A 103424-nucleotide genomic window follows, 5' to 3' on the forward strand; every position below is an offset into this window, starting at 1 on the left:
AAAGAAAAACCCAAACTAAATCCATTTCAAGTAGGAAAGATAATCAAACAACACCACAATGATATAGATTTTATTACACGTGCCGGTAATAATCTATCAGTCATTTGCAAAAATTACACTGCTGCAAATAACTTAATTGATTCACATCAATTAATGAACTACAATGTTTTTGTACCCTCCATCAGAATTTATTCTGTAGGAGTTGTATATGTAGATGTAAGCGAAAATGAAATACTAACTGAATCTGTAAGTGAACACCCGCTAATTCAAGTTGATAGAATTAAAAGAAGAGTAAACAATAATTTGGTTGATACAAACTTTGCAAAAATAACATTTGAATCAGATAATCTTCCAGAATTTATCAAACTTAATTATGTTCGTATGAAGTTGAAACTTTTGTTATTCCTGTTAAACAGTGCTACAGATGCTTTTCCTACGGACACGTGGCTAGTTCACCATGTAAAAATGATAGATTATGCAAAGATTGTGGAGAGAAATTCCATTCAGAATCTGAACCTATGGTCCACATAGTAGTTCATCTAAGTTTTGCCCTGAGTTCAAAAGGCAGAAACTTATTAAAAACAGAATGAGTGCTAATAAGGAAGATTATTTTACTGCTAGTGCACACTATTCTATAACCTATAAAATAACAAGAGATAACCGTTTATAAAACAATCTTACGCAGAAAAGATTAAAACAAACAATGATGCGGATTATTCAAAACTACCTGTAACTGGCAATAACAAACCATCTTACTACCATCCTAATAATAGATTTTCACCTCTGAGTGATCTAGTTGAAAATGATAATAGTTCTAGTTATAGCACCTACACATACAGAAAACCTAGATCTAAAGTAAATACCTTAAACTACAGTAGTAACATGAATTCCAGCCAAATCCCTTCAAATATATATGGTAACACAAACAAGCCAAATCAAGGTACATGTTCAGACATCATTGAAAAAACATACTTTTCACGGTCAACAGACAATGAAAGTAATACAGAGCAGTTAAAACCCCTTTTGCAGGATAAAATTAACGAGTTAAGGGGTAAATGCCTTAAAATTAACCTAAAATCACTAACACAGCAAAAAAAAAAAAAAAAAAAAACAAATTGAAGAGATCTTTTCATCTTACCTTATAGGTACAAATACAGATAATATAAGCAAAGGTAAAAATGGCCTCCTTAAAGACCAAACAAAATAGGTATAAATAGTAAATGCAGTAGCATTACTAAAACTAAATAATGTCTACCTTACTTAACCTTCATCGATGTAATTTGAGATCTCTGAAACCAAATTATCCGGAGATCATACAAATAGTAACAAAACTGATTTAGCAACCCCTACAAGGGGCAATACTAGCAGTAATTCATTACATAGTACCACAGGCTCCAAATAAACTGTTGGGCCTAGCCAACTTTCTAAGTCAGATTAATACTAACAATATTAGCAATTCACTATAGTATATGTTATATTAACATCAATGGAAATACGTAATTTAAAAGTATTTCAGTGGAATGCCAGGTTATTCTTTTCCAAGCAGGGCATTCATATTGGTGCTATACAAGAAACTTGGCTAACCAATCAGGTCAAGTTGATTGACAACAATTATTATCTACTAAGAATAGATAGATTTGATGGATATGGTGGCATAGCACTAATAGTACACAAAGCCATAACTACTCAAGTACTTAGAGAAATTAATACAGATTCTATCCAACTCCTTAGTATTATCACCATCAATTTGAAGTATCCAATTAAGATCATAAACTTGTGTAGCACCAATAAGAAAATAAACAAGGAATTTTGGTTTGAACATTTATTTTCTGATGATGAAGGGTATACTCTAGTTTGCGGTGATTTCAATGCCCACCACCTTTTTTGGGGTTGCAATAAATCTAACAGTAGAGGTAATGATATATACAACCATTACAATAACTCCCTATTCATACTTGCAAACTCAAATAATCCAACCACAACTCCAGCTTTATCCTAACAACAGTCTATAATAGATTTAACATTTGTTACACCTAAGTTATATTCAACGATGCTCAGTTGGGATATATTACATAATCCAATGGGGAGTGATAATGGGCTGTCTTTTAAAATATTTAAACAAAATATGACTCCACTTACATATAGAAATTATCAAATTGCTCAACTCAAAGCTCAGGAGGTAATTCAACAAGCGAAAAACAGGGTTGGTCTAATTTATGCAATCAGATTACTGACAGAAATTCATCAACCTATGCTTGGAAAATTATTAAAAAGCTAAAGAACAGAACAATGGCCTACAATCATGAATTTGATAATAATATTGAATTGGCAGAAAAATTTATGAGTCATATTGTTCCAGATTATGTAGCACAAGTCAATGAAATTAACTACCCCTTAATCAATATTAACAGCCAAAGAAGCTTTCTTGAAGATAGTTTTAATATGAAAGAACTTCATAATGCTATTTATTCTAAGAAAAAGGATACATCCCCAGGATTAGATGGAGTCACATACAGTATGATAAAGAACCTCCCAATGAGTGCACTCTATATTCTGCTAAACTGTTACAATAGTATATGGAACTATAAAATGGAATTACCTATTCAATTGAAAGAAGTAAAATAATAGCTATTCTTAAACCTAATAAAAATAAAGGTAATGAACAGTCATATAGGCATATCTCATTAATCTCCTGTCTAATCATGAATACAATGATCAAGAATAGGTTTGAGTGGCTTGTTAACAAGCAAAAAATCATTCCTGAAAATCAATTTAAATTTCGGAAGAAGCGTGGCTGCTCAGATTATTTACTTACCTTAACCACAGATATACAGGTTGCGCTAACTCAAAGAGAAAATGTCATTGTTGCAGCACTTGACATTTTAAGTGCTTATGATAATGTAGCTATCCCAGTCCTAATGAGAAAATGATACATGCACGGTATACCAACAAAGTTTATACATCATTTTAGTAAATGGCTCATAGGAAGAAGTCTACATCTGATACTTCCAAATGAAACAATTACCAGACATGCCTACAAAGGTTTGCCTCAAGGAAGTGTAATAAGTTCTCTTCTTTTTTCAATGTACGTCTCTGATTTAAAGAACAGCCTTCTGAAGAAATACAGACAGTACAGTTTGCCGATGATATCTCTCGTTACACTTGTCATAAGAACTATGACACAGCATCCAACAATATGCAAATTGTACTCAACGACATTGTTAAAAGTTTTGATAAACTATATCTTGAGCTTAATGCCACCAAAAGTAACATTACAGTATTTTCAAGGAAAAGATATAATAATAATGAACAGTATGGTTATTGTTATGTTAAGTAATACTCGTACCTAAAAATACTATCAAACTGTTAGGTGTGACAATAGATGATAAACTGTCATTTTCAGATCATTTAAATAACCAATGTCAAAAAGACATAAATAACCTTAAACTGTTAGCAGGTGGAAGACAGGGATCTCACCCGGACCTCATAATTAAAGTATAAGGATAACCATGAATGCATTTAAATCTACACCTATCATAGCTTTACAAACCGAAACTTCAAAATTACCATTAAGTATGAGGCGGGCGTACTACCATTACAGAAAGAGTCGTCTACAAAATAATATATGATCAAGAACATCCAGCACACTATAATATTAATTATCTCAATCTGTTAATCAGCATGTCACGTTGTTAGAAGAATAAGAAAATCCCCCTGTATATAAAAGCCATACATAAGATTGGTGAAGTAAATCATAATTACTTTGACCATAAACTTAAAATACCAAACCACTGGGATTTGGACCGTCCAATTTTATTAATCAATCCAGATGTAGTATTTAATACATTATAGTTAATGAAAGTTACAGTAAAAAGACCTGTAATACGGCTGCAATTCATCAGGGCATATATAGTATGTTTGTAACAAAATATAAAGATTGTTTGGCAGTTTTCACAGATGGTTCAAAATGCAATGAAAAGGTTGGAGTTGCCGTTTATTTTCCATCACTCCAACCAAATATAACGCAAATTTAAGCTAAACCAGCATATGTCGAGTTACTCTGCAAAAATATATGCAATGTATTTAGCAGTTGAGTTTGTTCTGCCGTTAAAGGAAATCAGCATAGTTATATGCACTGGCTTTATCAGCTACCATGGCATAAGAAAACTGCAGTAAAGGATATAAAGAAAGTGTTATTATTATGATGATTTTTAAACTATTGGTGGAGACTCAGAAAAGAATATATATATTCAGTGGATACCTGGACATATAAGAATCCAGTATAACGAGAGAATGGACAAATTAGCAAAGGAAGCAGCTAATGATGCAGTGGAATCACAATACCTGCCAGTACCTATTGATGATTTTAAAGCCTTCCAGAAAAAATGTTATGGTGTATAATTTACAAACCTCTTACAACAATCCTCAAAAGCTGGGGGTTTAAAGCGATACAGAGCCACTTTACAAAATACCCTTGGTTTAAATCATGTAATTTTAGCAGGTGGGAAATCTTAATATCAGTAGATTGAGGCTGGGTCATGGCAATGTAAATGCATGTCTATACAGAATAAAAAGATATTTCACTCCACTATGCCTAAACTGCACAATGGCTAAGATAGAGACGATGGAACATGTTTTGCTGGAACGTCCCAAGTAATCTTATGCCAGAAAACTTAGCTACAAAAAAGTAAATCAATCAAGATACAAAGCCAATCTACAGAATTCGAAAATTATACTTATCGATTTGCTGCGAAAAGCATACACTCAAATTTATAAAGAAATGAATGAATTTTTAACAATATAGTAAATAGAACCATGTAAATTTGATTAGGGTATGGAATACACATGTTTGTTTCCTAAATGGCCTAGGTTCTTGTTCCGTTGTCCTTCCTTTCGAATTAGGTTATGCCTGACGGATACCTGGCAGAAAAGAACATCAAAACCCCTACCCTAAAATCCAATCAAAACGTAATCCTTAGATTTTCCTTCTCTAACTAACCATAAAATTACACTAAACATGTTAGTAATCATTGTTCTAGGGTATGTGTTTATTCTACAAAAATTTCATCAAAAACAAACAAAACAAAATAAACATCTGAGAGTCTAATAGCAATACAGTTAATTAAACAAAAAAACACACAGCTTGGAAAATACAAAGACTAACTGAATGTTCTTAGTTTAACCGGTAATATGTTAAGTAGTTGTTATTCACTATGTAACTTTGTTGATCAAAAAATGTGGGAGATCTTAACCTAACAACTTTATTCTTTGTACAGACAAACAAAAGGTTCATGTTTTAAAAGTAAATACGGCAAATAACATTAAATTATATAGAATGAACTGTACAACGTGGCTGCGTTATAAGTTTATAAAGGCCAGCCAACAGGCAAAAAGAAGAAGAAAAAAGGAGTTTAGTTTGTCGAAATTTACCGGTTTGAGGTTATACAAATTATAGGATTGTACTACAATTGTTGGATTGTTCAACTGGTATGTCTGTGTTGTTCACAGACTTTGTATGTCTATTATATTGCAAAAAGTACAGGTAAATCGTGCTTACAACCATTTCAATACTGATACATTACAATTCATCAATAATTTTACTTCTTATAAACCATAACCTCCAAAAATAAACCATACTAGCTAGGATGAATGTCAACAAGGGGTTGGGTACGATAAGCGGACCCGGTTTTTTATATTGAAGAATATAATAATCGATACTTAATATTCGCATCTCGAATCCTAGACTATCAATTGATATAAAAGTATCTATAGTCCTAAATAACAATCATATGTTTTAAATTAAAATATGAGTATATAGGAAAATTCATAAATAATTAAATTACGTAAATATTAAACGAACCAGAACGAAAACTCATAAATTATTATGAGCTCCAATTCATATGGTTTATGTCATTATTATTGAATGGTTTATGATTATTCACACGTAATTATATATTATTACGTGTGTGAATATAGTTATTAAATAAATAAATATATATTAGCAGTGCCCACAGCTTCACTCACAATTTCCTGTTGAAAAACAGTACACTATATTCCCATATTCTTTTTCTATCACATTCTAAATACTCCTGACATAATTGATAGTCGTTCCTTAGTGAGCCTCTTGGGCACATTATGAAGGTAGGTACCATATTTCCTGCCTCTATCTTTCATGGTTTTTGCTAGGTGTTTATGTTATTCAGTATAATTAATTTATATGGATGAATTTCTATAAACTAATTAGGTTATAAAGAATCAAATTCGGTCTGTTAAAATTAATTTTCTGTCTAAAATATTTCCAGTATTATTGTGGTGTTTTCCTTGTGCTCTGATCAAGAAAATGTATCAACGAAAACCAATTTCGATCATAAAGCGTCTTCTTTCGGCTCTTTTCATTTACCTTCGATCTAACCAAATTCGATTACCTTATGTGCAGACATTTACGGCTTTTTGAGGTGGTTTTTATAACAAGGTTTAATAGTATTTTCATTGCATTAGATAGTTTATTTTGATCATCATTGGTGTAATCTAAATTTGAAATTAGGCAATAACTTCTTCTATGCAATCTGCATTACATTACTGATCAAGCACGTTATAATAATAATTTGGTACTTTGGGATTATACCGACCACACCAGTATGAAGAACACAAAAATAGAAATTTATAGAAACAAACATGATAGAACGAAAAAACAACTCTTCAATTACAAAATTACAAACTTACAAGCATTTCCAGGTATTGTGATCGGTATTGTTGTCGCTGTTATCTTATCTTTCTCGAGAATCCTGATTACGGCAGGCCGCGCGGCATCACGTGATTTGCACGGTACATAATTGCCTTTCCATTACAATTCAATTTATATTTCTGATTAGCCCCTCTAGAATTTGATATTTTACTGATAGGTACTATCTCGAGGGATGTTTTTCTTTCGTCGACATCAGCGCGGGGCAGCACCGAAGGTGCTGCCGAAGCCCGCGCTGATGGCCGGAGGCACTCGCATTTTGGGTGGCGGAATGTGATCAAGAATAAAAACAAGTTTTGAGTGTTTTTTTAATAAAAAGTTTAGTTTGGTAAATGTTTGTTTTTGTTGAATTTTTGTGTTTGGAGAAATGTAGAGGTAAAACACGGAAGTACAACAAAGCGATGCACCAGCTGAACGGGCGGCGAGACTCTGCAATCACGTTATCTACTAGACGCTCGACTTTGACCTCTGTCTGAGGATGGGGAGGTGTTTGCGATAAGACAATTCCTGTTTTATATTGACGAAATATTGTTCTACGCTAATCTAGTAATCAGTAGAAACGAAATGTGAAATAACGATTCATGTCTGGGTGTGGTCGGTATAATCCCAAAGTACCAATAATTTTCTAAATTTTAAATGTAAACAAATGTTTCTGCCTCTTTGATGAACTTCAGCTGAAAGTATTAACAGCTGTTAAGTATCAGTTTACTTTGTATTACGTGTGGTAGCGCAGTCTGCCGGATCGAAGGTAAAACATTCCAAAATCAATAACAGTTTATAAATTAAATATTGATTAAATAAACAATTTAAATTGGACCAAATTGTGAATCTAAACCATTCTCGAATTCCATTGAAATCACACACAAAATTTCATCAAAATCGGTCCAGTCGTTTAGGAGGAGTTCAGTCACATACACACGGACACAAGAAATATATATATATAAAAATATTTACATACACACACACACACATTATCGAATATATAATAATAATACGATTACGTGTATTATTTGAAACTGTTTACAGCTGTTGATATATATTAAGATAATTGTTCAAAATTACTATCAGTATTGCTTGGTTATATCAATGGTTATGATTAAATAATATCGTTTGCCAATTTCGATATAAACAACCGGGTCCGCTTATTGTACCCTACCCTCAACAAGCCCCACTTGCATCTTTTATTGATTTTTGAATGGACATTCCTTAAGAAATGAATATATTATCAAATAAAAGTGTGGTTTGACCATTTAGTTAAATGAATCTCAAAAAAAGGGAGAACATTTTTCAATGTAGGATTATTTATACCTTTCTATCATACATGTAACAAACATTCACTAAAACATATGTAATTGTAAACAGTCACTAATATTGTGTTGAAGAAACTAAGAACATCTTAACTAACTTAGAACTAGGCCTATCTGACTGTTAAACAAGGGTACTTGGTATTATCCGGAGGCCACTATTTTTGAACGAGTTTTCCTTATTGCAGTTAAAATTAAACTTCATTAAATGTGACTATTACTGGGTAGACTTTAATAAGCAGCCTACACCGTTATGCGATTGCTAGGGTAGGGTACGATAAGTGGACCCGGTTTTTTATATCGAAGAATGTAACCATTGATACCTAATATTTGCATCTCAAATCCTAGACTATCAATCGATATAAAAGTATATAGTCCTCAATAACAATTACTATATCCTTTTAAATTAAAATATGACTTTAATATTTACAATGGTCAAACAAATTATTATAACCAAAATTAGGAACACTGAAGACGACAATATTTGCTCCTCTCACAGTTACACAGTCCTTTTCCACAAATTTCACATAATGGGTTTTTCAGTACAATTCCATGTTGAAGCCACAAAAAATATGTCTTATCATCTTTCAAAGCATGTCGTGTAGTTTTCTAAAATTGACTGCCATTTTTAATAATCAAATGTTACTTATGTAAAATTGAAATATTACCTTACGTGTATTATTTTAAAGTGTTTACAGCTGTTGATATAGATTATTTAAGTTAATTGTTCAAATTAATTAATCAATATACGTGGTTATGATTAAGTAATATCATTTACTAATTTCGATATATAAAAAAACCGGATCCGCTTATTGTACCCTACCCGATAGCTATTAACGAATGATTCGATTATTTTTATCCGAAGATTTAATTTGATATTACAATTTATTTAACTTAGCATATGATTTCAACTTATTAGTTATAGCCTAGTATTTTTAATGTAAACAATAAACAACAAGACGTAATTAATATTTTGAGACTTTGAAAATGGCGATAAATATGTCAGACAATATGTTAGATATTTCTCACAAATTACGAAATTTGTTTAAATAGCTCCTACATGTAGGTTTGGCTCCTTGTAATACATGGGGAGAATTCTTTCCTCCATTTCAGAAAGCGGTTACTAAATTTATATCAAGCTGGGCAAGTTATAAATATTGTAAGGTTTCTTTGATATCTTAAGTCTAGGCCATAGTTGGTTTTGTTATTTTGTAATGTTATTTTAAATTTAAGTTTTTAAAATTGTAATTTATGAGATTCTTCTTGTTACGGTAGTTTGTTATAACTTAATGTGTAAAATTTTTACATATCAAAGTTGAATAATATATTGAATGGTTCATAACGAGTGTAGGCCGCTTACTAAGTCTCCCCGTACTTAGTACTTTCCTTGTTTCATAATTAATCGAAAAATATCTCTAATGTTATAAATTTAATTAAAAACTGAGGTAGTAACATTATAAGACAATTATTGTTAAGATATAAAAATAAAAATAATAAATTAATGTGGTACTTTAGTGTGGTATTATACAGAGGTTATTATTATACTGTTGACCTCAATCTACTAGGTACTTGTTATTATTCAATATAAGCAGATAAATTTATATGTCCGTATGTATTATAAATAGAAAAAGTTAAAGTGTTAACCTTTACAAGTGCTCAAGTGATCTGAGCTAGAATTTAGGTACTATCTCAAGGAATATTTTTTCTTTTTTTGCGGGGTGGTGTCTTTGAAGCCAGCATTTATGCCCAGGGGCATTTCCGATTGGTACTTTCCCGTGCCATACTGTCCAATGTGAATTTTCCTTCATTTACTGGCTGTGATGTCACCATAGCAACTCCAGAGAAATGAAGATATTACAGTCCAAATTATCAGACATAATATCTGCTATCATCAAAACAGTGTTGTCAGAATACATTTTAGAAGAAGCATAGCCTACTCGTTGAAATGAACTTTGTTTAGGTGATTTGAAGCTCTAACCCATGACTGTTCTGTTGCATTATTTTAGAGTTGTCTAGATTATTATTCCTTAGTGAAAATGTGCCCGAACCAGGATTCAAAACTGGGTCCCTGTGGTGATAGTCTCTGACACCTACTACTCATTTTAAGCAGATATGGCTTGGTAAGATGATTATGTGTGTGGTTAATGAGCAGTACAAATTAAACTTATAGCATGGTCTTGAACAATCCTATCAGATTTTGCTCTGTTAGCCTACATTATATATTAGATTTAGAGTCAAAGATTTAGATGGCAGTCAGCGTTTATTATTTGCCTATGTGCTGCTCTATAATCATACCCCCCCCCCCCCCACCCCCCCCCCCCCCCACCCCCCCCCCCCCCCACCCCCCCCCCCCCCCACCCCCCCCCCCCCCCACCCCCCCCCCCCCCCACCCCCAGCTAACCTTTTTCTTGAACAAAATTTCCCGTGTCAAAAGTAGAAGACAAAATCACGTTATTTTGCATTCTGTTGGAGTAGCGGAACAGAAATAGCAAACCAACGTTTTGTATTGCAGCTTTATAATTTCTTTGCACACTTATTACACCTTATTATTCAATAAACAATACATTGAGTTAAACTGTGAAACATCCCAACTAATCTAATATACAATTTGCCCTACTTAAATCAGATTTTCAGTAGGATAAGTTAGATTAAAAAGATGACTGCAAAAACTGCTAGTTGCTTGACATTGTAGAAATATTTTTAAGTGACTATTCACTAGTAGTTTGACAGGTCCAGTGTAAAAAGCCTGGTTTCTGCACAACTCTTAATTCTAGTTCTGATTAAATATATATAAATCCAGTTTACTCTGTAATTTATTATATTTTTAATGATGTTATTACAATTAGTGAGTAGTTTAGACCGTAATTGACAAGGCTCTGTTGTTTTCTTGTTTGATCTATAAATAAATAATATGATGTTGGAATATATGTATAAAGGGGTACATAAGTAATCAAACAAAACTATCTTATTCAAAACAAAACTGGTCTAGGTCATGATTAGCTATTTTAGGTCAGTTAATAATTTTCTGTAGGGAGGGTACAAGAATATACTCTGTCAGCAACATAGAACAAAACATGGTCGGCACCATGCATAACGCAGCCACTGCATGGCAAAAAGAATTTATTTTATTGTGCTCTTCAATAAAGTGTACAACATTTTACTCACTAATGGTCTTTCTTATTGTTGAGTGAAACCATTTTGTTATCTTTAGTAAATTATTTTAGTTTTGTAAATAACATTGTAACTTGTTTTATCAATACTAATAGAATGAAACATAGTGTTTTCATAGTGCTCTTATCACACTTATGAATTTCATATAACTTTGTGAAATGTAATAATAAAGACCTTGGTTTTTAGCTTTGGGGAGGAAATCTAGGTTTGAATCTCAATTCAGGCCTGGGATTTTCACATGGGTTTGGTCTGAGATAATTTGATAATATTGCAAGACTTGCAAGACATCTACAAAGACTGTGAACACAAATGTTGCGATATGTGGACACTGAAGAGAGTGCTTATCTTACAACTGAGGTTGAAGAGTGGGAAAATTGTATTACCAAATAAATAAAAACATTTTCTCATGTTCCTATCTTTGATATTAAATTATTCCTCTATGTACAGTATTTTATTTTTAAAATGCTAAAACAAACCATTAGAAGCTAGGCAAAGAAGCAGAAACTAGTCTTTAACAATATAGCAACAAAAAACCGATTTTTATAATTAACTACGAAGTTTAGGTGTTGTACATGTTGCGACATGGTATACATTCATAGATAAAACATATCCTTTACAATAGGGGCCTCTATCACTTCTATGTAAGAGTGAAGGATGCACTATCATTATCACCTGCGCTTATAAGCAGAAACGTAACTGCGATAATTAGTTTTTATCAGTCTTATGTTACTAAAGGCTGTTTCACATTACTGGTAGAGCACCCTTAACTGTAATATTTATTGTAATTATTTCAAATGTTTTTACTTCACAAATATTTGTAAAAGATTTAATTTCTAAATCTTTTTTGAATTATTTGATGTATTGTTATACTATAAGTTGTTACAGGTTCACATTTTTTAAACATGAAATGTTTTCTCAATAGCTTGAAATGTTCTGAGGAAGTTATTTTTCAAAGACTGTCGATACACATCCATACTGTATAGTTTTCATATGGCAAATGTTTATGATTAAAACTGATTTTTTGACATTTTGTCTTTGTTTTAATTTATACCTTACAAAACATTGTTGCATTTCTTCAATTGAAAAAAAATGGTAAAATAATATGTGAAATGTTTAGTTAGTAAGAGGTAGTTGAATACAACTCACTGGATTTTGATTCCTAAAATGAAAGGTTTTTTGTCGTATACGAGGTGTGTTGAAAAAGGAATGAAAATATATAGTTTCATGCGTTTGAAGGGTCTGATTGTCAAGTTTTTATTTATTATATTGGTGCTCATGCTCCTGAAGTAAAATAACATTTCCAGCTGTATTCATTGTTTACTTTTTAAGTGGCTGCTGCTAAGGTTAGACTTGTTTTATTAACTCATTTTTATGATTATCCTTGGTCAAAGAATTATCATTATATTTTGCGTGAAAAATGAAATAAAGTGTAACAAAATGCAGGAAATGTTAATAAAGACCTATGGTAAGTCTGCTGTGAGTAAAACAATGGTTTACTGGCGGTATTAATGTTTCAAAGATGCCCTTGAAGACATTGAAAATGACAAATGCTCCGGACACCAATGAAAACATGAAAAAGTGGAAGAAATGGTTATGAACGATCGCCATATTATGATTATAGAAGTCTCTGATGATGTTGGCATATCAGTTGGCTCATTCCATGACATTTTTTTCTAATGTTTTGGGAATGAAACGGGTAGGAGTAAAATTTGTTAAAAAATTGTTTAATTTTGAACAAAAACAGCAGCAAATGGAAGTTGCTCAGGAGTCACTAAATTAAGTCAACGACCATGTAGAATTACTGAAACATGTTATAACAAATTATGAGACCTGAGTTTACAGATATGACGTCGAAACTAAGACACAATCATCCCAGTGGAGGCATACTGGGTCGACAAGTGCAGTCAAACGTGAAGGTTATACTCAATGTGTTCTTCGATTTTAATAGATCTAAGACATACCTCCCTTCTAAACACACTGAATTAAGTTATTTTGCTTATAATAGTTATGTAAGAGTTAATTTTGCTAGATCTTGTTGATCTTTTGTGTATGAACTTCATGTTCAAGTAATAATAATAATAGTCAATAAATAATTTATTCATCATTAATTATATTAAAGAATATTGTCAAGGTATATTGTTAAAGATAAATTATAATCATTAACAAATTTTAAAATAATGTACATAATGATTTCTTCACCATAGGAGGAAACTAGTGACTCATAAAAATCTGTTATCTAAAAAGCTATAATTAAAAAATGTATCAGTAGAACAGAAAAGGCTTTATATAAACAATTTATAAACCATATTTTTTATTTACACAAACCTTATGTTCTTAATAAAGGAGACAGTTGTCATAAATGAAACCAGTCTCATCTGAGATGTATCAAAATAGCAGTTTAACATACAATAACATAAAACAACTCTTTATAAAAAACAAGATGAATTTGTGTCTTAAAATAAAAGTTGTTTTTGATGAATCCAATATATGTGTAATGTGCAGGTAATGTAATCTTCTTATTATCCAAAAGCCTTATTTTGCGAAATGGATGATTTACCTCAAATGGATGTCATGAGCGAGCAGAAGAATAATAAAGTTTACTAAAAGACTCCACAGATATTTTTTTTATGATAAAATAAAAAACTTTTGTACAATTTTGTATATAAATCTGACTATATGAGAGTTTTAGGCAATATAGATCACTATTTACTATAGATCTAAGAACTTTATAGGGATATTTACTACTCCTCTCAGTATATTATTATTTGAGTAATACTGATTCAATTTTATTTTAATCAATTGAATACCACGTTTTTGCTAGTTTATAAGTAAGTTTTAATTGAGATATAATTACTCTAAATACTCAGGTGTACTGATAAGATGTGTCAATAGTACAAAATAAAAGTTGCTAATACATTACAATCTAGAATAAAAAAGATCCCAATAACTGAAACTTGAGCTATTTAGAATTATTTATATGAACACTTTGCATTGTTTCCTTGATATTTTACTTAAAAAACTTCAATATAGCAATGGAATATTGCACTTCAATTCTTTACTTAATAACTTATGTAATAAGCATTCAAAAGCTTTTCACAAATCAACAGAATATTTTTAATTTTAATTTTCCCTGGTCTATTTAAGATTAAGCCAACCATAAAACCTAATGTAGTTGAACAATTTCTCTTAAAGCCATATTGATATAAGAGATACTTGTGGTGATAGAAGCAGTATATTTGACTGACAAATTTCTAAACTTGTACCTAAAATTAGGATAATAGAAATATAATGACAATATATTAGTTATGTTTAACATCTATTTTAAGGTTATTTTCTTTCTTCAATCAGCTTCTTCTTCAACATTCTCTAAACGAACACTATATTAAAGAGATGAGAGAAATAAAAATTGTGTCTATTCTATGTTTGTGATTTAAATTGTTTTACTATAATTGGAATAAGCTGAGCTAAAATCATACACTGCAGTTGGATTGCTTGCTGGCCAAAATTACCGAAAAGTGAATAAACTCTCCTAGCCATCATCCGACTGAGAAGGCGCACATACACTGTCTTTACTGTCTTGCACCCAATTTATTTTATATAAAACCAATTCACCAAAGTTTTTGTGCTGCTCATGAGTATTCAAATTAATCAATTTGAAACTGCAAGGAATCCGAAAGTTTTATTAAAATAATAGGATATAATTAAATGATAGACTTCACATTGTTTATCTTTCCTTTGGGGTCCTGAGACTTGGGAGAAAATACTTATTATTAGTAGACTTTGCAAACACTTATCAATGTTTGTTGAAAACCAAATTTAGAACTCTGGAAATCCTATCTAACTGCTCATAGTATGGATAGTCGATTATTGTTGTTTAAATTAATATCTTCTAAAATATAAGACTGAGATAGCTTCAACTGTATTTTGACAAATAAAACAAATAAAGTAAGGATTATACTGATTAAGTGAAGGAATATGATAGAAATCAGGAGTGGAAGTGCGGACTTAGTAGTTTGAGTAAAGTTACAATAGGATATAGAAATAGGATCAAGTTTTTCCGGACTGGGCTGAAATAGGTTTTTTTATTCTCTGCCCTTATAAGCAATTTTGAAGTAATAGAACTGCAAAAAACAAGAATATCCAGTTGTGTAGCATAGTACATAAAGAAAATATAATTTTGTTTTTAGAATAAAGGAAATTATAAATACTAAATTTGCATTTGGGAAACTGAAAATTTATGTTCTGTTAATTCCGTGCTATTACTTGGTTTGTATCTGACAAAAACCTTTTTACATCTCAAAACACAAGATGTAACTTCTTAATCTTATTTTATTGTAAAAATATGAAGGCTTCAACTTAAACTACTTAACTAACTAATATCACATACTTAAGAGGTTTTACTCAAGTTTTGGTAAGGTAAGCCACCAATCAGCTCTGATTTATTTTCCTAAAATATATTTCTAAGTCAAGATAAATTCTCCTCCTGTGCGCTTCACCCAATAACTTTAAGTATTTATTTTTTGCTTTATTTGAATGTTATTAATTGATCAATAATAATTTAGTTACTGCTTACTAGGACCTGAAAAATGAAGATTTTGGTTGAATCTGCTTAATGAACTTCACTCAGTGACTATAGAGACTATATGGGAGCTGTGGCTAATTTGTAGCTAACCTCATATAATATAAATTATAAAGGTAATAAAAATTATCCACCCAAAGACAACAATAAACCGATCAAGAAAGAATATAAAACGCTGGTTTATTAAAAAATTATAGAAGTAACCTACTCATCCCCGTCGCTTATATCGTCATCATCACTGAATGAATTGGAGAAGTTCCGTGGATCGCTGGCATATTTCGGCCCTTTGCGCCAGCACAGTGGATCGGTTTTGGCGAAGTCATAGAAGGTGGCACATGTATTATGTTCCTCACAGTAGCTCTTCCGCCCACAGTAGAGATGGTTCAGTTTGTGTAAATCGAGCTCAGACAGAGTCACATTTTGACGTCCTAGCCTCACTGTATTCTGGTACAGACGTAACATTCGATAATTGACCTTTACACTCAGAAGTTATTATTGCAGCCTTTGCCCAATTTTTGCCCCCACTAACAATGCTAAAACTAAACAATATTATTTCATCATAAAATAGTATTTGATTAAAATAAAGTGCAAATTTTAAAACTAATAAACCTACATAATTGCCTAGAACAGTTTTATTGTGATAAATGTTGTGCACAAAATGATCTGCTTATAACAGTTGGAATAAATAAAACTCTCCATATTAAGGAAAAATATTTGACAATATTTTTTTAAAATTGCCCTGGAATTTGGGATCAATGAATAAAATTACTATGTCAAGATTTACGCAGGCGTCCAGAGTTGTGTTGTTGATTATTGTATTCACCTTGGGGCTGTAATCTCTTCTCTCAAAGCATGTTTATTACTAATCCTGTGTTAGTTAACACATAAACCATATAATATTCTTGCCAATTTTTGATAAGAGATTCAGACCGGTCGTGTAATTCACTGCCTATATTGTAGGGCTTCATCACTCCCTCTGATCATATTTGTTTCAAATTTTAGCCTTGGTGTAGAAATCAATCTATAAAATTGTTATGTGAAGTTTTGTCAAGATTAAACTAATATGACCCATTACTTAATAAGTACTCATAATATTTTTTAAAATGCAGCTCTGTCCCTTTGATTTAATAAGTAACTTAGGTTTCATATTTGCAAGAGAAAAGATTTTGGAAATATTTGTAAAAATCTGACAAAAAATATAGCTCTATAGTTCAAAGAAATGGACACAAAATTTTCGTAGTATGTGAAATGATCACATCTACATTTATAAGTAAAATTTCTATTACTATAGTTCATTAAGAATCTTGTAGCAATATTTCTCCCAGTGCTATTTTTCATATTATAGGAATATATCGTTATTAATCTGGTGTCTTTCTCCACAATAGTGTCTTTCCCAACACAAGTAGATCAGAAAAGAAAACTATGGCATATATTGGCATTTATCTTGTTCATATCCCTGTAGGGTCATGACCATGTTGAAGCTATCTCTCATAAAATATCAGAGAGGAGAAAGAAAACATACTTAGTCTTCTCAAAACAAGTATAGGTCTCATACTTACACCTTTGTGAACCCTAAGCTGAGAGGTTGGGTAATGCATTACACTGTATAGGTCTTATGGAAACCCAGAAGGAAAATAGGATCCCTTTACTCTTGTGTACCGTGGTCTGGCAGCCACTGAAAGAATCATTAGAATATTCAAATCCCTGGTGGGGTGACACCAAAATAACCAAATATTGTCTAATTAATTTTATTTAAACAAAACGTTTGCATTATAAATGGAATAAATTATGAACTTCAATGTATTTACAGAGTGTCAACAGGATGAAGATGGGATATCTACGCCACACATGGCACGTCACATTACTTTAAGGATCTCATTATGTGGAGTGTTAGGACAGATTTTAAAAGAAGGGTTATGTTGATGGGGTCTTCAAGAGCCAGCTGTAGAGAAACTACATTGCGTTTTACTCATAAGATCAATGTTAACCATCAGGTACTTTTATGCTCTTATTTATTATTGTAGCATTATGGAATATTTCTCATTTTTAACATATAATTAATACGCATCTATGTGTCTATTTAGATTTTCTTAATAGTTTATACATTTTGAGTAGGTATTCAAACTATGAAATACAAATAATTTTAATTTTTTTCAAAATAACCTATAGAAAAATAAAAAAAGTAAAAAGCGTTTGGATGTGAAATAATTATTCCTTTGAAAAGAGACCACCCAGACTAAAGATTACGTTGTAAAAATGTATGAAGTTCAACACTGTTCTTATTAGGCTACAATCAAGATGACCACTAGTACAGCCAGCTCTTAAGGTGGTGTAATAAATTTTTGATAGGGAAAATATTTTTTTATTTTAAATTTATAGCCCTTGAAGATAACAACCATGAGGTTATAAAAAGTATAATAAAATTGTATTACTCCACAAGAAACTACAGGCATTTAAAGTAGAAAGTTAGGTAATTTTGTAATAGGTCCAAATAAAAAAACAGCTGAAAGAAAACTGAATATTTTATAGTTCAGTACATATTTGATTTATAGTTTCAGTGAGTAACCTGCTTTTTTATTCATTTATGGTTTATAAAAACTAAGACTTTTAGTCTGATATAATTTCATAAAATTAGTTGATTTTTAATAATGTTGTTCTTTAAAAAATTGTATAAATAAGATTCCCTTACGTCGTTTTCTAAATACTTTTTGAAATGTCTGTCTGATGTAAAAACTATGTTAGCAATCGAACTAGTTAGATTATAAACGCCGGTTTGAGCTTTTTTGTCTGAGTTATGAGATTTGCATCTCAAAATGTTCCTGGTGTGGTTTGTTGTCTTAAAGACTAGGTTATCGCCATGAGATTTAAGGTCATTTTTACTATACTATATAATATGTACTTGTCTTGTTTTTCATTTTATGTTTTATTATCAGATAGTGTTTTGTTATTCTTTTTCTCTGAACAGATAACGTCGTTGCACCAGGAACTGGAATCATGTAGTGTCAGTTGTCATGTCTTCTTCCAGTTGCGGTGTTTTATCTACTTAGTATTCGTGTATAAAAAGTCTATAAACGTTGTTTTTTTTTCATTGTTATTTATTTATTCGTTTTGTTTTGTGCTGTGTTCGTAAATTTTAAAATATGATGACGCCAGATGGATAATCCTTGCTTTTAATACTTGTTAAGCTGATGCAAGAAGATGATGTACTAGAAGTTGAAACTAGAGTAGTGTTAATGACTACAGCTTGAACTGTTTGACGAAGGTACGTGTTATTGTTATTAGCTATATTTTACTAAATTAGAACACTGTTTCAGGATTGGAATCCATGCACCTATAAAAAATCTTAATACATAATGCTAATCAAGCACATGCAATATATGGTGATAAACTTGTACAAAATCATAAATGTTTTGGTAAAGGTTTTCTCTATATTTGGTAATAATATAGTTGAAACAGTATTTAATTTAAAATTTAAAATATAAGTTTTAAACGGTTTTAACAATTACACTATATTTTTAGAATTTTATGTTAGAAAAATAATGAAGAAACCTCACAGCTAGACATCATATTTTCAATCGAAACATAGATTGCTAATCAACTTGTCCACAGCATTTTTTATATGCGTAATTGAATTAATATAATTTTACTAGGTTTGGTTGTGATTAGAAACGGTTAGCCTTTGGTCTGCTGTGTGATATTCTAAATAAAATTACCAATGGCTGCCTTCTTGAATATTTTTAATAAACGGGGCTGCCTAAAGAATTTGTCGTCTTCTATCATTCTTTTGATTTACAAAAACAGGAGAGGTTTTCCTTCTTTTTACTCTTATTCCGCCAATTCCCTTGATCCAATTCCAATAACGAACAATGTTTTCCTTTTTTTTACAATATTTTTCAACACTAGTACGTGTGAATCCTACTCACACTGAGGTGGTATGTAGATGTAACAATCTCTGTCAGGCCTCTGGTGTTCGTGGTGGAGGCCCATGGCATGAACCATCTCATGCAGGACGGTGTTCTCGAGTCTTAGAGGAACCTTTAGCTTCTCTTGTACACAGAAAGTTCCTAGTTTGATCTGCTGTTGTCCACCGACTCGGTTGATCTTCGAGGAACAAAATACTTTGTTGGGTGAATCTCTGCACAGTCCACAGATTACTTTTTCAATCAGTTAAAATATCACCAACCATCATTTAAGCTAAGAATACAACTTCTTATATATTTTTAATATTTATGTGAATTTGGTTTTTTGCAAAATACAATAATGCAAATTTTTCTTTGGATCCAATTATAAGGTGGCAGTCAATTTTGCTTCAAATACCTACCACTACACATGTAGTGATCAAAACAGTATTATCTACGTTTTGTATGACCTCATCTATCAGCATTAATCAATACTGGTATTGGTTTAATCAATACAAATATAAAACTGTAACCTTCAAGTATAACAAATTCAAAAATTCAAAACCATTCCAAAACTCGCTTAAAAAGCCTTTTGTCGTCTAAAGTGTTTTGTCGTGTAGAGGAGTTCATGGTGAGTTGCTGGGGCGTTTAATTCTTAAAGTTGCATGCACACACCTTACAATCTACTTCTTGTGTTCAAAAATGTTTAAAATCCAACCGAAAACCGACCTCACCACATTAATACGTGGCTGAGCGTACCTGTGGTGTACGAAGGATATGTAGTCTTTCACGTTGTCATCAAAGCTAAAGGGGATACGTTGCAGCCATTGCATACAGACATCCAAACTGTTGAAGTAGTGGATCACATGATTGATAGCGTGCACCATTTCTGGAGCTGTTAGATAAGAAATTGTTATTTTACTTGTTTTGTTAATTTACCTGTTTTCAGTATTATCAACCAAAAATAAAAAGCTACCTTGACAAAAATTAAAAAGAACTATTCCAGCTTATCTTGAATATAGAAATGTGCCTAACGCTGCTTAGATATAAGACAGAACTCTGAGCCCTCTGTAAATTTTATTACTAATTAATTTAAATTATCTTAAAAGTGGTTGATTTAACATTTATAGATAATAACTACCTTTGGAAATATAATTGTGTAGTCATATGGTAGATTATACACGAATTAACAAGAGAAATTGCTTTTACTCCACAAATTAAAAGAGACTTTTTGTAAATTTCAGTGTGGTCATGTATTCACATAAATGTTTTTTACTTGTAGGAAAGAAAAAAACGTTGAAATCCAGCAATTTAGCTTTGTTAGGGCTAAAATGAATAGAGCTTAATTAATCAGTTGTTAAATAGTATTTAAATTACTGGAGTTTGTCTCATTATAACCTGGTCTTACTAAAATAACATTTTATAGGCCTATGCAAAGTATTTTGCGATATTTTGAGATTATTTTGATCAAGGCAAGCACAAAGTGTCTTATAAACATGAATGGAAAATAGACATTTACTTGAACATTTATAATTTACAAGGTACTATCATATTTTCATTTTTATACATATTTTAAAATACATTTACTATTTGAACATATCCTGAAATTTGTTGTTAATATTAAGACAGGTACTTTTAAACACGAAGGAATTTAATTTATTTTACATTTAAAATAAAATCCTTACAATCCGAACAGCTATTCTAAATTATAATGCCTGACATTAAATCATTTCTTATCTACAGTAAACGAACCAATTCAAACGTAGTTTTATAACTTTGGACGTGTTCATCTGGAATAAAAACAAACCCACAGTCATTAATTCTGTATATAAACATAAAATGACCGAAGCGGACTTGGAATGTCTCAACATAGAAAATTACACAGTGAGGTCGTTTTTTTCTCGTAAAGGTGCTCTTGGTGGTGGGGTTATAATTTTGGCTCAAAAAAATATTACTAGCAAAATTGTCTTGATCCCCGAGGTACAGGAAATGGTAACAGAAAAAGAGTATGAATGTTGTGTAACAGAATTTAAAATTGGGAATTATTTTTTTGTTTTGGCTTGTATATATCGGTCCCCTGACTATTGTTATGTAAACTCTTTTCTGAACAAATTGGAAACCCTCATTGATACTCTTTGCAATAAATACGTCAATGTCATAATTACCGGAGATCTAAACATAAATGTGTTAAAAAAAAGATAATATTTACTATAAGTTTTGCAATATTCTTAAAATGTACAATATGGATTACAAAATAGATTTTCCAACTAGAGTAACTCACAATTCAAAGTCAGCCATAGATAATTTTATTACAAATATTAAAAGTAATAAGTTATTAGCAGGTGGTTTAGTAACCAAAATTGCGGATCACGATGCTCAATATCTTAAAATAATGGACATTCACAGTAGTCATAGAAATAACACAAAAACAGTATGTAGAAAGTTTGATAAATGTAATTATGAATTATTTTTCAAATATCTCAAAGCTGAAGAGTGGTTGGAAGTCTATCAGGCCCCTGTAGAAAACAAATATGACATATTTCATAACACATTTTTCTATTATTTTGATGTAAGTTTCCCAAAAGTAACAGTTACAGAAAAACCATTCAAAACTCAAAATTGGTTAACAAATGATCTGAGGAATAAAAAAAAACTGAATTAGTGGAACTAGAAAAAATGTTTAGATCCTCAAAAAACTTAAGTCTTAAACCAATCATTAATAAAAAAAGGAGATCACTGAATCAAGATATTGCCAGCACACAAAAAAATATTATGAGTAACAAAATTTTAAGATCCTCAAATAAAGCCAAAACCACTTGGAGTATAGTTAACTCATATTTGAGAGAATCACAACAGAAAATTAAGAACATAACACTGCGCAAAGAAGGGTTGCTAATCAGTAATCCAAGAGCAATTTGTGAATTTTTTAATGATTTCTTTATAAATATAGTTGACAAATTAATAGTACCAAATATAAAGCCACAAAAGATTAGTCAAGCCCAACAAAACATCAATTACAATATGAAAAATACATTTTCCTTCAAACCAGTAACTGAAAAAGAAGTAGAAAAGATCGTTCTCTCTTTTGAAAATAAGTACTCTGCCGGTGTAGATGAAATTCCAATGACAGTAATTAAAGGTTTAGTAGAATTCATCAAGAAACCTTTAACACATTTAATTAACTCTTCTCTTATTTCGGGACATTTTCCCTCAAAATTAAAAATATCGAAAGTCATCCCAATCTTTAAAAAAGATGATATAAAAGAAGTTTCTTGTTATAGACCAGTGTCGATTCTACCCTCCTTCTCAAAAATCTTTGAACGTATTGTTTACAATCAATTACTTAAATTTTTAGAATCAAATAAATTATTAGATGAAGAACAGCATGGGTTTTTACCAGGCAAATCAACTATTACAGCAAGTATAGAATTCATTGAAAATATTATAAATTCAGTTGATGCCAGAAAAAAAGTTATAGGTATTTTCCTTGATTTATCACGTGCCTTTGACAGTGTATCCCATGTGCTGTTGTTAAACAAACTTAAAAATTTAGGAATAGTAAAAAAGAACTAAATTGGTTTACTTCCTATCTTAACAATAGGCAACAATACGTGGAAACACAGTTCACAGAAAATATCAAGGGCAACACTTATTTAAGGAAGGTCGTCTCAGCCCAGCAAACAATCAAGTATGGCGTTCCCCAAGGCTCAATATTGGGACCCCTACTTTTTATTTGTTATCTTGGAGGGATAACCAAAAATATTAATCAAAGTAAAATGTGTATATATGCAGATGACACTAATATGGTAGTAACGGGCAATTCGAACGAAGAGATAGAGATTTCTGCTTATATTGAGCTAGCAGCCATTGAAGAATTCTTAAAAAATCATAATCTGTTATTGAATTCAAAAAAATCCAATTTCATAATGTTCTCGACAAAACAAAATCGGCACAAAATTCAACCATCACTTATAATTGGCAATGATCTCATAACACAAGAAAATTGTACCAAATTTTTAGGTTTAATCATAGATGAACACCTTTCTTGGAATAAACATGTTAACAATGTATTAAATAAAATATCATCTGGAATCTACGCCTTACGGCGTATGTCAAAGATATGCAACCAAAGTGCTCTAAAAAAAATTTACTACGCACTCATTCATTCACATTTAGCATATGGAATAAGTATCTATGGAGCAACATCCAAACAAAATCTTGACAAGATACTAAAAATGCAAAAAAAAGCAGTTAGAATAATATTAAACCTAAACAGACGAGACTCAGTAAAACACCTGTTTAGTGAGCTCAAAATTCCAACAATTTATAGTCTTTATGTTACGGAGGTCATTAAATATGTTAAAAGTAATTCTACAAAATTTTTAACAGTAAAGCATGACTACAATACACGTAATAAAATCAGCACTGACAAACATAACTTGACATTCTATGAAATGAAAATAGAATATATGGGGAAAAAATGTTTTAACTGTTTACCCAAAGAAATAAAACATTACAATGCCAAAATGTTTGATAGTGAAGTAAAAAAATATTTCACAAATAGAGCTTTATACTCAATTGGAGAATTATTATCAAACAATTAGCAGAAAACTGCTTAAAAAATGATCGTAAATGTTAGTGTTAGTTTTAATATAAGTTTTAGTATTAGTTTTAGATTTTTATAGTTATTGACGCTATTCATGTACAGTTGTTGATGTTTACATTTAACGTAGCTCAATGTATGTTTTGGAATAAAGAAAATTCTCTCTCTCTCTCTATATACGATTCAATCAACTAATCGAGTCTTACTGAGGAATGGGTCGAGATCGTAATATATCACACCGTGGGTCCATGATTCGTTTTTAAGGCGCCCATAGAAGACATCATCTGCCCATCCGAAAGAGTAGTTGGAATAGTTTTGCTGCTGAGCTAGAACAGGAGAAAGGTCAGATTGTATATGAGATTAACTGAGGACGGAACTAATATTTTAGAATATCACTTCAATGTCCACATAATGTTATTTTCAACTGTTGACAGTTAAGTAGTCTTTGTTTCTCTAACAGAGCAGAACATACAGTTTTATAGATTCTCCTCATGTTGACAGATTAAATGACTTAGAGGTCGAGGTCTAACCGTACCTCAACGTTCTCGATATTGCCCCTCATAAACTTTATAAAATAAATGCTTTATGAAAAAAATCCATTTATAAATTCACATCAGGTTCTATTCTATTCACATACAAATCCTTAAAGATATTCTATTTGTAATTGTTAAACCGCAGTACAATATCTTTTCTCGGAACTAAAATACTCAATTTTGTTAAAAACTAAAAATCTACGATAAAGAATATTTTTGAAAATAATTCAATGCAGTAAGAATGTCTATTATACAATACATACCTTTGTATACCGCTTGCATTTGTAGCGATTTAAAAAGTTTTGCATAGTTCTCAAATCATGTGACCATTTAAAATTCTAACATGAACATCACATTTATAAATAAAAAGTAGATTCATATGTTCTCCATCTCTTTGTCAGTCATTGGCATGTCAACATGGAAGCGGTTTTGATATTTTTTTATTCTCTTTTAAGCCTCAGCTCTTGGCTATGCTGTCTTGTATTTGGCCACTGTGGCTATTATTCCTATCATATTGGGCCTCCCCGAGATTTGAACCTGTGATCTATCGGTTAGAGAGCCGTGACTGTATCGACTTGTCTACGGAGGAGGACACCAACCTATATACACTCGCACACAATTTCCTGCTGAACATCTGGGACATCGTAGGCATATTCTTTTTTAATATAATATACCTAAGTTTGGAATAAAGAAAATTCTCTCTCTCTCTCTCTATACATACGATTCAATCAACTAATCGAGTCTTACTGAGGAATGGGTCGAGATCGTAATATATCACACCGTGGGTCCATGATTCGTTTTTAAGGCGTTTTAAGGCGTTTTTAAGGTCATACATATACTTCTATTTTTAGGTTTTGCCCGTGAAAGAGCACTTCTGGTTCCAACGAATTATATTTTCCTCAGATGAGTTTGCTTTCTTACCCTGACCAAGAACGTTGTTTACTGCGCTCGTTTGTTTCCTCAAATTGTAGCCACAGACCGAATGGTTCGTTGAGTCATATTAGTGCCCGGTTCCTTCGTTTTCTCCTTCAGCTACAGTAAATTTCCCATGTTGACAAAGGAAACTAATTTCAGGTAGGCTATCTAACATAAACTTGATTGGATTCGTTACTGCTGCTATCTACAGGAAAGGTTGCAAAATACTAATACTGTATCATAATTATTTGAAGCAAACTAGGAGATTGTATTTTGCTCATGGAATACCAAATTTATGAGAAAATATTTTAGCAAATTAATGTTTCTGAACATTATGCTTTATTCTTATATTTATGCAGTGTACATACCGAATTTCCATTAAATCTGCCAACTATAATTCGTGTGATTGAGTAACAAAAAATTCAAACATAAATGATTAAAGTAAAAAATTTAATGGAATTTAAATACTAAATCTTCCAATTGCTACATTATAAAGTCAAATTAGACATTCATACGGCACTAAAACATCAAATAGCTGTCTTCTAACTGGTGTGTTAAGTATACGATTAACTGTTCAACATAATATCTGTTTCAGTATATGAGGAACGTTTTATGTAGACCACAAAAAGGAGGTTACTGGTTATAAGTTTATATTCTTGGACAACAGTAGGTACAAAAACAACAAGATATTAAACAATAATAGAGTTTGCACTTTTAATTTACGACCCTACATTGTTCGTAACTCTTTTAACCGTTTTATATCTGTTAACGTCACAGAAACAGTAACAGTGACAGGTTTTAGGGTAACTAATAAGTATAATATAGTCTACGAAAGAACGGTAATGGTCGTCACAATTTTAAAAAGTTCTCTTGTAAGAAGAATACAGATTTATTTTCGAATTTAATTATACATTTACGACCAAGCCTCATAATGTAAATTTATTTGGTTAACAGTAATTTAGTTGGAGTAAATACATCCCTAGAATATAAATTCAATAAATAAAAAAAATTATTAACAAAAAATACGTAACAGAGTGATTTTTGGAAAGTACAGAAAACTCACCATTTTTCACTCATCATATTAACTAATTAACAACATTAATTGCTTTAAAATTGGGGTTCAGTTAAAAAAAGTGTTCTCCTAATACTATATGACCTCAAATAAGGGCATAACAGTGTTTGAGGTTTAACATCTTTTTATGGGTCAAGATGGCCGCCAGTATAGGTTCCTCTGAAAGGAAATAGTACATTAAGTTATTGAGTCATAGAGGGTTTCTAAAACGTTCATGTCAATTTATTGTCAGTCAATGATTTAGACAAAACCATAAACTAGTGTTCATCCGTGAAATTTGGAAACCGTTGATACTTTCTAAAGAATTTGTTGCTTTTAAATCTGTACATCTGCAATAGTAATTAAACATTATGGAAACTTACGAAAAACTGGGATTGCGAAAATTGCCAGCTTAAATACGCTGAAAAAGAACTTCTCCAAGAAAGCTATTGCAAAGCTTTTCACCATGGTCTCTTATGACAAACTACAATAGAGAAGTATCACAATGCAATTAACATACCTCATTAAAAGCCCTTTGTGCGTTTAAAATCGGTAAAAATAGATCTTTGTTTTGCTAATGGCTTTCAAATATATGATTCACAATTGGTGTAAGCTATATAATTGATGTAATTACTTAGTATGTTCAATTTAACATTTACAGAGTAAAGTCAACCAAATATTTTTCAAACTTTTCTGATTAATCTCAATAACATGATTGAATATTGGAAACCAATTTTCCTGAAATTTGGTTTATTTTTTTAGTGCTAGTTGTGTTATCACCTATCTGGTCAGTCATGAGCAAGATCGTGTAGTTGTAGATTGTTCTGATTAGACTCGCCAACATTGACAACTGTATACCACTCAGAGTGTTATATCATCAGTTACACGATGCTATAGCGTACGAAATTGATATGTGTGTGATAAAATACGTCGTTAATATATTAAGATATGTTACTCAAGTATACAGCAACTTGTAAGTGCTCCGAATATTGAATAGGATTTGAGCAATGATTTAAATTTCCATACCTTGACCACCCCTCTGCTAGCTGATTTCATGCCAGGAAATTATTTTCATTTTACGATAAATTTGATAGATTGTACAGCACTGCCAATAAATTAAATGGTGACTTTTATTAGAATAAATTACGAGATTTAAAATGAACCAGCTATACAGTTAACAAATTTCTGTAAAGAACTAGCTAGATAAACTTTGTTACTTGTGAGTGAAGATATTTATCAACTTATTTAAGAATCTTGTAGAGAGGTATTTTCTGAAAAAAAATACCCCAAATGTAAATAATATGAAAATTTTTCTAAATCTGTAATTTCCTTGCGATCTAATTGTTTATATGTATTTAGAGATTTTTGAGTACATACAGAGTGTTTCGCGAGAGGTTGGTGCAACTTCAGGATATGATAGTAGACACAAAAACAAGCAAAAAAAGTACATATGAACGTATGTACTATCTTTCTTAGTTTAGTGTCTGTTTGTGAAATCAAAAGTGTTTTTCATTTAAAGAATCTTATCTCAGAACCATTTGGAGCAAATAACATGAAATTTAGTAGGTATGTTAAAGGGAAAATTACAAAAAACACCTATTATCACTTTTCATTTCAAAATGGCGGCATTACAAATGCGGTTTTCTCTGCAATCCGTGTACATCCCCAATATCATGATAATTATGTGTAGTGCAATGAACATTATTCCCCAAAACAAAACCAAAGGGAAACATATAAGTTTTTGTTTCTTATCTATTGAACATAAAGTGAATTTTAATGCAAATCACTAAATAATTGATTACGTTTAAACATTTCCTTAAGAAAGCTTTATGTTGGAATAATGGTCAAACCTCCTACTGGATAAAACAGCCAGCCTTCTGATATAATATTAATTCGTCAGAAGTTGTTGTAGATCAATAAGAATAATGTTGCTAGGTAGCATTAGTCTACACAATGTTATAATTTATTTATCGATATAAATTATGTAACTCCCATATTCTTATCGCAACATTGTATGTCGTTCCTTTTTTGTAGTAATGTAATAAGTTTAAAGATAAGTTTTCTAATTTTGATAAGATTGTTTATATCGTAATTTATAATTAATTATAAAAACAAACTTCATTTTGTTAATCACGTTAGTGTGTTTAGCTTCTTGGCAGGAGATGATATTGCACTCTTTTCACACAAAGTATGGGTTTTCACTGCCCAATTTTGGGCTGCGGTGAATTTAGTGACAAGGCCTAATCTCAAATCAAATTTTTTTCTGCTCCTTATCAAATAACCACTCTATTTAAAGCAATTTTCTTTGCGGTACTACTTGAATACAAACAGACATTATTTTTCTTACGGATTATATTGCCAAAGATAAAAGTCTACAAGTATTATTAATATTGCAATTATTTCAAATATTCCAAAATCATAGGCACACGAAACCTATAACTTACCTAGAGTGAGACTTGTGCTTGACCAAAATGAAAAAAGGTAATTGTTGACTAAATTAAGCACTAATCTTAAACCTATAAAGACGAATCTCAGTACAACTATCTATAGAAAACGTAATATAAACCATGCCATTGAAATGCCTTCTGTATACCGTCTATTACTGTCTTGGTATTTTTGCACATTATATCAAAATTGCCTCTTTGGTTGTGTGTCATTGCTGGACACTGTATAATGCTCGGAAAATATTATCTTGTACATCTGTAGTAAATAACATTATAAAAAAGTTAATTTTCTCAAAGAACTCCTTTTTCTGGTAAAAATTCAGTATTAAATCCAAATACATATTAATTACTCTATATATGAATGCATGCGAAGGAAGAATCTACCTGTATTTGCACCTTTATTTAGATATATTTAGAAAAAATAATGAGTACGTATATGAATTTATGGATAGGAAGATTTTAAACAAAGTCCACTGAATTCTTGTCCGCCAGTTAGAATACTAAAAATAGTATTCTTTTTTTTAGTATACTATAAAAACACTAGTTTATTTAGTATACTAAAAACTAGTTTCACACAGTGTGAAAATACCATACTATATTTAGATCAGCATTATTAGGGTTCTATAACTTTATACATTATAATAAGTAAATTATAATAAATTGACGTTTAAGAAATAAATAAAGAATACTTTTTCATGCTTGTGTGACATTGGGTAGGAAACATCACTGTGTTAATTTTAAACACAAATATATTCTTACTAAAATATAAATACAATACTGCTGAAAGTATTCAGGAAATCTGTCCGTTATTTGTTATCTTTATTGTGTTTTCCTACAGCCATGCTGTATAATATGTAGTTTCTGAAAACTGGTAATAGAATATGATGTCATTGTGTTGGTGTGGTGACACTTTACACACCCTACGTCAAGAACTGGACGAAAATCATCATCATGGACATGGAGAATGCGGCAACCTAGCAAAAAAATAATTCTTTTAAATTATGAATTATTATAATGCAAGTTCTCAGTATCTAAAAAACAGCCGTTATTATAATTAAGATACGGCCTTTGTTATAATAAAGTATCTCATAAATTGTTAAATATTATTTGTAATTGTACAGTCTAGAAACCTCTGTTGTGCACTTCATCTATTGATATGCTCCTAATGTTTTTTCAGACTTCATTTTAATGAGCATCTCATGTTCAAAGCATTAACAGTAATTGTTATTGCTCCAATCTAAAAAAGAACCGAATTTAATATATAGGTATCCCTTACTGCTCAATTGGAAAAAGTAGATTTCACATGTGGCCATCATCTATAAATATAAAATTGAGTTCTCAATATTAGTTTAGAATTTATTTTGTACAGCAGTGATGGCGCAATAATTCTGTGTTGGCATCTTAATATAATTTTAACACTTTCAAACATTTGAAAATCTATAATCTTGAAATCTCATTTAAATATTGTGATAAGAGTATTTATTTCTTTGTAAGAATGTGGACTAGATTTAGTTACATTTAATAAGAAATTATGTTTACAAATATATTACCATATAAAGGTTCAATCATATACTTCCATAATTATATAATTATATTTTGTTCTAAACAAACTCTTGGAGCAATTCACGATTGCACAGATTCGTAGACAAAATACATAACACTTCAATACACACAATACACATGCTGATGTACACTACGTACTACGTAAGTATACTAAATTAAACCTTCTACAATGATGTAAAATAATCGAGAATCTGTAATGTACGGACAATATGTAACGAAACAACGCGAAAATACTATAAAGAGTACCAACACAGATATATTCATTTTCGTTGCTCTTTGCATGAAAAAACCAGTGAAAATGATTAGTACAATCATAAAATAATAATAATAAAATATAATTTGAGTACTGACAATGAATAATGTATCATTTTACTAGCCAAGTCAAGTTTCGATACATAATATGGGGTTCAGGAATGATGATTTGTCCTAAAATAAGATTAGCACAGACTTCTGGGCTGCTTGTGTTATCTCATCGTTGAACGAACCTTCTGAAAGCGGCCTTGTGGAAGAACATTGTTAGGCTGAGTATATTGGTTGTAAGTATTACTTAAAATTAATGTAACTGATCCCAAGAATTTCTCTTCTTCGTATCCTAACCGGGTATCTGAGTCGTTTCCGAGAGTTTCTACTAGAAGAAAGTATGTCTCATCAATATTTAATCAACGTGGCTTAGTTAGTAATGAGTGTAATTACACTTTAACGAATAAAGGCGTACTTCATACTGCAGAGTAATATTTTATGTGTAGCCGTACGTAACAGCTAGTAATGTATATAAGTACGTCTACAACAACTTATACTTACATCGGTGATGAGGGAGTTGTCAAACGTGAACAAGTCCATTCCTGCCAGGTGAACTGGAGTGTGAGCCAGTTCCAGCATGAAAACCTCCAACTATACATTGAAAGTTTTTAATAAAAAGGAATTAAAATAAATGAGAATAAAAATTACAGCAATTTAGTTTTTTTATATATGAAAAATTAATTCATCTACATCTAGAGATGTATAATGCTTTGTACACAGCTGTTAATAATGTAAAAATCTGCAATCAAACAAATTAAGCGCTTTGATCTAAGATTATGTATCCTTCCCGTGGGTAAGAGAGAATAAGCATTCAACCATTAAAATAGCCGTAACTCCTTCATTTTTAACGGATTTAACAAATAGTATTGGATCTGTCATCAAGTTTCCAACAAAACATTATTCGTAAAACTAACATTCTCTAAGTTATATAATTTTAATAGCTTTTAAACACTACCATTATGAAATGGAGAGGGGTATTTCTTATTAATTTAAGTTGTTGATAATGTCTCTTTCACAGCACATTTGCCCTTTTGGTAGCATTTAAGGAAACTATCTTCATTACTTCGAAAACACCTCACCCAAAAAAACACACAAAAAACTATTCTAACACAATACTTTTTTTATAGTGTGTTGTCTATATCGTACCAAGAGGTACGCCATTTCATTTCAATACGGCGCTGATAAAACGAAACATAATTCGTATCTCCGTTATTTATGGACCTAGAGAAAAAAATTAAACGTGATGTGGAATGTATATGCATATCTTAAAATTCTTGTAACGAACAATCTTTTGTATCTCTGAGGATCTAATATATATACAACCGCATGTGTAACTGACTGACTGACTGACTCACTCACTCACGTTATACTAATTCTAACCTACTTCCAGATGAGTTAGAGACTTGAAATTTGGTACACAGATAGCTTTCCACGTGTAACCACCAGGAAAATCCCGAAAAGTGAGAATTTTTCATTTTCAACCCCTCAAAAAAATTCCCAAAAAATCGCGCATTCTTCACCCCTGCAGGCATTTTTTTTGTAAGCCCGATAGCGGGCGAACCGTTGGAGCTAGCTCGGATCTGACGGAAAATTCATGGTCAGGAATGAAGTGAACTACAAAAAAAGGTCTAATGACTTTTTGCTCTATCTTCCATGGTTAAGCGACAAAACGCTCGAACATTTGAAATTCCAGAGATTTTTTTTCGATAAAAAATAATGTTTTTCAAGCCCGATAGCGGCCGAACCGTTGGTCGTAGCTCAAATCTGATTGACCCATCAAATTAGCAAATTGCGCGATCTACAGAAAAGGTCCAGTAATCTTTTGCCCTATCTCGATTGGTTTGGCCGAAAAACGTGATTATGTACAATTTTGTTGTAACTTTTACGCGAAACTTTTGTTTTTGGGGTCGATAGCGGCGAAACCATTGGTCGGAGGTCAAAAATAAGACTAACGTTTTATTTAGGAAATAAGATGACCTACAAAAAAGGTCCAGTGACTTTTTACTATATTTCCCTTAGTTTGACCGCAAAAACGCGATTAAGTGAAAATATTGGACATTTTCGCCTAAAAATTTACATTCCCGGGCTTGAATAGCGGCTAAACGGTTGGTCGTAACTCAAAACAAATTTTTAAACGGGATTTAGGAAATCACGTGATCTACAGAAAAGGTTCAGTGACTTCGGGAGTTGGCTGAGCGTTAGCTAAGCGTCAATAGTAGATAGGGACAGAGGAATATTTTATTATGTTCACAGACACAATACCCTCTAAAAAAGGCCTAAGTGTGTCATTAACCCTCCGGTAATAATATACCCCCCCACCCCGGGGAATTCCTGGTATGACTGATAACCTCCTGTAACATTCAACCCCCTGATGTGTTAACCCCCCTGGTAACATTAAACCCCCCCAGGGAATTTCCTGCCATGACCTCATGTCCGAATTTTACCAGTCACCAAATCTCTTAACCCCCCCCCTGGGAAGATCCTGGTATGACCAGATAACCCCCTGGAGACTTATCCCCCGGTAACGTTAACCCCCCCTGGGAATTTGTTCATATGACCAGACAATATCCTGACGAAATTAAACCCCCTCTTGTCTTAACCTCCTTAACATTAATCACCCACCCAGGGAATTTCTCGCCTTGACTAGATAGTCTCCTGGTGATATTAAACCCCCTGTTCGACTTAAAATACTGCCTTGAGGTCGGTTTTTATTATGTTTATACTAAACAATTCAAGATAGCTGACCCGTGCAGACTTTTCTCCCGAGCTCATTTCTGGCTAAACCATTAGGTCGTAGATCAGATCTGAGGGCACAATCGAAAGACAAAATTAAATTTCCAACAAGAAAGGTCCAGTCACTTTTTGTCGTATCTCTAACGGTTTAAAACCGCAAAATGCCCTCAAAGTCAAAAGTTTTTACGAATCCGGAAAAAAAATCTATGAAAAAAGGTCAATTTTTAAATCCCTTGTCATTTACTTAATGTCCGGACTTAACAGTCACCGAATTCCGCTTATCCCCGAATTTGCAAGCGTTTACTTTGGGGGCCTGGGGGCGTAGCCCCAGCGAGCCGAAGGCGAGTTTTAAAGATACGATTACAGGTAAATCCCAGAAGAAGTAAGAAGTAACATTTAATTTGTTACACGATCTATTCACTTCTTCCGGCTGAGCCGAAACAACTACTTTAATGTTCAGACACAACTTAACGAAGTGAGATCAAACATATTGAATTTATAGCCTGTTAACACGTCATATTATTCCTGAAGTTATGGTAAGCTCTCATAAAACTGTGTTACGTCACATACTATGCGAGAAACAAAAATAAATATTAATTAATTTAGTTTATCCCATCGTCTACTCGAGCGTAGAACAGGCCTGATTCCTCACTGATCATTCAAAACCTTCTCTAAAAGCAACTTGTTTTCCAGCTCTATCTTATGTTTAGTACAAGTTATAAAATATTCCTCAAATCTCATTTATCTCTGAATTTATTTTTAAATGTCATAGAGTTTTCTAATAAAATTGTACCGTTTTACTGGCACATGAGGGGTTAGCTTTGAAATTTAAATTTTTGTGAAGGTTCAAAAAGGAAAAGAAAATCTTCTGAATTAAATAAAGTTCAAACTAAAATAAAACTTCTTCTTGAAAATAATAAATTACTGGATTTAAAATTGAAATAAAAACTTCTTGATGACTTTTAAGTTCAAACTTGTAATATATTCGTCACTCAAAAATGTACAAAGTTCTTACAGCTTGTCTTTTATTCAATTTTCAAAATTCAAAATCTTTCACACTCTAATCTGATCTGACAATTCTTCACTTTAATTTATCTTCAAAATTCAATTTTATTTTGTTACTAATTTTCTTTACTTTACTTTAACTATTACTTCTTTTTAGTGTTAGAATATATACTATATTACTTCTTTTCAGTGTTAAAGAAATAAAATATTACTTCTTTTCAGTGTTAGAGAAATAAAATTGCTGAAGGCATCTGTAACAACCACAAAACTCTTTTAGTATTTTTACATAAAATTTTATATACATGTGCTCACTGCACCAACAAGTTTTATATTGCACAGATCAAAAGGACAAGTTCCTAAATTCCCATTAAATTTAATTTTTACAATATTTCCTTCCCCAAAATTAATTAAAATAATTAAGAATGAATATTGACTGGACTCCAGTTAAAAAGTTCACTTACCCGCAGGTTCGATGACGATTAGCAAAAATAACTCTAAGCACTTTCAAACACTATACTCGTTACTACTACTTCCGATCGACTGAGACGGGAGGTACGGCACGTCTACCTCCCCCACCTCTCAATTTCGTTATCAAACACTCCCATCTGCGATGCGTGCCTCGCTGATAGAAGCCTCTTTTGTACTGTCCAGTCCTTATCATTCTTCTGGGCCTACTCCTTCCACCGGTAATCCAGTTACCCCAGAATTACAATTTAATACAATCGGTACAAAATATTCCATATATACTCTTCTCCTACATTACCTTAATATGTAATATTCTTCATCTTGTTGATATAAATGTATACTACTCACCGTTTATCATATATCGCATATATTTACTTATGAATCATCCGTAGACAAAGCATTTATTCAGCCTAACAAGATAGTTGACTTCCTCCCTTTTCTGCCTATCAAGTGAATGTACTTAAAATTATCCTTAAGTACTATGGTCCTCTTGATAAACTCCATATTTTGGTCACTTCCGATGATTTTACAACTTTTGAAAATATTAGTGTATGGTTCTTCATTAATATTGAATCTGTAATCAGCATTTTCGGGAGGCAGATGTATCGATTTGCTATTAACAGGGTAGCTCGGTGGCTGAGACTAGTATGTCATTAGCATTTCATAAACGTCAGCTCCACGTTACTTAATTGGATGCCGCTAAGGTATATGAAATGTGATACTCTTTGGGGAAGTATGAGCGCTACATATCCACTCCTAATACTCCTATTGTCTATGATAATTAGGAGTGTCTGAAGAAACAGGTGGATGTCACGAGTATGCTTTCACCCTCCGCTTTCAGCTCACTCAAGCCATAACGCTCACTCAAGCCTTGAAGCTCACTCAAAACCATGAAGCTCACTCAAGCCATGAAGTTACAACACAGTTGTTGGTGCCTGCATTCATCCGGACCATATATAAAAAACCTGCCCTGTACCTATTGAATTAGTCTTGTTTGAAGCAGAATGTTGCAAATCCCTTCGAGGAATTCCCTCGTTATCTAGATTTATGGTAAAGAGGCCCAGACTTTTATTGCAATGTAGTAGCAGCTGTTCTACAATAACGTTTTAAGTAATAAATACAATTTAAAATAATTTTAATAAAAAAAGGTACCGTATTGGTTAAAAGAATTATTTTGATGGATTGATTAGCAGCTTTTTGCTAATTTCCACTTCATAGAGCATTATAGATTGATATAAGAATAATTAGTTTCTTAATTGTATTAATTAATTAAGAGTAATTTCATTGAAAATAATAAAAACAAGCAGTTACCAGCGGCTTTGCACGCATTCAATTTTGACACCATGAGGATATTTTTATAAATTGCGCACCAAACAATCCTGAGAGAAGTAATAATTACTAAAAGATATTCTAATATCTTGATTTATTTTAGAATTATGTTCAAAGATGAGGCTCTGAAGTGGGAGAGTGAGACTGTTGTATATAAGTAACCGTTAAACATCTCAAATTTCTCTAAATATCTTGAACTTATCTGCAATATTTCATGATATTTTAATAAACAGCTCCAACGATTTCAGTAACAATTTATAAATTTTAGGTCAGTGTGAAGAGGAGGACAGGCCAAATATGTCTTAAGAGAGAAGTAGTATGGAAGCGTATTTTCTACGTCGCCCCAAAGAGACCTTAACCCATTTAGTAAATTATTCATTCCAAAAAGGAGTGTTTCCCTCTCTCCTGGAAAATTGCTAAAGTTATTCCTATTTTTAAGAAAGACGACCCAGCTTTAATTACTAACTATCGGCCTGTCTCAATTTTGCCAGTGATAAGCAAAATTTTTGAAAAGCTATTTCTTATAAGAATGCTTCACTTTTTGGACAAATACAATCAGCTCTCAAGTGAACAATTTGGTTTCAGAAAGGGCAAATCGACAACAGACGCAGTTGTGAGTCTTATCGATAAGATTGTAGAGGGAATTGAATGTCGAAACCACACATGAGTGTGTTTTTAGACCTGTCCAAAGCATTCGCATTCGACTGCGTAGATCACGGTACACTGCTCGACAAACTTGAGTCCCACGGCATTCGAGGCGTGCCTCTTTAAATGGCTTAGCTCGTTCCTAAGTCAGAGATCCCAAGTTGTCCAAATATAAAATAAATCATCCAAACCAATAGACCTGAGATACGGAGTCCCTCAAGGGTCTATCCTCAGTCCTGTGCTTTTCCTGCTTTACGTGAACGATATAAAATCATCGCTTCTGCATGGAAATTGGTGCAGTTTTCCGATGATACGACTCTTTTTTTCAATGCAATGTCAAGCGAAGTTTTGGAACAACAGGCTTTTGTTGACATCAACAACTGTGTCCAATACTTCCACAGGCCTCAATCTAACAACAAACTCTTCAAAAAACCAACGTTTTGAATTTTGCCTTGCGCACTGCAGGCAACCAGTGTGAGCCGGCCGTTTTGATAGATGACTCCACACTGGAAGAAGTCTGCTCTTCAAAATTCCTAGGAATGTACCTCGATCGAGGGCTGACTTGGAATGAGCACATTGACCATGTTAGCGCAAAAATCTGCTCAGGCATTTTTGTTTTTGAGATCTTTAGCCAAATACTGTCCGAGTCAGGTACTGATTACGGCGTATTACGGCTTGATTTACCCCCATCTTTGCCTACGGAGTGGTCCTTTGGGGAGCTTGCGCAAACACTCAGTTTCAAAGAGCATTCAGACTCCAAAAAAAAAGCAATTAGAGTAATCGCCAAAATTAAATTTATAGAGTCGTGCAGGGAAGCTTTCAAGAAATTGCAGCTGTTGACTCTGCCGTGCCTCTACATTTTTGGAAACAAACTTTGTTTTGTATGAGTAAATGTGCCTTAACCAGAGGCCAAGACATACACATTGTATGAGACGCGTGGCAGAGCAAACTACCGGACTGGGAGACACAGAACGGTAGTTCATGAACGCCTACCCTCGCAAGCGGGTGTGCATTTCCTTCAACAGACTGTCCAATTCAATTAAACATGCCCCAACGCCTAAGGCGTTAAAGACTCGCCCCAAAACGCTTCTTGGTGTCTCAGGCATTCTATAATGCGGGTGAGTTTTTGGCATTTGACTGGGAGACCGCCCAATTAGAAGACTGACTCTGCTGTGCTAAGTGGGCTGCATTGGTGAAGAATGAAAGAGGCGTGATTGTAAAATTGTAAGTATGAATGTGTATTGTGTGTATGAATGCCTGGAATTTTTAGAAACCCCGTATTGACGTTTGCCATACAATGTATATACAATGTAGCTGCAATAAAAAAGATTTAGATTTTTTGATTTTGAAGAGGGATGAGTTCAAAGGTCACCTAACCTAAGCTAACACAACGCGGAGCGACACACAGTAACCACGGCGGCGGCAACGGTGGCGGCAGTGACAAGTGGGTTCAGCGGTGCGGCGGTTGACATGTGTGCGCGCAGTGCAGCGGTGCCCGAGTTACACAACGCGGTGTGAGTCAGCGTTAGCACACGCGCAGTGGACGATGGTAGTCTGGTGCGCGGTGGTTCAGGTAACAAGACGCGAGAGGTGGCTGTATACGAAAACGTGTTAGGTGTCCGTGTAACCGTATGTGAAACTGTTGTTGCTAGAGCACGTTGTATGTTCGACCATACGGACATCACTAATACTGTAAAGAGATTGGAGACAGTGTCGAATACTAGGTAGTCCGGGTAATTGACCAGTACCAACATGGCTACCGTGTTGGTTTGATGATGATGCAATGCCCAAGGAGAAAACTGCTGCTTGTGAGGTGTGTGGAAAAGTGGTGGTTAAAAAGGTGCATGTTACGGCATCAGAGAACCAACACATGCAGTTCGGTCGGAAGAGTCGACTTACGAACTGATTGTGAGGAAGCCAACGTAACAACGATCAGTCTAGTGAACGCGTTGAACACTTGTACACCTGAGCACTATGTCCGAGTCTCTGAACTGATACCTCATCAATACTACAAAGTTGAGAAACTCGAAAAAGTCGACTCGAAGGACGGATCGACCATTTTGGCAACGTTGCGTCATTTTAGGTGGTTTCAACGTGTGCTACGTTTACTTGCCTAGACATTTCGCGACATACTGACATACTGTGGAGCCTTCGACGTAATACACCTCGTTTACAAGGGTATCGTAAACCAAATACAGTTTGAAATCGAATACAAAAATTTATAAAAATGATCAAAGACGTGACAAGATATCATCTCTAAACGTAACGTTGTACGTCGCCACCTTGGAGCACCCCCGTCGGTTCTCTTCGGTGATCTCTACAATAGACACACTGGCCTGTGATCGGAGAGTTTGTGTTTAATCAGAGATTGTGGTGCCTCCGCCGAGTAACCTCGGTTTTACGCGCTGTTTGAACGGGACCATTTTTTGTGTGTATGTACTATTACTACGGTTAAATTCGATTCCTTTGCCTCTGCCCAAGTATTTCAGTGACATGCGATAAACGTCTTTGGTGTTGTACTTTGTTATGTCATCGTCTGTAAGTGCATGCAGATAAACTTTCGGGAAGAAAAACTCGGAACTGGCCCTCGTTGTCTTCCAGGATAGCCATGATGGTCTCTCCTAATCGTGTGGTGCATCGCTCGAATTGCATTACCGGTACGGTACGTTAGGACTCAAGTCGGTGAGCCGTGTGTAGCGTGGTGCTTGCAGCCGGTTGAGCGTAATCTTTAGATCCATAGTTACAGACAGTCAATCTATCTAGTGGTCCAACCATCTCTTTGTGTCTATACATTATGAGCGATGTGGACAGATGGTCGTGAATGCCATGTACTTTAGCAACGAGAATTCTGACACGCGGTTTTACACCCTACACAGTTTGTCTGCAACGCCCTGTATCAACCTGCAGTGTGTGTGTGTGGGATACACACAACCCGATGTCGACAGTCCCATACCGAGTTTACGCTTGGCCCACATTTCAGTGCCCGTGCCAGACTCCACAGCCGCTCGGACAGATCAGCGTCCGGAGCAACGATGCGGTCGAACGCTTGGTCCTGTAGTACTTTGTCCGCTTCCCATCGGTCCTCGGTGTTTTTGTGTTTGCTGTACCATATATTCATGTTGCGCGCAGCTTCGTCAAGTGGGTTCACACCGTGATCATCACGTTTCATGCGTTCTTGGAGTCGAGTTCCAGGTCCCAGGAAATTATAACCGGGGGCGTGCAGTTCAAAACGGCAGATTGTTTATGATATCGTTCAACAGACCGGGACCGTTTATGACGTGTTCAGACAACGCCGACAGACACCTCAAGACGTACTTGAGACCGTTTTGGTTTCGTCACCAAATTCTTCCATGCGATCGTTGATGAACTGCACCACGGACATTTTCTCGTTGTGGAAATTGTTGTTGCCGGCCACTTCCTGAGCTTGTATGAACATCAGCCTGTCGATTAGATCTTTTAAATTACCAATGTACTTGTACTCGATCGGTAAGTTGGGGTAATGTTTCAGTCCCGAGCCGCTGGCTCCAAATGTCGTGGCGCGCATCTGCTCGAGTCTGTGTTCGTCCCAGATCGGTTTTATTAAAAACTTCCACTTTGCACCGACGCTTGACTTGGGTCGTTATGTCGTGACATCATTCCTCTGGTACAGCGCGTCTAACACGATCAATATATTTTTGTAGTTGTCTCGATCCTCGCTGGTGTATTCGTCATCACTGATTATTCCTGGATCCGTCAGTAGTTTCCATAAACCAACTGTACCTCTGTATCGTTTTATTTTCTTTTATCATCAGTATATCGTCCATTTTTACTGTAATAGTCGAATGACCAATTTTAAATTGATGATCACTCATGTCGTACCATATACCAAACACTTGGTCCTTAGCTTGTGCCAGGTACTCGCGAGCCAGCGGCCCGAGATCAGGTCCTTTCTCCTCCACGTATTCCTGTATCGATTGGTCTATCAGTTTTTTCTCGATACTCGTAAACGTCTGCAACATGTCTGTGTAAGCCGTCTGGTGTATAGACCAACTGAACACGTACAGCTGTTTAAACTTGACACCTTTCTCGTTGTACACCAGATTGGTTTTGCCACATCCCGACGTACCGACAATCAGACAACGAAGTGGCTGCGGTATGAGAGCTGTGCTATTGGCTAGCGGTTCTTTGCAGTATACCTTGATGTCCATTCTTTGCAGTCCATTAAATTCTACAATAACGATTCATACCGTATATCGATTACAACACAGTTTCCTGTAATTTCTTCTCGTAAAAGGGCCCTTCTATTTCTTCACCTTGAGCGTCAGTGATTCTGTACTTAAACCGGTCTAGTGTCAATGACTTTGGAAACTGTGAAAATCTCTCTCGTCCAATTGCTTTTTGTACTTGTTGGCAAACGCTTCTTTTTTCACAGTGATGCGCACATGGTCACCCACTTTCAGTTTAGGTTTTCTAATACGTATCTTTGATTTCAAATTTGTGAACTTTTGTAATAGCTGTTGCTCGTTTGTTTCGTCAACGTCTGACGATGTTATGCCGATTGATCTGTGCGTGACCGCCTCATTGTACTGTGCGATCAACGGTTGCAGGATGTCGAGCCACTTGAACGAGTTTATCGCCTCAAACTCTATTTTCATTTTATTGTTGAAAAGTCCGATTAAACCGTTCCACGATGGCGCTCTTTTTCCTCGTTCTCCGTGTGGTACATTTTTATACTGTACCGTTTCAGCAGTTGCTTAAAGTCTTCGTTTTCAAATTCGCAGCCCTTGTCCGTGTGCAACAAGTTGGGTGATTTGTGATCTGCATCCGTGGCTCTTTTCAGTAATCGAATCGAAAGCCCTGGTCACTTCCGCGTTACTCTTTGTCTTTAACGGTTCCGACCAAGCGTACTTGCTAAACGTGTCTATGACGTTCAACATGTACTTGAAGCCTCGATTGACTTTAGAGTAAGCCGTTATTATTACTAAGTCTGCAGCCCACAAGTCATCGATGCCCAAACTTACTATACGCCGTCTCGGAAACTTTTGTTACCGGTTTGTGCAGTTCCCTCGCCTCTACTAAAGGTACAGGTTCCGAGATTTTTATGAACGTGCTCTTTTTCGAGCCACACGTTCCACACACCGACTTTGACCGCCATCTGTTATTGGAAGTTTTTACTGTTTGTTGTTTGAGCGATGCCGTTTTCATCTTACACTTGTGACATAGTCTGCTTATCCATGTTGACTACATTAGTGAAAAGATGCCATGTGATATCAGAAATAGTAAGCATATGCGATTTCTTACAGTAAGAGTGTTGCAGAACTACAGAATGAGTGAATTACACAAACACAAAAAAAAACTGACCGAGGGTCAGAAGCGCAAGATGCACATCGCTTACAAAAAACGCAGATCGGCAGTGATCGGTATTGCGAAAGATCAATTGTCGAGCAGTGGTGGTGGTGGTGGTGATACAATCATGTTGACGGATCAACAGCACAAGGCGGTGCAGAGAGCGATAAAGAACAATAGCGGTGTGCGATTGTCACTGGAGTACGGACAGCTAGAGAAAAAAACGTTGACGGTGGGCTACTGAAAGAAGTGTTGGGATTCGTAGAGGAAAATGTGCCGTACGGAAAGAAATTCGTATCACCGCTAGCGAGACGGAAAATCGCCCCGTTGCTGAAAGAGCAACTTGTCCCGTGGCTGAAGAACCTGATTGACAACGAATTCGATTCCATCATCGAAAAAAGATCCCAGTTGCAACGGTTTCCGCAAACGTATATAAACGGAAAACTCGATTCCTTGTTTAAAAAACGACGTTAAATCGATGTCAGCGAGTAATTTGTACGTGTGGGCTCGTAGAACTGAACATTTCCAACATTCCATTTCGCGGTGTCTTTATGCGAGAAGCGTTGCCGGTCAAACCGCACCGTATCGAATGCGGTATAATCAATCTGGGCGATCTGGATGTCGAACGGTACACACTGGACGTGTTACATGAAAATCGACCACAGCAAAGTCTATTTCGACTCGTACGGTGATAGTCAGCCACCGCGGGAACTGGTCCGTTACTTGGGTCCAAAGAATCTGATGTACAAGACCAAACGAATTCAAGACTACGACGACCAGCACATATGTGGACACTTGTGTCTGGAAGTGTTTACGGCTATACATCTCTGGTTGCAAAAGTTTTACTGATATAGAGAGCGCGTTGTAGAGAGATAAATACATTTGGAAATCTTGGTTTACATGCAGTCAACAGATTCAACGAAGTCATGTTAAGTGATGAAACCAAAGTATTACAATATGTGGATGCTCGAAAAAATGAAAAGTTTGACATCTGCCAATGACGATAGTATGATGATCAAACAATATGTTGAAACGAAAATAAATGAAAAGTTGAAAGATTTTTGCCTCACCAGATCAAAAAAAACTATCAAACAATATGTGGAAACGCAAATAAACGAAAGATTGGAGTCTTTCAGGAGGGGGGTGGCGAGGTAAATTTAGAAACTTTACGACATACTGTGGAAACGGTTTCAGAACGATTTAAAGTCCCACACACAGAAAGCAGATGAGCTCACCAGCAAGGTAAAGTTTATCAACAACAAAGTAAATGTGAAAAAAAGACGGATCGTAAACGCTGCAAAATCTGTAGACGAACACGACGTAGTAATCAGAAAAGAAATTGACGACCTCTCGAGGATATTAAACGAGCAAACTTCGTTTACACTGGAAGAAAACATTATGAGGTTTAATAGAAGGTTCGAACAAACTCGATAACTGGAAGCGTCAATGTGCCAAACACGGTATCAGAACTGTATGAAAAAAGTGTTTCCTCCGATGCACGCTTACATATAGACACAGTAGTAAATATATAGGACTTGGACTTGGATATAGAGCAAGCATATAGAATAATAATGCCTGTGTTAAAACTCGTCGCTAAAGGGTCCGTGCTGAATTGCATTTCGAGCATCCAATCCACTTGGACGACACCGTGAAATACAAAGTGGCTCCTGATTGGTTTTTCTACTGGAAAAAAATATCTACAACCTGTGGAAGACGGCACACGTTGTCTTTACACTGAACGACCAGGGAGAACACATAATAATTCTAGAACCCGGGTACTGGACGATGGAAATCGCTGCAACAAAAATTTGGAACCTATCTCAAGATTACAGTGATCGTGTCACTCTCAGGTCACCGTATAAACTTTCGCATGGACTCGAACTTGTGTACACTACTGGGTTTTAAAGCAGACCATACAGGTCAGGCTGGCGAAACAGTGACAGCAACTAATCCACCGAGTTTAAGACCGATGGAAATAGTCGAAGTACACTGCGACATTGTGGAAAACAGTTATGTGAGCCACGACGTGCACCAACACAGACACCCAAGAGACGGCGGTCTTGTATCAGTTCTATCCCGGTGTGCCACACGGTTATAAATTTATCAGAGAGACCGCAGTACCCTCACTATGTGCCTGTGTGACAAGGCTACGTAAGCTGCAACAGATCAAACTAGCCATCATGGATCAAAACAATACCGCTCTGTTTTAAACGACGATGTGATCAGTTACGTTTATTTGGACTTGGTTCTGAATCGTGCATAATTTATTCACAACTTTGGTAAGTAGTACATTAGTAGACAGGATGTATTACTGCACGTATTTGGTTACTGCAGCCACCTTAGTTTATGCAAATGAAGACTCTGTGTGTTATTTGAAACGTTACGGATATTTAGAGAATGACAACACTACTTCGTTGGTAGACGGGGAAATCTTAAAAGGCGGCGATAGAGACATTTCAAGTTAAATATAATCTCACAGTTGACGGGTCCATGAACCCTGAAACAGAAACGTTTATGAGGAGACCGCGACGTGGGAACAAAGGCAATCCTTTGCCGTATAGAATACTGAGCAACAACACCAAATGGAGTAACGAAATAGTAACTTGGAACTGGTTGGGCAAACCGCGGTTCGTACCGTTGGTAAATGCTGCCTTCGGTGTTTGGGCGAAACACACTAACCTCTTGTTTTATCGCTCTTTCTACGATTCCAACATTCCTATATCGTTGGATTCTCTCCACGTCATGTACGCTACCAGATCATCGTGTCCGTATAAGTTCGACGGCCGCGGATTGGTGTTGGCACACGCCTTTTTCCCAGACGTCTTGAAAACCCAGACTGATATTCATTTCGACGTCGACGAAGACTGGACATGGGTATGAATCTCCCCCGGCACCTGGAAAAACATCGTTCTTCTCTGTTTTGGTTCACGAGATCGGTCACGCGTTGGGATTTGAGTCACTCGTCACAACGGGACTCCCATGATGTATCCATACTACGAAATCCCACCAAACATCACACATATGTCTGAACTCGATATCGCTAAGGACGATATTTACGATATCCAATATCTCTACGGTTATCCTGTTCCTTCCACGACGACGACGACGACGACAACTACTACGACCACCACTACATCGCGACCACCCACCCGATAGATGAGTTTCGGACTAAACGACTTGTGTGATTACAAAACCAAATTACAAAACTGTTCTGATAGTCAATAACAAGATCTTCATGTTTCACAACAAGAAGGTATGGGTAGTAGATATGGAGGAGGAAACAGATCGTGAGCCGTCACAGTTCAACCGACCCAAAATAATAACACAGTGGTTACCTTTTCTGCCGCACGACTTTGTATACAATAACTGCTATTTATGAACGGCCTAATGGTGAAATAGTTTTGTTCGCCAGAAAACAAGTGTATTTCATCCACTATCCTAGTTTGAAAAAAGTTTTTGAATCTACTGTTGAAGCGTTTCTCGAGTATCCGAACGTGGAGAAAACGCTGTGGTGAACGGTCATACAGGACTAACATAAATTTTAGCCAGCGATCTCGTGTTGCAAGTACACGTGTGCAAACTGAAAGCTAAATTACTCGGCGCTTTTACCACGGTGTTCCCGGATCTACCAAAAAAAGATCACGAGCGCATTTTGATACACTAACGGGAGGCTGTACTTTATGACTGAATCGCTTATATATGAGTAGGCTACAATGAATTTTCGAAACGTGTAAACTCGTACGGTGGCGAATCTGTTTGACGTGTTGCAAATCAGTTGCATGGAAGATAGCATTTTGAAAACAATTGCACGTTATGGTATCAAAGTTGTTACACCTCAGATCTGACGCTTAAACACTAGTATAACTTGGTATATCATATTGAACACAAGTAATGTCGTAAAGCAATGTTAGATCGAGAATGGACAAGTTGTACGACGAACAAGTTTACTGGAATAGAGCGGAGCGAGTACCGGACCGTGATGCCGGTCTCGGACCTAAACTTCAATACGCCAAACAACTATACCGTTTTCAAATTGGGATTACAGTGATGCGTTTTACGATTCTCGCATAAATATACCACGTGCACAGTGAGTTGGTAAAAAAAGGACAGTACCGAATATCCCGCAGCGTCGACAATTCAACTGATTGAAAATTTTCCAGCGTACCTGTTTTTCGCGAATCGAACTGAAAAAAACACAAAACACTCTTCTCGACAGTGTGGACCATCCCGGCATTACGAGTCAAGTGAAAGGATTGGTGAGCTACAGTAAATCCCAAATGTACATGTTGCCGACTACGGTTTTCATTTCCAAGTTTAATGGCGGTGGCAAGTTCGAAGCATTTGGCACACTCGGCCACTTGGGTCTGGGATTCTTTGACCATTTGCGTAACCCGATGTACAAAGGCGGTTCAGTCGAGCCGAAGACAATGACGCTATCACCATCAGATCTGGAGGCGTACATTTTGGACCGGAGTCCCACGTGTTTAAACATTATTCGACCGTTGAGCTCGTCTTTTTCATTTTGCCCAACACTTTCTTGTTGACTCGAGGCATGTTGTAGCGGTTGGGCTGGGGGTAGTCGCTGGTGTCGAACAGATCAATCATATGTTTTATATCATCGTACAAGTCGACTGTCTGGATGTGGTAAGTGAGCGAGTCTGTGTCCGTATATTGGAGTTGAGCTTTTTCCCCATACCGTCTCTTGATGACGTTGTAGTGGAAGTCGTACATCAACGTTTTTCGACACGTCCAGAATTCTCATGCCAACGTAGATAGCTTTGTTGAAGAGCAGCTTAGTCTTGCTCATGTGAACAGCCGCCAACTGTTCGGTAAATATCGTCCTGCTCTTGAAGTTGGGTTTTGCCGTTCACTTGTCAACCTGTTCGTCTTTTGTGGCTAGTTCGGATGTCCACTCTGTTCCGGATGTTTTTCCATTGTCTTGCCGAAAACGCTGTTGTTCATGAGCTTGAAGAAATCTTTCTCAAAACTCGCTCCTTGCTTGCGTACGCATCTGGGTGTTCAAGTCGATGTGGGGCTTGAGCCATGCAGAGTGACTGAAACTCAGCACTCTGTGGGACTTTCTTAAGTTTCATGCCGAGCGACAAATACTGTTTTAGATTCCTGTAGTGGACAACATACTTTTCTTTGCCAAACAGTGTAGTGAGGAGTTTCTCTTCTTTCGATCCGGCGGTACTCGACGTTCCGGTGCAAGAGCAAGTCGTCGTGCAAATTATTTGGATACGCTAGATCGACTTCTAGAATGCAGCCAGTTGGTGAATCGTCCGGGACTTGTGTGACGTCAATGTTGGTTTTGCACCACTTAAAGTTCTTATACGGCATGTACTGACTCATGGTCCAGCCGTACAGATTGTTGGCGTCCAAGTATGTCAGGTAGGAAGTCGGTTGCTCCTCATCGAAATCTTTCATGTACGAATTGTTGGCTGCAGCGTACCGGTTAGAGCACTGTGACACTCCGCCTCGAATGCCCTTTCCGATCATCAGGGTCATGTTGTAATCAGTAAGCAGATCGAGTTTGATGCCAGTGGTCTTGAGCATCGCGCTCCAAGCGAGTCCGGGAGCCGTGTAGTACCAAGCAGGGTCGAGCTGGTACGTCTGCATGCCAAACGTCGTGGAAGTTCTCCATGACGTCTGCCAGTACGTTCGATTGATTGCATTGTTTAGTCTTTCATATTCTGAACGTCAAAGGTATTCCAAACGTTGACCGCATGTTGGTAGTCTTCTGGCTTTACGTGAGCATCGTTCAGCTTGTTGTAAAAGTCGTTCTGAGCTGGCAGGGACGAACGTTCAAACTTCTCCATACTGTCCATGTAATCGTAGGGATAGACACCCCTTTTTAAGTAACAGTTCAAGTTTTTCACCAGAGTAGTATTTAGCTGTTGGGTCTGAACTGATCGGGAGACAGATTCTTTGCTAGTTTATCAAGACTACTGGCCATGAATCTCAACGAGTCCAGGAACCGTATTTTCACTCCACGCTCAACCTCGATGGTGTAGGAGATGTAGCGTTCCTCGTTTGTTTGGGATAACTTTTATGGTTTCGTTGTTGAGACCAAACATCTTTATAAACAGGTGCGTGTCGTATCCGCTCAGGTTGTGAACAAACACTGGCAGGAAATGTGGTTTCTTCTAGTTGAGGTTGCAAGAGTTTTGTGCCATACCTCTTGAATTTGCCAGTTAGATGATCGTGATCGCGAACTTCGTAATCATCGGGATCGTTGAATGACTTGCCACAGATGTGACACTGCCAAGCGTTGGCTATTGCGTGTAAATCCTCTTGAGTCAGCTCCATCGGTATGGCAGCAGCTCTAGAGTACAGTTGGAATATTTCCTTGGAGTTTTTCAGAATGCTTTCCACGGAACACTTGCGCCGCGTCCAGTTTCAAAATGGTTGATCGGTGGGTTTGTACTCACCTTCAGAGTACACGATGTAGTACGAGAAACTTACAGCTTCGTGCTTCTGGTAATTTTCGGTGTAAGAACTTCCTGCTTCGGGATCCCGGTTGCTGCTGACGGGAGTCAGCATACACTCGAAATCAGCGTACACCTCAAACGGAACTTTCATCGCGTGTTTGAAACCCTTAAAGTGTAAGGTGGAACCTTCTTTCGGTCTCACGATTTTCACCGCCTCATATTCGCTGCAGTCTTCTTTGTGTTTTGTTCAGCAGATCCTCTGTACCGTAATGCATGAGACAACGCTTGCAGAGCCAAGTCTTAGTCGTACGCTTTGTTATTTGTGAACGTACTAATCGGCTGAGATCCTTGATGAGTCAGTAGTGAGAGTTGTTTTGATCTCTAATATACAACAAGTCAACGTGTGTGTCTTTCTCTTCTCGTGTCACGTACAGCGGATAGACGACCAGTTTCTCATCGTAAGAGTACACGTTGATGGACATTCCAGATCGCTTTTCAAACAACTTGACGTTGTCGAGACTTACAGGGAAAGTGATGCCGTCCAGATGTGTGTCTAGCTTGTGCTCGTATTTATGATAGTGATGGATACGCTCAGGGTTTCGCTTGCCAGTCTACGGGATTCAATGCGGCAAGAACCGACCACACGAAACATTTCTGATCGGTGTTCTTTACATTTACAATTGCTTTCTTAGCTGAAATCTTTTTGGGTAGTTCCGTGTAATTGGAGCCTCTGAGTGGAACGTAACGATTAATTCGTAACTCGAGGTGGAGGATTTTGTGCAAGGTCCAACCAGATCCCTTGGCGTAGAACTCTTCCATTTCGACCAAAAGCTTTTTCATTGCTGTTGTAACGTACACCCAAATGTCCGTAGTTTGGAAGAATCAGGGGTGTTTTTTTAGTTTTGAAATTCATCTTTTGAATCACGCCACTCGTCGGGTTTTGTGTATTCGGCTTCAAACACGAGGTTAGCTTTGATGTTGTGTTCATCAACGAGTTATGCTATTTCGCGATTGATTGACTTTCTACATATTTTAAAGAAATCTTTTGGGGTCTTTGATACCACGATTGTTTTGAATCATGTACGTTAACATACGCCCATTGAACGCTTGCTGTACCTTTTTAATATTACCCCCCTTGTTTGCTAGGTTTCATGACTTTAGGCGGAGGTGCTGGAGTCTCGTTATCATCATACTTACGCTTTAAGGCGCCTGGAGAAACACTTTGCAATGTGACGGCTTAAGTGGTACATGGTTATCGGCTGCTGACAATGCGGACACGGCTTCTTAGGCTCAACAGTTGATTTAAACCGATCCACACACTTTGAGATGGCGAGCCATGTTGTGTGACGTCATTGACTTGTTGCAGTGCACACAATGTTCTTTTGTATTCGACACGTGAGGCTCGACTCCTCCGGCCGACTTGCACTTGGCAGTGTTATGGTGACGTGCCATGTTTCGACTTTCCTCACCGTTGCACCACACACGTCGCACGCCACAAACACATCACAAGCAGCAGTAGCCATTATCACCAACTACCCCGGACTACCTAGTATCCGACACTGCCTCAATCTCTGTACAGTATGAGTGATGTCAGTATAGGTCGCACATACAAAGTGCTCTAGCAACAAGAGTTTCACATACGGTACACGAACACCTAACACGTTTTCGTATAGGTCACCACTCGCGTCTTGTTACGTGCTGCACCTGAAACCACCGCGCACCAGACTGCCACCGTCCACTGCGCGTGTGCTACCGCTGACTCACACACGCGTTGTGTAACTCGGGCACCGCTGCACTGCGCGCACACATGTCAACCGCCGCACCGCTTAACCCACGTGTCACTGCCGCCACCGCTGCCGCCGCCGTGGTTACCGTGTGTCGCTCCGCGTTGTGTTAGGTTAGGTGACCTTTGGACTCGCACACGTGTCTACCGCCGCCACCGCCACCGCCGCCACCGCTGCCACTGGTTAGGTTAGGTTAGGTGAACTTTGAACTTATCCCTCACTCATCCCTCTTTGGGGCGACGTAGAAAATACGCTTCCATACTATTGAGAGACTAACGTCGTTAGCTTTTCATTTATCACAAATATGATGTTATAAATGATAACATTTTACTGCAGTTGATTAAAATCCCAATAAAAAGAAACCCAGACAAAAAAGCTCCTGAACGTAACATGAAATTTGTAAAATGTAACTTACTTTGACCAGATTAACAACAACAACATTTTCTTTCATATATTTAAGAGTGTATACATTGTTATATTTATTACTCTTCACTTTGACAGACGATTATATTAATATCTGCTGATTAAGCCAAATTTATAAATTTTGGAACTTTTGGAATAAGAACAGGCTTATATGTCAATAAGAGACCCTTAGAATGTAAAATTTCAGTGCAATCAGACCAGTGGTTTTCACGTGATCGAATCACACAGAAATATACCGTTAGATTTTTCCATAATGGTTTAGATTTACAAAATAAGTTAATTAAGTAAATATTATAGTTAAATAAGTTAGGGTACTTACGTACCTGTTTCCGGTATTTTACCGAGATTTCCGCATTGATCATTCGTCTGTTGATCTCCCAAATTAGCAAACTGACCTGATATACAGAGAGCATAGGTTAAAAAATTATAAATTAATTGTATAAACACACAATACAATACAATAGTACAATATACAATTAATAGTATAGATACTTAAAAGTGTAAATAGAAACAGTTTAAACTAGTCGAACGATAATGTATTTCTATGCTTATTTCCAATTACATTTAAGGGCATTTTAAATTGTTGATAATTTTTAAATGCTGCTGGTTTGGCATTACACAGAGCGTAGGAGTGCCGATGGCCGAGGCGTCCAAGATGTCGGACTTTGGATCTGAATTATGTTCAAATCCTGCCTCTGACTTTAGCTTTGTTTATCATTACCACAGATTTTGTACTATATCGACTGCCCCTTATTTTTTTATGACATCCACGCACAGGCCAGTGCCCATGATGACAGGCAGAATAAAGCTTAACAGTGGATCGGCCTAGTATTACAAAATATCCTATACTAATTACTACCATTACGTTGCACTTCTGTTACAGTTAAATCTTTCATAGAACAGAGAATAATTTATAGTAGTAAACAACAACCAATAAATTTCTAGTTCTTACTAAATTAACTATAGAGAATATGGTTAAGTCAATGAGTCATAATCATATATAGCAACACTCATTGTATTAAATGGCTGATCTAAAGCGGTTTGTATATAGGATGTTAGCTTACTCACCTCATTCGATATTTTTGATGAAATTCCAGCTAAGAACAAGAGTTCAGTGATGACTTTCGTGCGCAGAGGTATTGTGAGAACTGGGTTTTGGTACTCCATATTGTGCATCACCTTATGTGTTCCATAAACTCTCCAGAAGGCTGCCAAGAAGTACAGAAAGGACAGCATTCCAGAGAGGACAGCATTCGCTACACGCAGTGAGAATATATCGTTTACTTTCTGGTTGCATCTAAGAATTTGGCGAGTTTTTGACATCAATTCCAGAATTGTTTGACTTTCGGTTACCTTCTCAGTGACAACACGCATTCTCTTTGAGACCATGTACTTCATCAATACCGCCTGAATGCTGGAGAAGGATGTTATCAGAGTGTTCAACCTGTAAAATATTTGATGCGGCACGAGTCGGAGAAATGTGACATATTGGTAAGACATCAGGATAACGATGACTGGATACCAGTAGTCTGTCTGTAAACTCATCGAATTCTCCAGAGCAGTGTCAAAGTCCAAGAGTTCCCTGAGGCCCATCGTCTCTTTATGGTCAATAGTGAAGAAGCACCAGGTGTTCACCAAGATTGATACGATATGGTAGATTACGTTACATAGCATAATAAAGGACTCCATATCTGAAATGTTATAAAACAATGTTATTTGAATCATAGAAAGAAAGCAAATCATTTGAAGTGTGGCAACCAAAACTTTGTTCCACATAGTCGATTTTCTTTTTACAAATAATTTGGGGAATGCGAGTGGATTAAAGTCGTATATTTTAAAGAAATTATGCTCCGTTATCATTCTTCAGATCTCCAGGTCTGTATCACTATGACTATGACTCTATTGACTTATCAACAAGCAACAGCATGGATCAATAGGTACTTCAGTGGCATCTCCATAACAACAACGATACTTTACTTTAACATGTTTCTGTAACGATATTACCCAATTATAATAAGTCACTTCAAGAGTCACTTAATATTCCTGTCTTTCATAAATCGATTAGTAAATAGATGAACTGGTGAAACTAGTTTTCCTACTTTTTGATGAACCTGCACAACTATGAGTCTAGATTTTTGAATTGAGCCACATTTGAGTTAATTGAAATTGATAGCCTATATTTGAATAATCTAGAACAAATAGTTTACAAATCAATATAAATACGGACCATACCACAAATTTTAACTGAATGGATTTGATCTTTCAAACTCATGCAGCCAATCATTTATCTTATTGATTACAATCAGATAAAATCTATGATAGCTTTCTAGTACTATATTGATAAAGAATAATAATCCTCAATATGTGTGTGTGTGTGTGTGTGTGTGTGTGTGTGTGTGTGTGTGTGTGTGTGTGTGTGTGTGTGTGTGTGTGTGTGTGTGTGTGTGTGTGTGTGTATGTGTGTGTGTGAGCCAGTTATTTTATTTTGATTGAAAATATATATTTTTACTGTAACCACCTTTACTGTATATGATGTCAAGTGATTCAGTTAGTTTTTGTATGTTTATTTGTATTTATGAGTTTGTGAGTGTGAGTGTGAGTGTGTGAGTGTGAGTGTGTGAGTGTGTGTGTTTATGCAGCCTATCTATATGTATATATAATAAGCAGTGGTAAATAAATTAGTCTAGTTAATAAATTAGTAGAGTTAGAACACACAAAGTAAGTAAATATAACTTTCAATATAACTGAAAAAGTCTTTCTACAGAATAATTTACCTAATGTATATAAATTCTGTAAACATTTAATCACAAAAATACTGATTTTGTTTGCTCCGCCGCGCCGCACCGCGCCGATACTCGAACCCGGATCTCTCACTTGCAGTTAATATTAACAATTATATTAATAATATATTATCATTTTATTTGTATGGATATATGTTATATTCTTGCATATAATACCACCTTATTCAATATAATTTCAACTCAAGGGCATGTTTTCCATGATTTATACATAATATAGTTTGCATCTAATCTTTCTTAATTTTGAAATAGACCTATAAGGTAAATGTTAATATTATATATAGAAGCATATCTTTATTTATGTGAATTATGATTATTCTATAGATTTTGTGGAACAATTGTAAGTTATTTCAATATTTAATGTTTGCTTCCTTCATAATTTATTAGTGTACCAGTTATGTTTTCCTCAATATAGTAAAGACTGATATATGAACCGCTGTAGACATTCATGTATAATGTAATCTGGGATAATTTATAATCCACACGTACCAGAATGGGTATGGATTATGTATGAATGTAATTAGTATTAATACTTTAAAATTATTAGTAAAGTATTATTAAAGTATTAGTATTAATACTTTAAAATAAAATATTTTTCATTTTACTTCATGTTAATAAATTATTTTCACTCACATTACTGTTCTGGTATTGAACACTTTTGAAAACTTTATACGGCTGTCATCTTGAAATCTTTCATATTGTAAAAATGTAAAAGAACTCACGGTTTTGACAAAACGGTTCGAACAGTCTAAAATATTTTTAGTTTTACTCTACAATGCTCAATATTTTTAGACCATATTTTTTATAACGGGCACTATCTTTAAATTTTAATGTAATCTAAATATATACAGCAAAAAAGATTATTTTGTACTAAAAGCTACAAAAAATTTAATATTGCATCTAAATTGAGTAGGAGCTAGTATTACTTTAAAATGTTGACTACTAAACCCTGTTCAGTATTTGTTCTATTTATTATTTAAATAATATGGAGACTCCACTCATATTATTCTGTTTACTTGACTTTTAGGAGTCTCTTTCTATGTTTGTGGTAAAGTTCTGAATGGTAGTAACACTGACTGGAGTAAATGGTAAATGGTTGTTAACTGAAGAACAACGAAACCTCTGTCAAGTCCAGAACGATATCTTGATGCTTTCTCACTGAGTGAATGGGAACAAAATGTTCAGAGCTACGTCTCATATTAGTGCACGTAGAGCAGGCAAGGAGTTTGTACCTGGCATTTTGGGAACAATACGTGAAAATCGTGATTACTATCTATTCTGATTGCCTTTCAGTTGAGAGGCCTACTTTGGCAGATAACTCGCTTATGATCTTACGAGTTTAAGTGTCGTATTAGGCACCTCTAAGAACAAGTAAGAAGAATATCCAATCAGGACAGTGTCCTCTTCTTTTGTATGAATTTCTAAAGTGAACTATGGAAACTTGAAAGAATAGAGGCATGTTTTAATCAAAGCGTGACTAATGATAAGATAGGAAATGCTCAAAATTGCGGGAAAATAACTGTTGTACAGAATAATCTTGAAGAATATATAATACAACATATATCCTACAAATTGCACACTGAAGTAAACCAGATGAATAAATTGCTGGGAACGCCATTACTGGAATTTGTATTCATTACAATCCCTAGTATTTACTTTCATTTAACATAAGCTGCGTTGATGGTTTTGAAAAAGGATAAGAAGCCGATTACATGAATAACTTTCATTATATCATACACTTTTACTATAGTTTGATAACTTAAATATTTTGACGTGTGTGTGTGTGTTTTACGATGACTGACTTAGTAGACGCACTCGTAAGAATAAAATTAATAAGTACTGTATATAAAAAAGAACACAAAGTATCAAACGGCTGCTTGATATAAAATGAGCTGTATTATATTATTATCAAATAAAAGAAACAATATACTTAAACCGCACTGTGAGCCATAACAAAAATGTTTGAAATTTAAATATGTTAGAAGATATTGAGAATGTTATGTTCACTCAAAAGAATGTGGATCAAAGTTGTTTTAGACTGAATACACACACAGTCCGAGCTAATGCAATCCCTATACGGACTCAGCCGCAGGGACCAGTCCATTGTTTAACAATAGTTCAAATTAGACAGGAAGTAATTCACAACAAAGTGATTCACGGGAGAAGAACGGTTCCACGTTTATTTCGCAAGTTGCAGGAGAAGTTTACATTTCTTCGTATAAACTCACGTCTTCAGTGAAGACTGGGACTGGTCCCTCGGGTCGCTTGGTGTACGTCGGACCTTGACGAAAACATAGCGGTTGTTGTACGGCGAAGTTGTAGAATCCATTACAAGAATTGTGTTCTTCGCAATAGCTTCTCCGTCCACAGTACAGATGATTCAGCTTATGTATATCTAGCACCGAGAGCGTGGCGTCAACTCGACCAAGTTTCCGTATAGACTGCACAGAAATAAGACAGCGATTGAATAGATAATTCAGTAGCTATCATTTGAAGTTTTGTAAGTTTGTATTACTATCAATAAAAATAATATAAAAATCTAGAAATATTTCATCTCTAACATTCTCTAAATTAGTAACAATCCTTAAAACCAGTAACTACTAAAATACAAGGAAGTAAACATCCCGAGTGTGTTAGCAACATTCTGTCTTAGAATACTACATAATAAGAACTGTTTTATATATATACGAGTATATATACAATAATAACAGTACATATAATAATAGTTATGTGTGTTATGTATAACTTCTATAAATAAACTTTATAAACTGTTAAAAACAATACTTTTACCAAGTATAAATGGTCTTATATAACCTAAGTAAACATAGAGCAAATATAAGACACTTTTCTTTTAAGCTTGTTCTTTGTCGTATGTATAGTAAAATCTTCGCCACCAACATTAAAGTAATATTAAAGTGCAACTGGACCGTACATAGAACAAGTAATCTAAAATAAAGAATTAATAAAAAATGCATTGAAAGAAAATTAAAATTCATATTAGAAATGTGAATATGATGGGAAATTAGTTAATAACAAATTCCAAACTAATAAAATGTATTATCGTATGTATTATTATCGTTATGTATTAAGATATTTTTTATTAAGTCATTGTCAGAAGGGTGTTGTGTGTGATGGTTATGAATAACGCGCGAGTGTTAAGCTATTAAATAACATCTTTCACTAAACATGTGATTATTACCTGAAGGAATGAGACCGCAAGGTAAGATATAAAGGGATGGCGTACATTTCAAGTAGTTACTTACATCTGCGTGGTAATGGAATAATCTGAGGTTTGCTGGAACGTAGTGCATTATGCTATCCACATCGTAAGGGAAACCAGAGGGAAATCTTTTTCCGGGTATTCTTCTGAAGTTTTTCCTTTTGGCATTCACTGAAACAATCTTAGCAGTAATTAACCACCGTAAACATTACGTTTTTAATGCATGAATAAAAAGGTTTTTCCTGCATAACTACAATAAATTAATATGCATGAAAAGTCAAAATAAATATTTCGTTCCCAATGAATTCCCCTTAGTTAAATTTTCCTACTAGTAGTAAATGGCGGTAAATTGTATACCGATGTTAGCTCCTAGAACAATATTTTCAGGGATATTACAAAACTATCTGTGTAGTGTGTGTATCATATCAGTTCTAATTACATCAAGGGTAAGAAGAGCAGTAATCCAGAGGTATTTCAAAATGATTTTTTTTGTAATTATAAGGTTTAAGGCTATAATATGTCCAGTGGTAGACTACGTTAAATTGACAACACTGGTCATACCAACGCAATTTGTTTTCCGGGATAGTCATGTAAAATCTTGGATTCTGACTATTTAGGGAAAATGTGGTTGGCAGTTCCACAGAAATTTCTTATATTATGCTAGTACACTGTTTATCTTGGCTCCAGATCATATACTTTTCTTATCGTTCTAAAAATACAGTCAGTAAACTTGACTTTCCTTTTTAATTTTAAACATATAATCTTTTGAAAAGCAAGTAAAATCTTGTAAAGTAAACATTTGTTTTAAAATATTTACAATGTATAAACTTTGAATGTATGTAATAAGGTGACTGGAATGTCTTTCGCTGAAACGGGAAGAATAAATTAATTATGATGATGGGATAAGTTTAGACGTTTACAAAAATTGTTAGATCAACAGTTTTTTAATGAAAATATTTTTTTAAGACTGCCGTAACAAAAAGAAGGTAGACAATAATATGCAAGAAACGACGGCAAATCCTTACATGCGATAAAAATTGAGGAACACAAAACCTCAGGAGAACTGCAGTAAATCGACATAATACGAGACATTTTTCAGTTTTGAGAGTATTACATAAGAATTACGTTGTGGCTTCAAAATCTACTTCGGTCAAAAAGTGGCTACTTCCGGCTCTTGTAATCTAATTCCGATTGAAGTATTTCCAGTGCCACAGCCGAGTTTGCCTTGTCGTCCCGAAAATATACATACATACGGCTTATTACGGTCTAGAAGGATGTCGTATCTACTTCTTTTTTAGTTCCGGTGTAAACGGGAAATTCTTATTAAGTATATGCAGCTTTAAAAAATAATCGTTTATAAGACTTTTTATAATATTTATTTTAGAAAAAAATAGAAAATGGAGGCTAGCGGCTAAACGAGACATTCTTTAACCTAAATATGTTTATAACATGTTTTATTTGAAATAATAGTATCAGTCACAGAAATTTGTGTCACCCTATTGTAAACACCCTGTAAGTATGTTGCAAAAGTTTAACTTTTAAAAATATTATTACCATTATTTTTTTAGTAATATAATTTTTAATTCTTAAGTTTTTTCTTTCCACAAAAACATTAAATGGCATTAGAACAGTCTAATTAGCAATGGTATATTATATACGTGTACTATGTGGAAGGTATCTGAAGACTAGTATATACAAACAAAGCGTGTATATACACTTAAACTCCCGTGATTTTGGTTCCATGTAATACTGACAACCTGCTAGGGTGTGAGAACACTACTCACATAGGAATGGTGATATATAGACGTAACAATCTCTGTCAGGCCTTTGATGTTCGTGAAGAAGGCCCATGGCGTGTCCCATCTCGTGCAGGAGTGTGTTCTCCAGGTCGAGGGGCGCCGGTAGCCGTTCGGCCGCGCAGTAGGTCCCTATCTTGATGAACTGTTGGCCGTTGATTCGGTTCAATAACGAAGAACAAACGGTTGCATTGGGTGAATCCCTAAAACATTGTCTTTTATTATCTTGAACAGATTGACTTAAATAATGTAATTCAAGTCAAGATCGGCTACTTTTTATACATAACAACTCAGTGTTTGAGTTGTGTTGATTTGGATAAGAATTGAATGTGTTTTCATATTATATGAAACAGTGGTTATTTTAGTAAGTACCCACTACCCGAAGAGATCCAGCAAGATCGAAACACGGAGTACCAGTTATACATCAGTTATATCTATGCACAGTTTTCCATTCCGAGCGGAGTCAGTGACTATGGACTAAAGTGGTTCCAAACCATCAATAATAAACCAGTCGGCGTCCAACGCTCAACGTGCTCCCGCAACACAACGAGTACACATCAGCGACTGCCTTTGTGCAGTTACACACGATTGTACTGTACTACACGTGTTGAACCATACATAATCTTCAAGAGAAATATGATGTGACTGTTACCTAAAGCAAGGCCTTCAGTCAGTGAAACTAACTTTGCTAGAGATTCAAGAGCGAACTGTCAGAACCAACGTGTAATACCGTTTCGACATCAGAGACACTTAGCTTAGAATAGAGCTCTTCTAGTATTTAGTTGATACTCCGAAGCCATCTAGTGTAAAAACTAGACAATAGGATGTTCTCTTTATCTCATCAGGTGCACAATTTAGTGCACTAAGATGTTTAGGTATGATCTTAATTCTTTGGGACACAACAGTGTCGACCTTACTGGATCTCGTCAAGTAAGTGTCGATCACAAATTTCAGTGATCCATCTTACTACACGGCTTTCGGATTGAAGAAAGCTTGGCGAAGGCACAAGAAATTGTTCCCTAGATAACTTATCCACCAGAAAACAACATCGCACAATTAACACCAGTGTGCTCCAAAGAATTTTTATTTATTTATTTATATACATTCCAACGTCATAACACTAATTTACGTAGAAGAATACGTTTTAGACGGATAGATTGCAAACTCAATGTGGCTAAAGAAGAAATAGTGACTAAGGAACAAAGTAGCATAACAAAACAAATCATGCATGAAAATCTAACAGGGCTAAACAGAATACTATGATAACAGATAATAGACATTAAAGATAAACATTGATAAAAAAAAAGCAAAAAAGGCAATAACTAGCATCATGACAGAGATAGTAATAGAACAAGTAAATTGATATCAACAGTTGACAAACCAAATTATATGAACAAAGAAAAAGTGGCTATGAATGATGCAAGAAATAGTGAAAATTTCAATACATTAATTGTGTTAATGTAGTTTACTAAATATATGGATATAATTTGTCTTAGATTGTTTTGAAATTTAAAACTTTAGGCTTGCGTATGCAAGTAGGCAAAGATGTCATTTAAAACAATTTTCTATCGATAATTATCAGTCTAAGTAGACATAATACATAGTCTGTTATAATAGATAATGACATTAGAAATGGTCAGTAAGTGCTGTAAGTACAGAGTGAAGTGCCTTACTTGTAGTGAACGAAGGAGATCCAAGACTGTACGTTGTCGTCAAAGCTGTACGGATTGCGTTGTAGCCACTGTACACACGTGTCCAGGCTGTTGAGATATTTGATCACATGGTTGATCGCATGTAACATGTGTGGAGCTGTTGTATACACATTGGTGTAAGTTCACACATTTCAATTATTCAATTTAATTTAAAAAACATTCTTTTAAGAAAAGTAATGTTTTTAGAGTCCTATGCTGTGGTCGAGCATTCACGCTCACATTTAAGTACATTGTTTTTGTTTACCTTTGATCACACTTGACTTAATATTTGGTAAATCACAAAATTCACTTTGGAAATTAGATATTGGTCAGTAAGTTCAGACCTATTGTAACCTGTAATCTGTAATTCAGTTATAACTAGCGTTAATAGTAATAATGTGTCAATGGCCTTGGATAGTGAAATAAATGATTGGACGTTTGCCAATTAATACTTAATTCTTTATGTAGTGCAGTATATAAATAAACATATCAAATCATAATATGTACTGTCTCTTGTCTACATGGAATGTATCATATTGTTATTTTTATTTTCCAAACCAATATAAACATATATATTTTCCAAAAGAATATCACTTTAAAATTTTAAGGTGATCTTCAATAGTGTTTCATTTTCCGATATTTTTCAACAGGTATTTTGTAGCTACTCTTCATATGTACTTCTTTGTATATAAATATTTCTCTATTATTATTTAAATTACGTATTTTTACTAAGCTACTTTAATATTAAGCTTCAAATTAACAAGTGACTTACTAAGATGAGGGTCTAGGTCGTAAAATATCACTCCATAGGGCCAAGATGAGTTTTTAAACCAGGAATAAAAGAAAGTGTCGTCCCATCCAAACGGATTGATCACCTGTTGTGCTGAAACAATCATAAGACAAGAAATCAGATATGAATGTACTCTACTGAGGCCGTTATTACTCACATAGCCTGCTTACTTGTCTTCACTTACGTCCATATCGTGACATTTGTGTCAGTAATGAGTTACATAGACTTTGATTAAGAGGATATGAATGTACTCTACTGAGGCCGTTATTACTTACATAGCCTACTTGTCTTCACTTACGTCCATATCGTGACATTTGTGTCAGTAATGAGTTACAGCATATACTATAAGTAATATAAATAACAATAATCATAATAAGACAATATATATATTTCATATACACATATGAAAACATTATAAACATACATATACACACACATGTATAATAAAAAAACAAGAACCAAAAACATAAATATATCTATAAACATTAACAAAAGAGAGTGTGCAACATTCATAATAATCAACAACATTAATCATGCCTAGCAACTAGCAACCGTGCACAAAACACATCCACGTCCAAACTAAATCCAGCTTATTAGAAATCAATATCATTGCAAGAAGTAATATCGATACGAAAACAATAACAATACGATAACAATAACAACGTGATAACAATAAAAATGTGATAGCAACAACAATAACCATAATAACACAAGAAATAATAAAAACCACAACAACTAACTAAATTATCGGTAATCATTAACAAGAAAACAAACCATGCAACATACAATAACAATCCATTACATAGCAATAATATCGAATAACAACTCTGTAGCAATAACTCAGCAGAAACAGTCACACCCACTCCAAAATAGTCTACCTGTGTGATCCTCTATGTGCACCACTATTTGCAATACTGGCACTGATCACAGTGAGACATCAGTAGTACTACTGATAACATGTGATACTGTGGTCCTTTAAAGGCACCACCAATTGGAAATCTACACAATCAGCACCACTGCTAATGATCACCAGAGAAGTGGAAGTCCTTGATTTATCTTCGGAAATTAGCCTCCGACAAGAAGAAGAAGTCCACCTTTTCAGGCAATAAGTTTCAAAGACGTTGCATCCTGACCATGGCGCTGTTAATGTTAATAGTTTGTTCACAATTTATTATTGTCGATGGAAGATTTGAAAGGATAATAGGAGTTAGACATTTGCCATACAGGTTTGCCATCGGAAATTTCTATGTGTTTAGTGGAAGTGCTGTAGGTTTTAGTATATAACTGAACGTAATATTATACATTTCGTAACATAAAACGATGGTAAATATCCAAAATTACATTATTCTTTCAATTTTAGTGGTTGCCTGAAGATGTCTCTCGACGGGGAAGCAGGAGCGTCTCATAATTATTACTGTGTTACCATTGAAAAGATTATAGGAAATCGTAAATTTTCCATCGTTATATATTACAAAAAATTTTAATAGTGTAAGACTATTTTGTAAAATGTAGCTATGGCAAATATCCGAAACCCTATTATCCTTGCAAATCTTCCTTCGTCAATAACTTAACTTTGAACAAAGAATCATGCGTCAACAATCCAATATCAATGAAAATCCATTTACGTGGCCCGAAAATGTAAAATTGGCTTTCAAATGAATAAGCTCCCTACTGACACTTTGAAAGAACACTTCTAAGATACAAAACTACTCTGTGACCTCCGCTGAAGCATTAAAAATGAGAATTTTGTGAGTATTCCAATAAGCAAGATATCCCAGTTAGCCAAGACAAGTGATTAGTGATTAGTCTCTCAGGCCGCAGTGGAGTCGATCAGTAAACGTGATCTGGAGTGTTGTCGGCGAGTCGGATCGGTCAGTTACTAGATTCTAGATCGCGCAAGGAATTTGGCATGTACAAATAAAAGTACTCAATTAAATACCAAAGTACTTTTATAATGCTGAAGTATATATGTTTGTCTGTGATTAGGGTTTTTACGGACATTGGGAGATATTTTTGACCGACCACGGTATGGATTTAGATTCATATATAAATATTAAAATATCGGCTATGAGGTATGAACTATTACGTATTGTGAACTCGTTAAAGTAATTAGGTCAATATTTAAGTAAGATGTAAGTGAAATTTAAATATCGAGGAACTAATTGAAATTCAATGTGCGAATTGTGTATAAAATGAAAAATGTTAAGCCACATTTTATGATTTTAATCCAATAACAATTTAGAAATGCTAAAGCTAAAGCTAGTAACTTAGTTCCACTACTAAATAGTCTGTATCATAAAGAACATTGAATTATTTCATTTAAAATTAAATTAAACGTAACTCGTCTATTATTTATGGGTTGGAACCGATGGTTTTACAATTACATGGATGTATCCGACAGAGATGATCTCTGAAAAGATGATTATTTTAAGACTTAAATTTATAACGGAATCAACTGAGTCTTCATCACACTGTTCTTAAATCTAAGTAAATTATGTATTGGTCATTGGTGCAGTCAAGGGGATTGTAATCTCCCCCCCTAATACCCTAAAATGACCAAGTATCGAGATTATATATTATATAAGATTATATATTATTATTATTACTATGATAATCTTAGTACTTATGAAAGTAAACTAACTATAATCTTGTATTCTCATGTTGGCTCCAGGGTGTATGAGGTAGAGGCCCAACAACCAACAACAACACCCACTCTGAGTTAAATCCCATTACTAGTATTATGTATTAGGTATTATTTATTATGTATTATGGGTATTATCTATTATGTATTATCTTCTCTCTAAGAAGATGGTGCGTCATCATTGCACCTCTGAGACTAAGCCATGCATAATCTCTCTTCTTGGCCACTTTCACAGCATGAAAATCATAAAACATACGGAACTCCTACTGTAGACCAACAAATGGATTGTAACCTCATATGAGGACCATAATCGGCTTGTGACTTCATTGCCCAAAAATGATTCTGTGCCACAGTCAAACCATCGTTAGATGAAGCCCCAGTCAACATTTCTGAGTTCACCACGAATGATTTTGCCCACAAATGATAATTAAGTTTCACTAGTTTCAAGTAATTCATATTAGTTTTAGTTTTGAATACATTATTACTCGTTGAGCTGTCGTAGGATGAAATATTAAATACTAATTCATTCAAACTCAATTTAAATTAACAAACATTTATTTTAATCTCATCCGTCAATTCAATAGAATGCGTTGATTCAACATATATATTTTTTATTTTCAGCTTATTTTCAAATTATTCATAATGTACATATCTTGCATAAATTTTTCATGCAATTTTACAATGAATATTAATTTGCTCTAAAATTATTGATTTATTAAGAAATACAAAATAAACAATTCTCAGAATAATATTTTTGAATGCATTGGTTTCATCATGTCATGTAAACTTAAAAATATTTGTGGAAAAGATTGTATATACATTTTTATTTGTATTTTATCATCTTTTCCACAAAAGACGTTCTTTATGTGTAAAGTTGACATGTTAATAGAAAATACGTTTTAAAAGACTGTAACAGACAGATGGAAACTAAATACTCCGGGACATATCTTCAACAGGTTTTTGTCCCAAGTTACACTTATTTGTACATGAATAATCATATAAGTGCGTTTCATATAAGCAAAAAACCTTTACTCTATAAGTACACTGTAAGTTCCAACAATACGTCACATCTAAGTACAATCTCTATTCCGAGATAAATACCTAGCTAAGACAACTTGCGGTCATTGACTTGCAATTTGTATGAGATGCAGAATATGTGTCTCGTACATTCCCAAGCGTGGTGGATTATATGTATTTGGCACGCAATCTAAATTTTAAAGAAGTATGAATATTAATATTCAATATATAATAATTAAAACTCAAAATAATGGTATTTATTATGGCGCTCTTGTGGTGTTAGTGGTGAAATATTAATCCAAAATCGTATTATAAATATTGATTATCCATATTGATGAGTTAAATATTTACAATACTTTATATACGTAATACAACTTACCATTTGCTCCCAGTATTGCGATGGGAATATCTGATGTAAAGACATAAATTAAAAGTACTACGGCAAGGATTCTCATATTGTTCTAGTTTACAAGAAACAGCGATTATTAAAGAAACCAGTTTAAAGTGATTAATAACTCGCCTCATTAAGAACAAGTTGTGCACTGAACGCATGCACATTGCACACCGTAAACAAAGTAGTCTTTGTTTATCTTTTATATGGTTTGAAATGAATGATTTAAACTTAGCTTATTCGTATTTAATAGTATGTAAGAAATAATTAATCAGGCGTGTAAAATTATTTCACTTTAGGTTATTATGGCTTTCATCCAAAAATTACGACTTAGCTAAGTGAAACTAGCATAATGATTTTTCTCCTAACCTACTTTTATTTCTCTAACATAGACTATTTTAGGAGATATAAGTCAAACGGAAACGTTATTTTAAATATAATAATCAATTACTGCTACAGTATAGCATAGATTGTCTAGCTATGATGATTTTTTAATAGGTAAAACTTGCGAATTAAAAAAAAAATATATCCCCATAGTTGAAAAACACGTGTATGTATTTCAACTATAATAATTTATAGTTATAAATTACGTAGTTATATTTATAAATTATAAATGTATAATTTATAAATATGTCAGTCAAAATAAATAATGGTACAGGGTTACATGTTATTTTAGTACATGGTGTAAAAAGAATGAGTTAATTGAAAGGCAATTCAATTAATTATGAAACAAATATATGAAGCAATTAGATAAATGGCAGTTAAAACCTGATATGCAAATAACTGCAATAGGTAGTTTTTGCGATAAACAGTTAAATTTTTATCGTTGTTCGTGCAAATACTTCGTACTAACATTTGGAAGTAGCTCACTAAGTTAAAAGGTTAGTAATGGTTTTGATACTATTTTTATGAATAAAGTCATTAAATAAACAAATATATATATATATATATATATATATATATATATATATATGCACATTTAAAATTAATAAATTGATAAATGTTTTGTAAGAGCATATTGTTGTCTGGTGAATGGTGGTGGTTTGTGGGACTACCTGCTGTCAACATTACTACTACTTTATTCAAATATATTTATTCTATTGGTTATGTAACCTTAAACTAACGTTGATTCGCTCAAAGGATTATTTTAGTCATACGTTAAAATATACAAATTTCAGAATATACTAACTTTATATTTTATCTTGATGGTTGGATGTTCGGAAAATAGCCTCCCTAGAGCAGCGCTTCGGGGTCCCTTGTTTAAAGTTTTTCGCCACATTATAGTTTAAAACATACCAGTACAACCCGCGTTAAAAATCTCACTCCATAGTAATAAGTAGATAAAAATATATGGATTCTAGAGAACTTACTAGTACAATATAATTTAAATATAAAATACAGTAAACACCTTCACAAATAATAAACTGACTGTTTTAAAAGGAGACAGACAAATTAACCTTTAAAATAACATCTGAAATTAAAATTTACGATTTTACTATAAAAACTCTCAAAATGTAAATCATAGCTTAAGACATTTCAAAAAAAAAAAAAAAAAAAAAAAAAAATTGCTTAAAGATTTCACATAATTTTTTAAGTAAAATGGATGTTCGTATGGCCATCAGCACGATAGTTAAAAACCGTTAGAATTTGTATTGCAGAGTTCAATTTTGACGTGATCAGAAACGATATTGAAGAATACGATAAGAGTTTGTCATAAATATATTCCTATTTATTCAAAAACAACAGTTTCTTAAGTATAAACAAAAGAGCATTTTAATTTCATTTTTTCCTTATATATAATTCTTTTTACAATATCAATTAAATTTAAATCAACTTTCTTAAACATTTCATTCATATTCTTACCATATAAAATGCTTAAACATGTATTAGCCAAATGAACTTTAAAATCTTATAACTGTAATACCTAATTTTATCCTCTTTTTTATCTGAACTTAAAATTCTATAATTCTATTCTTTTTTAAAATCATTTTACTTCTTACAGTCTTGAAATTTTAACTATGATGTTTCATGAAAACTTTCTAAAAAATAGGTAAATTAAAAAATTTTTAGATTCGAGTAAAATACAACTATATAATAAGTAAATACAACATTTAAGTTAAGAAAAGTTATGAATAAAATCTCTTCTGTTTCTTTTGAAAGGTTTAAAATCACTCTTGCATATTACAATTTATAACGATAAAAATAACTTCTGTTTATATGAAATCTGTTTCGTGCTAGTTGAAAATATCTTGTGCGAATTATAAAATCTGTTTTGAGATTATTACAATAATAATAATAATATATATATATATAATAATATATATATATAATAATAATATATATATATATATATATAATATATATATATATATATATATATATATATATATATATATATATATATGCCCAAATCATTGTGACCGCTATTGCAACAATAACCATTATCTAGAAAAGAAGGGAATGAATAATAATGATTTATATAATATGAAAGATTGGGAATTAATTAAACGATCAAATTTAAATTATGACAATTTTCACTTAGAAACCCTTAGAGAATTAAGGCAATGTTTAAAAATATGGTATAGTATTGAAATATAGAAAAATTTGAACAATTAGTTAAAAAACAAAAAAAAAATATATATTTGTTGTGTAAAATGTAAAAATTGAAGTTATGAACAAAAAAGTTATAGTTACAAAGAAGAATTTGAAACAATAATATTTGTAAGCATACATCATACAGAACTGTTTAAACACATTAATAACTAATAGAAACATGTTTAAAACTAATTTAAAAAATCTATAATCACACTTAAATCTTTTAATTCAATATTTATCCATTCTTCCTCCAGGAATGTTTTTAAAATCATTATAATTTAAAATAATTGTACTATTAAAAATTGTATTGCCATATCTAATATTTTGTCTTCTTGTAAAATAATCTTAATTTGTATTGTTTAAAATATATTAGCAACGTTTAAGTTCTTGCACTTCTATGAATAATTGTTTGTATTTCTCATAAAAAGATTAAAAACTTCATCTTATAAATATCTACATAAACATACTGTGAAATGTAGAGGAATAAAGGAAAGCGTTGTGAATAATATATTATATAATAAATTAAATTAAATTGGTTACAAATTAATTCAAATCTTACAGCCGAGACTTCATACAATGAATGCTTGGTTTAAATACTGTAAAATACATTGTTAATGATCTACTGCACAGCTAAAAATCTAACCCGTAGAATTGGACGAAAAATATGTTTAAATATATTTTGACAACGGTGCTTTGATAATGTGATTAAAACAATCAGAATCTTACTGTAGACTTAGTAATCATTTTAACTTTCCTTTCATTGTAATTAGAATATAATATTAGAATAGGGTAAATCCGTATTCAGGCTAATAATCGCTCCCCCCAACCAGCCCAGCAACACAGTTTAAGAAAGCAACAAAAGCATCACCAGTCATTTTTAATTACAATAAAGATATGAACTTAATATTTACGCCTATAAATTGTGTATATTCAACCCCAAACATTTAAATAAAACTAAACACTTTTTTCATTCACTATCCTGAAATTGTCTGTACTTGGAGGTAACATTGCGATTGTACAGTAAGATATCCCTAAAGAGGATTTAAACACTACAAAATACTAGTAAAAATAAAATAAAAAAAACAGCGTGCTTTTGATTGTATTTCTGAAGTCTATTGCTTGGTTGTTTTTATTCAGGCCCGATATTGATAGATCCTTTTGGTTTTATCAGACATGCGTTTACTAACAGAATGGAAACATACAGAAAGAGATTAAAGATAGACTACTAAAGTTTTTTTGAAACTATTGAATGCTGTGTGTTTAGTAATTGAGATTACTGGTAGATGTACGAGTAGATAAGTTCATAGCTTTCTTAGTGAAATCATTTGTAATACGAAAGTGTCCTATGATATTTTTTATATGGAATTATTGGTAATATATCGAGCTCATTTTCAACTTATAGTCGTGCCGTCATAATGCAATGTTTACGCAGAATGATTAACAAACTCTTTCATATTACACAAATCATGTGACCAAGATGGGATTTTTCATGCTTTAGAAACTCGTGGGGCGTTGCCAATAAGGATTTTCGAAATAAGAAATTATCCATCGTAAAAATGTCCATGTAAAATTTCAGTACTATCGGATGAATAGTTTACGCATGAAAGCAAAACAAACAAACAAGGCCACTTTAGAATTTATAATATTATTAGGATAAACGTAAAAGCAATTACATAATAAGTATTATATCCTAATAGCTCACATTATGCCGTGCATGTTTACCTTTATGTTATAGATAGACTTTGTGATAATTGTACAAATTTTCTATTGTACAATAGAAAATTAAACTTTGCCAAATAATTATTTTCTTCCATTCTCGAAGTAAACGAATGCAAATTTCTCACTAATATAGTCCATCAGATAGCCTTGACATGAATTAACGTATTCGAGATAAGTTTACGTTTTACAGTGCTCTCTATATAATATTACCACTCCATAAAGTGGTTGTATATTAGTAAGGAAAGCGCGCGTTCTGATAGCTCTGATTATATTTCTTTGGTTATATGTATGTCGTCGGTTTAAAAAGTGGTTGAAGTCGTTAACGCTCATGCTCGTGGCGAAAGATACAATGCGGACACTTGAGAAGGTAAGCTAATATAAGCTACCGTTATACGATCTTTTCTTTAGTCTTTTACAAAGGTATAAGTACCGACAATTTCTTGAGAATTTAAAATAATTTAAAATAACCATTAATTGTTAAATTGTGATTTTTATGAAGTAATGAAATGAAATTTAACAAATAATTGTTTTATTATACCAGTACTAAATAGTAATATATTTTATTATAAACTGTCCATAATATATTTACCTTTAATCGTGTCATCAATTAGTTCCTTTGAATACAGTACCTTGTTGTTTCACACAGAAAGAATTATTGAACAGAAAAGTTTTGCAATACATTGAGCAATGCAGCATTTCAACTAACTTAGAACACAACTAAAAATCATGGTTTGGACAGATTTACTTGTACAATTAATATTGGTTTTAGGTACTAATAGTAGAAGCCCCAGCCCTTTGGAGCAGGTCTCTGATCGAGTGCCGATTACGTATCGACATGGTGGCTAGGCGGGAAATTCAAACTACCTACCGCACAGATGAGCCCACATCCCTTGAATTAAGGGATTGGAAATATCAGTTATTTCGAATCTACTTATTTTCTTAAAATAAATACGCACTAAAATATAAAGACGGCATTGTCACATTATAGAGCCAGTTTCCATGTGTCAAAGAATGCCGACTCTTTGATACAAATCAAACTCGTGATTGTCATGTCATAAGCCATGATAATGCGTTCTACACGGTATCTGGGGGTTTCTATGATACAGTTTGAATTGTGGCACAGAACCGCCACACTACTCACCCTTCGCGATTGATGTGAGGTCTTAGTCCATTAAGGGGAATAACATAGTTTCAAGATACTAAGGAGTAAAGATACAACGTACTGACCTACAGACCTAGTACTTTTGATTAAGTAAGTTACATAAGGCCTTTGATAGCGCTAATAAGTGGTAGTACTTTAGGGAGATGGTGTGTGTGTGTTAGTTTAAGGTAAAGCATTGTTAGTAGTGGACACGTCTTATAGATTACATTGTTTCGAATACTTTTTAAAACGGAAGGATATTAATAGAAAGCTGAAAGGACGATAACAATCGGTAATAATCCCTATAATCCATATTGTACTAAGCCTCACTGAGAAACAGGTTTCAGAGCTAAAGAGAGCGGATCTCTCTTATCTAAGAAGTGCATGGTCTCGATCAATAGTGGTATCTTAATGAAACATTTCCCTTGGGCGATAATCTCTCATCGGTAGAAAAGTATCCTTGAGGTTAAAAATTGTTGCTGTCAAAATTATCCATACGATTTAAGACTCCGTTCTGCCCCAGCAAATTAGAAAGTTTGCGTTACTTAATGGAGTTCCAATATATAAAAAACTTCTTGGGGCGGTTAGATATAACCAAGCTACACAAGCAGTTCTAATGTTTATGGTGGAATTTTGGAGAAATCAGAAGAGAAATCAAGTAACAGTAAATGTTTGATGAGCGGTGCTAGATTTCGTAAGGTGATCATACGTTTCTTATTTTAATGTCTTATTTATTAGATAATGTATTATGCAATGTATGAATATTGTAATATGCCATTTTATAACTTATGATCGTATGAAACCTTCCAAATCTAAATTTATAAAATTCGTTGCAACTCATGCAAAATTGGAATCTGAAATATACTTGGTGAATGGGTTTAAACAAAAGAGCATTAATTTAGCATATAATAAAATAATTTAATAATTTAGTTTATAATAAAATATATTCCCTCAAAATAATTTTTTTTAATTTAGAATTTCTCTCTGAAGTACTAAATTTGAAGGTTTGGGAACAGAGTTCTTTATGTTACTTTCCTGAGTGTCAAGGTAAATAGTCCCTTATGTCTCGGCCTTCTTGCTGTGTTAGATTTCTATAAAACGCTAATTTTGCTTGTCCTCTTTTGTTTTCTTTCGTGATTTACCTACATATAAGAATTGGGAAAATAATTTATCCCAAAAACGTCTCATATACTACATTAGAATTTATCTCATTCATGTAGCCCTAGATATTATAGTTTGATGCTAGAAATATAATTTCCCAGACGTATAGTTTTTGTACGTATACAAAAAGCCTTATATATTACAATGTGTACAATAATGTAAAGTTCATAATATAATACAATAATAACGTAACAATAGAAATCCTAAGGAATCAAGCCATAAAATGATGCTATACTATTACTTGTGGAGTAGATGCTATTCCATATACTATTATTTGTGGTGTAGATACTATTCCAGAGATCTGCTAAACACATCTGATTCAACTGTTGAGCAGGTACAGGAAAATGGAAGCAGAACTACATATTATGTTCTCCTGGGTAGAATATTTAGTGGTGGCGATCATGCTACTGCTCTCTGTCCTAGTTGGCGTCTACTACACCTTCTTCAACAAGCAGAAGACCTTCAAGGATTACATGCTGGGCGGGAAGACTATGGGAGTGCTCCCCGCATCTATGTCCTATGTAGCCAGGTTCGTAATATGAGACGTTCTGCAATCCAGCCACCATCAGGCACACCCAATGCTGGGACAGAAACGTCGTTGCCCTTGTAAAAACCCTTAGCTATATTATTTCATTTATTATGTTTAAGTAAAACTCTTATTTATTACCCTCCATCAAATGTAATAATCTGAAATCAATACAATATAACAAAAGCTATACGAAAAACCTACTAAGTACTGTTGTATAACACTTTTATTTCGCAATATATAATTAGTTAGTAAAATCGCCAATTTATACATTCGTATAGTCATTGCCATCTGCATGCCCAACAGTTGTACTTCTATAAAAATATTTACCGTTCTTAACATAAAAATATTGTCACGAATAATATGTTCTTTCTAACAATCGAAACGGTTCTGTAAACTAGGATACGTGAAGTTTTCATCTGTACGTAATACACAGTTGTTAATATATGCTATAGTATCAAAAATGTTAACGAAACAGAAACAAGTAAAACTTAATCTTATTAGTCTAGCCTCTTTGAATTGTTGGCAAAACACACAAAATACCCGTTGTCATTTAATAATTTTAATTAACTATTTTGTAAATGAAACAGTTAATCAAAAACATCACTGTTTTTTCTAGTTATGTCGCAGGACAGAACAAGATATATGCATAATTAAAATATTCCTTATATGTATTTGACGTCAATCTATAACACGTATTAATAATGATTTTACATGGATTACTTTCTTCTTCAACATGACCTAAAACTAAGTTTAAAAATTACATCTTAATAAAAGACATTAACTCATAGTTTTGGCGTTTTAAATGTCAATTAGAGTTTTATTGTAACTTACTGCCACTGACAAATCATTTGAATATAAATTTTTTAAATCTATATTCATAAATATATGTTACGTGTAACTCTTTGTTTTCCATTACAAAAATATAATATTGAAAGCATAGTTTATTACTTTAATAAAAGCAATTATAGCTTGAAAAATCGAGAATTAACGATGATAATTTAATAAAATAAAAATTATTCTTTAAGAGTAAATACTTATTTTTACGAAAATATCTATATTCAATCTGCGAAGAGTCTCACTTGTCGGTATCTGTCAGAGAATCTACGTTGGTACAACTCGACGTTGTCACTGACACTTAGACGATACAATAAATGTCTAAATGCAGCACATTACTTACCAATAATATCGGCATATTAGGGTGAAAGGATAACTAAACATTTAGTGTTAGTTGGCTGTATGATCGACAGGTCTTATAGGCTGAGCTTTAGTGAAGCTGGAAAAATTTAATTTCTTCCTGTCCGCGGATAGCACGATATCTCGAATACGAACTGACCTATAGACTTGAAATTGTGCATGAAGCTCAATCATTTCCTTATGAGGAACAATGAGTTCGATGGTGGTGCATGTCATACCATTATATTTGGCTATGTGTTAGCTAATACTTTCACATAGGTTTTATGGGTTACCATGATGACAAACAAGGTCAATACACCCGTAAGATATTAAAAAATGTATGATATTAACACATGTAGCCTGACTATCCCAACAAATGAAAGATCATTTTACAGTTGCATGGTGTGTAGACTTGTTATTTAAACATTGATATGAAACCAACTTAATGAATTAAAAACTGAATGTATTTTAAGACATCTCAAAAAAATTTTATACATTCTGCATGAAAACCTCATTTCTACAAGATTGGAGGTTCTATAATGCGTCATTTTCGGGTTAAATTATTTTTTTACGATTGCCTTCTTAACTATCTGTCCACAGGACATCTCTAAAATGAAATTAACTATTCAATTTTGCATGCAATCTTTGCGAAGCAATTACATGACAGGTGGTGTGGTGTACTTCTACCTTGGTTATTGTACAGAGAGATTGTTAAAGTGGTTGAGGGTCCCTTAGTGTTGAACCTTTATCAGTCACATCCATTAGCCCTGTTTGGTGAAACTGAACTAGCTCCCATTTCTATAATACTGCATTAACTAGACAGTGTCCACTATCCCTCTTCATGGTGTATATATTGCAGAGATCTTAGCAGAATATGGTGTTCATTTTCCACACTTATCCGCATTAAACATCCTGTATGTCCGGTAGTCATGACTTGTGGTTGTTTTTTGTTTAAGTAAATTAATAAAGGGGTTATCAGCTGATCGTCTTAGTGAACGAAAAAATGTTTCCTAAAATGATGAAAGAGACTAAACTTTCTTTTATCTATGCCTGAATAAATACATTTACACTTAATGTAATATCAGTGATTTTTTATCAGTTGCATAATTTTCAATGTACTTACTTATGAATTTTATTTAATAATAATGCTTAAGTGAAAATTTCAAAGGTAATAAACTTGCTGTGAATTGTGTTTTTGCAGCTATATTTCAGGAATCGCTCTGCTGGGCATTCCTGTTGAGGTGTACTTGCATGGGACTCAAGTGTTCATCGGGCACTTGGCGTCTATAGTAGCGCTGGCAATAGGAGGTATTTTCTATCTTCCCGTATATTTAAATCTTCAACTTGACTCAATTTTTCAGGTAAAATACTATATGCTTTTCATTTATACTTTTCTTAAACTGTTTGGAATTGATTTTTAATAGTAAAATTAACGCTAAACGAATCAGTATTAGTAAAACTTTACATAGTTAGAAGACGTACAATAGCTTTGCTTCGTGCCTTATTAGTCTCTCCAGACATTTTGTTACTGAATTTACATCTTAAGGAGAAGAAATTTTATCAGCCCAATATCGGTATTACGGACTGTAATCTCATAACGCTTGCAATTTGTCCAATGACCGTTTTTAAAACAATTACTTTCTAAACTTAATTTAATTTAAGCAAGTTAAATTTTTTTGGACAAAATATTAAGTAGGGAAATTAACTTTGTATACATATAAAACATCTCTGTAAACACTTGACCCTGATCATCACTCACGCAATATAACAATGTAAATTTCATCTTGAATCATTTTTATGGTCTGATTACTAAACATCCCCATAATATTTTTGTATGTCAGCACCTAGTAGAACAGTCAAAAAGCGTTTATATTTTTATGTGTCCACCTCGTTCAGTAAAGTATTGTTAGAATTGGCTGAATTTTTAGAGAGCTATAGTGCTATTTATGCCATGGATAAACTGCTAAATGGAGTAGCAATTAAGGTTTAATTATTGTCTTTAATATTACCAAACTCACTGTTCACTGTAATACACTAAGCGGACCCTTTTCTGGCATGTTTGTGCTTTTTCTGTTAAGGTACTTAAATATACTTGTTCCACAGAAAGAAAAAGTAGCAGTGTAAAAAGTTTAAATTGGAGAGCAGGATGACGTTGTTATTTTCTGCAAAATGTGCGAATAAAAATTTAGCATGGACTAGATTTTGGGAGAGATTATAAATAATAACAATAAAATATATTCCTCCTTCTTTTAATGTAGAGAATAATTTATAAGGATATAATACTAAATATCCTTGTATTATAATAAATATGCTTTTATATTCAGAATTATTTATAGCTGAATCGTTATTACTTTATATATGAGGAAAGATAGTTTATTATGTGTATGTTTTCCGTACAAATATTTGTTTATTAATGTTTTTCTTTTCAAATTTTCAGTATTTGGAGCTGAGGTTCAATACCAGGGTCAGGATTCTAGGCACACTATTGTATACCTGCATACTGGTGAGTTGGCACTAATTTATCAATATAATTAAAACAGATATATGATTTGTTATTTTGTTGCGAATACAGAGTTATAAATGGAATGACACTTATTCATTACTTAATACTCTGAATTAGGAGAAAGAGCTGAAAATATTTAAACAGTTAATATTCAAAACATTTGACGATTTAAAAGAAAATTTTAGATTGCATGGTTACGCGATCGGCATCATGACTACTCTCTAAGTGTTTTATTTATAAAAAAACAAATAACAAAATGTGAACTATTATGTCATATAAATAATGTGCATAAATGGTAAAAGATGAAAAAACTTTTTTCGACCAGTTAAGACAATGGTATCAACTATGTACGCTTAGATCCTACAAAATTCGATTTAGTTGTGATTTAGCTTAGATTGCGGTCAAAATATGGGTCGTTTCTCCTGTATGACTGCATTTATAAAAAATGTTCTACACGAATACAAATTGTACCTATATTGTATTACTTGAACTTCTAATTGCAAATGTTTAATGGAATAGCGAAAAGAATCTTTGTGGTTGACGCTCTGAAAAAACGCAATTGTAAAGAGTATGAGAAGAGCAGAAACTCGATTGATTTTTATTTGCATGATTATTGCGGAGTTTTTATGTTATTTCTTTGGTGGAAATATTATCAGTGTACCGATTAGTATCAGCAAATAATAAAATTACAATAAAGCCTTTTAGCCTGAAAGGAAACCTGAAGTAAAAACTGGATTATATCTTGCGTTATCATTTGAATGTTTTAAGTTGAATTATTGTTACTCTTGGTTTATAGCAAAAATTTTCAGTAAATACATTTGTTTACAACACTACTGTATCATTTTAAGTAAATATATAATATATAATATGTATGTATATATATATATATATATATATGTGTATGTGTATATATATATATATATATATATATATATATATATATATATACAATACCAAAACCAACCTAAGCTAACTTTATATAAAATGCGGTCGTGTAATAAAAGAGATAAAAAACAACAATGCTCATAAAACAACGCATAGCATGTTATAGCATGTTAATTAATAATCTACCTTAACGATGGTTATTATTTATGTAGTCTGGTGGACTGGTAGGAAACTACTGAGGATTTGTCGAATATCTTTCATGATTTTCAAAATTATGGGAAAACAAAACTATATTGATCAAACAGTGATGACCAGTTATTTTTATTTTAAAAGGTTAACAAAAATCAAAATTCAATATTTTTGCTCGAAAAAGGCATTTAGTTTAAAATAAAATAACTTGGAAAGATGTAATGTCGGTCTCACGCAGCGTTTCTGATGTTCCATCAGTTCAAATGCTCTGTTTTTTTAACTACTCTACGATATATTTTAGATCCCAAAAACCTATTTAATAAAGTCTTTTGGTGTTTTCTGAACGAAAAGTAACATTGAGATTTCTAACGCTGTATGATTGGAGAGAGTTAAACTCGGTTCTGTAATGCACAGTAGAAGTACTTTTATTAGACGCCCAAAAGAGCATTGAATGTTTTACACTCTTATTTATGTCTTCATTTCTCTTGTGCTTGTGGTTGTGCCTAACCCTATTGTGCAGTTGTGTAGATTCAGTCATTTCAGTATGTTGTAAATTACAACATGGTTTTCTTTTTACAGGTGGTGTATATGCCTGTTGTGTTATTTGTTCCAGCTATTGCGTTTAATCAAGGTAAATGCACTTTTAAGTGAGCCGAACCATTTCATAATACGGCTATAACTTCAAAGCTTAACAAAATAGATGGATTTTTATAAATTTAAAAATATTTGTATGATATAAGGCGTACAGCACATAACTTATAAATTCATTTAAACTTACTGAACTATATCGTTACACTACTTAAATTTAGATGTGACAATTTATATGTAAAAGTTTTAGGGAAAACAGATGAAACTGCTGAAATGTCCATCTTTGTTACAGTTACAGGTCTATCCATGTCTGCACATGGGTTACTAGCATATGTTGTCTACTGTATACCACCTTTGTAAGTATAGTTTATAACAATGAAACATAATTAAGAAAATTATAAGTGATTTGTCATAAATAGTGTTTATGACCATTATTGGGTTTCCATTATGCAAAGGCTGCATTATTTATTTACTAACAATAACCCACAGCTTTGCACGCAATTAAAAAAAAAAAATTAAATCCACAGTTTTTTAGTGAAACCACTTATGATGTAATGTAATAGAGCCCTATGATATTTTCCAAATGGAAGTCGACATATACAAGAAATTTTCATATTATTTGTGTTAATTGGGAAGAAAATCAGAGGTTAAGTAAAACTGCTGTTCTTATTTCAGGTTTTGCGCATATATGAACACTTCTGATTGGGATGAATCAGATATAATATATTACCCACATTACAGTTGAGGTTGTCTTGTTGCCCCGTTTAATTATGCAACTGACCTATGCAGGTTGGAAACTTAGTTCCAACCTTTTTAGCCTACATCTAGTCTAAGATATTACAATGCCTTGCACTAGAAATTAAACAATGAAGATAAGATAGTTAGTTAGATTAGTTAGTCAGTTAGATTAGTTAGTTACTAACTGTGATAGTTAGTATCTCTTTATCGACGTGAGTGTTTCACCCCTCGTTTCCACCGCGGTTCACGATTGCTTAAACATTTTCGTGCCCCCTTTTAAACCCCCTTTTTATTGTGTTTACTCGTTTGGTGGAAGACTCGTTTACTTATGTTGATGGGAGGGCTCCCTAGTTTCAATATCTCGTTTTTATACTGCGTTCGTTTACCATGACGTACTGGTGTGGTAAAACTTACTACATAGACAGTGTTTTGTCATCCCGAGGCAGACTCGTAGAACAAATCCGTGCTTTACTGTGTGATGTGAGGGTTAAGACTTCATTACCGTAAGTTACACAGTAATTCCGTTTATTTTGACTCTACACAGACCCCATTTCGTAATAATGTAACCCTCTGTAATCCAGCTTTCTTCTTTTTTAATATTTACACGTTTTCACTACAGTATTTTTCCTCCTAACGAACCTCTTTTTAGTATATCATATATATTTGTATGTTACCCCTTTAAAACCAACGTGTTTATATGATTTTTTATAGAAATAACAAATTTTTTAAAATAATTTCAGTATATTAAAATATCTAAAGGGTAGTTTATGTACGCCACGGTACCAGTTGGGGACGAAAAAGTTACTTTTTAGACCTTCCATCCTAGCTGGAAAGTTTACTAGTTTTTTTTTTATTTTACGACAACAAACATCTTTTAGAGGTTTAATACCATATACAAGTAAATAGACGTTTAAAATTTTACAATTTATCTGTTTACAAGTATTTTTTTATCTAGTAAGGTTTCACAACGTGGTGATGATTCAAATTTAGAAAATAATAAATCAACAAGCGAGCGATTAAAAAGTAGTTATATCAACGAATATCAACAATTAAGTCTAAGAGCCATTGGTGAATATTCAATTTGGTATAATTTTTAAAATTACAGCTACAACAAATCTATTACTTCCTATATTGTTCTAGAGAGGATATTTGCATTTTAGGTGAGTACGAAAAACAATGTTGGCATACTAGGTTTCATATAATATTTAACTGCACGGCATCTAAAAAAGATTTTAATGTAATAGTTTTAAACAAGTATATATCAAAATATGCCAAAACCTATTATAGTTTGTAATAAGAAGCTATTATCATTAGTCCAGGAAAATTTCCTATGTCATGTTGAAGTTTGGCCAAATTAATCTATTGGTTTGACACATTCATGTTGATAGGGAGGTCTGAGAGCAGTAATGTGGACCGACACCATACAGAACGTGTTCACACTTTTTGGAACGATATTTATTGTTGTGGTGGGGTGTTGGAAACTCGGCGGCCCACGAGAGGTTCTAAGAATAAACGAACAAGGAACAAGGCTAGAGCTATTCAAGTAAGTAGTGACATATAGACTAACACACTTATTTTATCTTAAAGTATTTACCTTATATTGTTTACAAGAGTTTTAAATAACTGGATTGTACCAGACAATTTAATATACTGTTAAACAACATTCAATCGATTTAAAACACTTACAGCCCCTACATTAAGGATTGTTTTGATATATTTTTGATATAAAGAACATGAGTATCTTACATGAAGGAAGTTGAAAACAATACTCTATAATAGTACTTATGAGAATAACCTAAAACTCATGACACTCAATTTCATATTAACTTGTGCCACTGTTAAAAGAAAATAGCTGTAACCATCACGGTATCCTTGTCAGATGCAAGATATTTAGTGAAAGAACATCGATCGTTTCTGGAATTTTGAAATGCAGAAATGAAGTTTCATCCGAACTTAAAGCCATCTCCTTCAGTGGTAGATTTCGCTTCAGTGAAGTTCAATAAAATCCAATGAAGGAATGTGTACCAACATAGAATTCGATCTTGCCTATATGGAAACAACGTTTCATTCAAATATCAAGCCTATACTTCAATATTAAAGTATCCAAATAATACCCCAAGTAAAATAAGGCTTCACCAAAGCTCAGCGAAATCCTATAAATGGATTCAAACCATCATTAAAGGCAACCTTATCTATGTAGAAATGAAGCTTCGTCAATTTCAAGACTGTACATCGTTTCGGTTTTTGAGATATCATGCTTAGAGACAAGAAGTGAAATTTTTCCTGCCTTCCGAGTGATGAGCTTCACAGACGCCCAGCCAATATACAGTATTTATGATTAAGCAAGATTGACTAAAAAGGGGCTCTAAAGGGAAAAAAACTTAAACTAAAATAGTTCTCTAAATAGGTATTCTTATGAATATTGTTCGCCATATTCTTGAATTCTAGAAGATGACTATGAACCTTCTACTGCCAACAATAATGTTACACACATTTTTAACAAATCTGTGTTAGCTGGGCAATAGTATTCCTGTAAGTTCTTCAATGCCATGCTCTTCCATATGTGAAACAGGAAGAAGGCCATAATTTACTTTTCGTAATTTTTGTCTCAGACGAAACACAAATTGGATTTATAATAGGCTGTCCTTAGCAGCCGATTTTGCTTTAGTGTACTGATTGATTATCTTAAGTGATAATCAGGCAATATTATCTGCTTTTGACCCAACATGGGATCACATTACGATCCCATAATTGATTATGTAATCTTCTTTCATAATCAATTAGAGAAGTTCAAGAGATTTTCCCTTTGTTATATGTTTTCCCTTTTAACTATAAGTAATGCTTTTATTCTTATTTTGAGTTATATTACCTTCAACTGTACCAGACTCTCTGTTTGTTCAATGTCATATTGACTATTCAATAGATGTATATTCAGTGTGATTAGCTCAAGTGAGTGAGCTAATCAATAACACATGGACTTTACGAACATTTCAGCTTTGACCCAGATCCTACTGCACGTAACACTGTGTGGACTGTAATAATCGGCTACACGTGTAACTATATGACTGCACTTGTAGCCAACCCCGGGTCCTTCCAGAAGTTCCTCTCCGTTCCCACGTACAGACACGCCAAGTGGTAAGTTTTCTTCACCATTCACTTTAATAGAGGGTGCTACCTTTGGGGTGTGATTTAGTTTAGCATCTTTTTCTATAAAGATGGCTATTCACAGCAAGGAAACAGATGATACTTATGAAAGTGACCATAAACGTTACTAGGAGTTTACGATTGATACTGGTGTGCAAATCAATGAGTACGCAGGGATTTCCCTCTCCACCAATCACACTCGACAAACCTATTCTTGAAGTCAGTCTGTGGATTACAAGGTCTTCAGTTTGAACCTTTGATGTTAGCCCTTAAATAAAAATAGGACTATATTGGTTCGTGCCAAGCAATGCAAGACCAGTTTATTTTGTGGCGAATGTTTACAAATATGTATTACACAAGGTGATACAGTAAAATACTTAAATAATGTGTAGAAATTGAAATATAGGAGAACAATGTTAAACAAATAGAAGTTCAAATGTAGGTAAAGGTCATGTTATGGGAAATTACCAACCAATAGTAGTTTTACTTAAAATTGTAAAATGCAATAACAATAAGAAGTTTGGAATAACCAGCGTGTATCCACTGCTACTTAAATATATGATCTGTTTGGAATAATGCAACTAATGACGGTCTTAGGCTTTGGAGTGCATGTCTGGCAGGTAGCACTACCTACTGGGTGTTTGTGAGGAGTGGTATTAAAACGTATTTTATGGGTGGTCAAAAAGCGGGTAAAGACGTGAAAAAAGGTAATCTTTGTTATTTAGCGGTTTTTAAAGACCTTATGTATATATGTTAAAACCTATACTTTTTTCTTAAAGTATGATTGGCTGGGGGAACACTTTGTGCAATATTGATGTGTTTCCTTATGCTCTGTTTTATTTGAATCAAGGTGAGGGTTACTCATAAGGAAGGGAAATCAGAGATCATATTAAGGGTCTTTTTACTTGGTATAGAACGAGTGGTCAGGGTTCAGAACATGCACGTAAGAGCTATTTATGGATTTGCTATTTGTCTTATTCAAAAGGATGGGTTCTCAGAGATTCTGAATATCCATGTGTTTCTCACTCCGTAAGATACATGTAGTACGCGTTTGTGCACTCGAGAGATTGCAGTGTTGATCATAGTAGAAAATAATGTTTCTCAAGCATGAGAGCAATTTATTTGTATAATCTTCACGGGAAAATTATAATAACACAACAGAAGCCTAAGAAATAATCATGAAAAAAAATCATGACAAAACATAGCTTGAAATTGTAGAAAAGGTGACATTCTGAGATAAGTAAGCCACATTAATTATAATTGGTCGTTGGTTGACTGTTAAGCTTACTTATTAATTGTAGATTTTTATGTACCTTACAAAAACATCCTACGTTATTGTAAAGCCTACATTCACACTAAACGATTTTATTTATGTTGGTAAGATAACAGGATTTTGGACAATGTCATTGTTATATGTTACAAGAGGTATAACACAACGTTTCGAGGATTGGAACCTATCCTATTCGTCAGGAGGAGAGGTATTAGTACATACAAAACTAAAGAACAGAAGGAATGAAAATCAAAACCCCAAGATTTAGGAATACCCAAAACACTTTTCTTTCTCTTCTTTTCTTCTTTCTGTTGTTTATTATTATATGTACTAATAATTCCCCCACCTAACGAAGAGGATAGATTCCAATCCTCAAAACGTTGTGTTATACCTTTTGTAGCATATAACGATGGCAAATATCCGAAATATCGTTATCCTAATAAACCTTCCATTTGTCAAAAACAAACTTTAAGCAAGGAGTTACGTAGGTAGTTATAAAACTACTGAATGATATGCGCTTGGCACTATTGTAATTTACTCAAACAGTGAGTATTACAAGAGTTATTACAAAACTACTTAAATATTAATAGTACTTGTGTTTCAGGGTTCTGTTCTACAGCGGCATTGGGTTTATAGTGATAAACACCTTTTGCTATTTCCTTGGAGTCGTTCTGTACGCGAGATACCATCACTGTGATCCTGTCGCCGCAGGTGTAAGTTGAATGAGTACACTATTGGTGTAAGCGCACCAAGTTTATGGTTTTCTTTGGTGTATTTGAGATAATTAATCACAAATTTAATTATGTCGGTACTTCTGGTAGTGTGCTTTGAATATGTATGTAATTTACAAAGTAAAATTACAGACTGTCAGTAAATAGATGCATATTAATAAGTCAGTATTTGTTGCAAGTAACTAACTAATTATGAAACTGATTGAAAATAGTGAGATATCGAATAAGTTTGGAAATACAGAATACAAATTGCAACATTTGTACATTTTCTGAATTGTACAGACAAGTACTTTTATTGGTGCAGTGATCATTCATGTTCTACTTAAATTTTATACATATATATATATATATATATTACACAACTTTTATATTTAAAAAAATTTGAACAGTTTACTTAATGAAGGAACAGGATTTTCCTGACATTTGCTATCGTTCAGTGATACACTACGTTTTTAAGAAGAGATCAGATTTCCAAACGTAGTGTTACTGATTTTTTGTATAACTGAACTATGGCAAATATCTGGAAAAATTCTGTTTCCTTCACAATCCTTCCATCGTAAAAAACAAACTTCAAAAACAAAGAGTTTATTTTATATTCCGACCAAGAAAATAATATTATAAGCAATGTAATAAAATATTAAATTATTATTATAATATTTGAAAATGTAATAAATAATGTTGCTAAACAATTATATAACCGAAAAGAAAAAAATAACACTTCAACGTTCCAACATTTATTATATTTAGATGAATCAGTACTTAATGGTTGCTTGCTTAAACGTAATAATTAACCAAGAGTTAAAAAATTATTTAAAAGATTATTATACATTACTGCACCAAATTTCAACAGGTAATTTGAGATTCACTCTTGCCAGGTTCAGTACGTACGGCTCATGTAGCTATTTAGAACATAGAGTTTATTTTTGAATCCATACTAACTATTTAATTTGATTCAATTTTAAATAAATAGAAATAACTGATTTTAATAAAACTTTAATTTGTGAAATCTTAAATAGAACATTAAATTTTAATAAATTAGGTAGTTTTTATATCCATAGTCATTGACAATTTAAAATATTAAAAATGCTGAAAACCACGCACATATCTTTTTAACTGCAACAGTACATGATGTAGTCAAAATAAGGTAAAAACCGGCATGGCTGCTTTGATAGATCAAGCCATTTGTAAACGATTCTTACATAGGCAAACATAAGACCTAAAATGAGATATAAACTGGCCCTGTAGACTTGTTGAATATTCTGGGAGTGCCGATGGCCGAGCGGTCTAAGTCGTTGGACTTTGGGTCCGAGTTAGAGATAACGCGGGTTCAAATCCTGTCTTTGACCGTTGCACATTTTATCAGTACCATCAACCTCGTACTGTATCGACTCTCCCCCTTATTCTGTTTGATAAGATCCTCGCAAAGGCCAGTGGCACATGAGGACGGACAGATTAAGGCTTAAAAGGAGATCGGCCTCTCCTTTTTTTTTAAAATAATAAAAAAAATTCTAGATTGGCAACTAACTACCACTTCAGCCTTAGTAGATAATTGTCGCAGCCTGAGTTCATGTATCCAAAATTTACAATATTCTTATTCTGCCTAACACTACTATCCAAAATAATATCTTTATTATACAATGTTCTTTGTATATGTTGAGTGGTTACAATTAAATTAAGGTTTTTTTCAAAATACCAATGCACACGGTACAGTGCTTGATTTACACTCTGTTCAGAGGATAATGGCTCTTATAATATTTCGGAATCCTGGTGTCTATGTTCCCGATGTCCTTTGCACAGTTGATTTCATTCTATTTTAATATTATTTATTTTATAAACTTATTATAAGCATATCAAACAAAGAAAATTAATAAACTTTCCGGGTACATATACAAGTGTAATGATAGAATGTAAATGTATAGGGCTATGTTAAAAATCACCATTCCACTACTTTAACAAAACCACTGTTATACCAGGTTTTGATCATTTTCTTAATTTTGGATAATACATTTCAAAACATTAAAAGCTAGTTTCTGTACACCACGATACCAGTAGATAACTTAAAGCGTTCAGATATAAGGCGGTCAGCTGTGAGTGTTTGTGTATTGGTACTGTAATCCTCTGGGGCAGCGGCTCTCCGGAAAGAATATACTCGTAGATTAATATGTTATTTTTCGTTGCTCAGGTTATCGCTAAGGCCAATCAAATGGTGCCCCTGTACGTGATGGAAGTTGGTAGAGACTATCCTGGACTCGCGGGACTGTTCATGTCTGGAGTCATGAGTGCAGCTCTTAGGTAAACTTACATGGCTTTATCCCGCAATTAGAGAACACGTCTGTACGCTGCAATTGCAAATCCTTCCTCACTTGGCTCATACTTCTTTTCACCCTTAGTCTCGAAAATAAGATTTTAGTTCATGTGAAACTTTATATGTTTAAAAACTTTTGCATTATTAAAACAATAACTTTGCATTAAACTCTTTTTTGGCTACTTTGTGGTGAGTAGGAAAAGAAGCACTCTATTAAATAACGAATATTGAAAGTATTAGTGATTTGTATGCAGAATCATTCAAACCTTTTTAAAATGGTGATTTTTAAAACATTTCTCCCTAGTTAAAATTTTAGTCGTTTTTTATGTTTGTAAAATACTCTGAGCAAAATGCATTGAAGATGTTAGCCATCATCGGAGAGAACCGATCTCATTATACTAATTTGTTTGGTAAAATGGCTGCAATTAAAATTTACACAAATATTGGTGTTAGTAAAATATAAAATTAATGAACAAATCATAGAGCCTGAAACTGTTGTAGTGATCTCCTTGTGTATGTTTACCCTATTCGATTTTCATAGCTGTAATTACAACTCTCAAATTATGTTTCAGTACACTGTCGGCCTGGCTTAATGCTGTGGGAGGAATATTGTATACAGATTTCATGGAAGTGTTCTATCCCAGAGTAAAACACTCTGAAGAAAAACAATTCACTATTATAAAATCAATTATCGTCATCGTATGCATAATTTCCTCATCGCTGGTTGTAGTAATTGAGAAACTAGGGACCATCTATCAGGTGAGATCCTTACCGAACTTGGACTTTGTAATTTAATGTATTTGTTAGTCAAGTAATTCAGCACGAGACGAACAAGGAGGTTACTAGTATACCAGTAAATAATTCAGGGTAAACATGAATTAGGATGAAGGTTAATCGTATTATTAGCAATAATTGACAGTTACAAAATTGATTACATACCTATTAAAAATATCAATAGCAACTGCTATTCATCCCTCCACCCCTCAAACCTACAGATGACGCGAGATTTTCTGGTTAACCTCATTATAGATGCTTCTAAATTTTTTCTTTACATCTGCCGCTAAATGTGATTATAAAACTTATTAACTCCGTGTCAATCATGGTGTTTATCATTAATAACGTTTTACAATTACATGACAATTTATTCTAATATATGATAACCTTAAACCATTATTAAATTTGGCCCGAAGTAACTAGATTATCAAACTACCAGAATTGTTCAGAATATCATTTTTAACTATTCGACAAAAATTATCTTGTTTATTTAATATATACACTTATTTAACTTTAACAATATACGCAACATAGTCAAAATAAATAGGATATAACTTGACCGATTCATATTACGAGAGAAAAACGAAATACTGGGGTATTGTTAAGCTTGAGTACATAAATATTAGGCTTATTTCCTATCTAACTGTTGAGAGTCAAATTATTTACTATGGTGTAATTAGTCTGTGTTAACTCATTATTATAACGTATGTAATGTTCTGCGTAAACTTCCCCAATGAGAAATTAACGGTTGACTTTGACTATTACAGGTGACAGTGAGTATGCTCAGTATTGCATATGGTGCGACTTTGTCACTGTTTACACTTGGGATATTCTTCCCATGTGTGAATTAACGGTTGAATTTGACTATTACAGGTGACAGTGAGTATGCTCAGTATTGCATATGGTGCTACTTTGTCACTGTTTACACTGGGGATATTCTTCCCATGTGTAAATTAACGGTTGAATTTGAATATTACAGGTGACAGTGAGTATGCTCAGTATTGTTTATGGTGCGACTTTGTCCTGTTTACACTTGGAATATTCTCCCATGTGTGAATTAACGGTTGAATTTGACTATTACAGGTGACAGTGAGTATGCTCAGTATTGCATATGGTGCGAATTTGTCACTGTTTACGCTTGGAATACTCTTCCCATGTGTAAATTAACGGTGGACTTTGAATATTACAGGTGACAGTGAGTATGCTCAGTATTGTTTATGGTGCGACTTTGTCACTGTTTACACTTGGAATATTCTTCCCATGTGTAAATTCAAAGGTAAGCTAATATTTTTAAAATTTTTACACCTTAAACAAAATGCACATATATAGTTTGAGTGTTAATCTCGCATTGCTTATTTACCTATTACTTTCTGAGTGTACCTCCTGTGCACTGATGATTTTAATGAATCAAGTTTTAGAAACTGTGAAATGTTTTTGAAACTTGTAGTTTTTTAATACATTACTAGAAATGTAGTACAATTTGAATAGTTTAATTTATCCAAGCCCAGTCGTCCCAATGAGGTTAAGAACCAGGACTGGTCCTTCACTAGTGCTGCGCAATGTCTAACCAATTATTTCACTACGTCTAGCGGTCAGATAGCACAGTGAACAATGTTCATGAAAGGCTTATGTGTTCTATCTTTTGTGTAATCAAGGCTAATTTAAGGCAGTGAGAATCACTTTGTAATGAGAAATGGTTTTTGTTCTCTTAGGAAAAGAATCTTAGAAATTGCACTTAGTCCTTAAAGGACTTTTGCGCTGCTTCTGTAGTTACAGGATATTCTGGATGGTTAAGGAGGGGGAAGGGGCCGCCTTCTGACGAGATCCGTCAGTAAGGATTTTGGGTATTAATCTTAGTCATGTTCCCTTGGAAGGCCAGCTCTGTACCAGCCTCTCCAGTCAAAGCGGAGAGGGGTGGCACGCAGTTATGTTCAGGCAAGCAACTACCTCCAACAGTTAGAGACCCACACCAACTCCAGTATATAACAGTTATCCCCGCGGTAGACTAGACTTATCGATCTACCCTTGAACCCAATATCTCGATATCTGCGCTAGTGATGTGCCGCTCCTGGACATCCTAATAGCCATTTTATAGACATACTATAGGGTTGTCCAGATTTAAGTGACATCACGTTTTTGCGGTACTCAGTGTAGGTTCAACTGGAAGTTATAAACCAGCCAGAAGTAAACCCTTCTAGGGAGAAAGGAGAGTTTAGATGTTTTAACTCCAAAGGATAGAAATTCCCGTGCAGAGGGAGAAAGAAGTACGCTCATTCTGAGAAAATTCCTCACATTAGAATCTCTGACGGCTTAAAATAATCAGGAACAGTTTTTGGTCACGTGGTCAGATCTCGACGACCAAACTGAGGCTTGGACCAAATGCGTGAACTACTAACAGAATATATTGATTAAATTTTATATAATTTAAGTGTGAAATTAAAATAGTACCAAACTACTATTAATAAATATTTTCTATGTATCATTACTGTAATTGATAAAATATAATAACGAATGGTATTATTTATATTTCTTTTCAATGAACTAGATTTGGATTTAATCATAAAATATTAAAGTACTAATTTGTTTTTACAACAATTTAAGTAATACTTTATTAGGAAACATTGAAAAACAAGTAAACATCCATTAAACTTGTGAAGATTTTAAAATATCATTATAATGTTTTTGACTGATCGAGTCCAAATATACCTTAAACTTGGCTATGAATGTATTTGAAATAGAAACTAGGTTCTTGGATAAGCTTTACAATTTTGATTATAAATAACTTTATTTCTATCTTTAAATTCAGCGCTATTTTTGTATGTAGCACAATTGTCTACACATGACGTAGCTAATGTGGGAAGAGTTGTAACAATGTTAATGTTGAGTTTAGCTCCAGTTCTCCTTCCTCTTAATGCAGCGTCTGAAATCTCACACTACCACAGACTTGGCGAAATTGCAGGGGGTTTTGTAGATCGTGTTTAAGTCTTCGTGTGCACTCAATTGTGTACGTGATGAGACAATGAGAAAACTTCTTCACCTATATTGCAGTATATTTTGTAATCGTGGGGTATGTGATTTCGAAACGATGTTGAGTTCATTTTGTGCTTTTCGTCACCAACTTTTTTAGATATCTTCACACGAACATGACTACAGATTCCACAAGTCAAGTATGTCACAGCGTCAGAATTTAGAAACTGCAATAAGAGGAGAACGAATAGGAGTTAACGTAACATTCACAGTTGTCTAATAAGTTCTGGTAAAATGACTATGCAACTAGACCATTTAAGTATAATTAATTTTCAATTTGTGACTTTTAGTGTTTAATTAGCAGCATTTCTAAAAGTTTCTCATCCATGTATATCATGTAATTTAAATGAAAATCTCATTTTTTAGATGAGCAATTAACAAGAGAATTGCATTGATGTTGCACCATTTTATTCTAGGGTGCCATAGCATCAGCGGTCGCGAGTCTGCTGGTATCCAGTTGGGTGATCATAAACGCTCAGTTATATGCTTTGGAAGGAAAACTTCGATTCCAAGGGAAAGTCACCAGTATAGACAATTGCCCTGCCAATATAAGTGACAATTTTAAGTGAGTAATGAACAAAATAAATTTAACTATATTTTAAATTGAAGGGGTTCTATTTTTACATAATTAGGTAATCATTAAATAAAAGTTTATATTCTAACATTAAACTAACGTCCATAGAACCAAAAAATAATGATTTATGTTATTTTTTGGGATAATTAATTGTTGTATTTCTAAAAAAGAGTAATTATAAATTTGTAACATACTGAAACCTAATTTTCAAATTCTTATTTTAAAAAATTGTGTAAAATATTCACATGTCGCACTTAATAACATATCCCAATCCTTTTAAAAATTGTGGGAATTAAAATAGTATTCCAATCTTAAATTTTGTTTCATCATAGATAAAATTACTGAATATTTTATAAGGATACGTGTAGGCTTTAATCGCCTATAAAACCGAGTGGAAAGACTCCTATTCATTTTTATCACATATATACTGTATAATTGCTTCCAGTTATTCCCAGTCATTAAGTCTTTTTTGAAAGGACTTCATTAAAAAAAATATTAAGTAGTATAAGATTTGAATCAAATTTGATTGAAATATATATCCAGAAATTTCTTCCTTTTAAAACTTCTTCCTTTTCTCCTTTTCCTTAAGTTCTTATTCTTAATTTATCTTCAACCATTGTCTGAATATTGTAGCACTCTTTTCCGCCTAGGAACAGTTGTTTGTCAACAGTTATTTTTCCAGTTATTACACATTATTATGAATACCCAAAAGCCAAATTATCATATTTACATAGAATTTTGGGACAAATGGGAGCTTTAATCTGATTACTCTGGGGGTTTTCTTCTGTCCTACACCTTTTAAGTATCATATATTTTTCTTGCAGCTCTTACTTATTATTCTGAGCACAGCACACTTACTCACAAAAGAGTTAACCGTAAGTTAAAATACAGCCCTAACACTATAGCACATTATTGAAATATGCCCATATGAATAACACCCCAACAGACGTTGGAAGACAGGTTCCGACAATGGTAAATCATTGATTTCAGCGTGGCTAAGCTCAGCTGGACATAGCAAATTCTACCCCCTCCCCCTCATCTTATACATACTTCTACGCTGTGTAGGTGTGTAGGTGATATGCTGAGAGTATTCTGAATCCATGTCGCACTTCCACACAATAGAGAGACGGGACAGTTAGAATTCAAAAACTTTCAATGAAAAGCGCTTACACCTCATTTTCCTGTTAAGTTTTTCACAATAGATTCTCAGGAAAGTTCAAAACTTTTATGAACAATATAAATGAAAAATGTATTAATATTAGTTTATAGCATAACCTGCGTTGTTTTTAAGCTAAACATATTAAGTGCAATTAATATTAATTTTTTTTTCGTTATTATATACATTTTTAAAACTAGTAGTGGTGCGTATTTAATTTAGGGTAAACATTTTTGAACGAATATATAAAAAAATAATTAATTCACTGGTTCAATTAGTTTATAACCTCAATTTACTGACGATTGTTCCAGTTCCAGTACTTCAAGCCTCTTCAACTATACTGGGGTAGGATCTCCCGTGGTTGCGGATAGTTCTGTGCCACTCTTGTACCAACTGTCTTACAACTATTACTCTCTGCTTGGCACTCTGACTGGAGTAGTGGCAGGCCTGATCGTGTCCTTACTCACCGGAACTCCCAACACCGCAACAATGAACCCTGACCTCTTCAGTCCCTACGTGCGCAGATTTCTGCCAAGAGCGAATCAGCAATTACATCTTAACAAAAACGAGTACATGTTAACACATTTAAATGATAGTGAGAATCCAAACATAGATGTCGTGGATCCGCTGAAACCTAATGTTGCTACACATTGACATTTATTTGTCAAGAGATTTCTTAGAATATCAACTACAGTTATTGTGTATAAAAATACAGTTTTTTTATTACATGCCAGTTTCATTTTTATTCCTAAAATGTAGCATAGTAATTCTACTAAATACTAGACGCAGCATTATTACGTAAGAAAAAAAATAAATTATAGATCTTAATAACAATTTGTGATCAAATGTCTTGTAAATAAACAAAGTATGTAAACTTAAAATACATTTTAGTATTGTGTTGAATAATGAAATAAGGAAAGTAATAAATGAAGTAATATGTGGACCTACGTATACATTATAAAATATAAAAAATACATCTGAATAGTAAAATATTTAAGTTACGGCTAATCTAAGGAAATATGTTCTTCTGAAACATCTATTTAAGTTTCAAGTACGAGGTTTGCGACCTCCTATTCTCACAATGTTAACATTATGTACTTTTTCTCAGTAACCATTCTAGCAATAGCAATTGAATTTTTGTCATACTTTGAATTGAATCTTGGAAATACTTCAACACACGGTTAAAAAAATGTTCATTAGAAAGTAGTTTTCTGGTTTCTTGTTCTGAATTCTAAAAATGTCACTAATTTATCCTAGTCAAAATGCGATAGCATGTACTGTGATAAAGTGGTATAAAGACTAGCTAGATAAGTATCCAACTACTATAGTTTATAAAAAATGTACAGTTTGTAATACAAATGTAAATTTTTGAAAAATAGGTTTTATTGAAAAATATTTACCAAACTAAAAAGTAGTTCCTAAAACATCCCACAGACATATATACTCTTGCCTTGTATCATCAGCCTCAGGTATTCTATTCTTCTTTTAGCAATTTTACTATTAATTTATTTATTTTTAAACTTTAGTAAAGACCCAGTTGTCTTTTAAGATTCACGCTAAATACCAACTTCTCCAATATTTTAGTTAGATGATTACCAGCAGTTATCCCAAAATCATTCTTAAAGTGACACTTTCCAATCATATATTATCTTCATTTAAATTTGCAATAGCCTTAAAGATTGTTAATAGTGTCGTATTTAAAGGTACAAAGCTAATTTTGAACTCCCTTGTGCCATTGTTATATTTAGGTACAACAATTAATAAATATAGTTGTAGAATTTTAGGAATTTCTTCTCGTGTGTCACATAAAGTTTGCTTTTAAACTGGCCTCTCCTCCTTTAAAAATGTAGTGGGACTCGTACTTTGAACTAAAAAGGTATTTGTGTAATATCTCTAGCACAATCTGTCCGGCATCTCTTTTTCTGTTATTTATTCATGGTGGTTATATGGTAATCATATGTCCCTTAGCATCAGAAAACGGTGTTTTTTTTATCCGTTTATCCGTAATCCTTGAAAGAATCTTTTACTCTTATTTTATTAAGTTAAGTTGGGGGTCAAAACACTTTATACGTACAAAAACTTAGATTTTTTTAAATGTCTACTTAACCCGGAAACAATTTCATTTATTATTCTGCAACTAATGAGAATCAATTTTTTTGGCGTTATTAGTGAAACTTTCCTGGTCAAAAATCTTATCGCTAGAAAGTTACGGACTAATCAGCAGAGCATTTAGAACTGCCCTCACTCACCTTTCCTTATTAGGAACCGTTAACTGATCTGCATAGTACTCTATCATATATTTGAAGTATAACACGGACAGATACTTGATAAGCTAGTATATTATCGATTAAATGAATTTGTTAATAGAAATAACATAATGTTTAAGTACCAGTCAGGTTACAGAAGTTGTTACAGTACACAAACAGCGCTAATTAAAGTTACAGACGATATTAGAAGAGCTATTGACAATAAACGTCTAACTGTGCTTATGTTATTGGATTTCAGTCGTGCTTTCGACTGTGTCAACCATTGATGTCCATTTTGAAATATTACAATTTTGGTAATGCATCTATCGAATGGTATGATTCCTATTTGTCTGATAGAATGCAAAGAGTAAAGACACAAGGTGGAGCAACCTCAGATTGATGAATTAATTCTGTTGGTGTTCTACAAGGCTCTACGGTTTCAGCCTTTTTTTAGTTTGTATGTAAATAGGATAAGTGATAATATATTGTTTAGAAATACGATGATGTATGCGGATGACATGCAACTATATATTCATTGTGACGTAGATAAATTGAATCATACAATTACGAACCTACTTAATATTGACCTTATGATTGTGTACTTTTGGTGTAGAGATCATGGCTTGACCCTAAATATAAACAAATGTAAACTAATTTTAATTGGATCTTCTAGACTACTAAACAATATTTTACACAATAATATAGCTCCGATAAAAATTGGCGAGCAGGCTATTAAATTTGAAAGAGATATTAACTTAGGTCTAAGGCTCAGTGATTCATTGTCATAATCATGTTAACTATGTCACTAAAAGGATATATCAATGTTTATAACAATTTAGACGCTTACGTTTTAGACCTTCTTTGGATGTAAGAAAACAACTAGTTTCGGCTTTAGTGTTTCCTATAATTGATTACGGAATCGCAGCTTACTGTGATGTTAACAGTGTACTAACGAATCAATTGAAAAAAAGCTCAGAATGCTTGCATACGTTATATTTATAACTTGAAATACGATGAGCATGTAACACCGTACTATAAACAATTAATGAAATGGCTAAAAGTACAGGAAAGAAGGGAACGTAGTGTACTAAATTTAGCTTTTAAGATTTTAAAATATAAAAAACCAGAATATTTATTTGAATATTATAATGTAATGCACAATGTCCATTTAAGAGCAACCAGATTTGGAGATGAGCTGTTTCAGTTTCCAATTCATAGGACTGTCACGTACACAAAATCGTTTTTAGTGACATCAATAAGATTGTTGAATAATCTGGACAGTAATATAAAGAGAATTGAAAAAGAACACACATTTGCTGGTAAAGTAAAAGGTTTATTGTTACTAAGATATGAGAACTAACAAAAATAAAAATAATAAAAAAAATAATTCCTGTTATAAGATATGCATTTTTAGAAATAGTGATCAATTACTATCGGTGATATAACTGTCAGCTCAATGTAATTGCAGCAACATCACAACTTTTATAAGATAATATTGATATAGTGAATGATAATCGTGTAATAGTTAACGTCAAATGATTTGTCCTCTATGATGTGTCTGTGTTGTAAGTGAGAAGTATTAGTGTATAATTACTGATAAAATAATGACAACTGTATTGATTTTTGGATTTTTGGAGTTGTACAATAATATAAAACAGCGTGTTGAGATGGGACATAAAGCCATGTAACTTGTAATATGAAATATATTTAGGCTGTAGTAATATGTGCTGTATATGTTTGTATTTAGCAACTAGATAAAGACAAAACCCGCAACTGTAATGTTTTGTAATATTCTGTATATTTTTCTGCCTGTTCTGGTGTAAGAGTGGACCGTTAGTCTAAACCAGGGCAGGTAAAATAAATTATTTATTTATTTCTCTCTCTCTCTCTCTCTCTCTCTCTCTCTCTCTCTCTCTCTCTCTCTCGCACTGACCATGGGCTAAGCCTGAATGCAGCTAAATGCAAACCGATAATATTAGGACCACCTCGTCTTTTTTCTAATGTTAACTTAAATGAGATTTTGCATGTAACAATAAATGGGTTTGCACTTAATTATGAGCATGCTGTTGTTAACCTAGGTGTTAGAGTGTGTAATACGCTGTCATGGTCGGAACAAGTTAATTATATTTATAAGGGAGTATACCAAAGTTTGTATAGGCTTAAGAGGCTCTGTTTCAATCCAAATGTACATATAAAAAAAATGCTTGTATCTACCCTTATTTTTCCATATTTTGAATATTCAGAAGTCAGAATATTCTTTATTACAATTTCTTTAAGAAATGCAATGGTGTCAAAACAATACTGTATACAATATATGAGTAAATACATAAAATTGTAATACAATACATAACATCAAGTCCAGGTCGTTTGATAAAATTCATCCATGGAATAGATTGGATTGTCCAACAAGAGGTTCTTCAGTCTGTTCTTTAGTGTTGCCCCAGTTTCTTGTCTGAAGTCTTGTGGTAGGTGGTTGAAGATTTTCATACCGGCATATATTGGTTTTCTTGCATATAGAGAAGTTCGATGAGCTGGGAGGTTGAAACGGGTTGCATGTCTTGTATTATAGTTGTGAAGGGCTGATCCTTGAGCTGGTTGTTTGATTGATGCATAGTGTGCCACCTCACAAATGTACATTGCATACACAGTCAAGATTTTAAGACTTTTAAAATGTTCTCGGCAGCTCTCCATAGGTTGTAGGCCTAGTATAGTTCTTAATGCTCTCTTTTGTAATATTAGTATCCTGTTCATATTGGTCTTGGTAGTACCACCCCATGCGGCTATGCCATACATTATGTGAGTTTCACAGAAAGCATGGTAAATGATTTTTGCTATTTCTGAAGTGCCAATTTGCGTCATTCTTCGAATTAAAAATATGCCAGTGTTCAACTTCCTGCATACACTGTCAATGTGGGCTGTCCAGGTAAAGGAACTGTCGATGGTAATGCCCAGGAAGCATGCGGTCTCTTCCACTTCCACCTCAGGTAATGCTGGTTCCTCCCTTCCTCTTCTACCAAACATGATTTGCTTTGTTTTTTGTGTGTTTATAACTAGGTCATTTTCGTGGCAGTATTGAGTGGCTAGGTTTGTAGCAATAAATGCGCTTATCTGAAGTGATTCTATACTTTTATTCCAATGCCGTATTTTGTGACATAAACAATGAACGACTGCAAAGGCTACAAAGGGCACAAAATGCATGTATTCGTTATATCTCCAATTTACCAATAGATGCGCATATTACTGCTTATTTTAAAGAGCTATGTTGGCTAAAGAAATGAAAGAATTGAGTACAGTGTTCTATTACAGATGTATAAAATTTTGATGTTTGAGAAACCATATTATTTATTCCACCAATATATAATAATGAACCGTGTGCATGGTAGGGAAACAAGATTTGGTAACATGACTTTACAGTTTCCAATTCATAGAACTGTAACGTATAATAAATCTTATCATGTAAGGAGTATAAGATTATTAAACAACTTAGACGACAGTAATAAATATGCTCCTAGTATTTCTTTGTTTAAAAAAAGGCTAAATAATAATTTGTTGGCTAGATATGACTAATTACATCATTCTGTAAACACAATATATGTGATTAATTTAATGTAATTTAGATTACCACGTAAATAATTGTTCTGTGTTGTTTTATTTTCGTTTTGTATAAATTATAATGAACATTGATTAAACTCTCCATGTAAATATTTGTTCTGTGTTGTTTTATTTTCGTTTTGTATAAATTAGAATGAATATCTATTAAACTCTTTATCATGCATGTTTAAATGCATGTGATTTATTAAGATTAGTTTATCACCTTCTTTATTTTTCTACCTGAAATTATTGTTATCAGTTTAATTATGCCAATGAGTCGATCCCCCGTTGCCTCGCCTCCAGTGACCCGCTCAAGGTCGACAGATAAGGAGCCAACTGATAAGGAGATCAAGCGCACCTTATCTGATACCGGTATCGGTAATGAGATCTCGCCCCAGGTTACTGCGGCAATGGTAAACGGACTGTAGGTCCACTTCATAAAACTGCCGGAAGCATTTCTTACCTACTTCTTAAGGGGTGGACAGTGGGTCCACGGTCCCGGCCTGGGACCCACTGTCCGACTCACGGGTTTATTTTGACGAGGGGTTGACAAGGGATCGTCGTACTCACACTGCAGCACTTGAATGGATGTTTCGAGATCTAAACTCTATATCTGCTAAATAGTTTTCAGTAGGCTACACTACATAAGACAGCTGCAAAAAGAATGAAACAAAATTATATATATAATAATAAAGTCAGGTTAGTTACGCCATTTCTAACTTAAGAATGTCTGTAACGATTATAGTGCTCTTTGCTTTATTGGATACGTTTTCGCTCCGACTAGGAGAACAACGATTAAAATATCGTAAGAATGCACAGAAAAATCAGGTAAAGAGAACAAGACATTTATATATTAGTATAAGAGCCTGTTAACTTTAGTCAATTGTTCTGTGTAAACATTGTTTTATAGTAACACAATCATAAATTATCTTACATTTAGTCGTGAAAGCATAGAGTAAGCTTGATAATAACAACACTTCTTATTTCAAACTTTTTTGCGACCACTGTTGAGCACAAGTAAGACAAATATTTAGATAAGAAAACTAAAAGCTTTATTAAAAGTCTATTTTAACTGTACACTTTAGTAAATATTGAGTATGCATGATGAGTATTGTATGCAGACATCAAAGGGATGTACTATATAACTTTTATATAGTTATAAAACGCATAGTTTATTTGACTTTTTACAGAAGTAGTCTTCTCAGAAGTTTGTATGTACCTTGTTCGAGAAAACAAAGCAATATTAACTAGGGCTTTTTTAGTAACTAAACACCAAATGTTACATCTTTTAACGGTTAACGGTTTATTTTAAAGGGGAATAAAACTAATAGGGTTTAAGAATAAATTTAAGAATTTGGAGCGTTCGAAGTCCTTATAACTGCTAGTAATTAAACATGTTATCTCCTGTCGTTCCGGGATCACTATTTGAAATAACGTTAATTTTTTCGCAGCGGGATATAGCGATGAATAGCAATTGGAAGTTTGAATTGAAACTAGACAAATTTTTTAGGCTTCCATCGAATTCCTGTTTGAGTGATAATTACAACGTATCGTTAGCGGCATAAGGTCACTATTATGTAAGTTAGTATGTCTGTGTAGGCAGATGTTTTGTTTACTGTTATATGCCAACAGCCACTATTTAAGGTAATAAAATATTTTTTCTTCGTATCTATTTAACTTAATTTGGTACAACTTTAAACATGATATATTAGATATGAACTAAATGGTTATTTTAACTATTAACAATGTTAATAAAACAATAAACCATCCATTTCAATTAACGTGTACTACGAGTAACGTGTCTACTGGTATATACAGTATTATACAAACGATGGTCCAATATAAGGAATAACTAATACAAACTTACTGTAGATGTTTATGATTCATTAGGACAATGCCAAATTAATCAGATAGTAATATAATGCTATGTGGAATTCGTTAAGATATAATCCCTATTAGTAATCCATTTCATATGTGATAGCTTGAGTAAACTGTTGTTAATATTTACTGCTTTAGCAGTACGCTGTGCGAATGTAGTGGAAGCATCACTGACCAGAATAAAGAATAAGTGCAGGTAGAAAAACTAAAGGCCATGTCACACTGCCGTGGCGTCGCGTCCGTCCATCCATAGTATGAACGTCCGCGTATGCCGCGACGGTCTCGAATCCCGTCAAACTACCAGACACGCGTCCGCGTCCGCGGCCAACGCCACGTCTTTCTAGGAGTTGCTTATGCATTTCAACTACTTTGAATTTGTTTAGTTATACACTGATAGCGGAATTAATAGTTTGTTATAGCTCTACAAAATTAATTTATTGTTCTGGAGCGTATTCATTAATAATTATTATTATCAAAATTATATTTTCATTATTACATGCAATACTATTTCTATTATGAACTTAGTAATTAGGGCATTCAATACTTTGATATAACTCTTTAAAACTATTGGTTTTTATATATAAGATGCACTTAAAAGGATTATTTTGTAATTTTTGTGTTGGTGTTTTCAGTTTTGTAATAAGTCTTTATGTTTTGAGAATAAGGCGTATTTAATTTTGTTATAGATCAAACATAATATGAATAATAACAAATAAAATGATTGCATATAAACATGACACCAGAGTATTCATTAACCCTAGAACTGGCGGTCATTTCATCCTGGAGTGTCGGGCTGTTTTAGAGCTTCAACAAATTATTAAAAATATAAAATAAAAGGAGTAGGCAGTGGCAAGAGCGCGCGGTGCCCCGGTGAGGGGGTTGGGGAGGTGCTTTATGCGCATGCGCGAGCCTTCGTAGCATCGCCGACGTCGGCCAAGGATCGCTCTAGCCGCATAGCGCAGCAGACGGTGGCCGACGCGACGAACGTTGCGCCACGTCGGTTATGTCAGTGTGACTTGTCCTATTTGACAACATGGTTAGCGATTATTTTAAAAATCCATCCGCAGATGGACGGACGCGACGCCACGGCAGTGTGACATGGCCTTGATGCACGGCCAGGTCAGTTTTGAAAAGTAGGACAGTTAGTCCACAGGTATCGGCGTGGACTAACTGTCCTACCCTGCAGAAAAGTGACGTAAGCCACCCTCGTCAAACTAGGCGTGGACCTACAGTCCTACAATCTGCGGCAATAGAGCTGGCAGTAAACAAAGCCATCTCATCCCAGCGACTTGTAGCTGACATCTCGGCTAGAGCCTCCGAGATCGTCATCGCTAACCTGACAACTGCGCTGACCGCTGCTAACAATCGCATCGACCAACTGATGTCCGAGGTGAGCAGATTGAGGACTGAAGCGCAACAGAGGCAGCGAGCATTAGACGATCTTGCTCAGTACCAGCGACGTAACAGCCTCCGGATTTTCGGTGTACCTCAGTCTCCGGGGGAAGACACGGACGCTTTGGCTCTGGATGTTTTCAGTGAGAGGCTTGGTGTCAAAATCGAGCTACAGAACATTTGCCGTTCCCATAGGGTTGGCCGTGTACCACAGTTAGGCGCCGAAGCAGACAAAAGACCGCGTCCCATCTTGGTAAAATTCACCAGCTACAGACAGCGGAGGGAAGTGTACTCCAATAAAAAGAAACTCAAAGGAACAAAAATAACAATACGGGAGGACCTCACTGCTGCCAGGATGGAGACGTTCAAGAGAGCCACTGAAAGGTTTGGGCCCAGGAGTGTCTGGACTCTGGATGGCAGGGTTTTCTGGGTTGGCAGGGATGGACAAAGGAGAGTCGCCACATCAGTAGATGACATTCCTTCCGCTTAGAAACTCCATACAAAAAACACACACATTTTATATTTAATTAAATTTTATTTTTTATCTAATTTACTTTTTTATGTTTTATAAGCTGAATTGTATTCTATCTTGTTATGGATCGATAAATGACTATTTACTGACACATAAACTTAAATTGCAATTTATATAGGTGAATTTAAATTTTTAACAACTAACAATGCGTTTATAATTTAATGTAATATTTTTGTCTGTATAATACAATGCCAATTTAATATTGTTACATATCCATATTTTGTCTTAATCTTATATTTTAAATTATATGTCAGGATAGCAAATACTAAATTTACTGTTTATTTATACTTAATTTTATTTCTAAATTTATTTTTACTATATACTTATAGTGCATTGATTACATCACTGTCCTAACTTATGCAATTTTATTAATAATGTAATGCCAATTTAATATTGTTACAGATCCATATTTTGTCTTAATCTTATATTTTAAAATTATATGTCAGGATAGCTAATACTAAATTTACTGTTTATTTATACTTAATTTTATTTCTAAATTTATTTTTACTATATACTTATAGTGCATTGATTATATCACTGTCCTAAATTATGCAATTTTATTAATTTACTTAATCTTCTCGACCCCCTGGAAATTTTAAATATAATTTTTCTATACTAATGAGCTTAGAGCTTTAAAGTGCTATAGATCATAGTTATGATCGTTAGTTATCATAAAATTGTTTGTTTTTTCCTTTGTATATATCTATTTCTGAAATCTGGTTTTTATGATATGTTGTATGAATGTAAGTGTGAGTGTGTGCGTGTACAGGAGCTCCTGCCGGTTCAGCTTGTGTGCGGTTGCCTGGTCGGCCGTGTCCCGCCACTGCTACCAGCGGATCCATTTTAGCGGATTCGCGCGGTGACGACCGCGGTCCTGGGCCGGCCCTCTCTTCCCTTCCTTTAAACGTGATCTCCACAGCTCAACTCCTGTCCTCAACACTGTCTCCTTATCACAAACTCTTTAAAGCTGCTCATATTAACGCTCAATCACTGCCTGGACATATAGACGAAATTAGAGAAATTTTTCGACCTCAAACATTTGACATTATTGGCGTATCAGAATCATGGCTTAAGCCGAGTGTTTCGTCAAGTGAGGTGGCCCTCTCTGGCTATGTGCTGCTGAGAAATGACAGAATTCTAAAGATTGGTGGCGGTGTTGCGGTTTATGTCAGAGAGGGTCTGAGGTGTAGGCTTTTGTCCGCATCTCCCTCTGAATACTCGGCCAGGCCTGAGTTCATGTTCATTGAAATTTGTTTATCTGTATCGGATGTTCTATTGATCGGTGTGTGCTATCGGCCTCCCAGAATAGGTCATCTGATAGACTTTGAAAATGCTCTCTTACACCACTTGCCCGGCTACAGTCGAGTCTTGATCATGGGCGACTTTAACACAAACTTACTAAAAAAGACAGATTATAATACTAGGCAACTTATAACAATGTTCGACTCTACTAACATGACTATACTGCCACTAGGCCCGACACATCACACTGCCGAGTCAGACACCCTTCTGGACCTTCTAGTTGTCACTGACCCCTCTGACGTGACGCATCTAGGGCAGCTTCCAATTCCAGCCGTTTCACGTCACGATCTTGTGTACTGTGTTATCACGGTCAAAGTTCCAAAGCCAAAAATAAAATTTATTAAATACAGAGATTTAAAAAAAATGGACGAAGCCTCTTTTATGTATGATGTTTATTCGTCCCCATGGCAGAATCTACAGACATTGCAATCTGTCGATGACATGGGTGAATCATTTAACACCACCATTCTGGGGCTATACGATAAACATGCACCAATTGTTACCAAACGTATAACGAAGCGGCGCCCAGTACCTTGGATCACGTGTGAAATTCTTAGCTTGATGGCTCAACGTGATTCCCTGTATAGGAGAGCTCGACGAGCTCGTGACCCCGTTTTAATGGTTCAATATCGACAAATTAGGAATAGAGTCAAACAACTTCTACGAAATTCCAGACTGAGATACACACGTAAA

General features: G+C 33.9%; 3 protein-coding genes and 1 long non-coding RNA gene across 6 annotated transcripts; 1 reads left to right on the forward strand and 3 right to left on the reverse strand.

Moving 5' to 3' along the window:
- Positions 1–15953: 15953 nt before the first annotated feature.
- Positions 15954–27268, reverse strand: LOC124354260 (zinc metalloproteinase nas-12-like). 3 transcript variants are annotated; one of them, XM_046804586.1, is made up of 6 exons: positions 27181–27268; positions 24505–24624; positions 20455–20590; positions 19720–19931; positions 17356–17471; positions 15954–16240 (listed from the first exon to the last, which is right to left on the reverse strand). In XM_046804586.1, the coding sequence occupies exons 1-5, from the start codon at positions 27263–27265 to the stop codon at positions 17410–17412; spliced, it is 615 nt and encodes a 204-aa protein (XP_046660542.1). In that variant the 5' UTR covers positions 27266–27268; the 3' UTR covers positions 15954–16240; positions 17356–17409. The 3 variants fall into 3 exon arrangements, with proteins under 3 accessions (XP_046660542.1, XP_046660544.1, XP_046660543.1); XM_046804588.1 differs by lacking the exon at positions 27181–27268 and adding an exon at positions 25095–25294; XM_046804587.1 differs by lacking the exon at positions 17356–17471.
- A 2672-nt stretch (positions 27269–29940) lies between these two features.
- On the reverse strand, positions 29941–35353 carry LOC124356286. The gene is made up of 3 exons (XR_006921842.1): positions 35304–35353; positions 31606–31695; positions 29941–30215 (listed from the first exon to the last, which is right to left on the reverse strand). It is a non-coding gene; the product is annotated as an uncharacterized LOC124356286 (long non-coding RNA).
- Positions 35354–56195: 20842 nt separating this feature from the next.
- LOC124356287 (astacin-like metalloprotease toxin 2) lies at positions 56196–65738 on the reverse strand. The gene is made up of 6 exons (XM_046807469.1): positions 65577–65738; positions 61522–61632; positions 60732–60867; positions 59047–59261; positions 57306–57433; positions 56196–56483 (listed from the first exon to the last, which is right to left on the reverse strand). The coding sequence occupies exons 1-6, from the start codon at positions 65650–65652 to the stop codon at positions 56247–56249; spliced, it is 903 nt and encodes a 300-aa protein (XP_046663425.1). The 5' UTR covers positions 65653–65738; the 3' UTR covers positions 56196–56246.
- Positions 65739–66412: 674 nt separating this feature from the next.
- On the forward strand, positions 66413–92518 carry LOC124355697 (sodium-coupled monocarboxylate transporter 1-like). The gene is made up of 14 exons (XM_046806856.1): positions 66413–66469; positions 72539–72733; positions 75108–75267; positions 76344–76409; positions 78063–78130; positions 78364–78427; positions 80198–80352; positions 81804–81944; positions 83828–83936; positions 86137–86246; positions 86832–87018; positions 88223–88309; positions 90477–90625; positions 92102–92518. The coding sequence occupies exons 2-14, from the start codon at positions 72549–72551 to the stop codon at positions 92442–92444; spliced, it is 1824 nt and encodes a 607-aa protein (XP_046662812.1). The 5' UTR covers positions 66413–66469; positions 72539–72548; the 3' UTR covers positions 92445–92518.
- Positions 92519–103424: the final 10906 nt, after the last annotated feature.

This window comes from Homalodisca vitripennis, chromosome 2 (genome assembly GCF_021130785.1).
Source record: "Homalodisca vitripennis isolate AUS2020 chromosome 2, UT_GWSS_2.1, whole genome shotgun sequence".
NCBI classification, from domain to species: Eukaryota; Metazoa; Arthropoda; class Insecta; order Hemiptera; family Cicadellidae; genus Homalodisca; species Homalodisca vitripennis.

Excerpts from the sequence above, each read along its gene's own strand:
- LOC124354260 (XM_046804586.1), bottom strand. The coding sequence starts at position 27,265 with ATGGTGAAAAGCTTTGCAATAGCTTTCTTGGAGAAGTTCTTTTTCAGC. Across the intron at positions 24,625-27,180 it reads TTTCGCAATCCCAGTTTTTC|CTCAGCAGCAAAACTATTCC; the intron begins GTAAGTTTCCAT and ends CTCCTGTTCTAG. Across the intron at positions 20,591-24,504 it reads CGATCTCGACCCATTCCTCA|CTCCAGAAATGGTGCACGCT; the intron begins GTAAGACTCGAT and ends CTTATCTAACAG.
- LOC124356287 (XM_046807469.1), bottom strand. The coding sequence starts at position 65,652 with ATGAGAATCCTTGCCGTAGTACTTTTAATTTATGTCTTTACATCAGAT. Across the intron at positions 59,262-60,731 it reads ATCTCCTTCGTTCACTACAA|GGATTCACCCAATGCAACCG; the intron begins GTAAGGCACTTC and ends ACAATGTTTTAG. Across the intron at positions 56,484-57,305 it reads TATTCCATTACCACGCAGAT|TCTATACGGAAACTTGGTCG; the intron begins GTAAGTAACTAC and ends ATTTCTGTGCAG.
- LOC124355697 (XM_046806856.1), top strand. The coding sequence starts at position 72,549 with ATGGAAGCAGAACTACATATTATGTTCTCCTGGGTAGAATATTTAGTG. Across the intron at positions 87,019-88,222 it reads AACTAGGGACCATCTATCAG|GTGACAGTGAGTATGCTCAG; the intron begins GTGAGATCCTTA and ends TGAATATTACAG. Across the intron at positions 88,310-90,476 it reads TCCCATGTGTAAATTCAAAG|GGTGCCATAGCATCAGCGGT; the intron begins GTAAGCTAATAT and ends ATTTTATTCTAG.